This window comes from Micromys minutus, assembly GCF_963924665.1.
Source record: "Micromys minutus genome assembly, chromosome: 24".
NCBI lineage: Eukaryota > Metazoa > Chordata > Mammalia > Rodentia > Muridae > Micromys > Micromys minutus.
The window spans coordinates 46,626,810-46,768,454 of NC_137959.1; the positions used below are offsets into that span (position 1 = coordinate 46,626,810).

General features: G+C 48.3%; 5 protein-coding genes across 7 annotated transcripts; 2 read left to right on the plus strand and 3 right to left on the minus strand.

Moving 5' to 3' along the window:
• Window positions 1–5,358: 5,358 nt before the first annotated feature.
• Window positions 5,359–17,216, minus strand: FSAF1 (40S small subunit processome assembly factor 1). The gene is made up of 7 exons (XM_080936667.1): window positions 17,093–17,216; window positions 14,649–14,977; window positions 9,354–9,410; window positions 8,790–8,885; window positions 8,592–8,678; window positions 7,804–7,862; window positions 5,359–7,381 (listed from the first exon to the last, which is right to left on the minus strand). Exons 1-7 carry the CDS (start codon window positions 17,178–17,180, stop codon window positions 7,249–7,251), a joined length of 849 nt encoding a protein of 282 aa, XP_080792793.1. The 5' UTR covers window positions 17,181–17,216; the 3' UTR covers window positions 5,359–7,248.
• A 60-nt stretch (window positions 17,217–17,276) lies between these two features.
• GNPAT (glyceronephosphate O-acyltransferase) lies at window positions 17,277–41,641 on the plus strand. Of its 2 annotated transcripts, none has more exons than XM_080937478.1 (16): window positions 17,277–17,516; window positions 24,975–25,157; window positions 27,523–27,699; window positions 28,608–28,737; window positions 30,994–31,121; window positions 31,487–31,562; window positions 32,096–32,247; window positions 32,365–32,495; window positions 33,759–33,982; window positions 35,536–35,778; window positions 37,206–37,285; window positions 38,014–38,154; window positions 38,855–38,951; window positions 39,018–39,111; window positions 39,815–39,876; window positions 40,978–41,641. In XM_080937478.1, the coding sequence occupies exons 1-16, from the start codon at window positions 17,442–17,444 to the stop codon at window positions 41,019–41,021; spliced, it is 2,037 nt and encodes a 678-aa protein (XP_080793604.1). In that variant the 5' UTR covers window positions 17,277–17,441; the 3' UTR covers window positions 41,022–41,641. The 2 variants fall into 2 exon arrangements, with proteins under 2 accessions (XP_080793604.1, XP_080793605.1); XM_080937479.1 differs by lacking the exon at window positions 17,277–17,516 and adding an exon at window positions 21,616–21,749.
• Window positions 41,642–45,929: 4,288 nt separating this feature from the next.
• EXOC8 (exocyst complex component 8) lies at window positions 45,930–50,210 on the minus strand. Its single transcript, XM_080936923.1, has one exon. It carries the CDS (start codon window positions 50,095–50,097, stop codon window positions 47,947–47,949), a length of 2,151 nt encoding a protein of 716 aa, XP_080793049.1. The 5' UTR covers window positions 50,098–50,210; the 3' UTR covers window positions 45,930–47,946.
• A 183-nt stretch (window positions 50,211–50,393) lies between these two features.
• SPRTN (SprT-like N-terminal domain) lies at window positions 50,394–58,278 on the plus strand. Its single transcript, XM_080937303.1, has 5 exons — window positions 50,394–50,855; window positions 51,478–51,577; window positions 52,667–52,795; window positions 53,986–54,277; window positions 54,988–58,278. The coding sequence occupies exons 1-5, from the start codon at window positions 50,632–50,634 to the stop codon at window positions 55,761–55,763; spliced, it is 1,521 nt and encodes a 506-aa protein (XP_080793429.1). The 5' UTR covers window positions 50,394–50,631; the 3' UTR covers window positions 55,764–58,278.
• Window positions 58,279–60,945: 2,667 nt separating this feature from the next.
• Window positions 60,946–98,257, minus strand: EGLN1 (egl-9 family hypoxia inducible factor 1). 2 transcript variants are annotated; one of them, XR_013975531.1, is made up of 6 exons: window positions 97,150–98,257; window positions 67,877–67,996; window positions 66,301–66,437; window positions 64,140–64,207; window positions 61,862–63,101; window positions 60,946–61,690 (listed from the first exon to the last, which is right to left on the minus strand). XR_013975531.1 is itself a non-coding variant. In XM_080937466.1 (5 exons), the coding sequence occupies exons 1-5, from the start codon at window positions 97,969–97,971 to the stop codon at window positions 63,046–63,048; spliced, it is 1,203 nt and encodes a 400-aa protein (XP_080793592.1). In that variant the 5' UTR covers window positions 97,972–98,257; the 3' UTR covers window positions 60,946–63,045. The 2 variants fall into 2 exon arrangements, 1 of the variants encoding a protein (XP_080793592.1); XM_080937466.1 differs by having other exon boundaries at window positions 60,946–63,101.
• Between the last annotated feature and the right edge of the window lie 43,388 nt (window positions 98,258–141,645).

Genomic DNA, 141,645 nt, shown 5'->3' on the forward strand with positions numbered 1-141,645 from the left:
ATTACATTTTATTCATCCAGTTCTTAGTTATGAACGGAAACACTGGAATCCAAGACAGTGACACATCTTTGCACAGTGGTGGCTTTCTCTAGATCCTGCTTCCACAAAACCCGATGGACATATATCTGCACTGCCTTCCTGGGCTGAGCCTTGATCACAGAAGCAGCAGAGCCCCGGAAGACCTTGCACCGCAGTAAGCCTCATGGCTTCGCCCAGTGTCCTCTTTGAAGCACCATGAACTCACGAAGAGGCCGTGGTGGTGTCAGGATGTGACTGTTGAGACCCCAGAGAAAGGCTGAAACTAGATGGCCACACCCTACAACTTCTCGCTCCACACGAGCCAGGGTTCCCTGGGACGCAGGGAGTCTTCCTTCTTCCGAGGAGCTCTGCCCTTGTGGGGAGAGCTCCACACAGTCATCCTGCCTTCAGACCCTGTGTGCTCACTTCCTGTCTCCTGCGGTCTCCAGCTCTGCCTCCCTTGAAAAGAATTCGTCTCATCAGGCATTTCATTTCGCACAGAGAAACGACTTGCCTGTCAGCTGGGCTATTTTTATCCAACGGACCTGCGCTCCGACCCCAACTGCTTCCTCTCCACCTCTGTGCTCAGGCCCTACCCTGGTTCCTCAGTACCCACTGCTGGGCTGCACAGACCCGTCAGTCAGTCCTACCTCACAATTCTTCCTCACGGCCCTTGTTTCCTCAAATACTCCAGGTCACCAGGAGCCGTTGGGCCTCCACACTGGGCCCCGGGGCCATCTTTGCTGCACAGGCTTAGCCTTGGCTTCTCTGGACTCTCCCTGCTAAGTGGTCTCTGACTCACGACTCCATCCCAGCCCTCAGGGCAGCCACAGGACCCCAGCCACTGTACCCTCAGTTGCTCAGCACCTTCTGCTCTCTTTCCTACAGCTTTGGCCACAGCCACAGCTCTGAAAGGGAGAGACAGGTACTTTGAAGGGAAGACCAGGGGGAGCCCAGGAAGCCACGTGTGAGCCTTGGTTGTAGTGGTGGTGGTCCAGGCGTTGGCCGTCTGGTGGGAGAAAGAATGGGGTAGAAAGGCTGGTCACAGGAGTCCCTTACAGTCTCAAAGCTTGGGCCAATCACCTGCTTGGGGATCAGGAATCACTTGAGCAGATCGGTACCTGTGGATAGCTTTGGGGAGATAAGAAAGTGGCCATAATCCCAGGTGACTTTTTTTTTTTTGGTGCTGGAGAACCCAATCCATGGCCTTGGCCCTCACATGCCAGGAAAGTGCTCTGCCACTGAGCCCCGGCTCTTCAGGAGGCCACTTTTCTCAGCCTCCTCCTCCTTTCCTTTTTCTCTTGTTTTCTTTGAGACCTGGTCTCACACTGTAGCCCAGGCTGGCCTGGAATTTACTATACAATTCAGGCTAGCCTTGAACTCACAGCAATCCTCCTGCCTCAGCCTCCTGAGTACTGGGATTACAGAGGTGAGCACCACCAACTCAGGTGACCTCTTTAAGGAGGGTCCCTAGAGTTGAGCAAGCAAAGACAGCTAGCTCCCTGTCCCCAACAGTAGTAGAAGTGGGCGGGGCTAGCTGTCTCTCTTTGCTCACCAGAGCCCAGAAGCAATATGCTGGTGCCAGGGACAGCCCCGGCAGCCCTGCACAGCCACCTCTCCCCTGCCTTCTGCACAGGGTGCCTTCCAGGGACAATAATGTGTGGAGGAGAGCAGGGTGGAGTGGTGCCTCACGCTTGGGTTTTGAGGCAATCGGAAAAGTGGCAAAGCCCTGTAATTCCGAGGGGGAGAGGGATTATGGGGTTCTGTCACACGGAGTCCTTAGCAGCTGGCACTTAGGTGCCCTGCTGTATAGAAACGATTTCAGTGTAAGGCTTTCCTTGGTGAGTCACTGAGAAGGACCTCGGGGTAAGTCTGTCAAATGTCTTCGAGAAAGAAATTCAGCTCTGGAGCCGATTCCCGGGGTGGGTCCGTGAATGCCAATCCCTTTTGAATGAATGTCCTTGACAAGTACCCACTGGCACCCACCCTACACACAACAGCTCTTCCTTCAGCACAGGACAGCAGCACCCACAAAGAGGCTTTTCCTCCTCTGTCCTGTCTGGGAACACAGCCCCAGTTTTAGAAGGCAGGTGCCAACCTTGGCAGTCTCACACGGTATGCGGTCCAGGCTGTACCTTCAGATCTTCACATGCTCCGTGGTTCCAAGGAGTACTCAGCTGCCCTGTAGCCCAAAGGAGTCCAGAGCCAGGAAGCAGTATGCTGATAGCAGTGTGGGCCCCAAAACATGGGCAAGCTCTGTGAGAGATGGGGGGAGGGGTGCCCACTTTACTGAGCTCTTTCTCTTGTTAAAGGTGCCCTAACCACTCTCAGGACCCAAGGGCAGTGACTGTGAGCGTGTGCCTTCCCCAGGGCAGCATGTCCTCCATTCTGTGAGGGAAAGGCTGAGTGGAGACTCAGCACAGGTGGTCCGGGTTTGCCTTTCACGAGGCGGTTACCAGTCCTTATGGCCTGCTGTGGAGAAGGAGGTGGAGGAAATCATTTGGAGATCTCAAGGAAGAACAGCACAGGACCCAGGGCTTTGTTTCTCTCCTGATTTGGGGTGGGGCCTGAGTACTGGAGAGCATTAAGCACCCCAAATTCCCAAAGACATCCAGATGCCCCCTTGGGGCTGACCTGGATCTGGGTCATGCTGATTCCTTGGATATTGACATTCATAGTGCTGATGGGCATGTCACCCACCCTGTGACACATAGGTCTGTCTCAAAGCCATTAGCATATGTCAACCCAACCTAAGAATTCTTCACAGGTCTTCAGTGAGAAGCAAAGGGCTCACATTTCTGCCAATCCCACCCCCATTCTTGCAAAGGAAAACTTCCCCTTTTTGGCCACAGTTTACTGACAGGAACAGGAACATCTTAATGGATTTGGGACCCTCAAGGGGTTAAAGAATTCTTATATATATTGTTAAAAGACTTTCAAAGTCCACACTAGTCCTGGGAACCCTGGTAGCCCAGGAAAAGCAGGTTGTCACTGACAGTCTGACAGCTGAGGGAAAGAGGCCTGAGGCACAGCCAGACAGCAGACGCAGGGCATGCCTCACTATACCCCTAAGCTAGCTTTGGTGTTGGCTCATGGCACGGATGGGATGAATCTCCCAACTGTTCCATGCCTCAGTATCCCTGCCTGCTACAGGACTGGATCTAATCTGAGTGATTGTGTGTCCTCTACCCACGGTATCTTCACCCAAGCTTCCCGTGACCAGGGCGGTATTTTTCACATTGCTGCCTGGTGTTTGACACAGTTCCCGTGACCACAGCAAGCACATTCCATTAGTGGAGAGCCTGGCTTAGTGTAGTGTTCCAGGGCCTTGAATGGGCCAAAGCTGTCAGCAGCCACCTCCTGAGCGCATGTGCTGTGCCCTAAGCCAAGAACATATACTAGCCAGCCTTTGCCTCCTGCTCCTTCCGTTCTGATCTCTAGGAATCCCCTCACCCCCAGGCATTTGACTTTTGTTTTTCCAACAGTGGGGATGGCTTTGGAAGTCACCTGAGAGTGTTATGACATACAGCTGAACTAGGGCCTCGAGGGGATAGCTGGTCACAAGTCCACAATTTTAGATGACTGACTGCTGCCTGGATTTCCGAGCATAAGCTAAGAAGGGTGGGAACCTGAATTTTTCCAAGAACAGGGCCTTACTCAGTGAGAGGAGCTGGGATCTGGCTCTAGGTGAAATGTTTCCCCCTAGAGTCCAGTTGCCGACTCAGCTCAGGGAAAGGGCCCAGAGGTGGGCTACAGGGGGCCCGGGCACCGCTGGGCACAGCTGTAAGCAAAGCCTACACCGGCCGAGCTAGCTGCCGGAGCTACTTGAGTGGCCTGTGGTGGCCTTTCCAACCCCAAGCCCCAGGAGACTGGACTTCCTAAGCACCCCACTTTCTCAGCACCAGTGGAGTGGGGTGTAGACACAACAGAAAACATGAATGCATGACATAGAATCGCTGCCTTTGCACTGCACGGCGCACTGAGCATGAACGGTGTTTGTATGTTGGCAGAGGAACTTAACAGAAACAGAAAGCTGTGTACCGTTGTTTGGCCCGACTCCCCGCCTTTCCTTGCCTTCTCCCCCCACTCTCCCTGATTCTGTCCCCAGTGGTTGGTATTTGGTGGCAGCTCTTGGTCCTGTGGATGTTTATGTCTCACTGAAAACACGGAGGGGTGGGCAGTGGTAAGGAAAGTAATTTTTTTCTAATTTTTGTATAGCTATTCACTAGCGTTTGTATTTTTTGAATTGCAAACACCGTTTTCTGGTTCTTGGGGGTTGGTTGAACTTCCTGTATTACTTCTTGGAAAACTTGAGTTTTATCACATTCTTAAACAGATTTGAAATAAATTCTTTTGACACTGCCAACAACTGAAAGACAGGTGTGTTCTGTGGTCACTGGTGAGGGGCCACTTCAGTTCCACAGACTGGCCCTGGATGACTACTGGTCAACTCCTAACTCTCAGGAAAGATGTGGTTTCAAATTACAAAGCACTATTTTCCACAGTGAAATTATAGTTTCACTTAAAAATGTTTATGCTTGTGTTGCATGCACACACGAGTGCAAACATGCCTGTGCATATATATGGAGATTGTAAATCACCTCAAGTATCCTTTTGATGCTGTCTTCTTTTTTTGAGACGGGTTCTTTAAAAATTTTTTTTTTCCTAAGACAGGGTTTCTCTGAGTAGCCTTGGCTGTCCCAGAACTTGATCTGTAGACCTGGTTGGCCTTGAGCTCACAGAGATCTGCCTGCAGTGAGGCTGGATGGGAGCAACCCCAGGACTCTGTCTCCACACTGCTAGAAACCTCAGTGCACTGTTCTCCACGTAGGCTCCAAGGTTCACACTAAGGCCCTCATGCTTACACGGCAAGATCTAACCGAGCCAGCTCTAATCAGCGACTCATTTTTGCAAAAGGCAAGGAGACTGGGGATATGTAAGAGTCCAGGATAGGGTTAAGCCAAGTGCAGCATGGCCCAGAGCATCACATTTGCCTGAAATGTGCCATATTTTTAATATTTGGAGACAAGGATTTCACTGTGTAGTCTTTGATGGTCTGGAATCTACTATGTACACTAGACTGGCTTTGAACTCATGGAGATGTATCTGTTTGCCATGGCCGCCTGAGTGCTGGGATTAAAGGCCTGTACCACCTTTAAGTAGCTCTCTCCAATTGTTCCCAAGACTAGTGAATGGGGCTCGGTTGGTGGGGTTTTGAGGGAGGCAAGCTCTCAAGGGAGGGAAGGCTGAAGTTTATTTCCTAGGAGTGATCTTGGAAGGAAGCAGGACCCAACAAGGGAGGTACTAAGACCCAATAAAAAGCTGAGCATAGTGGCCATTCCTGTAATTCTACCACACCGGAGGTGAGGAAGAGGTTCATTGTGAGCTTGAGGCCAGCCTGAGCTGTGCAGTGAAATCCAGGCCACCTTCAGCTAGAGTGAGAAACTCGGTCTCAAAGGCACAGCAAAGAGTCCGCTCCTTTCTCGTCCACTGCTAGCTCTCTGAAGGCTGCTGGTCCTTGTGCTTCCTTCCTGCTCGGCAAGGTCTGGGCAGTCCGGCTTTGTCCTGGCTCCACGTTATCCCAGCTGCCTGCTGACATGTTGGTGTCTAGTCCTCATGTTCGCCATTCATCGCACAGCATGAATCCTGAGTGTGCGGCACACACTAATACCCGAGAGTCTGTGAAGACCAGGCCAGAGTTGCTGCCCCCACGAAACCAACTCAGGCATGACCCTGTCTCCCTTAGGATGGCTTTCCCATGGAGCGGTGGTTCTCGCCCTTCCTAAAGCTGTGACCCTTTAACTCGGTTCATGTTGTGACCACCCCTCCCCCCAACCAAAAATTTATTTTACAACTGTAATTTTTCCATTGCTATGAACTGTACTGTAAACATCCGATAAGCACCGCCCACGGCGGAGAACCACTGCTGTAGTTAATTTTGCTGAAGGAGACCTTGTCAGTATCTTCATCCAGAGCACTGACTTAAGCGTGACGCTCTGTACTCAGAACACAGAGCTGTTTGTGGATCATCTGTCCTCTGAAATGCTTCTACAATACTTAGTGGCCGTATACTGAGCTTAAAGCATTTACACAGTGGACTTCTCTGCCTTTCCTAAGGGCTGAGCATAGTTACACAATTCATTAAAAAGCAGAAGCTAAAGCTAGTTATTTACACTGGGACGCTGTTCCCAGGATGGCTCATAGTGGCAGTACTCCTGTCCCCAGACCCTCCTTGAGAAAATGGTGTCAGTGGCCTTCATCGCTGGCTCCTCTCGTGCCCTGAGACTTCTTTCCCCAGCGTTGTCCTGTTAAGATTTTCTAGGTTGGGCTGCTGAGTGGGGAGAGCGGGTAGAGGTGCTTGCTGCCAAGCCCGACAGCCAAATTCAACCCCGGGACCAACATGCTGGAAGGACCAGACTCCGTGACTCCACACAACACTTACTTATTTACAAATAAATAAGCTTAAAAAATCATTATTTAAACTACCCAACAAATGGATTCCATCTCGTGAGCTGTTCCGGCAGTGCGTTCGGAGCATCTGACGTCTGGGCAGCCGGCCACAGCCTCAAGGTTTTCAGACCTGTGTTGCACTGCTTTGCTGGACAAGGAACTCCTAGGGTGGGACATTTCAGAATTGTTCCTGTCACTGGAGATTTTCCTTTAATGACTCTGTCTCTATGGAGATGCTGACATCTAGGCAGGGGTAACATCACTGTAAAAGGGCCTTGTGAGGTTACAGCTCCAAGTGTGGGGAACCAGTCAGAACAACCTGCCTGTGTGTTACTTAGCAGCCAGTCACTCACACTACACAGGGGCATTTTTGAAAATTCTTACAATGTGGATTTACACACGTGGCAGGCTGACAACAGAACCACTTTTCTACAGAACCAAGTGCACTTTGTGTCTTCATGAGTCCAAAAGACCCTTCAGTGCCAACCCTAGACACTTAGACAGTCAGTTTATGAAAAAGTGGAATGTGACCAGTGTGCCGACGCCAGCAACCTGCAATAGGAGGGGAGCCAGGGCACAGTTCAGCACTCAGCAGGGTCGCTCGCTGCCTGCTGTATGCGCAGGTGTGGGTATGCATGAGGGAGGGGAGCCTAGGTCCTCAGCAAGGTCACTGACTGCCCACAGACTCACTGCTCAAGTGAGAAAGACTCACGGAACAAGGAAGCAGCTACAGGGTTAGTGGGTCCTGTGCCCACGCTGTCTCTGGAGCTGACAGGGACTTCATTTCAATACCCTGGAAGAATTGATTTTCTTGATGTCAGTGGGGCTTAAAATCAATGTCCCATTTCTGAATTTTCCAACTTGTCCAACCCGTCCATTTGACAAAATGCTTGGAGCCGACTTCTTGGATCTCCTGCATTAGAAGTGAGAGAAGATGCCAGGCAGTTAGAGCAAGAAGCAGGACCTCAGCCTGTAGCTTCCTCCCCAGTGCAGGCCCTGCCATAGACACACGGGCCTCTTGCTTCAGGAAGGTGTGGAACACTACCTCCAGGGTGATCCTTCCTTTCCTCTCCGTTCCTGACAGATGTCACTCACTGAAATGACCCGGCTCACCCCCAGTGTTGTTCTCTAAGCTCCTCTGCAGCCTCTTACAGGACTCGCTAGCACCCGTCGGCAATGTTTTCACAGTTGGAGCTTCCCTCACTGCCCCTTGGGGGACAAGGCTTCCTTGGGGTGACCACACCCGTTGGGCTGAGGGCTGGGGTACTGCATACACTCAAGACACCAAGCACAAGGTGTGGCCAGTGACAACCCAGTAACTGTACCACTACTCACCTGTCCTCCTGACTTCTCCCTTTCCTCTTCTTTCTCTTGAAAATGTCTGTCTCCTGGGCCTACATTACAATTTAAGATAATATGTCAGTACTGGATAATGAATATTCAAAAACAGAGCAATGGGCTTGTGACAAAAAGCCATATTAATGCTATTTATTTAAAACAAGTTCAAGTTGGTATATTAAACATAAACCAGGGGCTGGAGATATGGCTTACCAGTTAAGAACTGGCTGCTCTTCTAGAGGTCCTGAGTTCAATAACCAGCACCCACACTGTGGCTCACAACCATCTGTAACTATATTCCCAGGGGTTCTGATGCCCTCTTCTGTCCTACAGGCTTATGTGTAAACACAGCACCCATATACATAAATACATAAATAAATCTAAAAGAAAATAAACCATCAACTACAAAGTCTCACCCCGAGCCCTGTGACAAGGTCTGGTGGCACATACGTGTGACTCTACTCAGAAGGCAGAGGCACGAGACTGACAATTCTAAGCCAGCCTGGGCTACACAGTGAGACCCTTACAGAAAAACCCAAGGATTTGTTGTAGCTCTCCTCACTGCCATGGCCCTGGAGGACAGGCCTTCCGTGGGGCAACCACAGCTTGGCACCGACAGACACTGTATGCCAGTGACCCCCTGCCTCAAGGCCAGTTTTGCCTTATCCATGAGCAGGCCAGATGCCTCAGCTGGCCTGATGAAGCTTGGCTGAGATAATGGCGGTGGAGAGGGCACCTATGGGGCAGTGCCGGCAGGCGGCCTGAGGCTGCCAGGCCACACCTACCATTCTCTTTGCTTCTTCCACTGCGGTCTTTTTTTCTTTGATTTGCTTCTGCAAAACCTTGTAATTCACATAAGTATTTTTGGGAGGCTAAGAGGAAGGAACAAAGACACCATCAGTTCCTATTCTTCAATAATAAGAGCAGTCCCAGGGCCCCTGGCTGTCCCTTCCCCCAGGCCTGGACATAGCAGCAGCCCTCACCTTAGCCCCCAGCATGATAGCCCGCTCCCGTTCCAGGACTCTTTCTTTTCCTTTGCCATAGCCTGTGATCCCAAAGCGGTGCACTTCCAGACGAGCCTGTGGACGAACAACAGTCAGACCCAGGGTGTCAACCACTCCCCCACAGCCTCTCAGCCACGGCACCACAGAGCTGCTATGGCTGAGGAAACAGCACCCAGCTCTTGAACTGCTGCTCTCACTGCTGAAGCAATGAACTGTCTCTGCACAAACTGTGCCAGTGCTGGGATTCAGGCAGCACTCTCAACCCTGACTGGATGCTGCCCACAGCAGGTCAGACAACTGTTTCCGGAAGAGGTGGTGAGCAGTACCCACTCTCAGTGGCTGGCTCCTCCCGCCCTCTCCCCAGGCGTCATCACTGCTGCTGCGCTGCACTGGGAAGTGAGAAGCAGTCGTCCCTGAGCACTGCAGGCCAGTGTTGCCATGTGCTCCGCCTGGAGACAACTCTGCACAGCCCAGTGCTTTAGAAAGCTGTCAGTTCATGTCAAACTCTAAGGAGAAGAACTAAAAGCTACTTCAAATGCTTACCTTTTCCAGGTTAAATTCCTGAATACCCACATCTTTTTCAAGAACCTTTGTTATATTCTGCAAAGAAAACAAATTCATATTAGAAGCTACCAATTACGCAGATACAGTAGCACACACCTGTACTCCCAGAGAAAAGAGGCGGGGAAATGGCTACTCCTTTGAGGCCAGTTCGGGTTACACCATGAAACCTTGTCTCAAACAACCCAACACCTATATGTATGTATAAAAAACAAACAGAAAATGACCAGTGCTGATGAGGATGCTGAGAAACTGAAACCCTTACACCCCAGGCACAGATGCTAAAGGAACAGCCACAATGGGCAAAGCGTGTCAGCTGAGCTGTTCCATCCGCCAGGGGCACACCAACGTTCATAGCAGCTGCCTTCACAACGGCTACAACGGCAACCCGACAGATGAACAGGTTAAAATGTGGTTTATACTCAGCTTGTAAGGGGGCCCTGGGTCGGGGTGTAGCTCAGTGGCAGTGCTAACCTCATAAACGTGAGGTTAGCATTAAATAAAGTAATAACACACAATAAAAAAAGAGCAGAACATGACATACACCATGTCAAGAAGAACAGAGGGCACTGTGGAGCAGACCAGTCTCAAGAGGGCAAGTAGTGGCCCCATTCCGCAAGGGGAGTTGGCATTTAAGGGAGAAGGCAGAAGACTCTTCAGATGCTGGAGTCCTAGTTTTGTTAAAGACAAAGACAGTTACCACCCAATCCCAGGTCTGCCACAGCAGCAAGAGAGCTGTAAACCCCATGTTCCTGCTTTCTTCTCCATACGGGAGCCGAGCTCCTGGCTCAGAGAGCCTGCCTGTGGCCTGCTGACTTGCCCCAGATCATTTTCTTCTGTGTGGCTTGGACTAAAAAAGACAGAATTGCCAGCTGTAACTGCATATCCTCAATCCCAGCACTCGGGAGGTAGAAGCAGGAGGATCTCTGGGAGTTCAAGACTAGTTGGTCTACATAATGAGTTCCAAGACAGTCAGAGGCACATAGTGAGACCCTGCCTTGGAAACAAAACAACCCCCCTGTCCCCAAGAGGGAAAAAAGGGTCAGTGGCGTAATGAGCCGAATCAGTGTTGGTAAAGGCTCTCAGTGTTGCCCTCTGACCTCCGCACACCTCCATGTGGAACCCACTACCACCTGGACAAATAAGTAACATGCAGTGACCCAGGACCACTTGCTCACTTTGGCTGTGCAGTGGACAGTGCACAGTGCACCACCGGACGACTTCCTAAACCTGACCCCGAGGGAGCTCAGAATGAAGAAGGTGCGCAGGATAAGTACTGTCAGGAATTTTTGCCAATGGCCTGGGGAGGTGTCTTCAGGTCTGGTGATGACTCTGACTCCTCCCACTGGTCTTAACAAAGGCCAAAGAACCCACATAACCTATATTCTACCTCACAAGCAGCAACTAAGTACATAGCCTGGAAGCCAGAAAGCCTGGGTCAGAACCTGACCTTGCTGCTTACTTCAGATCCACAGCCCTTTGTCCGAATGCCAAGGTCAGGTTGTACCCACAGTGCTGCATGCTGAGAAACACAGGTCCCATCAGCACATACCTCCCTGACAGCGGGAGCACATGCAGAGGGACATGCCTGTGTGTGCAAGGTCTCTGTCCCAGGCCTTTGTCCCCACCCCAACATCAGAGAAATAAACCGCAATCTGTAATTCGTGGCAAATGGGGAAATAAATGATTGCTGAGAAACCCGATGAGGTTTGTCTGCCACATAAATGTGCATCAATCTTAAAAGCCAAACCCTGTAAAGTTGTGCTGACAAGTGCTGAGTACTGAGTGGAACATGTGCAGGAAACACACTGAACTGCAGACCAGCAATACACCCCGCGGGCACCCGGCTCGGGAGGGTCAGAGGGATTCAGTGAGGTAAGAGGGGTCTGTGGATGGGAACAAGCATGGGCATGCGGGGAGCAGTGTCAACAGCAGGGGCAGCTTCTGGAGCAGAGCCTAGGACAATGCTCTTCCATCTTTCATCTATGTAGCCCAAGATGTCCTTGAACTCAGAGATCCAGGTGAAGGCACAAACAACCATGCCCTGTTTTGGTCCTTTCCATCTAGGTCATTAAGGGGCCTCTGATTCCTAGGGTAGTGACAGTGGAAACCAAGCAGCTTGAGAGGGGCATGGGGACAACCTCACTGACTGTCCTAGGTACCATGTGCCACCTGAACAGACACACTCCCTGCTTAAGAGCCCAGGAATGTCCTCCTCTCAGGAAGCTGCAGTCCCATTAAAGGACAGGCTCTTTCACTTGTTCCTTAAGCTCCAGGCCAGGTCTCCCCATTTCAAACCCCGAATGCTGAGCGGAACTCCTCACTCACTTCAGTGGTTATAGTTCATTTGCCAGCATCCTGAAAACATGAGTCAGACCAACTCCTGCCTGGTCTTTGCTCCTTTGTGGGTTCTACTTTTTCCCACCCTCAATACCTCAGTCCTACCCTCTAGCTCATCTAAGAGATAGGAGAGGAAGAAGGATAAAGGAGGGAGGGAAGGAGGGTAGTGAGAGGGGGAACTGGAACACTCTGAATCTAATTTATTTCCCAACTGTTCCTCCCAATTTCCAGCCCAGCCCCTTCAAACATTTCTCCCAACGGTTCCTCCCTCTGTTCCCCAACAGTCTGCCTAAACAGTCCCTTCTCCCAGTTTTCCCAATACTATAACAACCGTTGTAGCCTATCTGCTCAGCTCAGCCTCTCCTGGCTCATCTGTCTTCTAACAATCTTCTGCACCAACTGCCTTCTCCTCTCACTTGGCTAACACAATCCCTTTTCGAAACCTCAACTTTTTTTCCTATCCTACTGCCAGAAATCCAAGAGGCAACCAACACTTTAGGTCACAGGGTCAAGCAGTTCTAAGAGCTAAGAATTCTTAAAGGGCCAGTTGGCTAGCAACCTGGGATCCTTTAAAAGTCCAGGCACAGCAGATAAACCCACTACATTCCCCCATTTGCTGTGGCTTCTAAGTCTGCAGTGAGGCTGCCCTGGGAGTCCCGTAGCCCTTTGCTTGGCATCCCCCAGTTCCAGGCTGCAATGCTGACACTCCATAGCCTTTACATGTGTGTCTGTTTCTCCAGTGTCCACCTCCTGAATCTTTCACCACACACACACACACACACACACACACACACACACACACACACAGAGTCTTTAAAGGACAGAGACCATTTGAACAAGCGAAAACTATAGTCAAGTTTAACAAGTTCAAAACGCAGAGGTTCCTGAGATAATCCAAGTAGAAGGAAAATACAAAGGGGTCAGAGTGGCATTCTGTTACTGACGGATGGGGAAACCCAGACTCTCACAATGCTAGCTCTTTCCCCCATTCTACTAATAGACAAACTTTCCACTCTAGGAAGAGAGGCCGTAGTGAGCATAGAAGATGGTGGGGCCTGAGAGACTTGAGGCAGTAAGTAAGAGTGTGGAGACAGATCCTGTTAGTTTTGAAACCTGTTTAACACCGAGAATAATGTTTTTGTACTTTCCCAAACCAGGCACACTATAAAAAAACAAATCCTTGTGGGCTCCTAAAGTAAGAGGAGATGGCCAAGGGCCATTCTTTAATCCAGCTATGACTGGTCCCAGTGCTAGTATCTGAAGCATGAGTAGGAAGCTGACGTAGATCCCTAAAGTGAGAACAGGTGTGACTGCAGCCTGGCATCTGAATGAGCCAAAGAAGAGTGTGAGCAAGCCAGATATGAAATGCTTGGGCTGAACCATCAATGGGTTCGTCTGTGACAGTGCTGTTTAAAACAGTACCAATGTGGCAAATGAGGGCATAAACACTCATTCATACATCCCTGAAGGACAATGCTGACCTGTAGCCATCAAAAAGACAATGGTCATGCCCTTGTCTCAGAAACCTGCTTATGAAACCTTATCTGCAGAAAGGATCTTAGAGAGCAGTTAAGGTTCTCTGCAGATGAGGAACATCCTGGATATAGGGGAAACCCTAAAACCAATGATAGGTGGATACCCTGAGAGACAGGCACAGGTTCAGACCCACAGGATTAGTAAGCGTGAAGGCAAGGCAGAGACTGCACTTATACTGCCATCAGCCAGGGGTGCAGAGCCTCCCTGGCCAGAGGGAGGAAAGCTTCTCTAGTCTTGGAGGGAACTGGGCGCTGATATACTTGGTTTTGAAGGGAACCCAGCCCTGCCTGCCGTACTTGGCTAGGGACTTCTGGCCTCTACAACTGCAAAACTGGCATTATTTTTGTTTGTTTGTTTGTTTGTTTTTTTAAAGATTTATTTATTAGCTATAAGTCCACTGCAGTTGTCTTCAGACACCAGAAAAGGGCATCAGGTCCCATTACAGATGGTTGTGAGCCACCATGTGCTTGCTGGGAATGGAACTCAGGACCTCTGGAAGAGCAATCAGTGCTCTTAACCATTAATCCATTCTTTTTGATAAAAGCTTTTGGGGCATGAGGAAGGCTAAAGAATGGATTTTAGCAATGAATTTTTAAAAGAATCATTAGTATATTCCTGTTGCAAGGAAATGAGGGGCAGAAGACCACTTGTGGGAGTAACCACCCCACCTTAACAAACTGAGTCTGTGGTAAGAGTTACAAGTTATCTGAAGGAGAGTGCTGCATGGGAAAACAGAATCACTTTCCAACCAGACTGTGAGTTCACAGAGCCAGGGCTGGTCCTAGAACAGCTGTAACAATGCTATGTTCTAAAATAGCTGCTGGCCCACAGCAGGAGTGGCGGGAGAACGGATTTTCTTCTGAGCTCAGCACCGACAACCAAAGGCTTATTAGGTAGAAAGGTAGCTAAGCAGGTCTGGTTTTATCAAAGCCTGAAACCTCCTTTTGGGGAGATCAGGGTCTTACTATGCAGACCAGGCTGGCTCTGAATTCACAGAGACCTGCCTGCTCTGTCTCCTCTTGAGGGCTGGGATCAGAAGTGTAATCATATGCCTGGCAAGTCCTAAAACTCTTAAGACAGCCTTGGCTCCTTGATTTGCAGATGGCTACCTCCCAAGTACTGAGCCATCAATATTTGGCTGACGATAGTGTTTCTGTATACCCAAGGCCTCAAGGCACTAATGTCATAAATTTACCTACGGAGCACACACACTAATGAGATTTATACTTTCCTCAGAGAAATCGAGTTTGGCAACTTAAGTCAGCTGGCCCACCTGGTAGGTTAGGACCAGATGCTGAGTCCTGAGCATCATTTACCAGATGGTAGCCCTGGGGCCCCAGGTACAGTGTAAGGTCAGCACAGCACTCTTACCACACAGGCATAAGCCAGCTGATCCCTTACCTTTGCTGGCTCATCTTCATCTGACTTTGGTTTTCTTTTTTTACTTTTGCTCTGAAACTCTACCACTTCCACTAGCTTGCTGTTGTTCTCTCGGGGAGAGAGGGAGACCGCAGCAGCCGCACGGACTTCTGACGGGGCAGCGGGAGCAGACTGCAGCTCTTCTCTGAGCTCCTTGAAGAAGCTGGAAGCACTCTTCCTCTGGCCTCGAACAGGAGATGCAGGCAGGGGAAGCGGCTCTGCTGCTGCCACATCTGCTGTCGTCTCCGAGCTTCTCTTCTTTTCTCTCTTCTTTCTGACCCTTCTCTGTTCTGTTTGACCTTCTGTCTCTCCTGTTTGTTTCAACATAAAAACGTTTTAATTATTTTAGTTTCAGTTAACACCACTTTGCAGGTGGCCCACACAAGCACCCATGTTTTTTTAGAAAATAACATCCATTCATTTATTAACTATATACGAGCACACTGCAGCTGTCTTCAGACACACCTGAAGAGGGCATCAGATCCCATTACAGATGGTTGTGAGCCACCATGTGGTTGCTGGGATTTGAACTCAGGACCTCTGGAAGAGCAGTTTGTGCTCTGAACCACTGAGCCATCTCTTCAGCCCGGCATCCACTCTTATACACAAAGAAAGCAAAGTGCTTGGGGCCAGGTCTCATGACTTCAGTTTGATCCCCAGGACCCACATGATAAAGGAGAGAACACACTCCTGTGTTTTCTCATTGCACATGGTGGAAGTGACACACACCCACACCATAAAAATAATGTAACTTGAAAAAACAGTTTTTAGAAACCAAGATCCTTTCCTTCCTAGACAGCCGTGTACATCTCCGACCTTTCGTAAGATAATCCCTCTAGTCCTCACACTCGCTCCACACTCCGGGCCACCAATGCCACAATTCCCAGTGACTGGCAAGTTCCATTATTCTTTGTACTAAAGGCATCTGCCTCAATGCCAGCATTTCTTCTTACTACACTGTAGGGTTAAAGGCACTTGTCCCGGTTCTTCCTGTTTTCTTCCCATTTTAAATTTAAAGGGAGTCCAGCTAAACTGCTTTAATTTGAATACCTTTCTACTAAATTTCTCATCTTCATTTTGTTTCTTCTGCTCAGACTATTAGGATTCTTCCAAACTCTACCCCACAGTTACCTGGCACTATACCTGCCTCACCCAACCTGCTCTTAGCCCTTTGCCCCTCCTCTCCCCACCCCTTCTCCCTCTCTCTCCACATGCTCATGGCCGGCCTCTACTGTTCTCTCTTCTCTCTGTCCTACTACCCTCTTAACTCCCCTCCCCATGCCCTGAATATACTCAGGGAGAAGGGATGCCCAGCTTGGGCCTGCCAGAAGCACCCCCTTCTCCCATACCTCACCACACCTCCACAAAACATACCTCCACTCTCCACTCTCTTTTTCCTAACACAGACTCTCAACAGTGACCTGACCTTACCTGAAATTTGAACCAGAATCCTAAGCCTCATTACTGACCTACAGTAAGGGCACAATAGCTTTCTTTTTCATAAATATTATTCATTTAATGTATATGAGTACACTGTAGCTGTCTTCAGACACACCTAAAGAGGGCATCAGATCTCATTACAGATCACTGTGAGCCACCATGTGGTTGCTGGGAATTGAACTCAGGACCTCTGGAAGCTGCCGCAGTCAGTGCTCTTAACCACTGAGCCATCTCTCCAGGTCAGAAGAGCTTTCTAAACACTGTGCACTCAATAAAAATGTGCTGTGGCCAATTCAACTCTGCCAGTACGGATATAAAAATGAGTAGGTAGAGCCCGGGTGATTGGAGCAACTATTGTAATGAATTCCCATATGTGGGTATAAACTGGATCTAAAATTTTAAAAATTAGTTTTAAAACTTGTAAAAGTCGGAGGCCAACTGTTGTGAAAACCAAAAACGGACAAGTAAACACGGCGCAGAATGTGACATCAGGCTCTAGACCTTGTGATTCGGCTCTTAAGGAGAACCTTTAAGAAGGTTATATATATGTAAGGTTTGCTCTAACAGTTAATGAGGGAAAGACACGAAAATCATGTACACAGAACGTTGTAAGCTTTTTTTTTTTTCTTTAATCATAAGTGGGCTTGGAATTTTGAGTAGCCGCTCCAAAATAAATACAAGACAGCGTTTGCTACGCGTCTGGTTCTAAAAGTCGGGCAAACTGTGTGAGTTCTTTGGCGTGCCAGTGCCTGTCCTTTTGCGAGTGGCCTGCCTTTAGAAACCAGCTCTGATTTTTTTTTTTTTTTTCCTGTACAGTGAGGAGAGCGAAAGGTCGGCCGAAAAGTGGGTGAAAAGGTCTCGGAGAGGAAGGCGCCGCAGGCTAGAGGCGGCCCGCAAGGTTCCAGGAAATCACGTATCCCGCGGTCCCGCCGCTTCGGGATGCGTCTCGCTGCCTTTGGGCGCCTCCTCTCAGGAGCTACGCTCACCCAGGTCGTAGAGGGTCCGCAGCACGGCGTCCAGAAGCGCCTCAGAACCAGGAGACTCAGCGAAGTCCGATTCCCGATCCGCCGCCATGGGAACTTACACGGACCTCGGGAGCCCGTACACAGCTCGCTACTTCCGCTTCCGGCGCGGTTTCCGCGCGTGCGTCTCGAGCCCTGCCCGGCCTCGGGCCTGGTTAACATGGCGGTGCCCGGGGTCCCGCGCGGAGGCTGTACGGAGTGCCACTGCCCTGGGCGGATGGGAGCCGCCCCGTTCGAAAGAACCGCCCCCAGCGGCTGCACTACAGCTGCGTAGCAGACTAGTCCAGGCCCCGCCCGGGACGGCAGCCGCGCCATGGACGTTCCTAGCTCCTCCAGCTCCCGATTCTCGGTCGGCTCTGCCAGCCCTAGCAGTGTGCTCCTCTATGCGGTAGGCGCCTGGGGAACCAAGGCCCAGGGCAACGTCGCGGGAAGGACAGTTCCCCCGAGCTGTGTCCCTAGCCCACGATCGCTGTATCAGAGAGCGGGTCCTGATCCACGTTTGAACAGGGTTTGGGTACTTGGCTTGGTATCCACGGCAACCATGTGTCTGCGCCGCGGGTAACGTGCTTTTACAAGTTTGTATCGATGGTGGTTCCTCTGTCCCTTCTCCCCATCAGGCCGGGAGCCCCTGCATACTACATGAGGGGAGCATTGGAGGCTCCCGAGTCCACCGAGGGTGTGTCGGCAGAGTTCTGCCCGTTGAGTAACCTTAGTCCTGACCCAGCCCGAGAAGACTTTTTTGGCTCTCCACCTCCCGCCTCCCCTCCTCAAGTATTCCTGTGAGAAAAATATTCGGCTACAATATGCGCGTAGAGTTTTTTTTTTTTTTTTTTTTTTTTTTTTTTTTTTTAACACTCCTAATTGAGGAAGACTTGGGACCTCAGAAAATTACTGTCTTCTCTTTGTTACAAGTTTCTGGATAGGATCCCCATTGCCACTGGATTCACTCTAACTTAACTTCTACACACACCCCACCCCCCTCCTTCCTCTTCTGGCTTTAACTTGTGGTTTGCCTGGTTTGGTTTCCAACAGTGTTGGTCACTTACAATATTCATGAGCAATTATCAAGGTGGAAACTTTGTGTCCTTTCACTCCGTGGGATTGCACAATTCTGGTGTGTGTGTGTGTGTGTGTGTGTGTGTGAGAGAGAGAGAGAGAGAGAGAGAGAGAGAGAGAATTTGCTCATTTTTATTTTATGTGTATGAGTGCTACCTGCACGTATATACCCATGTGCACCACGTGGTGTCTGGTGCATCAGAGGTCAGCTCTAGACATTAAGTTACAAATTATGAGCTCCATGTGGGTTCTGGGAAAGAAATGACTCTTAGCCCTTGTGCCATCTCTCCATCTTCAGGGGGTTACTATTGCTATTATTTTTTAAATCTTAATTTAGTTTTGAAACAAGATCTTGGTTTGTACTCTGACTTGGCACTAGCTGTGAAGCCCCGGGCTTTCTGGATCTTGCAGTCCTCATGCCCTTCACCTCCAGAGAGCCAGGATTACTGTCTACACCACTGCTCTTGACCAAAAATGCCTTTCAGAGGATATTTCCATGCTGTGTCACTTAATACCATTTTCTGACTTGAGTCCAGTGTAGCGTTAGCTTGTGTAGAATGGTAAAAGAGTAAAAACCACACTAGAGTAAAGCAAACAACCCCTAAGAGAGTATGTCCTTGAGATTGGAACAACATTATTTGGAATGTGGGCAAACTTCTTAAGTTTCTTAAGAAATTTAGATTTATGATTGATATGAACAGCAGCCTTAAAGCCTGTGGCTGGAACCTCTCTTATTGACTTTACCACACAGTTTTCACCATCTTTTCAGTTTGTGATTGTAAAGCAGGCACATTGGGAAAGAAGATCGTTATAATAGTTCTAACTTAAGAAGCTTCTTGGCCTTTACATGGGTTTGTGTGTTGGGAATTTTTCTTGTATTTGTTAATAAAAGGAGTTGGCCGTTTGGTTTTTTTTTTTTTTAATGATGAGATTCTTGTCAGCTTTCTGTATGAATAAGTAACATGAACATTTCCACTTTTGAGGCTGGTTGAAGCCTTATTATTTTTTTTTCTTCTTTTTCTGAGACAGAGTTTACTTTGTGTAGCTTGAGGGTGTCTGGAACTTGCTTTGTAGACCAGTTTGGCTTCAGACTCTGCTAAACTATCCTCCTGCTTCTGACTGCTGGAATTAAAGGTGTGTACCACCACGTGATGGTACACTCCTGGCTCAGTAGCCCATAAAGTGATTGGTACTGGCTAATGTTTGTGACTGCACAGCTGGTGACCATGGTACACTTCTTCAGGCTGCCTAACTTCCTCCACTACACTATTAATTGTGCAGTGTTTTCTGTCTAATCTGTAGTTCTTTAATGATATTAAGATATTGCTAGTGATACAAACTTGAGGAGTGCCTGCAGTCTCCCAGCTTTTAGTCTCAGTTCCAAAGACTGCCTTTCTGCTAAGCGCACAGGAAATAGTAAATGTCAACACACAGTCTAATCAAGTGGGGTAAACAAGGCAGTGATTAAAGCATGTACTAAATGTTGTTGGTGTCAAGGGAAGAGACATCTGGTTGGTTTGGGCACCAGAGAAGGCACCTAAAAGATGACACCAAATCTGAGTTTATGGGAGGTGAGGACTGCTGAAGTGTTATGTAAAACATCACTGCCTTGTGTGTGGAGAAACTGGTGAGAGAATGATGAAGACGTGGGACAAAATTAAGAACATAAGCCAAAAGTGTTGTCTAAAAGAATATCATACTAATTGTGGAGGCTCATGCCAGTAGGATTTGCTGAAGGAGGCAGAGGCAGGAGGATCACAAGTTTGAGGCCAGCCTGGGCTACACAGTTTTGGGCTGGAGAGATGGTTCAGCAGTTAAGAGCATTGACTGCTCTTTCAGAGGTCCTGAGTTCATTTCCCAGCAACCACATGGTAGCTCACAACCATCTGTAATGGGATCTGATGCTCTCTTCTGGTGTGTCTGAAGGCAGCTACAGTGTGCTCACATACATAAAATAGTCTTAAAATAATTTCACATATCATGGGTATTCATGGCTTTTATAGAGGACTAAATCTTCTCTGTGTTTATGCTCTAGAAAGTCCCAAGAAAACTTCTGGCTTCTGGCATGGCTGTCTGCATTAGTGAGTGCTTTCACTCTAAAGAAACTTGGGATGGGGAAGATGTGATCCAGAGACACGGAGATCGTTAGGACAAACGGCCAGTGCACAGAGTCTGGGAAGCACAAAACATGATGGTTTTATGCAATACTTAGGGCTGAAGATCCTTGGCACTGAGAACCAGTTGAATCTAGGACCCAAGGAAAGTGGCGGCAGTCTGGAGTAAGCGGTTGGGCTCCTGTGGTTTGGCAACTGGGCAGATGCTGATCTCTCAATGATAGGAAATGCGGGGGAGGAGCAGGTCTAGTTAGGTAGAGAAATAGTTTCGGTCTGGGATGTAAGATTGTCAGCTGTAGATTATCACTATCTGGACCAGCTATATCCTAAATGTTTGGGAGGCATCCAAGTAGAGTTAGGAATGTGGTACCCAAGCAAAAGAGGAGGGTGTGACTGAGAATGTGAATTTGGCAAGTCATTCAGCAGGTAGGATGCATCTCAAGCTAGCTAGAAGTACACTCTTCCAAAGGGACTGTGTATGTGTGCACATTCGTCCATATCTGTGCCCCAAGTGCACAGTCGAGATCCTTGGTTGCTTGTTAAGAGTCCAGTGAACGGTCCAGGCACTTGTATATCCCCTCTTGGACTGACCTGGCCTGGCAAGGGCTCCTGCTGTCTTACTGTTTAGTCTTGCTTTCTGCATTTCACTACCATGACTTTATATCTCACAGGAAGGAAGTGTGCTTGCTGTCTCTTCAAAATGTTCGTGGTCCCCTCTGTGTAGCAGAACTTTGCATTGTGACTCTTTTTAGTATCAACGACCCAACACAAACACTGCCTGAGTCACTCAGTATAAAGTGCTTCCTCATTAACAGCCTACTTTATCTCCTCAAGCTGATTCTGTGGTGGGTCACAACAGTCACTGTACTGGCTGGCCAGGGCTGATTGTTAAAGATTCATGGCATTTTTATGCCTATTGGTAAGACAGCCATTAATGTGAACCAAAGTTTAAGTCACTTGAAGTTATACTTAGATACATTTTCTACAAAATAAATATAAATAAGTATTACCAAGACCATTTCCTAAGTATTACTGAACACCGCTGTTATCTCTGTTCTAGAGGTTGTCCTCTTAGGGGAAGCTACACTCTTGTATCATCTGGTGCTGCTGTACATCTTGGCCAGTGCTGGTGAGGTGTGAGCTGGCCTTGAGTACATTTGTCACAGACTCCTGGAGCCTGGGCTCCACTGGAGGTCACTGACCAGCACACTGCCTGCCAGTGGAGTCACTCCACCTGGTCTTGTCTGTCTTTGCTGAAGGGCATGTTTCTCTCCATGCAGTGTCCGCTTGCCCTGTGATTGCTGTATTCCCAGCCTATAGCAAGGGGTCTGGTGCACAGAGAGTAAGCAGTGGAGAGGGAGGCACTGGGAGGGCCCAGGGGACAAGCCGAGGTGGGGAGCACGCTTCAGCCCAGCCTTCCTACTGGATTCTCATTTGCACCGTGTTCTTGGGTAAGCAGCCATTCAGATGTGTTTGCTTGCTGGAAGTAAGTAGGGCTCCTGCTTGCTGTAGCATGCTGACTTGAGTGCACACGAGTTGTGCACTTGACATTAGAGAGTAGGGAACAAGGGGCTGCGACAGAAGGGTGGAGAGTTGTTAGACCTACTTGTCAAGCTCGCCATCATCCATTCTCTGCTGGTCCTCTGCATTGGGTTCATAGTTGTCCTGGATCCCATTCTCAGTGAGTTTCAACTCCTAAGGGTATGAGTGGGAAGTTTCTAAGATCTCACTTGCCCTCACATTATGTAATGGTAGTTTCTTGAGTCCCAAGTTTGAGCTGTTACTTTATTAAAGAGAACTGTAAAGTTTAAGAAGGCTTTCTTTTTAGTCTTACAAGCAAAAGCATGTGTTATGTTAGGATGGCTGCATTTAACAACAAAGCCAGATGCTAATGTGCTAATGATATGTCTGCCTTTGGGATAAACGTCACCATGCATAGATATGCAAGTACAGTGTGTGAGCACATAAGTAGATGTGAATAGCAGGCAGAGAGGTCCTGTGCGGGTGTGAGTGAGTCTGTGGGGAGTTGCAGAATTCTCAGGAATGATGCTGAAGTGGGTACAGAAGGGCAGCAGGGACAGATGCCTACATGTCAGAAGGGTACCAGCATGGCTTCCTGTGGCAGCACAGTACAGTGAGTTTACTTACCAAGAGTAAACAGTGAGTGGGCTGTGTCTTCCACAGACAGAGGCCAGACATAGCAGGTCTTCCCTGACTCTGAAAATGACCTTGGCCTTATTCTAAGTAGGTGGAACTTATTCAAGTATTTTAAAAAGCAAAGAGTATTCGTGGTCAAGAGCACTGACTGCTCTTTCAAGAGGTCCTGAGTTCAACTCCCAGCAACCACATAGTGACTCACAACCATCTGTAATGGGATCTGAAGCCCTCTTCTGTTGTGTCTGAAGACAGTGACAGTGTACCCATATATATGAAATAAATAATTTTTTTTTTGAGCAAAGAGTAACCTGTGTCTTGAGAAGTATGTGATGGCGGGCAGGAGGATGGACTAGGGTACCATGTAGGCAAGGAACATTTGTGATTATGAGTGCAGGCTCTTGGGCCTCACTGAGAGTGAGACCTGTGGATGCTGAGCAGAACCCCACAGTCTCAAAGGCCTCAGTAAGGTGTTTGGGAGAGATGATGCCCAAGGTGTTGGTGAGCTGAAGGTTAATAGTTGGTTTCAGGAGGATAGTCAGGTTGTAGAACCAAGCCAAACAGTGGGCAGGCTTTGGAGAAGTATGGTGGGAAAAGAGCCAGCAGTAGATTTGGAAGCAGGTGACTGTTCTCAGCTATGGTGTGGCAAAGGGAGTGACCCAGAAGAAGAGCTTTTGTCTGGTCTGCATGCTGAAGCCCAGGTCTCACCTGTAGCACCACCAAACCAACCAAACAAAAGAAACCAAACAGCAACAAAATCTAGTGGAATATGTGAGTGTGCCCAACAATTGTGGATGGCCAAGAGATGAAGGCTGGAGGAGGTGAGCTAGTGAGGAAGATAGTTTGTGTAGTTTTGTATGGGAAACCCCCAGTTTAAAAGTCACTGAATTGGAGGAAGGAGGTAGACGTTTTATTGCTGTTGATGAGAGAGCACTGAATTCAATACCAAAGTCAGGAAAATTCAGAACCATGGGAGGAAGGGAAAGAACAGATGCTGGCCCTGCCAAAGCAGAACACTGAACCCTGTGTGGCCGTCTTTAGGAACAGGTGTGGGGTCCGGCCTGAGCATGCCACAGTACGATAGGTAACACGAGAGCAGGGGACAGCAAAAATGATGGACGTGCACATGACAGAAACCAGGTGGGCGGGTTCTGTGTGTCTGGTGGAGGCAGGTCTGTGCTTAGGAACAAGCTTTCCTTAGAGCAGTCTCCACATTAAGAGATTATACATAAATTTAGGGTTTTTTGTTTTGTTTGGGGGGGGTTGTACTTTGCCTGCATTTTCTGAATTTTTAAGTGAAACCAAGTCACTTTGGTAATTTAGAACAAAAATGAAGATGTTATGAAACATGTTGATTATGTAACAACTAAGCTGTTTTAAAGTAGCATTTACTATAAAGGATACAGACAAAGAAGAAAGGTAAATTATACATGACATGACCCATGTTCTGAATAAGACATTTCTACAGCTGTCAGAAAAAAGAAACAATACTTTCAGGCTGTAGTGCTGTGAGTATTTCATGCTGACATGACGCAATAAACATGCATGGCAACCAGTGTAGAAGCCACAGGTCCCACCAAGCTATGTGTGCTGTTTGGGAGCTGAGGGGCCGCTGGTGGGCAGGTGGCCCTGCGTCTTGGCATCCCTGTGGATGGAAGATGGTGGCTCAGTTTGTAGTGGAGCTTGTTCTTAGGCATGCCAAGCTCAAAGAATGGACCGGGCATTTAGCCCGGCAGGGCTCACTGGAGTCATCGCCACCACTGTTGATTGCTTGGTCAGAAAAGCATTGTTGTGAGACCCTGTACTCTGACTGCAGAGCAAGGGTTTGCTGGACAGCAACAAGCTGGGCCCACAAATGCTGAGTGGAGGGGGGGGTGGAGTAGACTCCTTGTTTTATTTTGTTTTGAGACAGTCTTGTGTAGGCTGGGCTGGCCTTGAACCATGAACATTTTTACCCACAAATGATGGGCAAGGACTAGATGGGCTTGTGTCAACACACCCAACTTAGTTTGGGGTTTTTAATATGTGTTTTGTTTTTTAACACTAAATAGAAGCAGCAGCATGAGTGTAGGTGTGGCCCTGAGTTTACAACGATAGCGATCAGAAACGTGCTGGTCAGAAGGTCATAAGCTCAGTGGTGCGGGGCTTGTAAAGCATGTGGAAGGCTCAGGTGCAGTACCTGCTCCAACAACACAAGACCTGTTCACCATTCCTGGTAGTGGAAACCTATGATCCCAGCAGTTGGGAGGTATGAAGTGGAGATGAAGAGCAGGAGTTCAAGGTTTTCTTTTGGTACATAGAGAGTTCGAGGCCAGGCAGGGCTACATAATGCTCTGTCTAATAATAACAAGTAATAGTAATTGAGTACCCATTATAGATGGTGGTTGCTCTGACTTTCCTTTGTCTGAGTCTAGTATTAGAACTTGTAGTTGTTGCTCAGATGTCATGTTGGGACAGAGGAAAGCCTTAGTAATTCTTCCTTTCCACCTGGCACCTTACTTTCCTTCATTCCTTCTTTACAGAAAGACCTCAAAAAGTGGGATGAATTTGAAGATCTGTTGGAGGAGAGGAGGCATGTCAGTGACTTCAAATTTGCGATGAAGTGCTACACACCACCCTTGTACAGGGGAGTCACTCCGTGCAAGCCGAGTGACATCAAGTCCATTGTTCTCAATTCTGAGGAGATTAACTACGTCATTAAGCAGGTAAGAACTGTGTTTGTTCTTCAGGCGCAGTCAGCCCCTCCGCTGCTTCCCTGACTCTATTCTGTCATCAAGCGTATGATTAGGTTTAGCTACATGGCACTCAGATGTGTGCTATCATTTTCTTAAGACACTGGAAGGCCAGCTGAGAAGTAGCATGGCAGCAAATGTGTGGTATATTATGAAACAGAGCTTGTACTGAAGAGCCCATAACTTGAGGGTACCAGTTAGTTATGAGCAAAGCTAATTTGGTGTAGGGAGTAGAGAGGGTTTTGGTTTTAGCCCTATCTGACAAAGATCTAGGTTTTCCTAGTAAAGGGGGTAAAGAGAGTTTTAGCCAAACAGATCACGTCAGACCTCCACATGAAAGCTTTATGAGAAGCTCTTAGGAATCCTGTGCCTATGTCTCCCTGTGTCAGTTGCGGTCAAGTGTTGGCTGTGGGATCCTGTTTCAGTAGCTTTTCAAGAAGACCATACCTTGGGAGCCACAGCTTGTTTTCAGAAGAGGAGGTCAGAGAGAAGGTTCATGTAGAACCTGCATAGGTTCAGTCTGACCAGCACAGAGGACAGAAACTGTGGTAAAATTCAGGGAGTTCCTGGGTGAGTGGGGCTCAGTGGGGGCTGGGAAGCCAGATGAAGGGACTGGGTTTTGTCTACAGTGCCATGCCCTCTGATGCTCACATGGAAAGTGCGTGTAGATGGGGTGCAGAATGTGGACCTTGACCCATGCCCTTAATCCCTGTGCAGCTCAGCCATCAACACCATGGAGATGCTCTTGGTTCTCTGTGGCTAAGCTGTTTCCTGAGTGAAGACAAGTGTCACCCTTCAGACTCAGGAGCAGTGCCAGAGCACCCAAGGCTCCCCCCACCCCCGGAAAGTTAACTCCAGTTTGGCATGGCTGTGTTGGGGTGGGTGGGTTCTGAGAGACACATCATCATGTGGAGGCTCCATGGCATCTTTATGTGAGATTGGGAACCAGAGTGCACCACGGGCCATGGCTGGGCTAGGCGGTCTGCACATATGGTGGGGCTATTGCTTCTTGATTAAGGCGAACAAAATGTAAGATTAATATGAGTGAGAAAGACATTGATTCTGTCTGTCCCAGAGAGGGTTCCTAGGAAAGCAGCCTTGTTTTGCTGTGCTTCCAATGAAATTCAGGGTTCTGTACATGGTAGGCAGATGCCTTACAACTGAGCTATGTCTCTAGCCTCATGAATATGATTTTACAGTGATGATTTCTTCCGTGCATGACAAGAGGCTGTAGAGTCTCATGGAGCTCAGACTGGTTTCTAGTTCTCTTGTTCCCACGCCTCAGTGCTGAGATTACAGGTTTGCACCCTCAGCCAGACTTAGAGTAACCTCTTACATGTAAGAAGGTGTGTTCTTGAATAATACACAGTACTCACACATGCCATAGTGTGGTTGTTTATCATTAGGAAGCATTGCATGCTGGGATAATTACTGGGTTCTGTCCTTATAGGCTGGTGATCCTGTGGGTTGCCGCACACTTGAGTCAAGTGTCCATGACAACTAGGATGGCATTGGGTGATGGGAAGTTTTCAACTATGTTGTCATAGTGTAGAATCGCTCTTACCAATCAATGTGGTTAGTCATTGACAAAAGCACTACTCAGTCTGTGACTCCTGGCTTCTATTATCTGCTATAGACTAAGTCCCACAAGTCACAAGTCAGTCGTTTTGGAGCTCAGGTTGGCCTCAAGGTCCGGGTTCTTCAGGTGTTGGGATTTGAATGACTATGTCAGTTGGTTGGCTTTTTTTTTTTTTTTTTTTTTTGCTTGAACTTTTGTCTCCCCTTAGGTGACTTGGATTAATGTGGTTCTTTGTTTGCTGGGTCACTGTTTGAGATAAGCTCTGAGGAAATGAAGGAGTGCATGGAGAGGTGGTGCTCACCAGTCCTCCTTTCCTTCCTGGAGTGGGTTTAGGGCAGATAAGGAGCAGATGAGGGAATCAGCAATACCTCTCTTTGTGTGCAGGCTCATGCGTGTACATGCGTGCGTGTGTATCCATGCCAGAGGTCAACCTTGGTTGCCATTTCTCAAGAGCCATGTGGATTCATTTTGAATTTCTAGCCTTTAAACCTTCTTAAATTGAATTGTCCCTATGTCCTGGTAGTCAAGTCAGTGGGCTGGGGTGGGAGGACAGTGAATTCAGGGTCAGCCTGTGTACCATAGGAGACCTTTGCCTAACAAAGGAAAGAAAGTGCCATGTCAGGTTTTGTCACAAAGAGCACGTGTGCCGCCTTGGACTTCCATCAGAGGTCAGTTTGGACTCAGTCACAGTGGTCTGAGTAAAAGAAAGAGCTCCTGATTCTGTGTTTCAGAACTCACTCCGCTCTGCCTTCCTTTCAGCTTTCCAGGGAGTCCCTGATGGGTGTTGATGTCCTCCGAGAGGAAGCCAGTGTGATCCTGGAGGAAATGAGTCACAAGCTACGTATAGGAGCCATTAGGTTCTTTGCCTTTGTTCTGAGCAAAATTTTTAAACAGATCTTCTCAAAGGTGTGTGTGAATGAAGAAGGCATCCAGAAGGTGAGGATTGTTGGTGCTGACACTCTTGGCTTATCCTGTGCCATAATCCGTTCTAGGATGTCTCATTTGGACTGAATGGTGAGGGTGGGCAGTCGGGCACCCAGTATGCACCTAGGGGACATGTTGTCTCTGGCTTGTCCTTCTTAATGTCAGATCTACAGACTTCCAGCTTAGTCAAGTAAGATTTACAGACCACTTAGTGTCACATGTTCACAGGTTATAAAGTAATAGAAGGATTTTTCTCTGGGCTCGTGCAGATTCCTAGCCAACATTTCCATCCACCATCTCCTATGCTGGTGTCATTTTTCCTGTAAACATATTCTGCTAGGATTTGGTGATCAAGGTCGTTAACTTGGGTGTGACACAAATGACAGACCTTGATGCCAGCTCTTCACTTGCCCCAGCTGTGTCCTATGCGCTGCTTCTCCACATGCCTTTCTCTCTTTCTCTCTTTCACTTTTTATCTAGAGACAGGGTCTCTAGCCCAGACTGGCCTTAAACCCACCCATGTAACCAAGGAGAACCTTATTTCTGACCCTCCTGCCTTCATCTCCCAAAAGTCCCAAATGCTGAACTGGCAAGCTCTCAGGTGTGAGCTCCCTCAGGCTCTCAGGTGTGAACTCCCTCAGGCTCTCAGGTGTGAACTCCCTCAGGCTCTCAGGTGTGAGCTCCCTCAGGCTCTCAGGTGTGAGCTCCCTCAGGCTCTCAGGTGTGAACTCCCTCAGGCTCTCAGGTGTGAGCTCCCTCAGGCTCTCAGGTGTGAGCTCCCTCAGGCTCTCAGGTGTGAGCTCCCTCAGGCTCTCAGGTGTGAGCTTCCATGTTCAGCTGTGATTTGTTTTCTGATTTAAGCTGTGATTTTAGTGACACGATAACTGAAATTCTTGAAAATCTGACATTTTTTTTTAAAGCTACAACGCGTGGTCCAGGAACACCCGGTGATCCTGCTGCCCAGCCACCGGAGCTACATTGACTTCCTCATGCTGTCTTTTGTCCTCTACAACTATGATCTGCCTGTGCCAGTGATCGCAGCAGGAATGGGTGCGTGCTGTCTTTGTCCGGGCTTCTACCTGTGCAGACCTCCGCTCGCAGCAGTAATGATAAGCACTAGAGAGCTGCAGCTGCCCTGGGACCCTGTGTGCCATGGTGCGGTCCAGTTTGGACCCTGTGCTGTGCAGTGACTGACCAGTTCCTCCTAGCATGATGGCCTCAGTGTTGCCTCTGTGTCTGGGTTCCCTTCCTTTTAAAGCTGAGTGATAGTCTATTGTATGGATACCCCACATTAATTTCTCCTTACCTTCCTGTCTCTGAACACTTTGCCTGCTTCTGTCACTGGTTGTTTCAGGTGACACTGCTGCTGTGATGAACCGACAACAGCTTAGGAAGAAAGGGCTCAGGTCACTCAAAGCTCCAGACAGTTCACGGTCACAGTCAGTGAGGGCGAGGCCTGGAGCAGGAGCTGATGCAGGAGCCAGCCCAGGGATGGCACCACCCACAATGTGTTGGGCCCTCCCACATCTATTATTAATCAAGAAAATGGCCTCCAGACTTGCCCACAGGCAGTCTGATGGAGGTGTTTTCTCAATTCAAGTAACTTCTCCCAGAGAAGACTTGTGTGAAGATGAGAGAAAACCTCTGGACAGTACATGCGCCTGGCCCTCAGCAAGCACAGCACGGGAACTTGAGCTGTACTTGTTTGAGGCCCATCGTACTGGTGTGTTGTAGAGTGCACAGGAGTGGGATTTCCCTACGTTCCTACCAGTGTGTGCAGTGCACAGATCTCTGTCTCTTCAGGAGTAACCACGTGCTTCCAGTGGCCCTGAGTCCCCGACTGTGTGCTTCCTGCAGTCACTGGGTGTTTGGTTTGAACAACATTACTATTTGGTTGTTTGACTTTTAGAAGGGATTTGTATGGCCCTGGCTGGCCTTGAGTTTCTCAGCTCTAGTGATCCTACTGCCTCAGCTCTCCAGGTGCTGGGTTACTGTCCCTGTGGCCTTGTGTCTTTGTGGGTCTGTATCCCATCTTTTGGGTTGTTCACCTTTTTGCCATTGAGCTATGGGAGTCCTCCATGTCCTGAACACTTGCTTACAGATAGGATTGGCCAGTTCATCTTCCCACCGGTCACTCTGCCATTCTGTTAACTGTGCCCCTTGATACACAGGACTTGTAGTTTCTGCGGAGTCCAGACAGTCTGTTTGTTTCCGAGGTATTTACTGTCAGAACCAAGTCATTACTAAATCCAGTGTCGTGAAGTTTTTCTCTGATACTTACCTGAGAGTTATGAATTGAGGGCTTCCACTTGGTTCTTTGAGCCACACAGTTGGCTTTTGTGCTATAGCATTCATGTGTCATGTCGCCTTGACACTGGTTGTAGACTGTGCAAGCATTGTCTCTCCAAAGTGCTGCTTTGTAAGTGCATGTGTGTGCTTTTGTAGAATTCTGCAGTCAGGGTTGCACTGGTTCCCTCTCAAGGTCTCCAGGGTGGTATGGATTTCAGTATTAATAAAAGTAGTGAATCGGTAAGATAGCCACAGGGAAGTGAGAAACACTAGAGAATGAATGCTGTTTAAAACTGCAGGGAGGGAGAGCCTTGCCCTTTCTTCTTTTCTTTTTTAGACCTGCTTTATTTAATTCATTTCATTAAAAGTAGGTTTATATTTTTACTTGGTGGTGGGGCGGTGCGAGCAGGTTGTCACTAATCTCTAGGTTAGGAATGCCACGTGCCCGTATCAGAGCACGGCTGAAGATTGTCACATTGCCCTGCCATTGCCTCTGCCCTGGTCGCTTGAAAATACCATGAAGCCAAGAGAGGCCTCTGGCCAGTCTCACAAAATTCCATTAGATGTCTTCTGTTTTAATGCTTGTTTTTGTGTGTATGTCTTATATACATATATGCACATGTGTAAGGGTGTTACATGTGCGTGTATGTGCACCTTTGTGTGAGCGTTGGGGGGGGGGCAGAAGTTGACACTGAGTGCCTTTTTCTGTTGATCAATACCTTATTTCTAGAGACAAGGTCTCACTGAACCTGGAGCTCGTTGGTTTGGTTAGACTGGCTGGCAAGTCAGCTCCAGGAGTCCTGTGCTACTGCCTCTCCACTCAGCACTGCAGCACAGCCGTGTGCTGCCTCCATGTCACATGGGTCCTGTGTAGCAGACACTCACTCTGAGCATCTTCCCAAACCTTTTCTGCTCCTTTCTTTTCAGGGGTTGATCTCAGCAGTGTAAGGATTGCTGGCACAGGACACATTCATGCTTAGGTCTTTGTTCCCATGCTGCCCTTCCCTTGTGTTTTAGACTTCTTGGGAATGAAGGTGATCAGTGAGCTGCTCAGGATGTCTGGGGCCTTCTTCATGCGTCGCACTTTTGGAGGAAATAAACTCTACTGGGCTGTGTTCTCTGAGTATGTGAAGACCATGCTACGGGTAAATTCGGGATTCCAGGAACCTGGAGCTGCGTGGCACACCTCTAGCTGCCTTTTCCCTCAAGGAGCTCACCAACTCCCTGTGGTCCCTCATCTGTGTCCTTTTCTAAGTCTGCTGTGAGCAGTGTTTGTTCAAGGGGTGGGGGGCACTTGAGATTAGGAATTAGAAGCCATATTTGAGGCTGGGGATGTGGCTTACTGATAGAGTGCATGCCTAGTATACGGGAGGTCCTGGGCGTGTCTACCCCAACACACACACACACACACACACACACACCAGGGGGCAGGTGGAGGAAACAAAAGGGGACTGTATTATTTTGAAAGTAGACAATGGGTTTTGTGTATTTGTTGTATTTTCTTTTAAAGAGTGGTTATGCTCCTGTTGAATTTTTCCTTGAAGGGACAAGGAGTCGAGCTGCCAAGACCTTGACTCCTAAACTTGGTAGGTCTCTTAATGCACTAGACGTGTAAGAAACATGAGCTGCGGTTGGAATCTTCAAGTATATACATACACGGTTTGATTCGCTTCTGACTTAGAAGCTCAGGCTGGCTTGGAACTCACTGTATAGCTTCAGCTGACCTCAGACTTGCTGTTACTCTCCTGCCTCAGCTTCCTGAGTGCTGAGAAGATAAGTGTGAGCTCTCATGGCCAGTGTGTGTTAGTTTGGGGTGAGTTAGTAAGAGGCAGCAGCTCTGGTGTGGGTGTGGAAGGCTGGCTGTACAGCTGCTGCTGCCTTGACTCTCACACTGGGCCACTGTCCTCTCACTGGGGCCAGAACAGACTGACTGATGGGAAGTGCCAGAGATTGTGTTATTGGCCGACAATGGGAGATGTGTGACACAGACTTAGGATTCACTTCTCAGCACTGGGGGTGGAGGCTGTGGATGCAGAGAAGGAAGAGGGAGGCTGGTGTATGATTTATGACTGTGTCACCTTCGGTATATATGGTAAAACATTTCTCCCTGTGTTTACAGGTCTCCTGAATATTGTGATGGAACCATTTTTCAAAAGAGAAGTTTTTGATACCTACTTAGTCCCAATTAGCATCAGTTATGATAAAATATTGGAAGAAAGTCTTTATGCTTACGAGCTCCTAGGAATTCCTAAACCAAAGGAATCCACCACTGTACGTAAGGATAGCCAAATTTTATTTTCTTTGAGTGTAGAGCATACCCTGGCTTACATATCCACTACTAATTTATACATTTACTTTTGTTTTCTTTCTATCTTATGATGCCACCAGGGATTGTTGAAAGCTAGACGGATTCTCTCTGAGAACTTCGGAAGTGTCCATGTGTACTTTGGAGACCCTGTGTCACTGCGCTCCCTAGCTGCAGGGCGGCTCAGTCGGAACACGTATAACTTGGTGCCAAGGTGCAAAGCCTGTGTTTTAATACCTGACACAGATGAGAAGTAAAATCCACGAGTGTGAATCTAGACTCTTGAGGTGATGGCCTCTGAGACCAAATCTTGGCTTGCCTGAGCTCTCCCACCAAATGCCAGGGCAGCCCTGGCTTTCATGTTCATCAGCAGGAAGCTTCAGTTAAAGAGCCTCATGGTTGAAGCCAGCATGGTAGGGCATATCTGTAATCCCAGCCCTTGGGATTCTATTAGAGGCAGTAGGAGCAGGAATTCAAGGCTATCCTCAGCTACATAGCAAGTTTGAGATCAGCCTGGTTTACATCTGACCCTGTCTCAAAATAATAAGCAAACGCAAAGGATTCTCTGCCCACCCCCAAAGTGCTCTCCCTAAAACAGAGATAAACTGTGTGTTTCAGCATCCTCCTCGGTTGCCAGCTTAGCAGCACCCTGGTTTACAAGCACACACAGGGATGGTGGACGTTGCTTATGAGCAGGCCAGCTCGTGTGTCCAGGGCAGTGCTTCAAGAGAGGAGCACAGAGTAGCAGCGCTCAGGATAGTACCCTGTTCTCTGACATGGGTTCAGGGCACAAATGAGCACTTTAGTTTCCTTTTAGCTGGATTAGGTGATTGATGTTTTATGTCTGTGGGTGCATGCATGCAGGTTGCCAGGCTTGGCAGAAAGCCCATTTTCCTACTGAGCCAGCCGACCAGCCCAGGCATTTGTGTTTTCTTAACGTAGAGGAGTCTTTCAGGGGGAGAAAGGCAGACACCGTACTGTCTGCCAGCCAGCCCTCAAGTGGTACTGGAGCTGTTGCGCCTCCCTGGCAGTGAGGCACCTGGCAGGTAGCCTCACTTGTCACTCCAGAAGCCACAGAGCCCAGGGCTATTTCCATGACTATTTGTGGAGCCCCTACTCCAGATGAGCGTGGGTTCCTTCTTGGAGTTCTGAAGCATAGGAGGCAGCAACATGGCTTTTTCAGTACAGACCGTGTCCGAGCACCTGTGCTTTACCAGTGATACGTTCTCCTTATAAAGCAGGATGAGGGGCTCTGCCTGCCTCTTTCCCTCTGTTACCTAGAACCAGGAATAAATGTTTTACCTCAATTAACTGCATATTCTGGGGACATGAGCAGGTCCCACTGTGAAGCTAGGGAATGCTGCCTGCCAGCATGTGCTCTGAGTGGATTTGGTGGCAGAACCGTGACAGGTCTTCTATTGGTCCTCTCCCACCCAGTGGGTGGAGAGACTAACCTGCTCTGTGCCCCTTCTTTCAGATGCATCCCTCAGAAGCAGCCTGAGGATGTGCAAGCCTTTGTCACTGAAGTTGCCTATAAGATACAGCTTCTGCAGATTGAAAACCTGGCTCTGAGCCCATGGCTCCTGGTGGCTGCTATTCTACTTCAAAACCAGCCGTCCATGGACTTTGATGCCTTGGTGGAGAAGACTGTGTGGCTGAAGGGCTTAACCCAAGTGTTTGGAGGGTTTCTGCGCTGGCCTGGTACGTATGTGGGGTGCACATGGTGCCTAGAGTAGTCTTCTCATTTCCCAGTTTGGGAATGTTCTTAGAGGCGAGACACCCATGGAGGCTTGAACAAAGTAGAGATGGCACATGTGCACCTGCAGAATGTGGACCTCAGTGAGGGGACTACCTGAGAGTATACCTGGACTGCGGTGTCATTGCCTTGGCAGCTACAAACCAGAGAATAACATGAACCTTCCCTCCACACTCACATGAGCCTATGGAGGCCAGTGGTTGATAACAGAGTTTTTTGCTTTTGCTTTATATTTTGAGGCAGAGTTCTTGCCTCCTGCCTCCACTCTGAATATAGAGCTTGCCAGTCTGGCTGCACTGACTAGCCAGCAAGCCCGGGAGATTTTTCTTCCTCCCGCCTCCTCTGTGATCACAGCTGGGTTACAGGTGTGTTACAGGTGTGTGCCACTTCTGCAAATGCAGGTTCTGCTTGACTGACTAAAGCCATCTTCATAGCTGCAAATTTTACTCTTTTGAGGCTGTGTTTTACTCTGGGCTGGCCTAGAACTCACTGTATAGCCCAGGCTCATCCCAAACTTGGAACAGTCATCCTGTGTCAGGATTACAGACATGAGTTGCTATATCCAGCAAGCGTACCATTTGCTGCAGCGTAGTTACTTTTAAACTTGTTGTTGGTGGCGGGAGGTGTTGAGGCCAGAGCACAACTGTGTAGTCCGCTCTCTCCTGTCACCTTTTGTGCATTCCAGGGATTAGACTCAGCTTTAACAAGCTTACATGACGAGAGCCTCTGCCCACTGAATCATCTCACCAGCCCCAGGATTGTTTCTGTTTTGGTATTTTTCATACAGGAAATCGAACCTAAGGCCTTGTGTGTGCTCTGTACCCTGAGCTCCATCCTGAGCGTCTTTAAGTCTTGCACTCACGTGTGCATGGTGCCTTCCTGATCTCAGTACTCAGGAAGTAGAAGCAGATCAAGAGTTAAGGCCAGCCAAGGCTGCATGAGATCTTGTGGAGTTTTTTGTTTGTCTTTTGTTTTTGGTTTTGTTTTTTTAGAGAAAAGCTGTGTGGTGGTAGTGTGTGCTTTTAATCACAGCACTTGGGGCAGGCTGACCTCTGAGTTTCAGAGAAACCTTGTCTTAAAACACCAAAAAGAATGAGGAGGAGGAGGATGAGAAAGAAGGGGGTGGGGGGAGAAGGGAGGAGCAGGAGGAAGTAAAAGAAAAAGGAGAAAAAGATGAAGCACAAGAAGAAGCTGCTGCTGCCATGAGAGAAACTGGTGTTTTTAATCCCAGCATTCCAGAAGACAGGGGCGAGCGTATCTCTGAGTTGCAGCCAGCCTGATCTGCATAGCAAGTTCCAGGATAGACAACGCTACATGAAGAGACCGTGTCTCAGAAAAGGGGTGGGTGTGGGGGAACGAAGAGGAACAGCTTAGTGAACACTTCTCTGAGAGTCAGGGAGAGGGTTCAGTGGCTAAAGGTGTGTTGTGTGTCACACAAGTAGGTTCTGGGGTATGTGGCTGCCTTCTTGTTGAGTTTACTCTGCTGCTCTCTCTGTAGATAACAAACTTCCTAAGGAAGTGGTCCAGTCCAGCATCCTCCTGCATTCTAACCTGGCCAGCCTTGTCAAAGACCAGGTGGTTCTGAAGGTGGACTCTGGAAGCTCACAAATGGTCCACGGGCTGGTGCCCCAACACATTGCCCTCCTCATGTGCTCGGCCTACAGGAACCAGCTGCTCAACATTTTTGCTCGTCCTTCCTTAGTAGCTGTGGCTTTGCACATGACACCTGGGCTCAAGAAAGGTAACTTTCAGGAGTGCGGCCATCAGTGTCAAAGAGGCTTGGCCCTCTAGTCCCCAAAAGGAGTAGTGAGGTCGTCTGTTCTCTACAAAAGGAGGCTGCCTTGTGCACTTAGGTCTAGAGTTGGAAGGTATAGTAGCACGTGGCTTAGTCCCATTTATTCAGGAATTTGAGGCAGTAGGAGCTTCAAGGAGTTTAGGGCCAGCTTGGGGTATGCAGCAGACTACAGTTTCAAAACAACAAAAGAGATGCTCGGTGGTTAAGAGTGTGTCTGCTCTTCCAGAGGAGCTGAGTTAGGTTCCCAGCACCAGTGTTAGGAAGCCTACAATTCTAGCTCCAGGGGCTCCTGCACACATGGGCATACACACACATATACATTGAATAAAATGAAAACAAGTCTTTAAGAAAAAATGAAACTTGGGAACTGGAAAGACCTGGTGATTGCCTTCTCTGTACTGCGCTTTTGAGTTAGGGAAACAGCTTCATGGGAAATGGTTGCCAGGCAAGTGTGACTAACTGAGTTGAGATTTACCTAACTGGTAAAAAGCTAGGTGTTCTGGTATGCATATGAAAACCTAGCATTCCTGCACAGTAGGAAGCAGAGACAGAAGATGTGCCCCTAGATGTGTGCACCAGCTACCCTTGAGTGTGCGGCTTAGCAGCAGTCAAGAGAGTCTCTGCCTCCACTAATGTGCAAATCGACTAACTTCTGGCAACTGCCCTCTGATTTCCCATACGCATGTTTATGGCACGCATGCTGCCTCATTCAACCATTCAGCCATATGCACAACAATCTAACGTTAGGGAGCCATGTAATTACTAAAGAGGTTAGCATTAGGAATAGCATTGCCAGGCCCTGGTACAATGATGTTTCTGCTGTGACAGCCCCTTACTTAGCAGAGGCTGATGGGACACCAGCACTATCGCTGTATAGGGCACAGTGGCATCAGATCACAGCTGAAATGAGTTATGCATCTCACCCAGGTCTGCCTGAGCATTATGGGGTCACACCTAGAGGATCTTGGGTTGGTCTCAAGGCACACTTTGGCTTTTTCTTTCTCTTTCTTCGGGTCCTGGTGACTAATCCAGTTTTCACATATTTTGGGCACGTGCCTTGCTGGTTCTGGTTTCTCAGAGGGACTTCAGACAGTGAGTGCTGAGTCACCATGAAGAAATGGGAGACTGGAAAATGGGGGAGCTGGGAGGTGAGCTCCCTTCCTGCTCTGCTCAGAAGGAAGCCCTTCTAAGGATGGTTGCATCAGGCTCATTCAGGACTGAGGGGTTTGAGGCCCTTTTAAACTCTGTTGGACTGTAGTCTGTCCTTCAGATAAACTTCACGGATTCAGACTTCCTTTGTTACATTTGCACACACTTGAAGGGCTGAAAGATCAAAAGCCGTGGCTTAATGTTGTGGAATGGCTTCTTTCTAGAGGATGTCTTCAGTTGTTTTTCCTTCCTCCGCAACGTGTTTTCAGATGAGTTCATCTTCCTTCCAGGAAACACACTCAGGGTAAGTTCTGACAGCCAGAGCAGCCTTGCCACATGTGTGTTTCAGAGGTGACAGATGAGGGTCCCTGGCATGTGTCAGGTCTCTGGTCATTTTTTTTTCATTGGGCTTTCAGTTTATCAGACACCAGTTTGGTTCTTGGTCAGGTTTCATCAGTGACTTAGAGATCCTTTTGGGAGAGGAGGGTTGTTTTCTGAGCCTTCAGTGCAGCCTGCCATGCTGTGAGTGGACTCTGTGCCCATAAAACTTTGGAAGTCAGCATAGCCTTCCCTGGTGGGCTGTGTCGGCGTGGGTGGTGGTCCTGCCTGGCAGTGGGACAGCTATGGTCAGGCTCCCACAGCTGCTCTGTGGGTTTGCTGGTATGGGCAGAGGCACACAGACCTATAGAAGGTACTATAGTTTCTGTGTATTTTCCTGTGCTCTGCGAGAATTTGGGTAGGGGATGTGAGGGTGGGCAGTGTTTGAGTTTAAGTTCACTTGTGGTTATTTCTGGACTTGCTATTAAATTTAAGGAAGTGTGCAATGCAAATGAACATTTTGAGGTGTCTGTCTGTCTGTCTGAACATCCCGGGCCACAGTTGCATAAACCGTGTGTATGTGTTTGAGCTGTGGCACCGACGTGTTGGAACAAATGCTCCCAGCTTCAGTGCAGGGTCAGGTGGCTCTGGGGGCTGCGGGCTGAGTGATGCTGAGGTGCACCGACAGCGTGTATGTGTGGCCTCCCCTTCCAGGACTTTGAGGAAGGCTGCTACTTGCTGTGTAAAACTGAGGCTATACAGATGAGTGGGAAGGACATCATCCTCGCAGAAAAGGGGAGTACTGTGTTACAGTTCCTCACAGGACTCTTTAAGCCCTTTGTGGAGTCATACCAGGTACGACCCTCTTCCTGAAATGACTGTGGTGTGAAGGGTGAGCACACTGCAGATGAACAGTGGGCCCAGATGGAGAAGCTCCATGTCTGCTCATGGACAACCGTGTTCTTTATATGGCTGCTATGGATACATGTGGTCACTAAGTGAGCGCAAGATGTGATGATCCCGCGCTCCATTAGTGTTCCGGAGCACAGGAGCAGGGTCCTGCTCAGACAGCCCAGGAGAGGACGCAGCAGGGGAGAAGAACTTTGAGAGGCAAATGGCAGGCTGTGCAGGCATTCAGATGAGAGGAGTCTGTGCCTCTCAGCTCTTTGCTCATACACTGGCGTTGACGGTGGTGCCGTCGTCATGGAGACATGGATGGGCACTTGATGAACTAGGAATCAGCCAGGGCTTGAGGACCTGCATTCTTTGATTAAAAAAAAAAAAGACAGAAGGTCGTCTGTCCCCCGGCTGAATGTATACTAAACACATAGAACCGAAGCATTTGTCTCACTGTCTGCTCTGATGTGACGTCAAACTGTTCACATATGTCATTGCAAACTTCCTTTTCTGATTGTAAATGCTGCTAGAAGCCAAAGAGATCTGTTATTTGAGCAGACCATGGCGGGCGTTTGTCTGTGAGGAGGGTGATGTGGTCACCATGCTCTTTTGCCTCCCCCTTTACCTCCATGTTCCTCATTCTCCCTCTTGAAATCAGATACTTTCCAAATGTCTCTTGCACGAAGAGGATTACTTCAGTGAGAAAGAATACTTGGTGGCAGCCAGGACGTTCACCCGCCAGCTTCTGGATCAAGGTCGGTCGCACCTCCATGGGCGGCGGGTCTCCTCTGTAGAGCCTCCACTAACCTCCTCCTTTACAGATGCCTCTCGGTGTTATGATGTGCTGTCTTCTGATCTGCAGAAAAATGCCTTGGCAGCTTTTGTGAGGCTCGGGGTGGTAGAAAAGAAGAAGATGTAAGTACTGGACACTAGTGGGTGCAGGAGGAGGAGTGCAGCACTGGGCTTCCCTTCCCAAAGTCAACGAGTACTCTTGCCTGGGTTTGGCTTGGCCTCGCACTGAAGTTCATAGACTAATTACAGAAGAGTATGGGGTAATGTGGGTGGGTGTGCACTGTGCAGAGAAGACAGACAGATTCTCCTAAGTGAAGGAGAGTCCTAGGGATAAAGCTGAAGCCAAACTCTCACAATTGTATCTCGTGTGGTGGCGGCACTGTCTGTATGCATGTGTAGAGCAGTGGTATCAGCCTTCGTAACACTGTGATCCAGTTTCTCATATTGCGGTGACCCCCAACCATAAAGTCTTTTGTTTTTGCTACTTCCTAACTATAGTTTTGGTAGTGTTATGAGATATCTGATATGTAACCCCTCTTAGGGTTGTTTGACTCCTAACGAGGTCGACATACACAGGTCGACAACCACTGGCCTAGAGTCTCCTGAGTGAACAAGCATTTTGAAGTCAAACTCTCATAGTTGTGTATCATCTACATTCAAAATAGGAGCAAGTCCCCTTCCAGCTCCCTTCGCTCCAAGGCATGGCTGTGCCTGGGCAGTGGAGCCGAGCTCCATTACACGGGCCTTTAATAGCTAGCCCTGGGACATTGTGGGGAGAAGCTGTCTGCCACAGTTTACACAGTAACACAGCCTTTCTTCTCTTTAGAGATAGTAAGTATGTGTATTATGTGAACCGGTCTGCCACAAGCAAATTAGGAGAAATACTCGGTAAGTGTGCTTGGACTGACAGACCCGCCCCTGAACCCCCTGTTGTGTAGGCAGCACAGTGTCTTAGCAGCAGGAACAGCTGAGGATTCTAATGTAAATAAGCCAGCAAGGGCCAGAATTTCTGTGAGGAAATGCCAGTTAGAGTACTTGCAAGATGAGCAGGAGGACTGCCCTGAGTTCAAGGCCAGCTTTGGGCCAGATAATGAGTACCAGGCCTGCTAGCAGGTCCTGTCTTAAAAAGTGAGACAAATGAGGCAGAGGAGGGGGAGAAACCAAAAGCATGTGGATGTGAGAGAGAAATGGTGAAGGAGAGACTTAAGAAGGGTAGGGCTGGGCAAGAGGAGGAAATGCATCAAAGAGTGTCAAGCAAGAAGGCACAGCAGACAGTGGGTGTCCTGAACCCACATGCAGTCCTGTGCTTAGCCGGGGTCTGCTCTGGCTCTGAGCTTTTTTTGTTGTTATTTGGTTTTTTGTTTTGTTTTGTTTTGTTTTTTTATAAAAGATTTTCTGTATGGGTATTTTTGCCTACATGTTAATTTACACACACTACTGTGTGCAGTGTCCACTGGAGCCAGCAGAGAGCACTGGACCCCTAGATGGAGAGCTGTCATGTGGCCTCTGCGAGTGCAGCGGGTGTTCTGGACCACTGCCCTATCTCTCCAGCACCCTTCTTCACAGATATCCACCTGTCTCTGCCCTGTTCCCTCCTCCTAGTGCTGTCACATCTGGCCTTGTTTTCATTTTCTGAGACAAGATCTTTCCGTGCACTCGCCACACTTGCTCTGTGGCCCTGGGGGTGGGGGTGGGGTTTTAAACTCACAGCCCTCTTGTCTCAGTCACACCCAGCTGTGGTGACATTTACTTTCTCTGGGTGAGAACTTGTGGATTCTTAATCAGAATGTCCTAGTACATGATGGAGCTAAGAGCTCTGGATGATGTAAGCTGAGAAAGAGGGGCATCTAGAAGAGGCTGCCACTGGCTTTGTCCAGGCTAATAGAGCTCAGGGGAGCCAGCTAAGTGATCACTGGGTGGACCACAGCCTGCTACAGAGCTAAGGCAATGCTAAGACCACCATTATCTCATGAGCTGTCTCTGTCTTAGGATGTAAGAAGCCTATAGGAAAACCAGCCACTGCAAAACTATAATAATCATGGAGCAGTTGTAGAGAATGCAGTTCCATAGTGACAGTCACAAAGGACTTACTCTGTCACAAATGGGCACTGAGAGGAAGATGTGACATCTGTCTCCATGCGACCTGTGAGCCGTGCTTCTGCCAGGAGGAGGAGAGCATGGAGTGTCAGTGTGACCTTCCCACCGTGGTTGCTGTCGGCCGGCATTCCTGTCACTGCGTGTTGTCAAATAAAGCAGTCTTGAAAACATTCTGGACAGCAGAACTCAGGCCCCTCCCTGTTCACTGCCACCCACTTTTCCACACCTACTCCACTCAGGCCAACCTACGAGGTCCAGCACAGCAGCAGCACTGCAGGAAGACAGTGAGGCAGGAGCACTGCTGAGGCCTGACCACAGCCTGGAGTTGGGAGCGGGAGCATGGCAAGAGCGCAGTTCTCTGCTGAGCTCCAAGGGCCCAGTCAAACACTGGTGCACTAGGAACGCTGTGTGGTGGGTATGTGCAGAACCAAGGAGGTTCAAGTCTACATTCGCACAAATCTCTAGGGCATTTTGTTTTGGATAAGCAGACCTTCCAAAATCTAAAAAGCAGTCCAGCTCACTGTTCTTTGTCAGTGTTTTCAATAAACTGTTCTTACTAAACAAACAAAAGCTTTACATCTGACACACTTCCATCATAACCACTGTGGATAAGGGACTCAACCTATATCTTTTTAGTTTAATTACAGTACCTCAGTCAGGTACAGATTTGACATAAGTGTGTAATAAATTATCTAGTTTACTTTAAACTTCACACCCAATGGTCTTAGTAACAAATTGAACTAAGCAGAGTGAACGCAACAAAGAGATGCCTACGTGATGTGCGTGAGTGTACTTGGAGGGAAGAGAAGTCACTCAGTGACTTGTGACCCCAGCATCAGTGGACCTAAGTCATGGGATGGGACTGGGTGATAGAGAGAAGGACTCTGGGTATGTGGAGAGAATTGTGTCAGATAGGTTCTTGGGGTCACCGGAGAAAAAGCCATAAATGCATGGCCCTGATACAGCCTATTATTTCATGTGCTGTGAAAACTGAAGGCTAGATGAAGGTGCTTTCACATAGACTCACCTTGGGTTTAAATGGGCATGGAGTCCATGTGCAAGGAAAGTGGACAGGCACTCATCCTTTCTGATCTTTTTAGTACATCCTGTATTCCCAACATAAGTGCAAATTTAGGGGCTCTAAGAAAACCCCAAGATGATCACTAATTTCATTCTGAGGGGCTCACCCTCATCAGTATATGAATCTAGGGTGCAGTTCTGTCATGGGGACAGGCATTTGAGTCTAAGAACCATACAAAGTCACTGAAACACCCTGTGTGGCTCTGTCTCCAAATTCCCCAGATCATGCACGCATCTATTCCCAGGGCCTAGAGCAGTCACTGCACTGGCCCACAAGTGACAGACAGGCCCTCTGACAGCATCTGCTGCTTTGGGAAGCTAGAGGGGTTCCTGCCTGTTGAAATCAGCAGTGCCACTGAACAGTGATCCGGGCTGTGGACTGGGGTGGGCAGGCGTCAGCTCTGTCAGCTGCACTCACCTGCCACATGTCAACACACCCATGCTGCTGGCGGAGCTAAGCTGTCACCAGACAGGTGCTGGCCTTGAACTCACCAGGTAGCCCAGGATGAATGAGCCTCGGATCCTCCTGCCTCTGCCTCAGTGCTGAAATTACAGGCGTACATTATCATGCAGTGTTTATAGTGTTAGGGATTGGACTCAGGGCTTCTAAGCCTGTCCCCAGCTTTAAAAACTGTTATTAAAAGTGTATATAAACCTGGAGCACTTACTGCTCTTCCACTGGACCTGAGTTCATATCCTGCCACCTATGTTGGGTGGCCCAGACACCTGCTACTCCAGCTCCAGGGCTCTAACACCCTCTTTTCACCACCAAGACACACACGCTCACAGGATTGAGTGAATAAGCCTGGAGTGGTAACACTTTCTCTGCACGTGAGGCAACAGCAACAGGATCCTTGAGTTCAAGACCAACCTGATCTATATAGACTTCCAATCCTGTTCTAGACTACACAGGCTCTATCTAAAAAGAAAAAGTTAATGGTTGTTTTAAATCTTACTACACAATAAGTCTGCATTTATCACAAAATGATTAGGAGGACTAATGGAAATAGAAATTTACCTGTATTGTTGGGGAGACCACACAGCTTTCCTGGTGGTCAAGTTTGATAGTATTTATCTAAATAAGAAAGGATAGTTTGCTCTCTAGGATTTGGTCCATGTCACAGCAAATGCACCAAGAAGGAAGGCATCATGGGTAAGTACAGAACCCACTCTGGAATCAGCCAGCACGCCAAGTTACAAGGCTGAGCAGAAGAGGCGGACCGTGGACATCTGACATCATTGTCCCTGCATCAGCAGTGGCAGGAGGGACCTGGACCCATAAGGCCATTTCTTCTGCCACAGTCAAATCTGCTGCTAGAGACTGAAGGAACTGAAAGGCCAGGAGAAGCTCCACCATTGGAGACATCTGCAGCTTACCGTAGATAGGTTAATGTACATAACAACAAAAGGGACAGTTTGGCACAGCAGTACCTAGACATGAGTTATATACATGGTATTCCAAGAAATAAGATAAACAAGGAAATGCACACACATCTATCCATACCTATAACTTTTACTGGAAGTTGGTCCCCCCCCCCCCCCCGAGATTTATTAGCTATAAGTCCACTGCAGTTGTCTTCAGACACCAGAAGAGGGCATCAGATCCCATTACAGATGGTTGTGAGCCACCATGTGCTTGCTGGGAATTGAACTCAGGACCTCTGGAAGAGCAGTCAGTGCTCTTAACCACTGAGCCATCTCTTCAGCCTTTCCTGGAAATTTTTAAAGTTTTAAATTTTTCCATGATACATGTCCATGTGTGCACTGCCCCAGGCCAGAAGCAGGTGTCATTTGCTGAAGGTGGACTAATGATCTTGAACCCATCTGAGCAGCAAGTTCCTTAAGCACTTGCTACCTCTTTCTGGTATCCTTATCTTCCTCCTTTGCTTTTTTGTTCTTTGGTGACAGTCTCTATGTAGTACTAGTTGTCCTGGAATTCATTATGTTGACAAAGCTAGCCTCAAACTCAGATCTGCCTGCCTCCTCCTCCCAAGTGCTGGGGATTGAATGGTGTACCCAGAGGCCTGGCTCTTTTTTTCATGGGGGGGGGGGGGTCTCACTAGGTAACCCTGGCTACCCAGAGATCCCCTTGCTTCTGCCTCTTGAATCCTGGAATTAAAAATGTCTGTCATCACACCCAGCTGGGAATACTTCATTAGTATTGACATATGTAAAAAGCATTCACAGCTTCCAGAAAGTGAAAGTCAACTATAAAGACTGCTCCATCTCAGGAAAACCCCAGGGAACTACAAGTACAGAAAAGATGTTTTGAAACATTTGAGTGAATGAAGCAAGAAAGGAATTGTGTAAGTTCTGGAGGAGGATGCACACAAGGCTTGTCAGGGTCCCCTGGCAGACTGCTGCTGCTCTCCCATGCTCCCTTCCGAGCTTGGCAGTTCCCGTATGCAGGTGTCCTGGACACAGACTCTTCTCACATTTGCCCATAGATCATGCCTCCCGTTCTTTTCACATCACTATCTGCCAGTAGTTCTAAGAAATTGCCACATTTGAAAGTATACTGTGGGTGTTTCTGCTGTACTTAGCTGTTTTTGTTAACTTTGTCCTATTTTTAAACATAATGACAGGCAACTTGAAGCTCAGCATTTGATCTTTAACTGTACAGTGGCTTCTTTTCTACCCACTGGTGTGATGACGCTTGCCTCAAGTCAGTGATCTACGGGTAGCATAAAACTTGGCTTTTAAAATCTCACCTTGTACATTTGAAATTTCCCACTCAAGGATATCCTAAAAATCTGGTGTTTTCTGGGGCCTAGATTGTGGCTTCAAGTACTTGTAAGGCCCTGGGTTTCATCCCCAGTATCCTCAAAACTTCATTTCTTTACACTTTTGACACTATGGAAAATACTTAAAATTATCTTATAGGTCTCTGTCCTTCCCACATAAATAGAAGAAAGAACTTAAGAATGGTAAATAGAAATAATTGGAGAAGCCAGGTGGTGGAGGCTCCTGCTCTATAATCCCAGTGTTCCGGAGGCAGAGACAGCTGGAGCTCTGAGTTTAAGGCCATCCTGGACTACAGAGAGAGTTCCAGGAGAGCCAAGGCTCCACAGAGAAACCCTGCCTTGGGGGGAAAAAAGGGATAAAAACAATAGAAGCTTTTAATTGGAGGCAGACAGATCTCTAAGTCCAATGCCAGCCTGATCTACATCAAGAATTCTAGGCTAGGCAGGACCAAAATGAGACCCTGTCTCAAAATAAGTAATAATCATAAAATGCAAACCTATCCAGTGTGAGAATGCTGTAAAGGTTTAGGTTGTTCCTCACAGTAAATGATCTTCTGCAGCAAGCCCCAGCTTCTGCAATAGCAGGTGCAAGACAGTTGTGCTGGGAATCATGGCAGTATCTGGAGCAAAACTGACTGAGCACTTAAGTGACAGGAGGCTCCCATCAGAGGCTGAACTGTCTAATGGAAATTAACCCAGTCTGTGATCCCTGGTCTATGCAGTTTGCTTTAAAGCAAGTAAAAGGTGATGATGTTGAAGCAGCATGCCAGCACGCATGAACGACCACTGCTGGACAATCCTTCAGGCTTTAGACTGGAAACATGAGTCAGAGGAGGACAGTGAATACTAAGTATCTGGTACCCAAAGAGGATCCAGTCCATTTCCTGCCCACATTTCCCAGACTGCATTCCCTCAGCTACACAGAGGAACACATTAGCTCATTCTTAGCAGAATAAAATTCTCTACTTCCATTTCCATAAAGATACAGCCATTTATTACATGGGAAACACGTTAGCATTCTTACAGCTCTGCACCAGAAGAGTTCTCCACACAGCAGGTTTCATATATTAAACTCCAAGTGGCACCAAATAATCATCACAACCACACAATTCTATGAAATTCAAGTTTCCAGTGATCTTAAGAGAAATTAGTATATTTGTTTGACTGGGACATCCAGTTATGGTCATTTGGAAAATTCTAAATAAGCAAGGCATAGTGGAACACAACTTTAACCCAAGCACTTGGGAAGCAGAGGCAGGAGGATCTCTGTGAGTTCAAGGCCAGCTTGGTCTTCATAGAGAGACCCTGTCATTTAAAACAACAAACCCTAACATGGAAAAAGTGAAAATCTGTAATGATAATCTCACTGATCTTTCTATGTATGGAGAGCTTTAAAAAAGGGAGAGAGGAAAGAAAATGTTGGAGTTAATTAAGCCAAAGAGTTTTAGCAACCCTGAATCACTACAGAAGCCATTTGGGGTTTTACATAATTTTATGGCTTGCTACTACCTTTTTTATTCAGACAAGAAATAGCCTTTAAAACCAAAGGACATAAAAACATGACATCATGGACAAAACCTAAAGCTCGAGCTGTGGAAAAATGGGTCTCAGCAGACACGTTAACAGAACCTGAAGATAACCAGCAGAACTCAGCTTAGACAGTTTAGGGGTTCCCACCCTTTACCAAACAACCTGAAGTAAGTATTACAATCTGGAATTCTCTTAAAAGTTATTCTTAAGGCAAGGTCTCTCTACAGAGCCCCTAGCTGTCCTGGAATTCACTTTGTTGATCAGGCTGGCCTTGAACTCAGAAATCCACCTGCCCCAACCTCAGTACTCTGATTAAAAGTGTGCACCAGCATGCCAGGCTCTTCCTTTTTAAAATGCAGCACAGCATTTGAGGAGTCACAGCAGGTCCCTTCCCTGTGCTTGAGGTGTGTCCTCTCCTCTCAGTTACTAAGTTACAGGACCTATCAGGTGCTGCAGTGGATAGGGTGCTTGCCTAGCATGCGCAGAGTCAGGGTTCATTCTCTAATGCACCACAATTGGCACTGTGGCACATACCTGTAATCCCAGCCCTTGGGAAGTGGTCAGGAGGATTAGAAATTCAAGGTCATCCTTGGCTACAAAGCCAGCTCAAAACCAGTCTGGGCTGAAACCTACCTCAAGAAAACCAAAAACAAATCTCTGGCATTCTTAAGGCGTGACATTGCATTCTTTTTTTAACTCCTAATCTACAGACACCCAGAACTCTCAGTAATAACCCAAATAGGGAGTTCTGTATTTGCCAGAAGTCTCAGTGACTCCAAACCCAGGTGTCTGCAGGGCCTGGAGTCACCCACCTACTGCAAGGATCCTTGGTGTGGCTTTTCAGCAAGACTCACTTCCTGAACATAGCTAAATGTGTTGCAGCAGCAAATCCATTCAGCTCTGGAATATGTGAAAAATTCAATGTAGTCCTTGTGATGCCCCCCCCCCCAAAGGTGCATCTAATTAGCCTGCAAAGTTTTACAAAGGCTTGATTCCACACACTACAAACACTGAAGAATCTGGGGCCCACTTATTCAAATTTATCCCAAGCCAATTTTCCCACCTCATTTCCTTCCAAGTTGTTTCAGGAGTACGGGGCACAGGTGCACTACACAGCACTGACCATTAAGAAGCCATACTGTTGAACTGGGATGCTTCACAATATACTTAAACCCTGTGGACTTACATATTTTTCTAGGCAGCACAGACGTGCAATGTTCCTGGATGGGCGACGTTGAAAAGCGTTTCAGGTTAAAGAGTAATGCTCCTGTGTGACCATACACACCTTAAAGAGTTTAGAAAAAAGCATGGTATGTGCTCTAATAATCCCAATACTGGGGGCAGGGGTGAGTGGCACTTAGCACATTACCTTTCTTCTTTTGACTGAATTTTTAAGAGGGCACTTTTATATGCTGTTTGTGTCTCTGAGGAATGTGCTGACATTGTATAATGTAAACACACACACACACACACACACACACACACACACACACGGCACACCAGAGCCTCAGACCACAGAAGTGGTGCTCTCAGGATTCACCCGCCGGAGTCTGGATGCATTCCGCAGGTCCTGTAGCTGCTTGGCAGGCTTCCCCACACCTTCCTCAAACCTCCTCTCCACCACTGGGAGGACAGTTTCATAAAGAAAGGATGCATTCTGCCTGATGAAGGCCTTTTTCTCTGGGTCCTGCTCACATCGCAGGCTGTAGTCCACGTGCTGCACTGCAACCAGTATGATTTCTACCAGACTCTCCAGGAGCACCATGTGTAGCTCTGGGAAGTATAGTTTCAATGCCTCCTCCAGGAAGCCCATGGTCTGCTTGGTGAAGGCGACCACTGTGTAGCTCAGGTTCACCCAGCAGTCATCTCCCGTATACTGCTCAAAGTTACTCACCCCGCAACTTCTCATCTCCTCCTTGAGCTTGCCCAGGGCCTCGGGAGTCATGAGGTTCATCCGACGCCACATTTCCTCCGAGTTTCGGTGCTTGGTGGCTTCAATGATAATCTCCTTGTAACTGTGCAAGGCCCCCTGGATGTCCTTCACCAGGAGGGCGTGGATGATGAAGGTGAGGTCCAGCCCAATCTCTCCCAGCTGCTGGCAGTGCTCCTTGGCCACCTTCACACACTCAGCAGCAGTGGATAGGCTCTCCTTGCTGTCAAAAACCTGCTTGCTGAAAGCATCCACGAACATGCCCATTGCAGACCTTGCCCAGACCACAAAGGCAGAGTAGCAGCCACTGTCCGTGCCTGCAAAGTCTGTCTCGAACTCCCTCGCCGTCTCTAGGAGGCTGGTGAAGAAGACGTGGCACAGCTTGTGAATGTAGAGCAGAGTGGCACCCTCAATTCGGAGCTGGCGGATGGCAGTGTGCACCGCCGCTGCCCTGTTCCTCAGAAACAGCTCGCAAGCCTTTGTGCACTGGCCCAGCCGGATCAGCTGGGACACAGCCCTTCGAGTAGCCTTAGGGCCACCCCTCAGAGAGCGATCCGGGGAGAGCTCAAACACAAGCACCTCTGTGAGCTGTCGCACTCGTTCATCCACTTTGGCCCTCAGCTCTTTCACAGGAGGTGGGCTGGGCTTATCTTCCAGGTAGTGATTTAATTTGTCCAGCAAGTCCACAGCACCCTCAAAGTCCCTCTGTGCAATACAAACATCCAGGTCTTCGGGCAACTCCTGAATCCACTCCATGGAAAGGTCAACCTTTTCCTCCTCCGCCTCGGGGGTGGCCAGTTCTTCATCATCCTCATCCTCAAATGGGTTGCTGCCCTTGGAAGTGACTGGTGGTGGCGCACGCAGGGCTGCTGCCTCCTCCTGCTCCCGCCTCCTCTTGTCGCTGAGCGCCCTCTTGGTTTCCTCCAGCACTTCCAGCCACTCCCGTTTAATCTTGGCATTTTCCGCCTGAAAGATTCGGCTCTCCGGGAACATGAGCAGCTTGAACATGTCTTTCATAGGTGGATTGTCTTTGACGTTGACCACCGCCAGGCGGTCCAGCGGGTAGAGTGCGTTGTAGCGGTACATGCCTCGCCGTTGTGGCAGCCAGGTGGCCACCAGCAGACAGTCGTTCATCAGGAAGCCGTGCACGCGCTGCAGCTGGGCCATGTGGTCCGCCTCGTATTCCACCAGGTCCCCGTTGTACACCAGGTACTGACCTGGCGTCTCCAGCAGGTCCCTGCAGCCTTCCACCTTCTCCAGCAGCGTAGTGAGAGTTCGCTGTTTGCCTTCCTCGCCCGTCCCGGGACCCTCGCGAGGGACGCCCACTGACCCCGGCAGGAAGCCCGCCTGGGCCGCCCCGCGCTCCCGCGGCCCCGCGCCCGCCGCGTCCTCACCCGCGGAGGCGCCCGCGGCGGCGGCGGGCAGCAGCGCCAGCGGGATGCTCTCCAGACTGCTCTTCTGCTCCGTCAGCAGGTGGCTCAGCTGGTACATCTCGCTCTCCAAGTAGGAGATCTCGCGCGCCGTCTCGATGAACTGCCGGTAGTTCTGGTAGACGTTGCGCTTCAGGTTCTGCGCCGTCTCCTCCGCCAGCGCCTGCACCCGCTGTCGGTGCTCCTGTAGGTCGCGGTCGCCGTCCGACTGCTGCGACAGTTGCTTCACGTACAGCCGCGCCTCGAAGCTCCCCGACTCCAGCTGCCTCCGCAGGCGGCTCGCCCCGCTGTCCGACATGGCTGCCACCCGCCCTGCTCCCGCGGCCCGTTGTGGCTGTCACTCGCCGCCTCCGGCCCCACCCGAGCCCGGTGGAGAAGGCGGCGGAGGAAGCGGGGCGGAAGCAACACCCAAACGCCTGCGCCGGGGTCGAGGGCTGCATTGCGCCTGTGCCAGAGTCGAGACTCTCACACTGCGCCTGCGCCCGAGGTGGAGTGCGGACGACGCGCTTGCGCGAAAACGGCAGCGACTCAAGGCGCGTGCGCGAACGAGCCAGTACGGAAGTCAGAGGAGGGTCGAGCACGGACCAGACTTGACGTGAGGCGTTGGACTTTAGCAGTAGTCTAGAGACAACTGGCTTCCTGAAGCCGTCCCTAGCCCGAGCCCAGCGTTCCTAAGCCTGTGCCCGCGGGGCAGAGCCGAGCCACCTTCGGTTAGGCGTTCGAGGCGAACCCGCGCGCCCTCCCTGACAGCCGGGCCGGGAGGTCTCGCGAGACCCGTGCGCCGCACGAGCCCGACCGGCGTCTTGGGAGCGACTGAGGTGGGAGTAGCGGGATGGACGAGGATCTTGTGGTCGCGCTGCGGCTGCAGGAGGAGTGGGACTTGCAGGTGGCGCGGCGCGCGGCGGCAGCGCGGGAGCCCGTGTCGTTGGTGGACGCGTCCTGGGAGCTGGTGGACCCCACCCCGGACCTGCAGGCGCTCTTCCTGCAGTTTAACGATCGCTTCTTCTGGGGTCAGCTGGAGGCCGTGGAGGTGAAGTGGAGTGTGCGCATGACACTGTGAGTGCGCCCACGAACGGCTCGGAACGTAGAGAAGGGGGAAGCCGCTGAGTTGTCGTTGGTGTCCCCGCCTCGCGGTTCACGGAGAGGTCACCGGAAGACGTGCCTACACCCCAGGCCCAACGGCCCTCAGAGACGTGCCAGCAGGATCCCTTATCTACCCATTGAGTTTGAGAAATCCTAGTCTAGATAGTAATCTGCCCTGCACACATACCGTTGTATCTTAGCCTGAGATAAAGCAGGCTAAGATGTAGTGTACTTCTAACCTCACACCAGCCCTGTGACCCTTTTGGGAGAAGTGCCCGTGCAGAGCAGAGAGGCAACAGTGAGTGAGGGTGAGCAAGTGTTAACTCTGCAGCCAAGTGTCCCACTCAGGAAAGCCATCCTCCATCAGGCACTTTTTCCTATGAACTGCCCAGAACTGGTAAGGAATCGCTTTCTTTTTTGAGACAGAACCTCACTATGTATCTGTGGCTGTCCTGGAATTCCCTCTAGACCAGGCTGGCTTGGAACTTGGAGATCCTCCAGTATCTGCTTCCCACGAGTTGGGATTAAAGGGTTTGGTTTTCTGTCTCCTTTGTGTATTTGGTGAACCTAATCCATTGTTGTGACTGTTTTCCAGGTGTGCTGGGATCTGCACCTATGAAGGGAGAGGAGGCATGTGCTCCATCCGTCTCAGTGAACCCCTGTTAAAACTGAGACCAAGAAAGGACCTTGTAGAGGTATTCTTTGCATAAGCCTAGTAGTTCTCAACTCATTGACTTCTTTTTATTTACTTATTTTTTTAAAGGTGGGCTCTTGATACTAGCCCACACTGTCTTCAACCACAAGATCCTCTTGCTTCCACCATTTCTATCCAGGATATTTTGTTGATTTTGAGAGACTGAGTCTCTGTTCCTTAGGATGGCCATGGTCTTAATGCTTCTCTTGCCTCAGCCTCCCCAGTGACCTGCATTCAAGTACCCAGCTATTTTGGGGTGGGGGTTGATGGTGAGGGAGGCAGAGCCTGATGTGGCCAAGCTGATCTCAAACTCCTGAGCCTTCTGCCTCCACCTTGAGTCTGGGATCACATGTAGGCATCATGCCCAGTGACCATTCACACCTGGGCTGCTTGCTCTTTGGTATTGGCATTTCCATGTTGGCATCTAGAGTCTGTGTAGTAGGGTTTTGAATCTATCAGGATTTTGAAATTTCTGTGTTGTGGGATTCACCAACCTTTTGGGTTTGGGTTGGTAGTTAAATGGGTCTTTTACTTTTATTATTATTATTTATTTCGTGTATATGAGTACACTATTGCTGTCTTCAGACACACCAGAAGAGGGCATCAGATCCCATTACAGATGGTTGTGAGCCACCATGTGCTTGCTGGGATTTGAACTCAGGACCTCTGGAAGAGCAGTCAGTGCTCTTAACCACTGAGCCATCTTTCCAGCCCTAAATGGGTTTTCTTGAGCAATGTTAATTCCATGAAGAGGATTGTTTACTGGGTTCTGCAGAGCTTGGACTATTATATGTAAAGGTTTGTACTTGGGTCTGCAGAAGGCTAAGACTACAGGTTAAGAAAGAGAATTCTTGACTATTTCTATGTTATGTTTTATTTTACTTGTATTTTATGCTCATTGTAACTAGTAAGATTTCAATGCATATTATCAAACCTTTAAAAAAAATCAAGTACTGACAAAAATATACTTATATAGTTTTATGCAAAATGCTTTTAAAAGAGTAATGGAATGGTTAAAAAAAAAAGAAAGAGAATTCATTTTATCTTCAGACTTGCCCAAGAAAATTAATATGCTGGTTTTCTGTTTCAGACTCTTTTGCATGAAATGATACATGCCTACTTATTTGTCACTAATAATGATAAAGATCGGGAAGGACACGGCCCAGAGTTCTGTAAACATATGCATCGAATCAACCAACTAACAGGAGCCAACATAACGGTATACTGAGCCACACAGGTTTGGGGATCAGGCAGGACCAGGGTCTTGCTGTGTAGACCAGTCTTGCCTCAAATTCACAATTCTAAGTCGGCCTCCTAAATGGTGGGATTATGGATATGCACCGCCAAGCCCATAGAGGCTGGTAAAGTAAACTAGATAAAAACAGATTTTCAGCCTTGAACAAGAGCCCTACTGTCTGGGCTCTAGGGGTGGGGTGGCTAGGGAGCCTGTAGGCCTCTTCATTAAGGCTTCCAGCAACTGCAGGTCAGCACTGCAGGCATGCATTATACTTTCTGGACCTTCAGGAGTAACTCCAGCTCATTCTAAATCCACATCTGTGACAGTCCCTCATCGTCCCAACAGAAACAATGTTGGAGGAGATTGGGCTAAGGTGTGCTGTCCCTACACTAGGGTCATGCTTGAATCACTGAACTCTCTGAAAGTATCAGTTGCTATGCAGTGATGTGATAGCAGTGCCTGCTTTTGAGATCTTGACAGGAAGGATGTGCAGTGTCTTAGCGCCCTGAGCACTAATTAAATGTTAACTGGGGTTTTGTGTGCTTCCTTAGGAAGGATCTGCCTTTTTTTATCATTTCTAGGAACTCAAGGAAATGTGTGTGCTTTCTAACATTTCCCTTTTTGTTTAGTTTTATTTTCTATGGGCCTTGATGCTTTGCTTGCATGTGTGTCTATGAAACGGTGTCAGATCCCCTGGGACTGGAGTTACAGATGGTTGTGAGCTGCATTTGTGGTTGCTGGCAATCAAACCCAGGGTCCTCTGGAAGAGTACCCAGAGCTCTTAACTGCTGAGCCATCTCTCCAGCCCCATGGTCTCAGGTCTTTCTCCCTGTTGGCAGCTTATTAAGGTGCTGTGGTAGACCTCTTCAGATCTAGCTTTTAATGATGTTGTTCACTCTGCAACATTTGCCTTCATGGAGGTATTTTCTGGCTGTGGTTTTTTTCCCACCAAGATCTTTTGTTTCATATGCTAATATCTTTACACTGTAGGAAGTTTTAGATGACCCGATGTTTCCCATTATAGTGAACTTTTGAAAAGAAACTAAATATAGTAGCTGTTCCCAAATAGAACTTTTTAGAAATGTCTGAGAAATGTAGTATCTCAAAAGAAACAAGGAGACTCCTTGGATAAAAAGTAGTTAGGTCACCTGACTTGTCTGTCCTCTGTGCAGGTACACCACTCTTTCCATGATGAGGTGGCTGAGTACCGCCGGCACTGGTGGCGCTGCAATGGGCCCTGCCAAAACAGGCGGCCCTACTATGGCTATGTGAAGCGCGCTACCAACAGGGCGCCCTCTGCTCACGACTACTGGTGGGCTGACCACCAGAGAACTTGTGGAGGCACCTACATAAAAATCAAGGAGCCAGACAACTATGCAAAGAAAGGCAAAGGAAAGACAAAAGCAGGCAAGCAGCCAGCATCCGCAGTGGAGAATAAAAGTACCTCTCCATCCCATCTCCCAGGTGTGTGAGCCTGGCCAGTGTGCCAGCAAACTGTGGGGAAGGTTAGTGCAGGGGCTACTCCACTATAGGTATTTTCAGGTGTAAGGAACCACACAACATCCACAAAGCAATGGTAGCCAAGTGTGCTTCACTCTGTGTGGAAGGGAGGGAAGGTGAAGAGGTCTCCATTGGCAGTATCTAGGGAGAGTCCAGAGTCCTGACCACCCAGGCCACTAGGCTGGTGCCCTCTGCTAAAGTGGCTTGTGGAGTGTGGCCATCATTGTGTCAGCCTCAAGATCTTCTGAAGAGGCAGCAGTTACTTAAGTTAATGCTTCCCCTTGCAAGGTTGTCAGTTTGTGTCAGCCTTGGGAGCCAAACCGCAGTTCCCAATGTGAAATGCAGTGCGGAGACGGCAGGGACCGGAGAATTGGTTGGTGCAGAAGGACATCATCAGTAGGAAGCTGGTGAGGTGGGGGCAGATGAAAGGAATCAGTACTTTTCTGGGAACCTTCCCTGCTAAGTGTTAGATTCTTTAATCTATGGTTTCTTCCATCCTTCATGTTCTTTCTGTACAGGGCTCTGACTATTGAAGGCTGTTGCCTTGTCTTGTCAGTAGGTGACTACTGCCCCGGTCTCAGAACAAAACAATCCTTCATTTTCCATAGCCACTATTTGCTCAGTGTCTGTCTGTGTGGCAGTGTGTTAAGGAAGTCTTGTCTGTCTCCTTGTAGACAAGCTGTGCAGAGGGGAGGCCCAGCCGCTCATCCCGTTCAGTGGAAAAGGATATGTTCTTGGAGACACGAGCACTTGCCCTTCAGCTGGGAAGCTGAACACCTCACACATGGCTAATGAAGCCAAAGGTCTCTCAAGTCAAGACCATTCAGCAAGTGGCCTGAGGCTCAGTTCCGGTGTTGAAGTGAAATGTGAACAGAATGGTCTCCCAAATAAGATGCCTCATCTTGTCGCCCCTCTTCCCACTGCTAATCACCAAAGTGTCCTGAGCAGCTACTTCCCCAGAGTCTCTGTTGCCAACCAAAAGGCTTTCAGAAATGTGAATGGATCCCCAGTAAAGACTGGGACCACTAGGGATGGCACGAAGCATTCTGCCTCAGCAGGCTCTCAGAGAAAGATTCCTCCTTCCAGTGCAACCCTGAGAAATGTCTCCAAAGTCACGGCACCAGCATCAGCGACTGTGACATCTGCAGCTGGGATATCTGAAACCATATCCCAAGAGGAGAGTGTGTCTGAAGACCAATTCCTGAACAAGCGACCCAGGTTGGAGGACGCGACTGCTTTGAATAATATCAAAGAGCAAACCCAGAGTGGTGGTGGTCTTCAGAACAGTTCACAGCCCACAGCCACCAGCACACCTCGGAGCTCAGGCAGTCAACGACGGCTAGTCCACTGTCCAGTGTGTCAGGGTGTAGTGTTGGAGTCGCAGATTAATGAGCACTTGGACCGCTGCCTGGAAGGCAACAAAACCAACCTCCGACCACGAAGAGTGTGAGGTGGGGTGGGTCCCACACTGCCTGTTGGCTCATGGTAGTGTCACCCAGCAGGTGAAGGACCTGTGGGTTATAGTCTGGCTTACTGCACCGGCACGGTGTCATGTTTTACATACATACAGTGAGCAATTGTAAAGTCTGCGTCTCCATCCAGAAGTGTCCCTGGATGTAATCCCAGATGCTTAGGAAGATGAGGCAGGAGCATCACTCCAGCCCACGACCCTGGGTAATGTAGAGAGCCTCTGTCTCAGGAGCTTACATGTCAGTACTGTGTTCACCCATGCCTTACCAGGAAATGGGCTCTGTTTGTCCTGTATTGTGTGGCTTTATGTACTTCTAGGTTTTTTTTTTTTTTTTTTTTTTTTTTTGTTTCTTTGGTTCTGTTTTGTTCATGAAGATTTTCGGGTACTTATTATCTTTATTTATATGTTCTCAAGATAGTCTTATCAGGAGTCCCACAGCGAATGCCTTTAATGTTACTGTTCCCTATGCTGATGTTAATCTTCTTGAGGTCTGACGCTTTGTTCAGATAGTGAAATAGTAGTTGTCCTAAAAGTACTCAGTTTGTTTTAAATCCTAACAGCAGGTGTGCTTTCTATATTTTAAAAGATTTTACTTCTACATAAAGGTGGTAGCAAGTTTTAAAGACTTTCTATATTTTTAGTAATTTATATTTTAAATATAATATGTATATTTATATAATCTGTCCTACTTTTACTAAAAAGTGGCGGCAGCTTTTAAAGACTCATATTTAAAGAATTTTTCAAGCTCATGACAACTCCTGTTTAAAATCCCAGGACTGGGAGGCTGAGGCAGGGAAATGGCTGTGGGTTTGAAGCTGGAGCTTAGCCTGGGCTTAAGTGCCAATGTGGGCTATAGTGAGACCATGTCTCAAAAAAAGTTTGTTTTTTCTTGTTTTCTTTTTCTTTCTTTGTTCCATCTTTACTTACCAAGCAGTGGTTGCGGAATTGAGAGTAGAGTGAATACGAATGTGCAGTACAGTTGTGGAACGTTAGAACGATTATTTGATGGGGACTTGAGTGAATGGTTTAAAGTTGGTGCTAAAAAAAGCTGCCCAATTCCCTGGAGAGCAGAAAGTGCCTGGGCAGCACTGAACTACGCCGAAGTGAGAGCAGAGGATCACAAACAAGATCTGAGCCCTGGAAGGTTGTGACTTTCCACGTTCGGGCAAGGGACACAGACATCTATTTAGTTTGTTTTGTCTCATGTCTGTCCCTCCACCTTGCTGACTTTGCTACAAGGTGCACAAATCTTGTGAGTGTCGGGGTGAACCTGGCTTGTCTGGTGTTCCCATGTATAACTTCCTCCATTACCTCCCCCCAGGGAGCCTGGGGGTGTCCTGTAGTCGTCCTTCACAGAGCCTACCTTCTCGATCCCCAAAGGTTGTTAACAGAGAGTGCGAAGGTGGCGTCTTTGTTACTGTGGAGGCTTATCTTCCTCTGGTGAATATAAAAAGAGCTAGAAGTCTCCTCACTCCAGTGTCACTGAACCATTGGAAGTGTCCCTGTCAGGAGTGGGACTGTCACAGGTGTCTGTGGTCAGCTGTATCCGACTGAGCTCTTCCCTCCCAGCAGTGTGCCATTGTCGGTTCTCAGCATTCCTGACAGGATGTTAACCTGTCAGACTGAATACCAAGTTTTGATGTATCTTAAAGCGTGAAGTTAAATAGTATTTGTTTATAGGTAAATAGCCATTGAAGTTTTTTGTTCAGATATATGCCATATTTTCACCAATTTAACAGGTTACAGACAATTAAATATTTTTGTGCCAAACTGCATATAGTTCTAGGGCTATGAAGTAAATTAGGTGGTAAGTTGTTCATGCTTTTCAGGAGCTACATCCTCAGTGAGGGAAACATGCAGATTAATATTAGTGCCTTATGATGGTGCTGGGTCAGGGTTTCACTTTGGCACTGTTTTTAGTGAGTTGAGTTAGCTTGTTAAGGAAGGGTAAGGGCCTCAGGCAGAGAGAGAATTGGGCACATCCCATGGAAACACAAGATATTGAGCTGGATGGAATGTGATTGACGGCAGGAAGGTGGGAGGGTGTAGACAGGCCTAGCCAGGCTGAGGGCAGGACTGCACCTGCTGTGTGATAAACACCTATGCAGCCACCAGAGAGCAAGCTGGGTATGCAAAGTGTCCAGGTGTGGTGGCAACACCAGCTTCTGAGCACGGTGAGAACGCTGGAGAGTGGGATGGGATGCGCCCGAGAGCCGTTCTCCTTTGTCATTTTATCAGTGAAGTGTGGACTTAGTTTGTGTTCTCCCTTTGGAAGCAAATTTCTGACCTCACAGTAGAGCTAAAGTTGGTTCAGCTCCACACTGTAGGGCCAAAGCCGAAGGTCCTGTTTCTATAGAATTTGTGCTTACATCCCAGGTCCACACTGGCTAAAAGCAATGTGAGAGACCTTTAGCTTTGGCCAACTGAGCAGACACCTTGACTGGGACTTCTGAGGTAAATGGGAAAACACTAAAACCTCATTCTGTCTTGTTCAAAGCTCTAAAATTGTAGTTTTCTCAAAGCTTTACAGATTTTAAAAATAAACAATGTTTTGATGTAAAGTCATCTATGTGTCTTTCTGGCTTGATTTTTGTGGTGCTGAGGATGGACTCTGGCTCCTTATACAGTTCACAAATTCACATTTGTATGCCTACAGATACATGCAAACATAAGGCCAAGAATGTAATCTCAGCGCTCAGGAGCAGGTTAAGTGCTCTGCCACTAAACTACATGCCTAGACCTTAAAATTACAAAGTGGGCTGCCGACCGCTGTGGTGTTTGGTAGAGCTGAGGGCCTTTCCTCCCCGTACCTTGATATGGAATATTAGACTACACTTACTTTAGCACACAGACTAGAGGAGATGGCTGAGGTCAAGGGGAAGTAAGCTGGGAAGCTGTCTGTCTACAGGTATACATACACACTCCTGTGTGATGCACTCTAGAGTAGACACCAGAGGCTCCCAATGTCCTCAATAAAGATTTAAGATAGGTTTCTGTTGTACTGTATTAAAATAACTTGTGAATAGTTCCAGACCACCAAGAATGTGACCCTGTCTCGAAGACTAACTCATTGTATGCTTACATATCTGTACAAACATAAGGCCAAGAACAGAATCCCAGTACTCGGTGAGGCAAGACTACACTGGTTGGCCCAGAGTGAGTACCTGTCTCCAAAAAGTCACAACTCTTTCTTTATAAAGTAACCTGGGCGCACAGTGGCTTAGTTGAGTGTTTCCATAGCTGCCCAATGGGACCAGAACTAGAAGATGGAGGGTGGTTTCTCCACACACTGGAGAAGCCATATCACTACGGCTTGGATACAACAACGTAAGAGTGGAGCACAGATGTGTGTTTCCTAACTTGTGTCCTAACCCTTCAGGGCAAGTTAATCCTAAGGGCTACATCTCCACTTCCCTGTCGTTACTTCCCTGCCTTCTATCCTTCCTTGGGCATCTGTATCTGGTAGCTTTTTTCAAATAGTTTCTAAGGGTTGGGAACCTGCTCCTGCCACATGGTTAGGCAGAGGACACTTGCAGGACTGTTCTCTCCTAGCACATGGGTTCAGAGTTGGCAGTAAGTGCCTCATCTGTCATCTCAGTGGCCCTTGGTGTTTGACTTTAACTTGATAACTCTTCAGTCTTACTCTGTTCCCACCTACCTCCCTTTCCTGTTTGCTCATTTAGTTCTGAGATTGGGCTACCCCATGCTAATCCAGCTGCCTTGAACTCCCAGGTTGGGCTTGAACCCTCCTTGTAGCTCTAAGCACAGGCATGTGCCACAGTGTGAGACATGGATCTTTAAAAGTGCTACGTTTTATCCAAGAAATGCTTGTTTGAGTGCATTTAGATTTTCTCATACTGTACAGTGAGGACCAACTCTCAAGTTTCCTTTTTTCCCTTTGGAAAGGCTTGATTTTCCTTGCCTTGAAAACGCAGTGGGGCCTCTAGTTGATTGGGCCCCTCTAGTACTGGCCTTCATATGTGAAGTTCTTTCCCAGAAAACATCCAGGATTAAACTCATGTGCTGCCCTGTCCACACTGCAACAGGAAAGATCCAAAGAGATCAGAGAACGCCACCAGGGCAGAGAAGCTAAGACAAGGGAGCTGTGAGATTATAGAGCCTAGGGATGAGGACATTCTAGAGTTTCTAACAGACTCTGCAGCATAAAGAACCAGTGCTGGGACTTCCCAAGAGCCACGCCAGCACTATACCTCACAATCGAAGGCAATGTTTTCCAGTGTGGGTCCCTGCTTGGGGTAGAGTTGCCAGCCTCGAGAACATCTATTCCCCTCACAACTTGGGCACTCGAGTGGTAAAGGCGGAGTTGGGGGTGGGGGACAGGAAAACCAACACTGAGTAGATAGGTCCAAGTAGGCAGAAAGGGCCACCAGCCCAGGCAGGCTCAGGTGTCTAGCCACAAGATCCAGGAGGAAGTCAAGACACTCGGAAGATTAAAAACAAAGTATTAGGGTACCACAGAGGCTGATCAAGACTGCTGTCTGAGCCCAGCCTGGGCAAAAGCAAGACCTGTCCCAGAACTACACGAAGGACTCAGAAGGTTGCACCCAAACTGAAGAGCGTTAATTGTTTTATTACATCGCACACTTAGACTCACCCTCTGACCCACTCCACTCCTTTCAGTGCCGATTCCCAAATGCCCTGAGAAGATACAACGAGTACCACGCTCAGATGCTTGCTTGGGCTTTTGGAGATAGGGTCTTACCAGCCTCACAGAAATCTTCCTGCCTCAGCCTCTCAAGTGACAGGATTAAAGGCGTGTGTCACCACACCCACCACACTAGATTCTTAGAGCTGCAGTACGTCCTATTACTCTGCCCAAAGAAGTCTCTGTGCCTTTGTACATGACCACAAATCAAATGGTCATGTGTGCAGAGCTGCATACCCAGAGCCCTGCAGGTCTGTACCGAGCGTTCTCCTTCAGCAGCACAGTCAGTGGCTATGGGGTTTAAAGCTTACCGAGAAAGAAGGAACTCAGTGCTGAGACCGCAGGCGCCTGGAGCATCTATGGGCTGCAAGCTCTCGTTGACAGACGGGAGCTGCAGCATGCTGTGGACTAGACCCGAAATGGATGGCAGTAAGTAATTGGCCAATGGGCTCTTGAGGAAAACTCATGGTAATGGGCTGGAAAACAGACGACATCTGGAGGTGACAACAGTTACTTTTTTTTTTTTCAAGAATGTTTATACATCTTTTTAATTAGATTAGCTTTACAAGCAACATGAGAGGCTTTCGTAGGAAACACCACCTCCACACCACACGAGTTTCTATGCGAATCCTGAAGTGCCCTGCCTGTTGTGGATAAAGGGCTATTCCACAACTGGTTAATGTGTTGAACAGAAACAGTACCATGAAGCTCTCTCTTTAACCAGGATTAACACATACAGGCCACAAACGGTTTTAAATAGAATCCTGCTTGGTGGCACTAACATGAAATTGAGTTTAAGTGGCATTATAAGGGGTAACTATCCTGATTTCTTGTTGTTTTTCACAGTGACCTCCAGGAAAGTACAGACTTTCCAAAAGATATATAATTTAAATTGTCTGGCAACACACCCTACCCCATTCCCTGCAGCAGAACCTAGGGCCTGGTACATCAGTAAAGGTCTGAGACATAAAGGACTACAGGGTCTCCAGAATGTAAAAGGCTGTTGCTCCGGTCAATGAGACCTTCTGCCACCAATGCCAGACAGTCCCTCCTAACTCTGAACCACGGCGCTTCAGAGCCGGGTGGCAAAACCTTGAGCTGCCCAGCAGAGGCACTTGCTGGAGAGGTGTGGTCAGCAGATATGGGTCAGAAATGGACTTCCTGCCGTGAGCGCCTCGTGCAAGCACAGTGCTGAGGAAGCCCCCGTCCACACACAGCTTCACTTGGCTTTCTTCATGTTCTACATGAACAATAGTAATCTCTTAGTAAGAATTACTGAGCTTTCCATAGAACAGGTTTCTAACTGGATACAAACTACACAAGTGCTAAGACGGGTGTGAGGGAAATACACAGAAATAGTTCTGTAGACACACATTTTGGCAAAGGTCAAGGTCGAAGACAGAACACCTACCGGGACAGGAGTTACACCCACAATCTGTGCAAACTCTGGCTTTCTAAGGGGACTGTAGAGGTAACAGGAGTCTGGCAGCTTTGTGTGGCTGTCCCTCCGTCCCCTAAAAAGAGAAAAACCCAAAACAAAGAGTGTGCTTTTACACATCTTTTGATTTCTGAGCTAGCACACGGTTTTCCTTACTGGTGATAAAAATGGCTCATGGCTGTCCAAGGAGCCGATGTCCATGATCGAGGATACAACCACACATCCATGTGCCTGGGGCCACCAGGTGCCCTGCCTCACAAACACGGCCCTGACCTGGAAGGGTCTGGAAGCACAGTCAAACTAAGGAGAAGCCACAGGGAAACCTGTGGCAGTGGGACACGGCAGGCTAGACCTGACACAGAAGAAAGAAAGCCCTTTGTCTTGGGGACCCGAGGCTGAGCTCAAGTTTTTAGTGCCAGTCACTTAGCTTTAAAAACTTAACCGAAGACACAGACCCTTTGCCTGTGGCTTGTTTCCTCCTGTAAGGATGAGTTAGTGAGGTGCCAATGGTGACCATCTACTGGTAGGTCGAAGGGCAAGAGCAGCGACCTTTACGAGTCCGAGTCACTGAGAGACAGGCCAAGGGAAACCTTGTGCACTTGGGCTGGGACTCAGCACCCTTCCTTCTCTCAGGCAGAAAGGAATCATCACTCACTGGCGACAACCATCGTAGGAGGCCTTTAGGGCAAAATTTAATAGCATGAAGAGGTTTACAAAAATAGATTGATGTTATTTTGAGAATAATACTGTAAATTTTTTTCTTAATTCAGTTTTGATAAATTGTACCTAATACAAAAATTTCCCGAATTCAAACTTGATATAAAAGAAGAGATGAAATGAACTCAGTTAGATGACAGGTCTGGCAAAATAGAAGACTGAAGAAAATCCTATAAAGGGCCCTTGTTTCATGTCCAGATGGAAAAGCTACTCTCCTCCGACAGCGTCTCCTCTTCGGTCAGCAGCCAAGAGCAGTCACAGGTCTGGAGCTGACCCTACAGTACAGTCCCTGCAGATGGAGCCCTCTGTTGGATGACACCTGGTGAAGTCACCTGGCTCCCAGCTGGTGTCTCTGTTCATCCTGTCCACGTGTCCACGAGTCCACAGAAGGCAACTGAGAGGCTGTGGGTGACTTGGGTAATGCTGGACCCAAGGCCCTGCTAGACATCTTTGCTGACTGAATTGGGCTTGAGTTCAACCCTCACTCCTTTCTCACCTGCAAGAAAAAGAGGCATTCACTCATGAAGCACCCGAGCTTCTGAGACTGCACCCCACTTATGAAGCTAGAGCTTGTTACTGCACCCCAAACACCAGAAGCAACGTGTCATTTCTCCAGCACCCCATCAGGTCCATCCCACCAACTGTTCCCACTGCTACTGTGACAAGCCACTGCTCTGCACAGATCTTAGAGGTCAAGCAGAGACATCTCACCAGAAACAATGCCACCTTTAATTTAAAGCCACCTGACTAGAGTACTGGAGAGCCACTGAAACTACATAAACCATAGATCAAAAAAAACAAAACAAAACAAAAAAACAAACACAAAGTGCACAAACATCCCCCCACCCCACCCCCCTTTTTAACATTCTTACAAAAGGCTAAGTTGAGTCCGGATCCTTAGAATTCAGTGAGTGTGTCCTGTGACTACTGAATATACTTCAGCTCCCAGGACACACAGGTGTGCAAGTCTGTGACCTACACACACAGCTGGCACCTGGGAATCTGCACACCTGTCTGCTGAGCTGGTTCCCCTCTTCTGTATACAGCCTTTCTTTTCTTTTTAAAGATTTAAAACTTTACTTATATGTATGAGTGCTCGATTTGCATGTATGCCTGCATCAGATCCCATTACAGATGGTTGTGAGCCACCCTGTGGTTGCTGAGAATTGAACTCAGGACCTCTGGAAGAGCAGTCAGTGATCTTAACCACTGAGCCATCTCTCCAGGCTGCCACACATTCTTTAGAAGGAATGTTATGAAAGGAAGAGATGCATTTATCTGAAAGACAAGGGGAGGGGACCAGGGAACCTGAAGAGCGCCAAGGAGCTTCAGGCTCAGGGGCCATCACAGAAAAGCAAGCAGTTTGTGCTTGAGTTAACTAAGCTTCAGACAATTTCAGCAGGTAAGAAGGAAGACTAATTAGAGAAATCCTGTTTAAAATGGGGAATTAGGGAGTCTGGCAGAAACATTCCTGGACTGTGGCCTTTGGAAGACACCATCCCCGAAGGCTCCAGCCACACCCAGCTGTGTTTACCTGTTAGATATTTTACTTTAGCTCTTGCTCGCTCATCTGCATCAAAATACCAAACAGTTATTGCGTACCTAGAAGGAAATGTAAGACATGGTCAGAATGGTCCCTGGAAAGAAAGTACTCTTGTAATGCGCAAAGCAGCCTAAGACCGGGATGTGTTAACAGGCAAGTGTGCTCTGTCCATCCTGTGGATTAGCTGCAGCATCCAAGGGAGGTCACAGCCTGTCTCCATGCCCATCCAACCTGCATGGTAAAGGAAAAGGCAAGTGCCCAGAAAGGAGGGACAGTGACTGGGACAAAGAAACCTAGGCCAGTAGTCCTACGTCTTTGACTCTGAGTCACCGAGGAAGAGTTAAGAAACACAAACTTCTAGGATTCCTTCCCCAAAAGTCACTGTGTTCTGACGCTGGGATTGACTGAACCTTTGCCTGAAAGACCTCATCTAACTGAACTACCTTATCCCAGGAATAAATGTGGTGTGACCGGTCTGTTCAGAGCTAAAAGCAGGGGACTTCGTGGCACAACAGAAGCTTGTCCCATCTGACTTCAGAGCTAATAGCACTCCAAGGCTGGCATCCGCTGTAAACAGTGGAGCACAGGAACAAACGCTGTGGCTATGAACATGTGCCTCAGGCCACTGGTCCCTCAGGAGAGCCATCATTAGGTAAGAATCTGCGTATCCAGGCCAAAGTTCATGGGAAAAGCAACAGTCCAAATAATCAGCTACGCAATCACATCACCTTGCTTGAAGAAAGATTGAAATACAGGGCAGACCTGTGGCAGGCACCATGTGTCTTTCCACTAGCCAGCAGCTGACTCGCCCTGCCCAGGCTGCACCCTGCTCCCACCATGGTTTCTTTCAGGAAACAGGAATATAAAGGTAGTTTTGAACAGCTCTTGCCTGTGTCCCAGGATGTCAGTTAACTGCCAATCAGAAATCTGATATCTGATCAGTGCCTCCCAGAACCGGGTCCTCACAAGAAAACTGCTACTTTCCCCAGACTTTGATAGCCTTGCTCTCTGCCTGGGCTATACAGACCCACCTGGCCTCTGCTCTCAGGCCCAGTGCACCTCTCCTGACTACACCTGTGGCCTCACTGTGTGTGCCGTGCCTGGTTCCCAGGTTTCCTGTCAGGGTACCTGTGACTTCAGGCTCTGCCAGGCAACTGCCACCCACATGTGAATCAGCACAGGACAGAAGCAGGAAGAGGGTGGATACCAGGCAGGTTCTGAGGCCTCATCTATGGCCACCAACCTTGGCCACTACACTCAACACTGGTAAGGCTCAATCTAGACAGCTCCTGACTGCTTCTAAGCCAGAGGAAGCAGGAGACTTTCCTGACTTTCCCTGATGAAAGCAGGCACACTCCATGCAAGTGTGTGCTTCACCCCTGTGCTTTCAGAGTCCTTCTAAATTAACTTCATTAACTTATGCGACATGGAAAAAATCATCATCAACAACAACAACAACAAAAACCACATTCACGAGAACGTACGAATTAACATGATCAGTTTAGAATCTAAACCTTAAAGTCTGAGGAAAGAGACATGAGGAGAAACCAGGTGGATTGCTTTGTGTTTTATTCCACTTTGTGAGAGAGGTCCCACTGTGTTGCTATGCCCCTGGCCTGGAGTTTAACAGGTACACTAGGCTGACCTTGAATTGGCAGCAGTTCTTGTGCTGGGATGGCAGACATGCACCACACACAACAGCAGATGTGGAGGGTGATTACAGCCTGTCTTCCCAGCATGCACTACACACAGCCACTTCCCCGTCTGTCTCGATTCCTTTTAAATAGTTTTGAAAAGTTTCCCTTTTCCTTTGGTAGTTTTATAAGCGCTCCAAAAACACTCACGTAATCCCTGAGTGAACAGTGTTAGCAGGTGCGCCACGCCATGGATGGCGTGGGGTGGGGGAGGGGAAGCAGCAGAGTAGGGGATTAGGATCCAGTCCTATTCAACCGTAGGCAAAGGGCAGCTATGAGCAGACTGGCACTCTCAGGAGCATGTGTGAAGACTCATGATCATTCAGATTAAGACCATTACACCAGAGGGAGGGCCTGAACAGCAGGAGGGTGGGTGCTCCACAGAAACTTTGGGCTCACCCTCCGGCTTACCCTGCCCTGTCATGCTGTCAACCGAGTTCCCGTGAGCGGAACACTACCTTGTGGCATATGCTGGCTGTACTTCGTGAGGGTTACGCCGGTCAGACCAGAAAAACAGCAGTCTATCAAATTTGGGTTCAATGTCAGCAAACTGGGCTTTGCCTTCTGGAAAAATTCGAAGAATACCTCCACTTACCTGGGAAAAGAGCAGAGTATGTCAGTATGAGCCACCAAGAGCGGTGCCAGGTTAAACTGCAGTGGGCAGCGTTAAGTAGCCCAAATGCTTAGCTGGATTATCTGTAAATACAGTTATGTTAACTAGCAAGGTGTGATGGTGAGCTAAGACTCACGTACAGGACGGATGCATGGGAAAATTCCTTTTACGTATCTATAAAAGCACTTGCCACAGACAAATATACACAATTTCCAACCCCATTTGCAATGTTTGAAAAGCAGTGAGTATTTCTAGCCATGCTGAGGATGGCATGGAGCAATCTTTGCCGAGTGGCTTAACCTCGGTGGTCTCTATCTTTTAACCTACATTTATGGAGGTGCGGAAGCTGGGGGAGAATTTTGGGAGTTGGTGGGTCCCACAGATCAAACTTAGATCCTCAGGCTTGGTGTCACTTACACTAGCCTGCAGAGTCATCCCCCATCTGAACCCATGCAACCTGGGTCTAAATTCTAATCATAGCTGCTAACAGTTCAACTCCACCCATACAGCTCATCTACCTCGACCGGCGCTGACCAGCGCTCTCTGTGGGCACAGGGTACTCATCACAGACAGTATATCAAGTCCACTGAAAATCACAGGGACCCTAAATGAGGAGTGGGGGGCATGTATACAAACCTGGTCCTTGTGTTTTAGACCATGAGGAAAATACTAGACTAAAATCACCAATCTGGAGATATTTAGTTACTTGGCTTTTGAGACAAGATCTCAAATAACCCAGGCTGGCCTCGGATTTCCCATGTAGCCAAGGATAGCCTTAACCTCTGACCTTCCCAAATGCCGAGGTCAAAGATGTGCACCAGCAAGCCCAACAAACTAATGCTCCTGAGCAGGTGGACTCAAGTTTAAGGGCTCTTGAGTGCCGTGCCCTGAGACTGACGTAGAACTCAAGAGTTAGCCAGTGGACTCTGGTCTCGTCCCCTTGTAATGTCAGCCAGAGGGAATATGGCTGGCTTCTTGGCTTCTGTGTGCCACTGCATCCCAAGGCGCCTTGTCAGATGACAAACACATCCTCTTTCTCCTCGCCCTGCTGCTTAAGGAGAACTGGCCGGCTGATACTCCTCCTCTTACACTAGGAACCTGCCCTGAACCCTGAACAGGGTGGCCTTGAACTCCTGAATCTCCTGCTTCTACATTCCAGGTATGGGGATTCCTGGTGTGTTTCACCAGGCCCACTTACACCACCGCACCCCCCACAGGCACATATTGCACAAGGCATGCCACTATGTGCTCATACATTAGTGTGGTTTCCAAAAAGATCCACTCTGAGTATCAAGACTGAAGTGGACTTGAGAGAGAACTATAGACAGCCACGAGGGAAAACACTTGAAGAGAGGCCATCACCACTGAACTCAGCTGCGTGCTTTGGCGTCCCAGTCTTTATTTAGATAATATATACATACCTTGGCGTCCCAGTCTTTATTTAGATAATATATACATGTCACACATCTTCCGTCTCCGTTCGGGTTATCCACGTGACGAACATAGCCTGTTCCATTGCCTGGGTAACAAGCAACCATGGCCTGTAACAAGATAACAGCCCGATGGTGAGCATGGGGGACATAGCTTTTAAAACAGAACTCTGAGTCACACCCAAGTGTGACTGTAGAAAGACCCCGTCCTGTGGGAAGAAAAGTAAGACCATCCTATGCTGTTATAAAGAACACAGCTTAGGTCAGTGAGCAACCCCAGGTGAGCAGGCCCTAACTCAGCGGCAGCTTTGCAGCAGCGGAATGAGCCAACATTAGAGGGGGGAGGGTCTGATCGGTGGAGATCCTGAGTTGTCACAAGCTGATGGCCCTTGCTTTAAATAACAGAAGTCAGGAGGGTTTCTGGGCGTCACTGTCCTGACTGTCTCACACTCTGGAACCTAAGATGGGTGGCTTCTTTTTTGTTTTGTTTTGTTTTTTTTTCCAGCGCTGAGGACCAAACCCAGGGCCTTGCGCTTGCAAGTGTTCTACCACTGAGCTAAATCCCCAATCCCTTTCTTTCTTCTTCTTCTTTTTTAAGATTTACTTATTTATTTTATGTGAGTACACTGTAGCTGTCTTCAGACACACCAGAAGAGGGCATCAGATCCCATTACAGATGGTTGTGAGCTACCATGTGGTTGCTGGAAATTGAACTCAGGACTTCTGGAAGAGCAGTCAGTGCTTTTAACTGCTGAGCCATCTCTCCAGCCCCAGAAGAGTGGCTTCTGACCTGATTGGAGTTGTCTTCTGAGCTAGCCTTGGAACCAAACCCAAGGAATTAACTACCTGGTGCTGCTCCACTCTGAAGGGCACTGGTTGAATAAGATGGCCAACTCCAAACATCCTCCAATGCCGTGCCAACAAAGAAAAGAAACTCAGACTTGCTGGAGACTAAGCCCTAGACAGAGATCCAACAGAAACTCTGCGGTGAGGAGGAAAAGGGTGTTGTCGGTCTCGGCTCCCCCTACTCCTGCGCTCTCGTGGAGGGATGGAAGGAAGCCACCAGACAGACATCAACTAAGTCCTCTACCGAGAGACTTAGCTCTGTGACAAATGCTAGCTTCTTTCTCCTCAGTATCTTCTTTTGTCAAGCCTTCAAAGGCACAAATGTGCAACCTTGAAGTGTGTATCACTTGGGTACCATTTTTTGACTGAAATTCACGCCACTGTCAGAAAAGAGGCGAGCAGCAATCCACCATCTCAAAAGTGAAAAAGTCCCCAAAAGGAACGTAGTGAGCAGGCCTGTAAGTGTGGTGTGACTTGTATCAATCACTGTCGGAGTGACAGTGGCTCAGATCTGGGGGTGGGGGGTGAGACTCTTACCCACTGGTAAGAGAGAGCTTGTTGGGATAACGCCCCAGGAATGGTACCTAGTGTTTTCAAAAGTTCTCTACCATGAGATTTAGATATTTGACAAAGGCTAATTTTTAAAAATTCAGTCACTGGCCAGTAGTTCATCTCTAAGGGAGTGGGAAACATTTTGAGCCTGAACCCTGAAACATCACCGCCACCTCCCTCTGGTCCCCAGCACATAAAGGACTGTGTGTGAACATTCCCTTACACCTCCATTTTCCTGACTCAGGATGGACTTCACAAACCTGTGTTTTACTGTTAAGTGTTTGGAGACAACAAAATGCCAGGGGGGAGGGGCTCTCTCGCCAGCTGCCAAAGATGCACAGTGCAGCAGCCGGGACCACGGTCAGAGTGCCAACCCAACCGCAAGGTCCTGCCACCTGCGGTTAACTGAGAAAGTCATAGTGAATCAAAGACTGCAGTGAGGAATGACACAAAGCCTCAACTGTCTCCCACTGTGATCTCAGGTGGATCTGAGTTCAAGGTCTACCGAGAAATCCTGTGACCTGGGGCAGGAGGGAAGGCTAGCCAATGAAGCTCAGCTGTGCCTGGGCGTCACACCATCACACAGGAGGACAGCAGCCTGGGACACTGTCAGAGCAAGAGGATCCCAAAAAGCCAGGACGAGACTCAGGAAACACAGGACTGTGGATGCTATTCTGAACATCAAGGAAAGCCAGGTGTGTGGCGCACATCTGTAATTCCAGCATGCAGGAGGCTGAGGCAGGGGGATCAGATAATTGCAGGCCAGCCTAGGTTAGACAGGCACTACCTCAAACAAAACAGAAACAAGGGCCAGAGTTGACAGGAGCTGACAGTGAGCACACCTCACCATACTATCCACCCTCACACAACGGCCAACTGCAGAGACATCAGCACCTGGCAGGTGCGTCTAACACACCAGGTGCGTCTAACACACCAGGTGCGGGCCCTTATCTCTTCTCATCTTCATCCACCTGTCAAGGGAGCCAAGGCCAGAGAGGCTAGTGTCCTCCGAGACTCAGGCGGGTGGACGCGGAGAATCTGGCCCCTGAAGCTAGGCTGGAGTGCAGCACTGGAGGTCAAACTGGCCAGTGCGGTCTCTAAGGGAGAGAGGAGAGTCGTCCAAGGCAGGGCCTCTCTGTCCTCTCAAGCTGGCTAAGGATGCAAAGGGGGGGGGGGTCGCACAGGGGACAGAGAGTGGACAAGACAACATGAAGCTTTAAACCAAGTCTCAATTTCATTTCAATGAAGTAAGTCCATTTAATTATACTAATTAGCTTCCCAGTCCCTGAGAACGGAGGCGCATCGCCACAGGCCCTCGGTCAGCCTGCCCTCAGCCACCTCGCCTGTGCCAGCTCCAGGACAGGCAGCAGGCCACGGCCACAAATGGAAAGCTACAGAGTCCTAAACCTGGCAGAAAAAAGCGAGAAGAGCAAGCAGTGTGAATCCCGAGATTCCAGCGGTGTCCCGTCCCTGACCTAACACTGCAGACGGCAACTCTGGATGTTTCTATTCCCCAGGAGGAAAACACCAGGAGGAGAGCTACAGAACTGTACCTTTCCTCTTTCCCTAGGAAAACACACAAGATGGAGGGCCTTCTCACAAGGGAAACACTATAAAGTTGTTTCTTCTCACCCAGAGGCTACAAGGAAGAGGCTGTCCGGCTGTCACAAGAGCCCAATGTGTGTTCACTTCAGGCCCTGGACGGCTTCAGTACAAACTAACACTTCTTTGCCCACTCCCACCCCCTTATTTCGGGAGTAAATTATTTGGAAAACAAGATTGTTTGATGCTAAGAAAACTAAAACCCAACAGGCTGTGAAATTATTCTCACTGTGAATGAGAGGAAAAGGTCAGCAGCTGACCGTTCGCCCCGTCCAAGCGCCTGTCTCAAGCACATGGCAGATCTACTCAAGAGAAGCGGAGGCTGTTACTCCCCCAGGTCAAGAACACCCCCATCTGGTCCTCACAGCCAAACCCGCGGCTGTGCTGCCTTGCTTGTGAGTGAACTTCTTTTGCTCTTTATGAAATAGTGTCCCTGTGTGGCCCACCTGAGTGCTGGGGTTCGAGGTACGAACTGCCATGTACCTGGCCACATACAAACATACGTGCACACACTGGAGCACATACTGACTAGGTCTCCAGACTAGTTTCACCCGTATGCTGTGGTGTCCTTTGGCACTAACTGCTCCATATTTCTAAGAATGTTCAAGTACACGCTGCGAGTGACTGCACACAGCCTCAGCTGCGGGGAGGAGTAAATCACACTTCCTACGGCCCCACCTCACCGGTGACTCAGCACACAGCCTTCCCTGTCTCCTGGCTCCTCATTCCCACTACCTCCAAAGCAATGCTCTGGGGCCCGGGTCCTTTTTCCTCAGAGACACTGTGGTTTGGGGCCACGCTTTTCTGTTAGCCCAAGTTTAATCTTCATAGCCTAGAGACCGTTAAGACCAAGAGCCCCCTCTACCTTGGTCACTTCATGTGCTGCTAATCGGCATCACAGCTGGATATCCAGATGTGTGTCAGCATAGGAAATTCATTCTAGTTCTTTAGGGTGACAGAAGGAGTGTGGTAAGAATTGGGGGCCCAAGCTGTAAGGACGAGAATGACTAATGACAAATTAACAACAGAGGATGAACCAACCACACGGTCTAGAGAACCTGAAAAGCTGTTCATTCGTGTGGCTACTAGAGAGTGAAATATAATCTGCACAAATTAAACCCAAGCTTTCTTCTTTACAGCGCCCACACCCAGGGTTGTCTGCCTGGAGGAAGCGAGCGTGTCCTATATCGTACACTTCCCTCAGTAAGTCACACCAGTAGAGGAACTCACCAATGTAACTTTCCTACCAATCCTCCTGCCTCAGCCTTTATTGTGCTGGGATTAGATGTATTAAGTCACTTCACATGCCTTAGATTCTGCTTTGAAAATGGCAAAACAAAAACACCTTTTACTCCCAGCACTTGGGAGGCAGATGGTTCTCTAATAAGGCCAGCCTGGTCTACAGTGTGAGTTCCAGGACAGTCAAGGCTACACTGAGAAAACCTGCCTCAAACAACAACAAACAAAAAACCCAAAGGTAACAGACAACAATCAGGATTTATCAGGATTCGAGTTTGCAGCTGTCCTCCCGTGAGGCCTTTGCAGAGTTCTTCGTTTCATCCTAGGGCTGGAGAGGGAACTGCTCTCATTTTGAAATGTCAGCTGTCAAAGGGGGCGGGGCAGTCCGGCAGAGTAAGCGCCTCTTTGAGTTTTCTTTGCTCTTGACACAGGGTTCTTAGTTACCACGGAGTTGTCTCAAAGTCACTGGTTAGCCAAAGGCGACTGGAATGCCTGCTCCTCCTGCCTGCATCTCCCGGTGGCTGAGGTTGTGACCATGCATCGCCATGGTTTCCTGTGATGCCGGGGACTGAACTCAGAGATCCCTGAATCCTTGGCAAACGCTCCATCAACTACATCCTCAGCTCCACCCTTCAAACAGCAAAAATGAAAGCTAGCAAGCAAGAGCTAGGCCTTTGGCCAGCCACTGGCTTCAACTAAGCGACAGGAAGTAGTGATGGCTGTCCAGACTCAACTGTGTGGAGGCCAGGCCTGACAGCTGCATCCCGGCCGTTTCTGGGAGCACACACTGGACCACTCTGGGAGGATGCTGATAAAGTGGCATTGAGTATCTAAGGCATAAAGGAATCAGAAAGGAGGGCCGAGATGGGTTGCTCAGTGGTTAGAGCACTTGTCACTATTGCAGAGGACCTGGGTTCAGTTCTCTACACCCACACGGCAGCTCACAGCCATCCTTAAATCCCGTTCCGGGGGACCTAACACCCTCTCTGGTCTCCTTGGACACTGCACATATGTGGTGCATGGACATACATTCAGGCAAAACATTCATATGCATAAAATAAAAATGAAAGGTTAAAGAGTTTTTGAAGTGGAGAGGGACGTGCATGGTACAGAACATCGGGGAAGGGCAGGGAAGAGTTGATAACTGTGCTCTCTGGCCCCAAGAGCAGCTCAGACAGACCACAGGACCACTGTTAAGTGTGTACAATTAAAGCGTGTGTGCCTTCCAGAAGGGAGTGTGAAAGACAATTGGGAAGAGAGGGTCTGCCAGAGTCTGCACCTGAGCAATGTCTGCGCCACTCCTCACTGGCTGGGTCATTTTGGATCAGTTATTTGCCCCTCTGTACCTAACTGCCCCTGCCTGTTAAGCGCAAACAGCCCGCCAAGCTAACAGACCAGCGCATCTCCTGTGTCAGTCACTGCCTGGTGCAAGGACAACGGGAGCAGCAGCTGCACCTGACAGCTACGGGGAGAGTGGGCATGGGAACCAGGTAGGCATCCGTCTTCACTGCAGCCTCTAAGGGGTCCAGCTAGGACCAGGCCCGTCCAGCCCTCACAGTGACTGGCTGAGCACACGCCTGGCATAATAGAAACACTTCTTTCTCTAGCTGAGCACCACTGCCGTGCAGGAGGAGGGTACAGTGTGGCAGAGGCAGGATGCTCGGTGTCTGCTCCGTCTGCCCCACGTGGAGGGCCCTGGACCCGCCTGACCAGCCTGGCTGCACCCAGCTTTGGCACAGCCCAGCACGGCCCGGTGTGTTATCGCTTTCTTTTGAGAATACTCAATTCTAACAACAGGACAGCTCAGAAAAGCTCGTTCTGATAAGAAAATTCCTGAAATAGAACTGAGCTTTTTTTTTTTTTAATTCAAAAGTATTATGGAAACCCTGGGTATGGTTTTGCAATTATTATCACAAAAGTGAAACAAAATCATAGACATTTCACAGTCCCTAGAGATAAACTAAAAATGAAACAATCCAACTAGAATTCCACAGACCCAAAGACTGTCAGAAATAAAGACTTGCAAGGCTGTTTATAAAGTTAAAGGCTGTTTATGGGGTTAAAACATAAAGCAGAAACATTTTAAAAGCTGGGTATGGCAACTTAACATGCCGATAAATATGGCACTCAGAAGTCCCAGGCTAGCCTGGGCTATATAACAGTAAGTTCCAGGTCAGCCTGGGCTACAGAGTGAAACCTTGTCTCAAAAATCCAGAATATTATTTAAGCTACCTTCCATTATGAATTAAAGTACTAGGAAGATGTGTTGGAACAGTGGCTCTCGGCCTCCCTGATGCTGCGACCCTGTAATACAGTGGCTCACTCTGTGGTGAGCAAGCATAAAATTCCAATCATAACACTGCTTCATTGCTATTTCATGACTAATTTTGCTACCGCCATGAATCACGGTGAATAAGTGATAGTCGGGGTATCTGACAGGGGACCCCACAGGGGTCACAACACACAGGCTAAAAACCACTGGGCTGGAGAGTTGGCTTGGTGCCAGGAGTTAAGAGCTGCTATTCCAGAGAATTCAGGTTATATTCCCATCAGCCACGTGGTTTGTAACCATATGTAACTGCAGTCTAGGGGATGTGAAGCCCCTCTTTGGGCCCCCATGGGTACCAGTGCACAAACATACAAGCAGGTAAAGCATTCAGCCATGCATGGCAGCACACACCTTCAATCTCAGCCCCTGGGATGGGAGGCAGAGGCAAGCAAATCTCTGTGAGTTCAAGGACGGCCTGGTCAACAGTGTTCTAGCACAGACGGATACACACAGACATCTTGTCTCAATAAATAAATTAAAAAACAAAAGCAAAAACAATTTTCATATACATAAACAAAAATTTAAAAGATAGAACACTGGCCTATTCTTACTTCCCTGGCTGCCAACCTTATGCTTCCTGTACTGTGATAGGCCAATGCCACCTACGGTCATGGTAGTAGAGAGGGAAGCTGGTCAGGCCCGGGCAAACCTCAGCTCCACATTGCACTATGCTCGGAACCAACAGCACACACAACCAAGAACCTCTCCCCATCAGCATCTGCCTGTGACTTCTTCAGTGTGGGTCTCACTGCCACCACATCTCAGTCCCTGCAGGGTCCAGGTCCTGCCGCCTGTAGACAGCAGGGAACACTGCCTAGCACCTACCCACTGTGGTGAGCCTCAGTGACTGGGGGATTCCTGACCCCAGTCCTCAGAGCTCCATTTGGGTAAAATTCTCTCTCCCTGTCTTCAGGACAGCATACTGCCCTCGTTTGTCCAGACACATATGCTGGAGGCTCATCAAGTGGTCCTCAATCTGTGGGTCATGACATTGGGGGTCAACCAACCCTCTGAAAGGGGTTGCCTAAGACCATCAGAAAACACAGATATTTGCATTATGATTCCTAACAGTAGCGAAATTACAGAATCACTGGGTAAGAGGCGCTCAGAGCTGAAGACTGTAAGAGCCTCAGGCATGCCCTGAGATTTTAACTTTTAAAACTTTAATTTGTTGGGGCTGGAGAGATGGCTCAGCAATTAAGAGCACTGGCTGCTCTTCCAGATTCCCAGCGCCTGCGGTTCAAAACCAGCTGGATCCAGTGCCTTCTGGTATGCATACATGCAGACAAAAGCTACATACATAAAATACATACCTAAACAGATCTTTTAAAAGTTCAATTTGTTATTACGTGTGTATGTATGTGTGTCACTGTGTGCCAGTACAGGTCAGAGGGCAAGTCTGTGGAGTGTTTGGATTGAACACAGGTCACCGGGCTTACACGGCAAGCACTGTCACATGCTGAGCCATCTTGCTGACTTCAGACTGGGGATTTCTGCCAAGGTCATTGGAAGAGACATGTTTGCCTCTTTACATAGCTGCCATAGCCTTAAGACCATTGAGGCTACCCTGATGTCACAGAACAGAACCAGAGAGGCCAAGTTCTTGGTTGCTCAAACCCCATTGCTAGCTAGAGCCAGGTTATTGGTCAACTTCCTTCAGGATTGCAGAAGCCTGTTTGAAAGCCCTGGCCTCCTCCATTAAAGAACACCTCACACCCTGGTCTCAGTCAGCACCCAGGAACAGGTGACTCAGAACAGAGCTGCCCAGCTTAAAGGACCTGGCTCTTGTTCCTAATCCTGGTTCTGCCAATTAGCAGCTACGTGACTGTGGGCATTCGTGAGGCATTTCCTCATCTGTAACCTGACTTGACATGGCCCCAGAGGCAGCCCGGAGGATGTGCCAACGTGCGCCGGCTGCTCAGCCTCTGCCTGACCGCGGCACATGGAGGAGCGGTTGCCGTACTGCCTATCCCTAGCAATTCTCAAGCCTCCGAAGTGCCAAATCCTCACTTCCGGTGGTGTCAAGGCCGAAACCAGGAACAGACTGTGTTCCAAGTTCAAATCCAGCATCTCCCAATCCCCTCCCAGGCCTCCTCCTAGGTTATCCCCATTCCCTCCCAGAAAGTACTGGCCATGTGGCCAGACTTCTTCCCTTGACACTAGAACCCTGGAAAACCTGACAACCCCAACATCTGGTGAGTGCTGCACCCTAGTAGGAAAGATCCCTCCTTCACGTGGATGGAAACCAGGCACCATCTGCCCTCACCCACAGGTGCAGCTTCAGGGGAACCCCATCCTTACCCCTCCCTGTATCTCACCTCCTGGTGCTTCCCTTTCTCTCCACACCTGTGACAGACATGTTAGCTGGCCCTTCCTCATCCTCACCCAGCAAGCAAATGCTTTTAGGAAGGACCTACCTTTGCAACAACTGCCCCCAGGCTGCTTGGCAGCAGCAGGGGTTACGGAGTGCTCGCATGGGCACACCTCAGCGTGCTTGACCCTGGCCCTTCGGACCTTCTTGACCACTCTGGGTTCCTCAGAACGGTCAGCCCACAGCAGAGTGACACATGGCCATAAAGTTATTCTTTCCACAGAAGGCTGTGCCTCCCCCAGGGCTGCGAAGATTTTAGCTGCAGGCACATCACCCGAGAGCCTTGTTTGACAGGACTGTGGCCTGTGGTTTTGTATTTCCTCCATTAAAGCCTGGCAGCTGAGGTGTGAGCCCTGGTATGAGGGCGGCACTGAGAGGCAGTCCCCCCCCCCACCGCCATGACCTTCTTTATGTGACCTTCAGTAACTGCCTCTCCATCAGTGACTTCCTTCCTGCTGAATATACAACAGGCATTCTCTATTTTAAAATAAATCTCGTACTGTCCTTCCAGCCACAAGCTCTGCAGGTCTACACGGGCTCCGCCGGCAGGCTGCTGTGAGGGCCAGCCCATCCTATCATCCCCAAACTCACTTGGCTAAAATCTAGAACGCCCAGGCCAAAGTAAACAGCCAGCATTGATCTTCTCTAGTAAGTGCTGAATGAGTCTTAAGCTTTAACAGCATATGCCTATTGGGTGCTTCAAACCTTGGCATCGGACTAGACACTGGCAGCCTGGCTTTCTGTCCCACGTGGACCTTTGGGCCATTCTTGCTATGCATCTGCATAAGCCATGAAAACCCAGCTTCACAAAGACATGGCATGACCCAGAGGTTTGTGGCCACCTGCCCAACATAATGATGGTGTCTGCTTGGAATGCAAACATACCCACATTTGCCTAGGAGTCTGCCAGAGCTCAGGGTGTCTGGGTGCAGTGTTTAGGAAACAGTGGGTTGAAGGAATCCCAAGCCTGAGCACATGCACGCCTAGGAGGCTGCTGGAAGTGCACATGTCCAAAGATGGCTGTAGGAGGCTCGGTGTAGCGGGGAACACAGAGAGGAAGCAGGACCAGCGACCCCAAATGAGTCAGGACTGAGGTACTGTGACTGGGAGGAGTCCTCTCTCTCCACCACGAGCTACAACACAGAACACAGACAGCAGGTTCTGCTATGATGAGGAAACCTAAGAGGCCTGTAAGGTATTCACTATGTTCAATGGTAGCTTGGCTCTGTCCTGGTGGAGCAGGAAGGGAAGGACTAGACAAGTGGAATCGGGAACCAACAGTGAGCTGAGTGGAGGTGGCGCAGGCTTTAAGCCCAGCACTTGGGAGGCAGAGGCAGGTGGGTCCCTGAGTTCAAGGCTAGCCTGCTGAACAGACCGAGTTCCAGGACAGCCAGGGCTGCACAGAGAAACCCTGTTTTGAAAACAAAAGAACCAATGGGGGTGGGGGCTGGGGATGAGGCTCGGTGGCAGGGCTCCTGGAAACTGATGCAGGGTCCTGGGTTCAATACCTGCCACTGGATGAGGAAAAGAAAGGTCAGTGGACCTGAAGATGGCCAGAAGAGACATCATACGCTGGTTCAAACCGAACTCTGCCTGCTGCTGCTGGCTTGCTGTGTGGCGCTGGCCCTAGACTCCCATTTGATTGGTGGGTTCCTACTTTTCTTGTTGCTGTAACATAATGCCTGAGAAAACCAACTTAAATAAGGAAAGGCTTGTTTTAGCTTGCAGCTTGAATGTACAGTACAGGGACCGAGGCAGCTGGTCATACTATGTCCACAGTGAGGAGGCAGAGGGATGGCTGCTGGTACTTAGCTCACTTTCTCCTTTATAGTCTCAGTCCAAGACCCCAGCCCATGGGCTGGTGCCACCCACACCCGGGATTCATCTTCCTGCCTCAACTAACCCAAACTAGAAATTCCCTCGTGGACATGTCCAGAGGTGGGTCCATTAGGTGATTCTAGAGCCAGTCAAGTTAATAATCAATGCTAATGATCACTGCTGGCTAGTGAGCCGACTGTATCTTGTGTCACAATTACCCAGAAGCCATCAGGTGTCAGACCCTGTCATCTCTGATCTCCTTCATAATCTTACAATAAAAGAAACCTCTCAGACTGGAAACTGGATCTGGAGCAAGTCCAGGTTAGAGAGCAAATGAGGGCGTTATCTAGAGCTCAGACCCAAGTCCTTCCTAAGGAATCCCAGGTCTTCTGGTTCTTCTATAGCTGACTTATTCTATCTTTGACAAGACATTTGTTTATTCCATGTGTTTGGGTGTTTTGCCTGCATGCCTGACTGTGTGCCTGGTACCTGTGGAGGCAGGAGGGCACCAGACCCCCTGGAACTAGAGTTAGGGCAGTTGTGAGCCACCAAGTGGATGCTGGGACTCTAGCCTGGGTCCTCAGAAAGCGCAGCCAGTGCTCTTGAGCCCTGAGCCATCTCTCCAGCCACCCGTCTTCTGGATGCATGACCACATGATACACAAGACAGCAACGCTGGTGTTGCACCACTGTGTCCTCGGAACGGCTGAGGAGAGGGGGGGGTCAGAGAAAGCCAAGGCTGTTCCAAATCCTGTGAACAAACAGGAGAGAAGGCAGAGGGGAAGGAAGGTAGCGTGCTTTCCACATCTACTCTGCTGATGATCAAAACATGGGAATGATCACAGCATTAGTGAGAAACCGAGGCAGGTGCACTGGCATCGTGCAATGAACCATCAGCAGGACGTGGCTCTGAATCCCAGCCGCCTGGTGTCACGTTCTACACTGTCAGGCTCCTGAATGACCTTCCTCCAGGGTCAAGAGCTGCTGAGGGGCTGAGGAGGGTCAGGACCGGGGAAGGCAGCCCAGTCTAACAGCACTTGAAGGCTCGCATCAGGAAGTTAAGGAACAGAGTAAATAAAGGCAGACGGTTTTCATACTGCAGACACCCTGGGGAAAGCCAAAGTATTAAAATGGGGTCAGTGTGGTGAAGAACGTGGTGCTGGTGGTTTGTGGGATTAAAAAGTCTTTCTTCTTTGTGAACTTACTGGTTAGGAGAGGTGTTGCGGTACTGAGCATTCTGGGTGCCCGAGGCAGAAACCAAACACCACAGACTCCATTCGGCTGAGCACATGATAATCCCCAGGGGTTTTGTTTTAATTTACTGAGAGAGAGCAGGATGGAGGGGAGAGAGGTGGAGAGATAAGTGAGCAGGTGTGTGTGGGTGAAGAACACCTTTCAGGGGTTGGTTCTCCTTCCACCTCACGTGAGTCCGGGAGATGAAATTCAGGTCAGGCTTGAGTGACAAGCAGGTTTACCTGAGGCCTCTGCCGTCTCAGACCCAAGTGAAGCATCAGGAGGCTGTTTGCCTCAGCCCTGGACTCACTGGAGAGGTCTCGACATTCATGGCCTCAGAAGCTGTTACCACTCTGCCTGTGTGGCCCACACTACCTGACGCAGCCCGTGACAGAGGGAGTGATCTATTCAAACAAACACATCCACTCACGGATGAACTCCTTCAGGTTTTCCTTGAGAATGTGCCCGTCTCTGCTCAAATAACATTTCAGTGGGTGCTTGCTAAAAATGATTTCAGGAAGGGGCTGGGGAGTCGGCTCAGTTGGTAAAGGGCTCACTGCACAAGGATAAACGCTGGATCTGATTTTGGCTCCCCAGCACTGAAGAGGCAGAGACAGGTGGAACCCTGAAGTCTACTGACTAGCTACTCCAGCAGAATCAGCAACCTCCAAGCCAATAAGATACCCCTTCTCAGGAAGTGATGGGGGTGACGAGGACACCTGACACTGAGCCCAGAGGTCCACATGCATGGGCATGCAAGCATGCACATGTGCTGAACTACCCTGACAGCAATAGATCTCAGCAGGGCCCTGGCATCTTAGCCTCGCGATGAGTACCACACTGCTCTAACAAGGACGAAGCTTCCTTTTACCGAGATGTTATCCCTCTACCTCAGCTTATCTACTTGCAGACAGCAGATGCTTGGGCTGCCTTCTGTTTGGGGCAATGGTGAATAAAACACCCATGGCCATGTGGGCTATGGTGAAAAAAAAAACATACCCATGGTCTCAGGGGCAGGTTCTCGCTTTTCTTCATAGCCGCTCACCAATGGAACTCCCAAGTCACATCATCGGTTTATGTTGAACTCTCTGAGACACAGCCAGGCTGTTTTTCTAAAGTGCTGGCACCATTTTGCATTCTGCTAAGCGATGAACACATGGTGACAACCTACTACAGGGTCAGTAGCTCCACGTTCCAGTTAAGCGGAGCCCTCATCCTGGTGTGTCTTACCTTCATTTGTGCTAGCCTCTCACTGTGGTTCCTGTTTTCCTAACAATCAGTCGGATGAGAGGCAGGACTTTATGAAGCCCAACATGGCACCAAATTCCTGGTCCTCCTGCCTCCAGCTCCAGTGTGTCAGAATTTCAGGTGTGTAACAATATTCCTGGTGCTAGGGATTGAACCTCCGTTTCATTCACCCCGAGCAAGTACACAGCTGACCAAGCCACATCCCCTGCCCTCGGAGGATCTTCTAACACCCTCGGCCATGGCTGCTTATCCCCTTCTGTGAAACAGCTTCTCAAATCTCTTTGTTGGATTGCTTCTCTGACATCTTTTGTTTGTTTTATTGTCTATTTAAGGTGTCTGTGTGCACTTGAGTGAAGTTGCCTAGTGAGGCCAGAAGAGGGCATTAGATCCCACATCTGAACTTTCCATGGGAGACCACTTACCCATCAACCATCTCCCCAAAACATTTATCTAACTTCTCAGATGTAAGAAATTTTATGCAAATCTCAATGCAAATATCTCACGTTTTGTAAATATTTTCGTCCTAATCTGTCTTTCCGTGTTCTTAATGACCTCTTCTTAATTCTGCTATTTTACACGTGTGATAGTTTGCTTCATGTACATATGTGCATCTGCTGAGGGGGTCGGAAGAGGTCATCAGATCACCTGAGTCACAGTATTAGGCCACTATGCAGGTGCTGGGAAGCAAACTCAGGTACTCTAAAAGAGCAGCGAGAGTTCTCAACCACTTGTTGGTGAAGGGCCATCTCTTCTACCCCCTACCAGGCTGGTATCCTTTTTAAAATATGCATTTCTATTATTTAGAGTGGTTTGGGTGCACTGGTGCCGTGATGTGTGTGAAGTCAGAGACAGTTCTCAGGCGACACTGCTTTCCTGTCTCCTTGTGGGATCCAAAGATTGGCTGCCAGGTCTGTGCAAGTCTACCATTCCACTGACGCTTTTCCCAACCCCGAAAGCCACCAGCTCCCTCAATGGTATCCTTTGGGAAGCAAAAATATTTTAATATTGACAAAGTCTAATTTTTTAATTTTTTTTTCTATAGTTCATCTTTGTGTGTGAGGGAGAGCTTGTGTTCTAAGATACCTTTATCTCAAGTTCACAAAGATTTGCTCCCACGCTTCTTCTTGTACCACGGGTTTGAGGTTCGCTTGAGGTGTGTGATCCATTCTGAGGAAATGCTGGTGTGTATAGTGTCGAGGACTATTAGTCCACGTAGATGGCTCTCTAGAACTGTCTACCAGAATGAAACATAACAAAAACTATGCTGTGCTGAACTGTTTGCTTCTTTAATTTAAAAAGAAGAGAGTGGGCTGGAGAGGTGACTCGGTGTTCTTGCAGAGGAGCTGAGTTCAGTTCCCAGCACCTAAACAGTAACTCACAACTGCTTCTAACTCCAATCCCGTGGACCCAGTGGCCCAGCCTGACCTGAGGGCACCAGGCACACACATGTGAGCAAAACACTAGACATAAATAAAGTTTTTTTTTTTAAATAGAAAAAAAATTCAACTGAGCCAAGCTGGCTCTGTTATGCCAGCACTTTGGAGACTGAGGCAGGAGGATTGCTGCAAGTCTGGGGTCATCCTGGGCTACATGTAAGTTCGAGGCCTGCCTGAGATTTCATCTGGACAGACACACACACACACACACACACACACACACACACACCAATTGATCCTGTAAGTATGTATCAGTACCATCAATGCAGACATTTGACTCTTGGTTACTTAAGAGTCCCTAGAACTGCCAAGATCTATTCCTGGCACTCTGCTTGGCTTCGATCCTCTATGTTTCCTGAGACTCAAGTCACATCTGGGGACACGGTGCTCACCAGCCACCTGCCCACTGTTCATTCCTTTCCCTTTTTGTTTCCTGCAGTTCACAGCTTAGTGGCATATTTATGGTAATAGTAAACCTTACAAAGTCACAAAAGCAGCAACCTTACTCTGTGATATTCGAGATTTCTACAGCTGAAATCCATACTTACTTGTAATATCCAAATTCTAAAGAAGCACAGCTCCAAAAACAAAAGACAAAGGCCACACTAAGTTAGTATTATATATATATATATGTATATATATATATATATAATAGTACATATATACACATATATAGGCATATGTATATATCATATATTTCTACAACTCCCCTCTCTCTCTCCCTCCCTCTATCTATCTATCTATCTATCTATCTATCTATCTATCTATCTATATATATATATCTGTGCACACTTGGCCTAAAGAGCTGTTTTGTAAACAGATAACACAGCTTTACCCACTGTCAACAAAAGCTGTTTTTAAAATACATAAGCAGAGTAGGCTGCACCTGACAGGTCTGCCATTTCCACCATGGACACCAAGCCAGCACAGTGGCTCACACACAAAGGACAAAGTAGGAGACTCATCACAAATTCAAGGGCAGCCTGAGCTATACAGTTAGTTCCATACCAGCCTAAACTACAAAAGATTGTTATCTCCTGTACAACAAACAAGCAAACACACTCAAGCCCAACGGGGGGCTGGAGAGAGATGGGTCACCAGTTAAGGGTGATTACTGTTCCTGCAGAGGACCTGATTCAGGTTTCCATGTTAGGCAGTTCACAGCCACTTATAACTCTGTCTCTAGGGGATCTGACCTCTGGACACCAGCATTCATGTGCACACACATGCACATGGTTTAAAAGAAAACCAAACCAAACTTGGACCCACATAAAATGTCTTTTTTAAAAAAAGATTTATTTATTTAGTTTATGTTTATGAGTACACTGTAGCTGTCTTCAGATACACCAAATCTCATTACAGATGGTTGTGAGCCACCACGTGGTTGCTGGGAATTGAACTCAGGACCTCTGGAAGAGCACTCAGTGCTCCTAACTGCTGAGCCATCCCTCCAGCCCAAGAAATGTCCTAAGTCAAAAGTAACACAGGTGTCTCAAAATGCATTTGTTTTTACTACGAGAGTGCAATTACTATGTGAATTCAACTTGAGAACATCTAGTCAGTCTACAAGACAATAAGCCAATAGTAGGTGTGACTGAGGCTGAAGAAGTCACACTCGGGGAGTGGTACATGGCAAAGGTACCCCAAGTACCAGCCACTATTTTATGATTTGGTTTCCAAAGCTTCCTCAGACTGGGTGTGACCCTGGGATTGGTCCTCAGCAAGGAATAAAAAACCAAAGTTGGAGTGTACACAGCTTAGAATAAATCTCAGGGGCTGAGATCCCTCATGGTTAAGAGCACTTGCTGAGTTCCATTCCTTGCACCCACATGGAGTTCACAGTGTCTGTAACTCAAGCTCCTGGAGCTCTGACAGCCTCTTCTGGACTTCAAGGGCACTAAGCATGTACATGGTCCAGAACATACATGCAGGCAAACATTCATAAAATAAAAACAATCAGGATGAGCTCTGACCCTCACCTCCACTGTAGCTTATCTTGTATGGGTGAGTAGCTTTCAACATTAACGTCTACCATATTCAGTTCTGAATGCAGACCTAGTAAACTCACCATTACAACAGAACATATATTGCCACCTGACTTCAAGCTGTGAAGGGGGGTCCGGGATCCAGTGTTCTCTGCCAGGGTCACTTGGCACCCATAATGTAACAGGCTATGTGAATGAGGACACAATGCCCTTTAACCAGGGGTCAGCTTCCCCCTCACCAGGCCATGGGCCAACTGCCCAAGTAACAACGGATGGGCTTAGTTAAAAATAAAGCTTTATGTTCTAGTAAAAGCCAACCAAGAATTCCGACTCTAAGCTCAGGAAATAGTTAGTTAGGTGCCTGCCACGCAGGCATGTGTTCAAGCCCCAACACCCACATAAAAAGGCAGGGGAGGTTGAAACAGGTGGATTCTTGGGCTCACTGGCCAGCCTTACAAGCAGGATTGGCAAGATCACATCCCAGTGGGATGCCCTGTCTAAAAAACAGTGTGGATAGAAAGAGCTGGTTACAAACCTGACCTGCAGGGCCTCTTGCCCATTGCAGGCTTCAGTAAGCAATCACCCTCCCTTTCCCAGACAATAAGATGAAAAAACATCTGCAGGACTGAACAATTTCTACACTGTGTAACACTCAAACATGGTCCCTGGAAACCAGATCAGAGAACAAAATGGTTCCTACACGTTTTAAAGACCTTTTCCACCAAAACTTCCCAGGGATGCTTCGGAGTTAACAATCACAGGAACTGCCTCTAACATATGCAGCACACAGTGATGTGAGGCCCAGCTCTGTTCAGTCAGTAAAGATATCTTAACTCAGGCACACTGTGAAAACTACTAAGGCTTTTTCTTCTTTAAAAACTCAGATGAATTGTCCTGCAATGCCCATTACATGTAGGATAAAACCCAAAAGTAAAACATATTTGCATGTGTGCCATGGAAGGAGAAAAGAAAAGAGGCAGAAAGAGAAAGATTAAATTACCATCCAGTATGTATATATTCCAAATGCCCTGGGCAGACACCTCAAGTCTTAGCTTCCACAGTGACATACACAGATGGTTTGTTTCTGTGAGGAGACTACAAAGCCAACAACTTCTGAAGCCTACACACATGCCTATCTGAGCCTCCTAATTCACACGCCCGTCCTTGTAGAAGACCCGAAACATAAATTCTGACAACACCAGGAGAAGACAGTCAATAAGGACGGGTGGGCATGTCTGTAATACCAGGTACTCGGAAGCTTGGATCTTTGGGGGCGCCCTTATAACAGGAACCTAAAATACATTTTAAAATTATTATTATTTTTACATTTCTCTGACTCTGTGTGATGTTGACCCATACTCGATGACATGCATGTGGAGGTCAGAAGACAACCTATCCTTCACCAAGTGGGTCCTGAAGATCAAATGTAGGTCCTAGGCTTGGTGGCAAGAGCCTTGACCTACTGATAGCAAATCAAAATAAGGCAGACGCGGCGTTGTCAGAATTACAACATAAAAGAGAAGCTGAGATTGTGGAAGCAGGGCTCAGAGAAACCTAAGACTTGTCAACATGGCCTAGAGCAAGCACTAGAACTAAAGGTTCAGGATTTCACAGGTCAGAATAAGCAACAGAAAGAGGAGAATCAAGATGGAGCCTAGGGAGAAAGATGGTTCAGATCGAGGTGAACTAGATCGACTTTATCTTGTCTAGATGGGCGGTTTATATCTTTATTAATTGGCAGTGAATTTATTGTTTGGATGGATTGTGGGTTGAGAATTTAACATATAAATCTAATTGCTAAATTACATGTTTCTGGAACTTTGATTTTACCAGTGCAGAGTGAGAGTACATGGGCCACGCAACAAGATATGTGTGCCAGGCGTGGTAACTACCCTCTAGGGGACCTCATGGAGAGGGCAGCTAAAAGACAGCCAGCCAGGAGAGAGCGGCTTTCGATCCCGTGTCAAGAGTAGCAGCCTGGTCCGCACGTGCCACATGGCCCTGGTGGTGCCGGCACTAGCTCGGGATAAAAGGTTACCCCTTTTTCATTTTTACCGCCACACATCTTTACTTAAGATGGTTTATGCCGGGTATAACCACGCACCCCTGCAATGCCAGCACTCCAGAGGCTGAGACACAAAGACGGACTGAGCTCAAGGCTACTGCGAGCTACAAGTGAGACCCTGTCCTGGGACCACTGTTGCTGTTACAGAAATGACTTGCTCTATGGACACTTCCTTACCAACTCAGTGCTCGGAGAATGAACGCAGGTTCGTGATCAAAATTGAGCACAATTAAGGTGGAACTTTTAAGACATATTATCTACTGTTTATTTAGTGGTTCTGTGTGCGCCTTGTCCCACAATACCACAAGAGCATGGCAGATCCTCTGAACTGGAGTAATAGACTTGTGGGTGCTGGGAACTGAACCCCGGTCCTCTGCAAGAGGCAACAGTGCCCTTCAACGCAGAGGTGTTAATTATCTGATTGGCTGATAAAGATGACAAATAGCCAATCACTGGGCAAAAATGAGGAGGTGGGCTTTCCGGGCAAGGCAGGAAGAGGAGGGGAGGAAGAGGAGTTAGAGCAGGACAGAGGGTGAGTTGTTGGAAGGAAGATGGAGCAGAGGCGTGGCCTGGAGACACTGCAAGTAGCAGGGATCTCACAGCTGGGGAAGGGGCAGATCTGCCCAATGTAGGCACGAAGTCTATAAATCTGTAACTAGGTTGCGTTTCTCTTGCACGGACATATTGGGGTTGGAGATTTAAGGCAACACTGAAGCATCTCCTCAGCCTTAATAGGCGAAATGTTCCAGGGTAAAATGTTTATCAAAGTCAAAATGAAGTAAATGCCCGGTTGGGTTCCTGCCATGCACAGCTCCGACCGCTGCTCGGCTGCTCGTGAAGTCAAACACTGGAATCCAGAACAGGTGCTCAGAACCAGGCTTTCTAACCCTAAGAGAGATGGCCATGCCTGGGTGAGGCCACGCCCTCTTGTTAAAAACCCTTTCATGGAAGGATGGTAGATCTCCCCCAGCCCCCTTCCCCCCACAATGCTCCCCCCACCTGGCTGGGGTTGCACCAGTTGTGAGTTGCACAAGGTGGATGCTGTGCTGAGAATCCACTGCAGGTCCTCGGAACACCCGCCCCCGGTTCCGTTAAATAAACTCTTCAGCCTGCCTTTACCGTGTCTGAGACTGGCTGTGACAATTTTAAGTTCATATCAACATCACAGCGATGCCACAGGTTGAAGTTATCTCTGACAGTGTGCCCTCTTCTTGGGGGTAACCTTGTGACCTATGTCTGAGGTCACTTTCAACATCACGCCTTAAGAGCTATGAGCCTTGGGGACACAGGCACACAGGCCACCTCTGCAGGGGGCAGGCTCTCAGAGCCCGGCCTGACTCCTATCATAGGAACTGGCACAGGCCTCCGCTTCACCTTCAAAGCAGACCTTTCTCCCAGTACTTGGAGTTAAAAATAGTTTAAGACCAGGCTGGCCTGGGCTATTTTTATCTGGAAAATTAGGGGTCAGGAACAACATAGCACGCAGAGAGGGGAACTGGCCACAATAGGAAAGAACACCCGCAGACTTGGGGATGAGAAAGGCTCCTGGAGATTAAGACACAAGTTTGGGCAGATGGTAAAGGAAGGTGCAGCCTAGGTCAGAGGATGGTCAAGGTCAAGTCACTGGGTGCTAGCATGTGCCTAACAGAGAAAGCACAGGCTTGGGGAGCTCCACACAGCAATCACAGTTTGTTTTGTGCTTATAGACTTGTGAGGCCTCTTATAGCCCAGGCTAGCCCTAAACTCCTTATGCAGCTGAGGATGACCTTGAACTGCTGACCCTTCTGTCTCCATCACCCAAGTGCTAGGATCATAGGTGTGTACCACCATTGTAGACTTGGAGTGAGTGTGTGTGTGTCCGTGTGGAGTATGCGTATGACTGAATCTGCACACGCAAAGGCCAGAGGAAGGCGTCAGAAACTGTGCTGCCATCACCCCGTATCTCACTGCCTTGAAATGGGGTATCTCAATGAACCAGGGGCTAGGCTGGCAGCCAGGGTTACAGGCCTGTGTGGCCTCACAGCTTTGAAACATGCATGTTGGGGACTCAGACCCCTCACCTCTGTGCTCTCACCTGCTGAACCATCTCCTCAGCTTGTTTTGGTTTGGCTTTCTTGGTTTAGTTCTATTTGTTTTCTTTCAGAAAGATCAGTGGAGATCTGACTTAGTTTGAGGTGGGAGGAACCACACTTGTGTGAGGGAGACTTAGTCCAGACATTAAAGGACATGAAACGTCTCAATGGCTGGCACAGGATCAGGATGGAGGCCCATCAGAGACTTGACCACTGGAGTGCTGGGGACTGAGACATGGAGAAGGCTCAGTTTTCACAACTCGGTAAGCAGTTCAGAGAATCAAACCACATCCTTGTGAGTCCAATCTAACCCAGTCACACCTGCCCCAGGACAGCCGTGAGTGCAGCCCAACATGATGGGAGGCCATGCTCCGACAGGGGTGCACCGCCCTGTGTAGTTCTCAGACGGGAACTCCATTGTTTCTGGATAGCAAGGTTGGATGTATGCACAAATGTGCCTGGGGCTTTTAAGTAAGGTCTGTAAGTGTTAGCAACTACCTTCCGTTTCGTGTACTCGTTTGTGGCAGAGTGCATGTGTACATTTTGTAATCACATATATAGCACACGTGTGTATGCACAGGTCTGAGGCGGATATTAAGAGTCTTCCCCTTGGACTCTTCCCCACCACCTTGGGTCATCCCTCAGTCAAGCCCAAAGCTTCTCAGTGTCAGGTCAACTTATGATACGTTGTATACAGCCAAGAAATCATAAAACAAAACAAAACAAAACAAAAAAAACAAAAAAACCGGGCACAGATATATGAGGAGCTGGATAGAAAATGATGAAAATCTCAACCAGGGTGGCCAGGTAGAAATCTCAGACCTAATGCTCACACTCAGGAGTCTGAGAAACAAGCAGCTGGAAACATTCATTTGATAAGACAAGGTGCTAGGACAAGGCTTCCCACTGTGAGGGGTGTGGCACTGGGGATAGGAGCTGTCAAGGCCACAGCAGGACACCACCTCCACCATGCACCACCATGCTCTTGGCAAGAGCTGGGGAAGCCACAGAGGGAAGGGACAAGGAGGCCACAGAAAGTACGTGGCAGGGAGTGAAACCGCTCTTTTCAAAAGGGACAGAAGACTAGAAAGAAGCGCTAAAGGAAAGGGAGTTCTCTGAAATCCTCCAGGGTAGAGAGGAAACTGGGTTTGAACAGGAGAAGTAGCCCAGGAATGAAGTAGCCCAGGTTTGCCCTGAACTCACTACAAGGCTGAGGATGGCTTTCAACTCCTGATCCTCCTGCCTCCTCTTCCCCCAAGTGCAGGGATTACTGACATGCTGCTACCTCAGTTTACGAAAGAATGGACTAGGACCTTTTGGCACCTGCCAGGCAAGTACTCTCAAGTGAGTCACAACTCAGACTGGGAGATATTTTCTAAATACATGAAACCTGTAACACTGACAGAGGAGAGGGTGACACATGCTTCTGAAACTCCATGATTTTTCCAAAATGACAGCTTCTTTGGAAAGCTTTCCTAGCCTATGCATGACCAGGATTCAGCTTCTGAGCCCCGCCCCTTCCCCCAAACAGCAATCCACGCAACCCAGCTCAGAGCCTTCCCTCCAACAGCTGGGCTCAAGAGGACAGGCTTGTGCTGACCCGGCACCTGGGAGCACACAAGACAGATACATGACATAGTATATGTAGGTAGCTACCACAGAAACAGGTCACACACAGAATCCAGTTTAAACCTGTTCCTCCATCTACCCTGACTCCTGCCCTTCCCTACCAGCCCTCACTTCTAACACTCAATACAAACCACGCCAAGTTATCAAGTCTTTCAAAACTGAGGTGGGCTGTGTCTCATCCCTGTCCAGTCAGGTGCTAGAGTGGGAGACTAATCTAGGAGTCTGTAGAGCCTCCCAGATGAAGTATGGCTGATGCAGGTGTGTGTGAAGAAGCCTGGTGCTGGCACTCCACTGTCCTGGTCACACGAAGTACAGGCACACTGCTGTAGTATCCTTAATGTACCCAGCAGGAAGGTAACGCTTCCCCAGGAACAATAACAGTGGTGCACACCTGTAACCCCCAGGAACAATAACAGTGGTGCACACCTGTAACCCCTAGCACTCCAACGGCTGAGGCAGGAGATCTACTATTGCTTAAGGCCCTCTCTCTAAACAGAAAGAAACAACGAAGACAGGGATGAAGTGCAGACCATGAATCATCATGGGCACACGCTTAAGGATAAGCTATCATTAACTGGTGCAGCGTAAATCAATTATAACAGGGTGCAGGGGAGGGGATACCCCCATGATTAGCTAGAAAGACGGGGGCCTTAGGCCCTTGGAAGCTTCTCTGTGGCTTTTTGACTTGCCCTCTTTTGCAGCCAGTAACTAAGCCCTGCCTGGCAACAGCAGAACCTGCCAGAAGCAGGGTGGGGGACAAGTGTAGGTTCTTCTGCAGGTACAGCATACAGCACGAAGACCCTGGCCCAGGACATCCCCCAGACCTCAACAAGACGGCCTCCATATTAGAGGAGCCACCCTGACCTTAACACCCAACACACAGGCTCCAACACCTACCACAGCTGGAGCAAGGAGGTTCTCTCCGAATGTATTACCCTTGCATTTTGGCTTCCGTGGTCCCACTTCTTGCTAACTGATGTGTGTCAACCAGGAAATGTTTTCTGTGCTGTAAGACAAAGAGCTGTAAGGTTCAGGGCTGTGTGACTTGGGAAAATTCCTCAGGCAGCTGCTGCCTGGCAACAAAGGCTTCCCTTTCGGCTTTAGGGTGTCCGTGTGGTGGGACTAAGAGCAAGGTGGTGCATGCCTATAACCCGGCACACTGGAGGTGGAAGGAGGAGGGTCAGAGGTTCAAAACCAGCTTGGGCTGCTTAGCAAGTCTGAGGCCTGTCTTGGCTACATGAAATCCCGTCTCAGTGCTAAGAGCTCTCGGACATTCACAAGAAGTTCAGTCCCCTACACCAGAAAAGACTATGTTAGAGTGAATGGTGAGAAATTAAATAAAAGAACCAAGCTGATAACATCAACCCAAAGATGCCAGAAAGCACAGGCTTCAAAACCAATGATGCCCTGGTCTTACCAAGGAGCAAGAACCGGAGACCCTGCTTCAGGTGACACAGCTCCGACAGCAACAGGACAGACACCGTGGAAAAGAACGCCAAGCTAAGGTGTCAGAATGGTCAAAGCATTTGCAAGGAGCAACGTAAAGTGTGTCACATATGACCAGTTCCTCCGGAAACAGCAAAAAGTGAGGAGGGGTACATCCACTTCCGCTGGCTGTCACTAGCAGCTCCAAGGTCCTTTCTTGAAAGTCACTTAGCCTTCTCCAGAATTTATTTTCTGTTTGAAAGGAAAAAATAAAAGTGTGTGCCTGTGTGTGTGTATGTATTCACACCTGTGCATGCTCATGTACAATGTGCATGTGGATATGTATGCATATTTGCATGTGTGTGTGTGTGTGTCTGCATGTGTGTGTGTGTCTGCGTGTGTGTGTGTGTGTGTGTGTGTGTGTGTGTGTGTGTTCGAGTGCCAGCGCACCAGATTGTGGTGATTAAGTCAAAACCCACCTAAGCCTTTTCTGTCCAGCTCACAAGAGATAGAAAGACAGGAAAAACAGTGATCTCTGGAAGAAAGGATCGTGGCTAGATCTCTAAATTTAAGCCTAGCCTGGTCTACAAGCAAGTCCCAAGTCAGCTGGGGCTCCACAGTGAGACTCTCCCTCAAACTAAGAAAAGAAGGAATCATAAAATTGATCACTTTTTTAAAACATGGGGAGAGTAATACTTAGTAATAGTGCGACCTATTGCTTTCCAGTCAAAGCGCATTGCTTGTGTGCAGGCCACACAGACTCCCCACAGCAAGCAAAGGGACAGACAGACAAGACAGTACTGTGAATACCAACGGAGGCTCAAAGACAGAGCCACTGATGACCGGCTCAGCATCCAGCCCAGATCCCACAGGGACTCTCCTGTTTAGAATGCCCTTCCTCCCTCCTCAGATTCCCTGAAGGTGTTTTTGTGAGGCAGGGTCTCACTATATGGTGCTAACTGGCCTGGAACTCCGAACTCCCTATATAGACCAGGCTGGCCTCAAACTCACAGAGATCCACCTGCCACTGCCTCCTAAGTGCTGGGTTTAAAGCTGTGAACCATCATCCCCATGGTAACCTCTCAACTTCTTTACGGACCATCTTCTACTCAGCTGGTAGGGATCAGCCAGGCCCCAAACCTTTCGGCCTTTCTGCACACAGGACTACTGACTTTACTCTTTCCTGATGCAGCTGCTCTTATTACCATGGCCAAAGTGCTGGGATGGGGGCTGTCAATCTGCAGGTTCCGTCAACCTGTGGATTGCGACCTCTTTGGCGGTTGCACATCTGGTATGATTCATAACAGTAGATTAGTTATGGAGCAGCCACGAAATGAGCTGGAGGTCACCACGACATGAGGGGCCGTATGAAAGGGTCTCGGCATCGGGAATCCCTGGAGGAATAAGAGGAGGGCAGAAGCAGAGGGGAAGGAAGCCCTGTCCAGTTCTGCTCTTTGCAGGATGGCAAAGATTTACCTCTGCTCCGGTCTGGAGGCTTTTCTCTGGACCCAAGGCCAGCACAGTCTGAGATGCGTCTGCCTCTCCGTACAGGGCTTTGTCACCTAAGAGGATTGCCACCTCTCTCTGTGGCAGCTGCAGTAAAGCAGCAGGATTGTCCTCATCCTGTTCTCGGCTCTAAAAGCCTTCCAGAGCTGTCTAATTAACCGCAGCACAGAAAACTCCGAGTGCTTCCTGCTCTCATCCTATTCCCGCCCGACCCCAACGTGCTTCGAAGTCCTGGGGGTGCTCCCAGGCAGGTGCTCCCCAACATCTCTCCTTTACATACATTCTTAAATAAACATATGAGATTTTGAGTTAAGTTTTAAAAGCATTACACATGTAATTTACTGGTTTGTTTTGGGTTTTTTGGACACAGGTATCTCTGTACAACCCAGTCTAGCCTCAAACACTATTCTCCTGCCTCAGCCTCCTGTATTGTTTTGTTTTTTGACTTTGCAGGGCCTTAAGTGACACACCTGGCACTGCAGTAATCTCAATGACAAACATCTTGCAGCAGACACACAGTGCCCAAGCCCCTGGGGTCCTGTTCCGCTGAACTCCAGCCACAGAGCCTGTGACTTCTGGTAATGCTCAGACGAGACGACATTGCTATGCACAAGGGAAGACCGTGGCTCCCTGCTGCTGACTGGGCCTTCCTGATGGAAGGATGTGAGAAAGGCTAAGAGGTCAAAGGGCAGTTTAAGGGTAAGAAAAGGGTGAGGATCCCAGAGAGGGTGAAGAGTGGAGATGGGTTACATCAGCGGCAGTAATCACGTTTCTGGTTTTCTTCTGTATTACTTCATCTTCCTTCCGGGGTTCCTCTTTTTAAGAGTGAGGGCAAGCAGTGGCAGACGCTGGGGGAGGGCAACCTGGAAGGTCCTCCTGTATGTGTAGCTGATGTGAGCTTGGCTGGAAGATCTGACTTACATCCTAGTATCTGGGGGTTGAAGCAATGGCTCAGTGGTTAAGAGCACTCAGTGGCTGCTCTTCTAGAGGACTTGGGTCAGTCCCCAGCACCAACACAGTGGCTAAGGATGATCTGTAATTCCAGTCCCGAGGGATTCACGCCCTCTTCTGGCCTACATTGGGCACTGTACATGTGTGGGGCACAGATGCAGGGATGAAACACTTGTGCACTTATTTTTTTTCTAATAATAAAAAGTACTCCTGGCATCTTACAGGACATGCAGTGAGAGAATCGTTCCTCTCAATGTCTTCTAACTGAGGCGGGGACCATGCAGGGACAACCCCACTACTCCAATAGCCGAAGTGAGAAACACACACTGGCAGGACCAAAGACAAGACATGACGCTCTCAAAGGCAGCCAAACATAACAGCGTTGTTCGGATTAACCCCTTAGAGATAGACCTAAAAGAGTGGGGCTAGTCACTAAACACACAGCACTTTTAAGTATATAAAGTGAGCATCGTATAGTTAAAAAAGCTCACACAGCCAGAGAGCCAGACATACCCCCTCAACATCAACAGAGATGCCTATCCAAACAGAGAGCCACGCCCCCTTCCCCCCAGCACTTAGGAGGCAGAGGCAGGGCTGTGAATTCTAAGGCTAGCCTGGTCTACCTAGTGAGTTCCAGGATACCCAGGACATAGTAAGACCCTGTCTCAAAACAAAACAAAAAAATCCCCTAGAAATGTAGGCAAACAGAGGCTTCAAGTCTGGCTTGAATCTGACCCAGGTACCTAAATGGTGGGCTGTGGCCTAGTATGACCCATCCCGCACTCCAAGTGTAAATCAGGGAAGTCACTCATTGTCCAACAGCGAGATCACAACAACACTGGCTGTACTGAACACAGTCTGCAGCCTGATGCAGCCTGCTTACTCAAGATTTGGGAGGTGTGTGTAACTGGTGTCTAAGTGCCCAAAAGCAATATCTTTTTTCTCTTTAATAAGTAATTACACTACATGTTCAAACATGATTACCTAATTTTTTTTAAAGTCAAAAAGTTCAATGAGGGGCTGGTGTGGTGACTCAGGAGGTAAAGGTACTTGTTCCAAGTCTGATGGCTTAAGTTCCATCCCCAGGACCCCCTCGATAGGAGCATCAATTCCAGAAAGCTGTCCTCTGACCTCTGCACAGACACGTGTGGACGGACTTGAATGTACACAAACACACACTCATATACCAAATAAGTAATAAATGTAATTTTTAAGACATGAGGGTCAATGAAAGAAAGTCCTTCAGATTGCCTCCACAGACCCTGAATGAATGAAAATGTGAGCTCAAATGTGGCGCTAGGCTGGCTGGTCCCCTAGACAGCAAGAGACTTAAATCAGGACTGCTCCTCCAGCTACCTCAACCTCTGAGGAAAGAGGATGTCTGTTCCCCAACAGCTGTCCCAGGAGACCCCCTGCCCTCAGAGCCAGGCTAGCTGTAGCCTCTTCCCTAAGAACAGGAGGAAGGTGAGAAGCCTGCACTACCTCAGGAAAGTATATCCATCAAGGCTGAGGGAAACCACTCTCCTTGCGCCACAGCCCACACAAAGATGTCCCCCAATAGTAGCTCCATCTCGGGGTGAATGGTGACATCCAGATGTCAGCCAGGACAGCCTTTCTTCTTACATGAAATGGAAACCGCATAGAAAGCCCAGACTGGGGTCCAATGGGACTTCCCCACCCCCCTCGGCTTTACTGTACTTCTGGAGACAGCATCTCATGAAGACCAAGCTGCCCTCCAACAGGAGACGTAGCAGAACAAGACCTTAAACTTCCCATCGTCCTCCGGAGAAATGGGGCTGCAGAAGTTCACAAGTGGTTTACATGCCCCTGGGGATCAAACTCGGGTTTCTCTCCATGATGGGCACCCACACTGTCACCCGTGCTACAGATCTACCATGAAGCTTAATTTTAAGCAACTTTTTCTTGAGGTCACTTGATATTAGGACAGGTGCCCCATTCAGTACTGAGTTTGCAGTGCATTAGGCTTCTCATTCCACTCGGATTTTTCCCTCCTAAACACGCTCAGTCCGACAGTCTCATATGGCTGCCCACAGAGTTTAAAACCCACACAGCCAACAATTACTGGGAAGAGCTTGTGTGTACAAACTCGTGTGTCAGGGTTTTCCAAAAGCTCCCAAAACTCGGGCTAACTGCAGAAGGAGGGTGGATCAGAGTGCCCTGGAAGGCCGAATACAAAGAACAAATTCAGATCTGGGAAGGAAAGTGGAGAGCCAATGTCTGCCACAGGAGGGAGGGAGCCACAGACTGGAAGGAACCGCCACAGTAAGAGAACGAAGAAAAAAAAATCCCACCAAACCTAAGGTTAAAAGGTGCAATGCACTCCGACCTCCAATTCCGTGTCAGTTTTGTTTTAAAAATAAATAAATAATGAATAAACCAGGAAACCACAGAAGCAGCTCTTTTTCAACAGGAGAATCACATTAACAAAGCGGATAGAGGAAACCTGTGCTCTGAGAGTAACCTACCTACTATGAGTCCTGGGAACGGAAACACCTCTTTCCCGGTTTGGTAGTGGGTTTCAAAACAGTAGGGACAGCCAGCAAGATAAAGCTACAAGGGGGAGGGGAGCAGGCCGCCAAGCTTTTCCTGAATACAGGGAGTCTTCCGACCACAGGCTTTTAAATGGACCTTTTCTGGGGGCAGCTGACAGAGTCCCAGCTAAACACAGTGTCTGGCTCTCAATCAGAGCCGGGTGCGCGCTGAAAACCGCGGGGCTTTTAACTAGCTTAAGCACACAGACAAGATGCATCACCCAGACCCGCTGTACCTGGCACCCCAACGCCCCCCACGAGTGACCAGGGCTCCGGCAGGCTCTGCACTATGGCTAAGAGTACTACAGGGACAAAAGGAGCCACGCTGAAGCAGAGCGCCGGCCTCGGGGGGCGGGGGTGGTGGTCCTCACAGACCCTCCTTCGGGCGCGAGCCCCAGCCACTTACTTTCGTCCGGCCGTTTATCCTGTAGTTGCCCAGCTTCCCGCTGCAGTGGCGGATCAGGTCGTCCATGCTGCTCATGAGCAGGCCGATGGTCTCGCAGCCGGGCTCTTTGCCCTCGATCCAGGTGATCTGGTCCCCCCGGATGTCCTTGGAAGAGTCACTCTTCTGGCTGACCAGCTGCCCGTCCGTGAACTTGCCGGTGTCGTGCAGGGCGCGCACCTCGTCGCCGATCTGCTGCCCGGTCTCCCTGCCCAGGAAGTCGTCCACCACGCAGATGCCGTGCTTGTTCATGCACGGCACGATGTACTCCAGAGCCAGCTTCAGCGCGGGCAGCGGCTTGGTCTGCCCGTTGGGCCGCAGCCCTCCGCCGGGACTCAGCGCCTCTCCGGGGCCGCCGCCCGCTGGGCACAGGCTGGCGCGTTCGGGGCCCGGAGACTTGCTAGGAGGAGGATCTTCGGAGCTGGACTCTGACAGGCCGGGGCCGCTCCCGGCCTGTACCGCGTCCTCCGGGCCCGGTACGCGCGAGGCCGCCGCGCTGTCCCCTCGCCGGGCCGCCCCGCCGGCGCGCGCGGCTCCCGGGGCCCCACCGGGCGGGGGCGCGACACGGGGCTGCGCCGGCGCGGGCTGCGCTCGGGGGGCCTCGCCGCCCTGGCACACCAGCTTGTGCTTCTTCCAGTCCTGCCGCTGGTGCTCCTTGCAGCAGTAGAAGGAGCTGCGGCAGCGGCCACAGCGCAGCAGGTTCTCCATCTTCCCGCACAGCTCGCAGTACTGCCGGTCGCGCTCGCTGGCGCTCAGCACGCCGGGCCCGCCGCTGTCACTGGCCATGGCCGCGGCAGGGCGGGCCGCGGGCCGGGAGCGGGGCGGCGGCGGGGCCGTCGGGGCGCCCGCCCGGGGCCGCCGCCCGCTGCGGGAGGCCGCGCGCGCCCTGGCCTCGCCTGCCTCGCCCGGGGCCGCCTAGCGCCGCATCGCGCCGGAGAGAGCGCGGCCTGCGCGGCGCCCTGTCCGGGCGGGCCCAACCGGCTGCGTCGGGGCGGGCGGGCAGGGCGCGGGCCTGCGGGCGCCACTCGCTCCGCGCGCGCTGCACGTACACCACGGCCCCGGCGACCCGGCGCGCGGGCGGAGAGGGCGGGGGCCGCGCGCACGCGGCGGGCCGGGCCTAGCAGGCGGGCGCGCCGCTTCCTCCGCCCTCCCCTCCTCGCGGCTCCGCCCGGGGCGCGCGTCGCGGGCCTGCACGCGCGCGCGCGCGCGGCTCCACCTGCCCGGCCGGGGGCTGCCTTGGCCACCTCGGTCTCGCGGAGAAGGAAACGGAAGCTCAGACGGCCGCTGGGCCGCTCGGAGCTCCCGGACGGCTGCCGCGCGCTCCCGGGCTGCTGCTCCCGGGAGGCCGCGGAGGGCACAACAAAGGCCCCCCGGGCAGCTTGCTCGGAGACTGGCTCTTGCAGTCACCGGCCCGGTTCTGGCTTTGCTTTGTTTGTTTTTGCTTTTCTGCGTTCCTTAAACTCTGAGCTTTCTCCCGGTTCCGGTTCGAGACCTCCTGGGTTAAGTAAGGTAATCAGGGCTCGGTTCCAGATCCGCATTCAGGCCTGAAGCTCTCCAGAGCGTAGTCCGTGAACGACTCTGCACGCGGAGTTAAAATCTCGCAGTCGAATCTGCAGAATTGCGAGGATTATTACGGGCTTTCTTTGTTGTCTTGAGACGCAGCCCGGTAGTCCTCGGACGTAGACTCTCCTACCTCTTCTGCCAAAATGGTAAGGTGATTAGCATTCGCCCTCTTTGCCAGCTCTGTTACCTTCATTTTGTTTGTTTTTCAGTGTTGGGAATTGAGATGAGCAAAATAGTTGGTGGGGTGTTTTTTTTGTTTGTTTGTTTGTTTGTTTGTTTTTAATGAAACCTTAAAACCTCACGGAGCCTGGCACGGCAGGCTTTAATGCTGACACTCAGAGGCAAGAAGATTATTGTGAGATGGGGCCAGCCTGGACTACAAAGTAAGTTCTAGGACAGAGAGAGACCCTTTCTCAACACACATACACAGATTGGCAAACCAGAGACTTTCGTTTTCACCTGTGATTTGTAGTAAGAGTCACGAGTGGGGCTGGCGCAGGGAAATGGTAACTATAATTGGAGGTGCAGAGGGGGAAGCAAGAGCTGTATAAGTTCAGGACTAACCTGCTCTACCCGGTGGGTTCTGGGGCAGCCAGGGCTGCAGAGATCGATAGGGTCACTGCCTTCACAACACAACCAAAAAAGAAGGACCTCCCCAAGCACAAACATTGTCATAATGTACACGGTGCCATATACTTGAGTGTAGCCATTGGAACAAACAGCCTGCAGTTTAAAATGGCTGTTTGGGGGCTGGGGTCCTAACTTTGATGCCTAAAAACCTCCTCCCACCAAAAGTAAGTAGACACAAGTAGAATGAAATAGTTCCTGGGCCTCTTTGCTGGAGTAGGTACACTTTAAAAAAAAAAAAAAACTTCATAAGAGTAGAAACTGTTCTTAACAGGAAGCAACAAACGGTATTTGTTATAATTCTTCTATATTTTCTTACTTGTACGTATTAAAATTGCCTCCATAGTCCAAGGACTTTCCTTTTTTATTACAGTTTATTTGTTTAGGCTGTATGTATACATAAGTGGGCATGTGTACTCCACAGCATGTCTGGAGGTCAGAGGGCAACTTTCTGGAGTAAGCTCTGCCCTTCGATCACATGGGCTGCTAGGCGCAGGCTCAAGGTGTCAGTCAACAGGTACCTTTCTCTCTCTGCTAAGCTGCTGGTCCCAACCGTTTCTAAGATTCATTTATTCTTTTATATTCTGAGTACACTGTAGCTGTCTTCAGACACACCAGAAGAGGCATCAGATCCCATTACAGATGGTTGTGGGATCCCATGTGGTTGCTGGGAATCAAACTCAGGACCTCTGGAAGAGCAATCAGTGCTCTTAACCACTGATCCATCTCTCCAGCCCCTACATTTTTTTTTAAGTTGAATTCTACTTAAAGATACGAGGCTTAAGGTTTTAGTTAACAGAATCAGTCATGGTTTACATACAGTCCCACACTTAGGAAGCTGAAACAGTTCCGAGTTTCAAGTTCCCAGGCCAGCTTATCTCAAAAGACAAATAATCCAGAAACTTCTGTTAACTTTTCTTGTTGCAATTAAGCATAGAGAATCATAAACATACAGTTAGTAGAAAGTCAGATATAGGAGGCAGAAAAGATGGGTCAGTAGTTAAGAGCACTGGTTATTCCAGAGGAACTGTGGCAGCTCACAACAGAAACTCCATTTCCAGGGCATCTGACATTTTCACACCAATGCACATAAAATAAAATACAATATATATACATATATATTATACATATATATACATACACACACACATATAGTCAAATACAAAATGCCCCTTTCAAGTGTTTCCGAAAGTTCACAACTGTGGCTACTGTAGGTTGATAATTTAGGCAGGAATTCTCATTGCAGGAAGTCTGGGTAAGCAAGCCACGGGCTAAGTTGCTTGGATAAGTGTCTGGCTGCCGTCACCATGGTAGCTGTCAACGTGAAACTGTCTTAATGGTCAAGCTAGGAAGCAGTAAGTGGTAGCGGGTCCACTGAACAGAAGGGGAGAGGAGTGCCGTGGAGTGCCTGCCGCAGCCCAGCCAGGAGTAGCATGGTGGGAACAGAGAAGAATCAAAGGAAGTGCCACCATCTCGGCTCCTCAGAACAACCTGGCCCACGTCTGACCAGCTACCTGAGTGGCCATCCTTTGTTCTTGGTGGGAGCTTCAAGGGGCAGTGATGCCGTTGTGACTTGTTCCTGTCAGCTAATGGAGGACCGAGGCAGGAGGGGAAGTTGAACTCTTGCTTACAGAGTGTGCCTAGGCTACCGAGCAGGTTCTGGGTCAGCCTAGACAAGTATGTGAGGCCCAGGGTCTCAAAAGTAATGGAGTAAAAACATTAGCAATGCAGAGTCATGACAGATAAGGTATGGTGTGCAAGGTCTCCTTGTAGCCCAGGCTAGCCTCATTCAGGAAGCTCCTGCCCCACTCTGAATTCCTCAGCCTCCCACCTACACACTCTCACGCACGGAAATGACTAGGCTCTTCAGGAAGCCCATGAAGAAAAAGTACTTTTGTCTGGAGGTTTTTTGTTTTGTTTGTTCTATGAGACAGCTTTCTTTTGTGTAGCCCTGGCTGTCCTGGAACTCACTCTAGACCAGGCTGGCCTTGAACTCATAAGACCCGCCTTCCCACAGGAATCAATTGCTGCTACAACCTGGCTGAGTTCGGTTTCTTTTTCTTTTCCTTTAATTTTTTTTTTATTTTATGTACGTTGGTGACTTGACTACATGTATGTCTCTGTGTGAGGGTGTCAGATCCTCTGGAACAAGAGTTACAGACAGCTGTGAGCTGCTCTGTGGGTGCCGGGAATTGAACCCAGGACCTCTGGAACAACATCCAGGGCTCTTTACCATTGACCCATCTCTCCAGCCCCCAGTTCAGTATCCTAAATCCTTAAAACCATTAAACATTCCTGGCATGGTGTCTTTCCTACTCAAGGAGCAGAATGCTCATTTGTGACTGAGGACCTCTGGCTTTTCACTGTGACCATTTTGTTTGAATATGATGCCGACGAGGGCCAATATAGCAGAGGCATTTCACCAAGATAAACAGGAAGACGGCCTCTGAGTTCTGGGGAACGGGCTGGAAATCAGCCATTTTCTAACTCTGGTTTTGGGACACACACATGGGTGTGGCTGGAAGCAGCACCTGCGGTCCACGAAAGGGGATGTGCCAGGTACACGCGGAGCTTCCTTCCTGCAAGCCTGTCTGCAGCGAAAATAAATTGTTCCGTGAGACTTTGTGTCCAGGAAAGTGTGCCAGGGACCAAACCTTAATAGTTTTGGGTTTTAAAGTTGCCAAGAAATAATAATTAAAAAAATTACACTCATTGTTCATTAAACTTTTTCTTTAAGAAAACTTCTCCCAGGTGTGTTGGTGCACACCTTTAATCCCGGCACTGGAGGCAGAAGTAGGGAGATCATTGTGAGTTTGAGGCCAGCCTGGTCTACATGGTGAGTTCCAGGACAGCCATGGCTATGTAGAAAGATGTGTGTGTGTGTGTGTGTGTGTGTGTGTGTGTGTGTGTGTGTGTGTGTGTGTGTGTTGTGGAAGTTTTTTTTTCTCTTGTTCCATGACATGAGTTCCAAGTATCCAACTCATGTTTTCAGGCTTGGTGGTGTCTTTGAGATAACGCTATAGAACCCAGGCTGGCCTTAGATTTCCTATATACTCAAAATTGACCTTAAATTTCTTATCCTCGGGCTGGAGAGATGCTCAGTGGTTAGAGCACTGACTGCACTTCTAGAGGTCGTGAGTTCAAATCCCAGCAACCACATGGTGGTTCACAACCATCTGTAATGGGATCCGATGCCTTCTTCTGCTGTGTCTGAAGACAGCTACACTGTACTCATATATAATGGATAAATAAATCTTTAAAAATTTTTCTTATCCTGCCTCTACCTCCTAAGTGGTAGGTTATTAGTGTGGAACACCATGCCTGTGGTATTCCGAAATGAGGCTAGAACTCAGGGCTTTAAACAAGCTAGATGAGCTCAGCTGGCTGAGGTATGTTCTAAGCCCCATGATATTCACTGATATTACTGCGTAGCCTAGGTTAGCCTCCACGTTTGCAGTGGTGCACCTTCCTGGACCTCCAGGGTGCTAGGATGACAGGGTGTACCTCCTCACCCCAAAGAGGCAATGTGAACAGTGGGAAAAGCTGATAACTTTGCTGCTCATGAATCCTCATGGAAAGAATGCCTAACTGACCTTCAGGATTCCTCAAAATACTGGGGTTACTGGAGGCTGAAACAGGTGGCAGGGTGTCTTGAGGGCAGCCACAGATTGGCTTGCAGGAGAAGTGTGATTACTATTTCCCTCCTGGGCTGGAGAGATGGCTCATCAGTTAAGAGCACTGACTGCTCTTCCAGAGGTCCTGAGTTCAATTCCCAGCAGTCACATGGTGGCTCATAACCATCTGTAATGTGATTTTGGTGCCCTCTTCTGGTATCTGAATACAGCTGCAATGTACTTATATATAATAAATAAATAAATCTTTAAAAAAAAAAAAGATTTCCCTTCTAGTTAATCATGGACCCTTTATTAAGGCATCTAGGCACTCCGCAAAACTTTTCAGTGCTGGCTTCTGTAGCCCTGAAACATTTGTCTCCACGGAACAGTCTCAATTTGTGAGTCACAGTCCTTTTCCACAGTCACAGACCAGACAGCTTGCATATCAGCTCTTGATTTGTAACAGTAGCAAAATTACACGTATAAAGTATCAAGAAAAATAGTTTTGTTTTGGGGGGTCACCACACCACGAACTGTCTTAAAGGGTCACAGCGTTAGGAAGGTGGACAGCGACTGCTACGGAGTCTGTCACACCACCGAGTGTGTAAACACCTTTTATGTATTGGTTATATGTAATGTACATTTGTTAAATTGAAAATAGACCTTTTTTCAAATATATTTTTAAGACTTTATATATGTGCGTACACTATCACTGTCTTCAGACACACCAGAAGACACACACATCAGATCCCATTACAGATGGTTGTGAGCCACCATGCAGTTGCTGGGAACTGAACTCAGGACCTCTGGAAGAGCAGTCAGTGCTCTTAACCACTGAGCCATCTCTCCAGCCCTAATGTACATTTTAAAGGCTGGTTCTGTGTTGCTCTTTTGAGACAGGTTCTCACTGTGTAGCTATAGCTGTCCTGGAACTTGCTATACAAAACAACCTGGTGTGGAACTTACAGAGATGCACTTGCCTCTCTGCCCCTAGGGCTAGTTACGGGCGACTACACCCAGCTTTTCCTGTTGTTTGGGGTTGATTTGTGTGCATGTGTAGCATCTGAGGACAGCTACCTGGTTCCCTCCTACCATCGGATTCCCTGGGATGGAATTCCAGTCCGCAGGCTTGGCAGGAAATGCTGTTACCCGCTGGGGCATCTACTGGTCTCCTTATTTTGTTTTGTTAAGTTTTTGAAACAGGGACTCGAGTAAACTGACCAGAATGAAATTCACTAGGTAGCTAAAGGTAGCCTTGAACTCCTGATCTTCCTGCCTTTGCCCCAGTACTTCCTCCCCCAACCCCAGCACTAAGATTAGAAACATACACTTGATCTATAAGCATAACTTCATCTATAAAACAACTTCCAGGCCAGCCAAGTCTACATAATGAGATTCTTTTCTCAAAATAATAACAAATAAATTAAATAAATAAAAAAATTAAATGTTTAAAAAGCACCCAGCTTTAAAATGTGGGGAAGAGTAGAAAATGGTATCAGAAGCCCACGATTCCAACTCGTGAGACGCGGAGGCAGGAATGTGAGTTAGTTCCGTGTTGTCCTTTGCTGCGGGCCAGCCTGGGCTACAAGAGAGCCTGTCTCAAAGCAGCCGAGAAGATAAAGGTGGGGAGCTTAGTGAGCATATCGTGAGTGCAAGGACTCAAGTTCAAACCACACACCCACGTAAAAGTGAGCGCAACAGCACCCGCCTTACAGCTCTGGAGCTCCTGCAGCCACAGTGGAGCCTGGGAGCTCTCAGGCCCAGCCAGTCCAGCTCGGACAGTGAAAGACTCAGTCTCAAAAAAACGTGGCGTGCACTTGAAGACATAGTGCCACAGATGTGTATAGGCTCTGCTCCCCAGAACAGGCTGGACAAGGGTGATGCAGCTTTTCTCAGCGCCACTCAACCACATCCTGTTCTTTGCTTTCTACCAAGCTCTTCAAGGGATTGATGTTCTCCTTGACACCCACCCCCTGTTGTCACAGTCTGGATTGTTAATTCGTGGTACAAGTAAATAAAAGGTGTAGGGGCCACTTCATTGCTGCACCTTTGCTCACCAGCCTATATATGCTGAAAACATTGTTACTGAAGACAAACCAGAAAATTCCCCAGCAATTCATATCAGAAAGCACAGGGAGACCGGCAAGATGGCTCCTCATGAAAGGACACTTGTAACCAAGCCTGATGACCTCATTTTGATCCCCAGGATCCACATTGTACAGTGGAGAACCAAGTCGTTCTTGCATCTCCTTATGTGCTGTGCCATGAACCCATACACGATAGATAAATGTAGAATATATTATTTAAAAGTTGGTGGGGGGTGGGGATATAGCTGAGAAGACAGTGCTTGCCTGGTGTGCTTGAAGCCCTAGGACCATCCAGCACCTGAGACCAGCTGTAGCAGCCTTCAGGAGGTGGGGTGTCATTTTAATTTTTTTAAATCAATTTTTAATGATGTTTCTTAGATGTTTTAACCTCCCTTTTAGCTCACCACCCATCAAAAGCAATAGGAAAAAAAAAAGACATGGGGGAAATGGACCTGTTTAGAAATAATCTGTGTTGTCTAAAAGTTGCCAGTTCAGAGACTGGAGAGATGGTTCAGCAGTTAAGAACACTTACTGCTCTTCCAGAGGCCCTGAGTTCAATTCCCAGCAACCACATGGTGGCTCACAACCATCTGTAATGGGATCTGATGCCCTCTTTTAGCATCAATGTGTACATGCAGACAGGGCATTCACATACATAAAATAAACCTTTTTTTAAAAAAAGTCAATAGTTCAGTTTGTGGGTTAACAACAGCTTGATTCACTGGCAAACACCACAGGGTCACAGCAGCATCTAGTTCGATAGGATAAAGACAACAAACACAAACCAGCAGCGGAGGCAACCCTAGCAGAGACAGCCAGTCAGCCTTGGCTCAAGTCGTGAGGCCCGCCAGCTTTGCACAGCTATCTCTACCAGCAAATGAGCCAAACTCCTCTCACGGGCCAATTGAGCCCCATTTATACCCACCAGAAATCGAGTGGCCTCCACAGTCCTGCCTCGGCCAGAGTCTGCCCCAGCTGACACTACTCTGCCTGTCAGCCTGAGTCCACGGAAGCAACAGGAAACTACAACACCAAAGTTTTTCTGCTGCGTTTCTCTCTGTAGAGTCCCGACAAATACAGCTCAACTACACAATATAAGGCAGACGTGGGTGTCACTGGCAGAGTCCTTTATCAAGTGTCCTTTCACGTGCTTGCTTTAGCAGAACATCTCCTGTGTCTGCTTCGGTAAAATGTTTCTCCACGAGTCTGCCTTAGTCTTCCAGCCTTTCACCTGTGTCCACATCTCAACAAGACATTCCTTCACATTTTTGCCCCAGCAAAACACCATCTGACTGACTCCAAAAAGCCCTTAAGTTTCCACCTCAGTTGAGACAGAAGAATCGGACTGAGTTATTCTCAACTACACAGAGTTCAAGGCCAGTCTGGGATACTTGAGGTCCTCGCCCCAAACCAAGAATGAATGAGTTATGTCTTGGGACACACAGTTCCTTGTCAGCAGTGTAGATACAGTTGGATGATCAGTTTTACAGGTAGCCCCTAAGTGAGAAAAGAGGGTGTCGGCCATCTGTGAGGATGGGGGTGCTTCATCATTGTGGCAAGGGCTATGGGGTGACCTGCAAGGGCTCATTGTTTCCTGGACACCACTCCACCAAGCATCCAGGGCCATCTTTAGAGAGCTGGGAACTTCCCACCCATATTTCACCTACAGTCTGATGACGTTGGCGCCGACTCCAGTTCCAGATAAAGAGGCCTTGCCACTGCCTGTGGCTCACTGCCACCTTGGTGTCTTACAGGGACACCCTCAAAGTCCTAGCAGCTCATTCCCCTCGCTGTCTTCCCAGTTGTCTGCTGATGGCCCCACCCCAGTCAGCCTCAGCTTCTGGTTTACTCCGTTGTTACCCTACAGCAGCCCTACCTGGCAATGTCTCCGAGGTTGAGTCCTATAGCCTGAGCCACACAGTCAGTTCCAGTTGATTCATTAAGAACCATGAGTGTCACTAGGGTTCAAGAGTGGTGGCCATGGGCTGGTGACTAGACTAAAGTGGTGTCATTGATGAGGCCATCAAAAAGGCCTCACTTGATCGGATAGCCTTCTCCTGTCTCTGTCTTAAAACTGTTAGCTGGGTGGTGGTGGTGCATACCTTTAACCCCAGCACTCCCATAAAGAGGCAGGTGACTATCTGTGAGTTCTGGAACAGCCTGATCCAACAGCGAGTTCCAGGGTGACATGGAGAAACCCTGTCTCAAAAAACCCAAATAAATAAATAGATGAGCAGATATCAAAATAAGGAGTTTTGCTCTGACATTCTCCCACACGGGAATAATACATTTTGCTCACACCCCTCCCAATCCTCTCACTGCCCCGCCCCCCCCCCTTGATGGTTTCCCTTCCTCTCCACAATGGTTTCCACCCTGCATGAGCGTCTGTGTATAGATTCCGCATGAGAAAGCACATGCTTTTCCAGCCTTTATTACCTTCCCTTGCCCCCACTCCCATGGTGGCTTCTTTCTTTTTATTTTCTGCATGTTGCACAGACAAGGGATCTAGGTTCTGTATATGAGGAGGAAAATGCAACCTTTCCCATCCTGAATCTGGCCCATTTAACCTAGGGATCTCCAGTGCCACCCAGCTCAATGCAGAGGACATGTCATGCTTCCTTCTGGCTGAGTAAAACGTGCTTTGTTGCATAAGTTCTGTGACACATGCACACCCACAGCCCACGTCTTCTGTCATGTTTGTTGCTGGGCGTCTAGGCTGCTTCTGTGCCTTGGCTGTTGGATGGGGCCATAATAACCTGGGTGTGCAGGTGTCCATGGGATGCCTACTTGGCCTTTGGTGAGGATCCAGCTGTGATCGAACTGAGCCTGCCCAGTTTGCTTCCTTAGCTCCCTCTCTCTCACCGCCCTCTAAGAAACACTGCTGTGTAGGTAGGTGTCTGAGCTGCTGTGGTGGTAGCCTCCCTTCTCCTACCCCACCTCCACTGCCTGCCCAGCCCTTAGTCAGAATGAACTTTGTCAGCTTGGAACTCACACTCCTCCCCTGCACAGTAATCATAACAAACCTTGGAAAGCAGTGGCCCAGCCGCATACAGGAGAAGATGGAGCTTTTAGTGCCTGGCTGCCTCCTCCAATCTCTGGCTTTGGACTCCTCTCCCAGTGCCCTCCCCATCCCCCCTCCACGCACACGCCACACACCACACATGCCACACACATGCACACACACAATGGCCTTTACACTGGTTTGAGCATCCCTTTCATACCTGTTGGGGTTGCACCACATTCTTTGAATTCCTCTTTCTCCCACTGAAGAAATGGAGGGGGGTGGAGGGGGGAGAAGATAGAAACGGAGAAACAGACTCAGTGACAGAAAGAGAGAGGAAAACGGGTCAGTTGAGTCTCAAAAGAATTTGAAAACTTTCATTGAAAACAACCCTGTGCCTTCCCGAGGAGTCCAGGACGATCTCTAAGAGAGGCGAGAAAACTGAAAGGGCTCCAGCCAGAGGCCAGCAAAAGCAAAGGAATTTAAATACAGCCTTACTGTTATCCCTTTAAGGATTCCAAAAAGATTTTTTTTAAGTTTGTTTTTTTTTTTTTTTGTAATCCAGTGAAGCCCTGATAATGGAGCCCTCTTGTGATGAATGGGCCACAGGGCTGCACAAAGTATGTGGGCCTCACATTCCTAGAGGTTAAAGTCCTGCTGCTGTCAGAGTCAAAGACAGATCTTCAGGACACAGCCAACGCCTGCCCTGGGGGTGGGGCCCGGATGAGAATTCCATCCTCAGACGCATACATCTTGGAAAGAGTGGGGGAAATTTTACATTCCAGAATATTTGAATGTCAAAGTTTGGAAGCTTAGACATTCTAGAGAACAAATAAACTGGTAAAAAGAAATAGGGGTTGAGGTCTGGCTCCGTGGGAGACTGTTTGCCTAGCATGCATGTGGCCTTGGTCGCTCAGCACGTCAAAAAAAGAGAGAGAGTTGATTTCGAAGCCAGCCCTACCTAGAGTAAGTTCCAGGACAGCCAGGGGTACATAGAGAGACCCTGTCTCAAAACAGCAGGGATGGTGGCGCATGCCAGCAATCTCAGGACTTGAAATGCTGAGTTTGTTGGATTATCTTAAAGTACCATATAGCAAGACCTTGACTCAAAACTATTGACCAGGTGTGGTGGCCTATGCCTTTAATCCCAGTACTTAGAAGCAGAGGCAGGAGGATATATGTATAGATATAGATATATAGATGATGGTGAAGAATGAGCAAAACATAAACCAGACTGGAGAGGAGCTTGCAGAAGGAAGCAGCCTCTTTCTTGGAGTTGGAAGTTTACAGAGAGAACAAACTCATTAACAAATCTCACAAGAGCCCCCTTTCTATGAAGTAAGTGAGGCTGACTAAACTTTTTATTACTGCTTTGTTTTGCTTGCAAACGCCCTCCCCACCCCAGGGAGAGTTCTCTGTGCAGCCCTGACTATCTTGGAACTTGCTCCGTAGACCAGGCTGCCTCGGACTCAGAGGTCCACCTGCTTTTGCTTCCTGAGTGCTGGGATTAGAGGCAGAGGCTGACCTCTGTAACCGGCACAGTGGCACCTGGAATTGTTCGCTCTGAGTCTGGCAGCAAATGATATAAAGAAGAAAGCAGCAAGTTTCTGGCTGGCGGACAGGGCAAAGAAATGAGTCGAATATGCAGGAGCCTCGTGTGCCGGGTGTGTAAAACTATCAACGTTACTTGGAAATATTGGAGGCCATCTTTGAACCAAAGGATGCAGTGTGAGCTTGGCATGAGCCAGGAAGAAAATGGAAGGGGGAGGAGGGGAACCTGACATGGACTTAAGCAAGTACGTGCCAAGTCTGTGAGCTGAAATCAGAAGCTCTGAGAGTCCCTAAGCAGAACAGCTTCCTTCAAAAGAAGTAGACCCACGGAGAACGTTGAAGATGGAACAGGGATATTCACACAGAGAGTAGAGAAATTTACAGCAGATAATTCCATAGTGAAGGCTAGGTTTCAGAACAGTTTCTGTGAATAACCACCTGTCCTCTGACAGTCTGTGCCAGTGGTGGACTGCATACCTGTAGCCCCACTGTGTACAAAGTGGGAACAGGATCAGCATCAAGGAGCCTGGGCTACGTGAGAGTGTCCAAAGGGAAACAAAGCTTTGTTTTGGAGTCAGTGACACAGCCTTTTCACCAAGGAGTCTTCTGGGATGGTTCAAGATTTGGGCTTGGGCAAGGTTGCTGGGGATTGAACCAGGAAAGTTTTGTTGTTTGTTTTGTTGGTGGTGGGTTTTGTTGTTTGTTTGTTTTTCGGCCACATGGTCATGGAGCCTACCCTGCCAACTAGAGACAATTTATCGACTTGTTCTATTATTACTATTACTTTTTAAACTTTAATTTATCTTTTGAGATTGGGTCTCACATAGCCCAGGCTGGACTTGAACTTGTGATCTGTCTCTTCCTCCCAACTGCTAGAATTACAGGCAAGTATCATCCTACCAGGGTCCTTCAAGATGGGATTTCTGTGTGACTCTGGACCTCTGTAGACCAGGCAGGCCTGAAACTCAGAAATCTGCCTGTTTCCTGGTGTGCTGGTGGTGTATATGACCACCAACAGGCTGCTTACCCTACTCTTAAATGCCTCCTAAGAAGACCAGAGGGTCTGGTGAGATGGCTCCACCGCCAAGCCTGACGGCACAACCCTCAGGGTTGAAGGGCAGAACCAGCTCCAGCCAGTCTTCCTCTGACCTCCACACATGCATATCCACAGGGACACAAAATTAACAAATGTAAAAGAGAAACACGGTTAAGATGGGTAGTAACTGTTGTTGCTGTTGGTAGAGGGCTGGAAGGGTGGTACTGCTGTCAGGGATGTGTGCTGCTCCTACAAAGGACCAGGGCTTAGTTCCTGACACCCACATTGGGCATCTCACATTTGCTTATATCTACTGCTCCAGAAGATCTAACACCCTCTTCTGGTCCCTGAGGCCCCCCACTACACACACACACACACACACACACACACACACACACACACACACATACACAATTAGACTAAAAAACATTTTAAGGAGGAGAAATCTGGAGACTGTGGGCAGGACTCCAGAAAATAACTATCTGGCCTGTTGCGTAATCAGTGGGATCAGCAGACAAAGCTGCTGCTTTCTACCTAAGAAGCAGGGGACTCCACCAGCCCTCCCTCCCTGACACTGCTGAGGAAGGGGACACAGGCATTCCTGTGTCAAACATGGACAGGCTACATTCAGGAGTCAGGCTCTTTCTCATATAAGACATTTATTTTATTTATATGAGTACACTGTAGCTGTCTTCAGACACGCCAGAAGAGGGCATCTGATCCCATTACAGATGGTTGTGAGCCACCATGTGGTTGCTGGAATTTGAACTCAGGACCTCTGGAAGAGCAGTCAGTGCTCTAACCACTGAGCCATCTCTCCAGCCCCAGGCTCTTTCTCTAGCTGGCCTAGTAATAGGGAAACGTACTACAGGCTGGAAGTCGGCTCAGCAGCTAGGAGTGCTGGTTGCTCTTACACATGACCTGAATTTGGATTCCAACAGCCACACCAGGCAGCTCACAAGCCTTCAACTGTAGCACAAGGGATCAACTCCCTCTTCTAATCGCCAAGGTTACGTACATGTGCTTCCGTGCACATACCTACATAGATACACACAGACTCACATGATTTAAAAAATATTAAAGCAGGCACAGAAACACTGTAGCGTTGGGTGTGTGTTCGTTTGTTTTGTTTTGAATGTTTTACGAGTTGGAATCTAACATAACCTGGGCTGGCCTCAGACTTCCCGACCCTCCTACCTCTACTTACTAAATACTACAAAGGCAGGCATGAGTGTTCTGTAGGTCTCTGCGGTCCTTACAGTGTCACAGCCTCACAGCTCTGCCATTGTGTGTTGACAGCAGCCAAACACTGGGTAACTTAATGTTATGTCTATATTCCATCAAAACTTTATTTACATATGGAGGGCTAGCTCCGGCTCTCCAGCAGTAGCTGACCAAACCCTGATCTTGATCAGGGTATTGGTGCTATTCCATGCGAGGTAGGATGAAAACCTCCCATTTGGCCACCCCGTGAATGCTAGAGAGTCCCCACTGTGTGTCACAGGGGTGATGGTGACACTGGAGAGGAGAATCTGGCAATGCGCTTGACCTTAAAAACTGACCAGGCCAGTGCCTTACCAGATGCTGACAGGCGATCCACTCTTCCAGAATCACACCCTTTCTCACTCAGGAGAGGCTCTTGCTCCAAATGCCAAGGTTCTTTGTGATGACCTCAGAAATAATCCTTTTAATAAGAGGGAGAGAAGCCCATGAAGTTCCTCCCAGCTTTTGTGCTTGGCCTTGAGTAACAGGAAGCTCCAGGTGGGGGTCCAAGAGACCGCAGTTTTTAGAGCAGGTCCGAGGGGAGAGAGCTTCACGAGACCTGGGAGTTCATTCAGGACTTAGCCATAAGAAATGGAGCTGCTCCAAGGCATCCAGATGATGCTAACAACGTGGCAGACAAGCAGAACAGAGCAGCCATGGTCTGGGTGACTGCAGAGGATGCTGCTGTAACTGAACCGTGTGGGGGTGGGGTGGGGGGAAATCAGCAAGGTTGTGACCTGAACCAGTAGGGCTGACCGTTGAGTCTAATGAACCGATGCTCCAACTAAGGGGATTTCCAGCTGTCCTACATGTTACCTAGTTTCTTTAAGCTTCTTATCATTGGTATGGGCGAACATAAACAAAAGACTCTCCACACAGGAAGTGTTAGCACAGTTAAAATTAGAACCCTCACTTATGGAAGTATATACCAAACCAAAAAAAAAAAAAAAAAAAAAAAAAGTGGAAAGCAGGATGGTAAAAGAAGGAAAGGAAAAAAATCTGTGTGCCTGGGCTCACCACTGCAGCCACGAGGTGGGGGCAACTAGTGTTCCGTGAAGACAACGGGTGTCAAACTGCAGCTTCTGGTGCTTTGCTTGTGAAACGTCCCTACGGGCTCACGAGTTGAACACCGAGCAGGGCTGTTGGTCCTTGGCTGGTGGCGGTCTTCTAAGACATTGTGGAATCTCTAGGACATGGAGTCTGGCTGCAGAGGCAGGACCACAAGGATGGACTTGGACCGTTATAGTTGGCTCCAGTTTGAACCCTTTCAAACTTTCTTTCTCAGTCTACCGGGCAGGACGTAAGCAAGCAGCCTCACACCCTCACTGATACTGAGCCCCACCTCACATAGACCGCACCCTCTCAGCTGTGAGCCACAATAAATTCTCTTTCTTCTTTGTCAAGTGTGCAGTCACTGCAGAGAAAAAAATAAATGGATACAAGAATATATATGCACACAACGGAATATCATTCAACCTTTGAGACAGGTGTGGTGGTAGACGCCTTTAATCAGAGACAGGCAGATCTGAGTTCAAAAGCCAGGGACTGTTACACAGAGAACCCGTTCTCTGTTACCCTGTCTCCACAAACAAATACAAAAATCAGAGCAAAAGTTTTATTCAGCCTTTAAAAGGAAGAAAATTCTGACATTACAAAGTAAACAAACCTTGAAAACATTACAAATTGAAATCAGCCCCTCCCCTTCCATGATTCCTCCCTGCAAGAGAATCAAAAGTAGTAAAAAACAAACAAAACCAAAGCAAAAACAATACAAAAACCACAAAAACCCTAGAAACCAAGAGAAGAATGTGATTGCTAGGCTTGGGGGCTGGTGGGCAGCTACTGATTGCAGGGTGTAGAATGTTAGTCCTGATGGACAGGGAGGCACTGGGGGTCTGTTGTACCCCAAGATGCATTTAGGGAACAATACAATTTTGCAGCTTGGGAGAGGGAGGATTCTATGCTCTGTGGGGTTTACTACAATAAGCAAAAGCATCCAGGCATCCTAGATTCCAACACAACAATTTAATTTCCAGAGTCTCCAAGAGGGGATAAAAGTGTTATGAAGTGAGGTCACTCTTGTTTGTAACCCCCAGCTACTGAGAAGCCTGAGGCAGGGGGATTGTGAGTTTGAGGCCAGCTTGGACTAGAGTGAGTACCTGGAGAGGGAGGAGAACAGAGTGGAATAAAATTAAGAGGTAGCAACTGTGACCCATCCAGAGGTGAAGCTGTAACTGACTCCACGCCCCTATCAGGATCAAAGAGGTTTAAGGAACAGTTGATAGACTTTTCAGACACATGCAGGGGAATCGCAAGGTGAGAACACTCCAAGCTTGGACCCAAAGGCTCAGAGACAGCAAAAGAAAGAAGCCTTTGACATCCTACACTACAACATAGTAAACAAGCAAGAAAAACAAACACACAAACATACAAAAGAAAACCGGAATTCTACTATGTTTGTGATATTTTTTTCTGACTCCTTTCTTTCTTTACTATAAGAACTGAATGGTGTTTGAGGCTAAGGAGCTTCCCCCCTCTTCTCTGTCTCATTCCTTCCTTCTGTCCATCTCCCTTCCCTTCCTTCCTCCCTCCTTCCATCCCTTCCCCCATTTCATTCCCTGCCCACCTCTTTCTTTCCACACTGTCTTAGACTTACCTTAGAGATGCAGCTCCTCAGGAACTCATTTTTACCCAGTCTGGGTTCTAACTTGCAGTCCTCCTGCCTCAGTCCTGAGTGCTGGGACTACAGGGATGAGTTCACACTCTGTGCTTGCCCTGATTGTTGGAAAGATGCTTTTACTGGACACAGAGTTCTAAAGTTCTCTCTTAATACTTTATCTTTTATCTTCCTATTTTCTCTGACATTTCTGGGAAAAGCTAGCCACTGTTTGCAGCATTCAGCATATACAGTTATATGAAGTTTTACTATATGAATTAATTGTTTTTTTTTTTCAAGACAGGATTTCTTGTAGACCAGTTTTGCCTTGAGTGTGCAGAGATGCTCCTGCCTGAGGTGACAGGGTAAGTCACCAAATACAGCCCAAGTAGCACCCCTTTCAGTAGGGCTAGTAGTTTACTTTGGGTCACCTCAGAGTGTTTGTAAAGTTGGGCTGCTGATTTAAATACTGTGGTCACTTGCTCTAGAAACTTGAAGTGTTTATCAGAAAGTTTAATGCATACCAAACACCAAGGCATTGTTAAACAAAATGGCAAATTCCTGGGCCCTGTGACCCATGATGGTGTGTGGTTGAAGTTGCTTCCCACACTTCCATTCAGGGGCATTCCCACAGTGAGAGAGATTGTGAAGCAGTCTAGCAGATACAAATATGCCTGAGCAAGCCACAGATACAGATGCCTGAAACTTACAAACCTTGTTAGGTCTGTTAAAACTGTTTAAGAACAGGTTTTTTTTTAAGGTTTGAAACGGGGTTTCTCTATGTAGCCCTAGCTGTCCTGGAATTCACCTGTTAGACCAGGCTGTCCTGGAACTCAGAGATCCGCCTGCCTCTGCCTCCCGGGGGCTGGGATAAAAAGTGTTTGATACCAACCCCACCCTGAGCACAAATAAACTTCTTGTAGATGGCCATTGTGTGCCTACCAGAAAACATTGGTTCATAAACCTAAAAAGAGCTGAGACATCTTGACATTTCCTTCCCACCAGGTCTTAGAGACAACATCTTTTTTTTTTTTTTTTTTTTTTTTTTTTAAGGATTTATTTATTTTATGTAAGTACATTGTCGCTGTCTTCAGACACACCAGAAGAACGTATCAGATCCCATTACAGCTGGTTGGGAGCCACCATGTGGTTGCTGGGATTTGAGCTCATGACCTTTGGTAGAGCAGTCAGTGCTCTTAACCTCTGAGCCATCTCTCCAGCCCCAAGCCAACATCTTCTAACTGTGAAACATTTGCTTATGATACCAGTTGGCTCATGAAGATGGAATAGCGGCGGGTTGAGTTAGTTAGGTAATGGCTTGAAGAAATCTTTTATTTTAGCATTAAAGTGGGACATCTACCCCTGGTGAGTAGACAGATGGGGAAGAGGCTATGGCTAGGTAATAAAGGAGGAGAATTTTCCAAGATGGCCGCCTTCTTCATCAACTTCCTGACTTGAGACAAAGCTTGACAGCTCTTGTCTTTCACCAACAGGTCCCCACGCTGGACTGGCTCAGTTAGAGGCTGCATCAGGACACGCACTAATCAGCTATCTTATCTGTCTTCAGACTGAACAACCTAGGAAAAGAAAACCCTTCAGAGGTTTTTAATCCCCCAGGCCTCAGGCAAGGAGAGATTGTTTCTTCCCTGTGCTGATTTGAATATGTTTGGCCTAGGGAGTGGCTTGATTAGGTGGTGTGGCCTTGTTGGGCTAGGTGTGTCTCTGTGGGCATGGCTTTAAGACCCTTATCCTAGCTGCCTGGAAGCTAGTCTTCTGTTTGTCTTCAGAACAAGATGCAAACTCTCAACTCCTCCTGCACCAGGCCTACCAGAATGCTGCCATGCTCCTGCCTTGATGATACTGGACTGAATCTCTGAACCTGTAAGCCAGCCTCAATTAAATGTTATCCTTATAAGAGTTGCCCTGGTCATGGTGTCTGTTCACAGCAGTAAAACCCTAACTAAGACATTCTCTCTGAGTGTCTGCTGTATGTGTTTCCTCGGAGCCAATATGCCGCCCTCCCTTTCATGGCTGATAGTTGATAGGTGCTTGAAATTTGTGCTTCAGCTTTTCCCTGCCTTCTCTTTAACTGGCAAAGAAAGAAAACCCATTCCAAGACCCCTAGACTGCACCAATAGTCCTAGAAAAGATTCCTTGAACACACTGTACAGTCGGAGCAGATTTTCGGTTCCTGGAGAGAAAACGTCCAGCTTGTAGTCGTGTCCTGCCAGCCTGCCGAAGCTCCTCCCGTTGACTCTGGGGCTCTACCAGCATCTCCTCCTCTCCCTGTCCTGCCAGTGGCAGCACTGGCCCTCAGCTCCGCTCACTTGCCTGCCCGTGATTCACCTGTCGTTTTGCCTTGGTCTCTGTACAGCTTCTTGGATTCAGGGGTTGACGTCACCTGTCAGGGTTTAGACTGAGGAAAAAAATCAGATTCTTCTCCATTCTTTCTCTTTCTGGAACTTTATCTACATAGGGGACCAGTGTGTCATGCTCCTGGGCAAGCATCTCCCCATTAAGTCAGGCTTGTGATCCAGCATCTCCCCATTAAGTCAGGCATGTGATCCAGCATCTCCCCATTAAGTCAGGCTTGTGAACAAGCATCTCCCCATTAAGTCAGGCTTGTGATCCAGCATCTCCCATTAAGTCAGGCTTGTGAGCAAGCATCTCCCCATTAAGTCTATGTCACTGTTTCCTGTTTTATTTCTATTAGCCACGCCCCCAAGCCTTTCTATTTTCTTTTTAACATTTATAGTTTTATTGTTATGGATATTTTTTTCTTGAATGGATATATTCTATTCGCTTGAATGTGTCTATATACTGAAGCCCACAGAAGCCAGAGATCCCCTGAGACTGGAGGGACAACCCGTTGTGAGCCACCACATGGGTGCTGGGAATTGAACACTGGCCCACTGGTCCTCTGGAAGTGCAGTCTGTCCTGTTAACCTCTGACCGCCTCTCCAGCTGCACTATTTTTTATGCCAGTTACCCCCTCCTTCTTCACCATTTGCTATGCCTGCTTGTGGTTGGATTATCCAGCAGGGTCTTCATGACTGTTGCCACTGGTCTTTTTCATAGTGTTTGGCTTTTAAGGCGGAGTCTCCTAGTCTGGCCTAAAACTTGGTATGTAGCCACAAATGGTGCTGAACTCTGGGTCTTCCTGGCTCCACCTCACAAATGCTAGGGTTACAGGCACGTGCCACCAAACTGCAATTTCTGTGCCAGCTATGGGGCCACACATCTGCCATCCCAGCTCTGGGGAGGCTGAGGCAGGAAAGTAGTGAGTTTGAGGTTGGCCTGGGTAACATGGGAGAGAACTTGTCTCAAAACAAAGCCCCAAACAAAACACATGAAGCCCAAACTTCTGGGAGCCGTGAGAATGCCCAGTTCCCCTAAGTTCATGCAGGCGCACACTCCTGTTTGTGGGAACATTTCATGACTAGGGACTAGAACACAAAAATCCAGATTTGGGTTGTCACACAGCCCAGGTTTAGAATTCTCTGGTAAATTAATAAATGTATTTATTAAATGTTTGTGCATGTGGTGGAAGGTGGGGGGGGCAGTGGGCTCCAGGGTGTCGATCAGAAGACAGCTTGTGAAAACTGGCTCTGGACTTCTCCCAAGTGGGTCCTGGGGAATCGAACTGAGGTCACCCGGGACTTTATCTACTCAGTCCTTCCCGATCCTCAGGATTTTTTTTTTTGTTACTTCACTCACAGTGAATGCCGACCTCATGATTTGCAGGGTGTTCGAACATCTGCATAGCTGTTAACAGGGTTAGTGGTGGCCAGCTGGAGATGTTTTCCTTACTTGTCTGTCTCTCTGACGGAAATCTGCAGAAGCCCCGGGACTCCTGGAGGAATGCAAAGGGGAAACAAAGGGTTAAAGTTCACCCTCTGACTTTTGAGAGGAGGTTTCACACAGGCTACCTTGAGAAACACAGGCATGGGTCAGACCAAGGACTTCAGAGTCCTCCAGCTTCTGTTCACTCTGCGGACCTGATACGGCAATTTAGAGGCACATTAGAGTTTAGTGCAGGGGAAACAGGACTTGCAGAAAGTCTGCTTTTATGGTTTCAGAATTGAGGGGAAATTGTTTTGATAATTCTTGTACCCAGACTCACCAGGTTTGTTTGTTTGTTTGTTTTTTTAAATGATTTATTTCATGTATATGAGTACACTTCTTCAGGCACACCAGAAGAGGGCATCAGATCCCATTATAGATAGTTGTGAGCCACTATGTGATCCTGGGAATTGAACTCAGGACCTTTGGAATAGCAGTCAGTGTTCTTAACTGCTGAGTCATCTCTCCAGTCCCCAGCCATACCAGGTTTAAACTAAAGAGAATCTACAGGCCAGCTAGAGCGGGGCCAGTGAGGACTGGCCTCAATCACAGAAAAGTTACAGCATTATTTATGAACTGCAGTGTCATGAAATGCAAACGCTGTGCATGTGGGAGAACACTTCTAAGTCTCACTGAGTGAGGGCGGGTTTGGTGGTACAAGCCTGTGGTCCCAGCACTAGGGAGGCCCTGGGCTGAGGGATTCTTGTGAATCTGAGGCCAGCCTGGGCTAACACTGTGAGGAAGGCCTCGGAGACTGTGCTACAAAACAAAACCTCAAAGGATATTTGTCTTCTAAACAATTCAGTAAATGCTGAAAACATGTGATTCACACTCATTTTTAATGTGACTCAGTATGCAGGGCACACAAAGGACTGGGTGTCATGGTCATAATGGCGTGACCCGCCCTTTAAGGACCTTGAGTTGGCTCCCACAACAATGAAGACAGGCCCCATCCCCCAAACCCAGTTGTTCTGAGAAAAGAGCAGAAGGCTGCCTTTCTACAGATGTTACAAATGTTTCTCCCAGAACTGTCTGACTTGAAACATTCGTGGGTGAGGACTTCATGGGCTTGTAGATATTCATTGGCTAGGACAGGAATTAAATAAGAACAGCTTTTCTCTTTCATCTCCAGTTAAAACAAGTTACAAATTTACTGGGCTGGGATATAACTCAGTGGTAGAACATCTGACGAATGTATAACATCCTGGGATGGACCTCTATCACCATAAAAACAAAACAAAAATGTTTGGTTTTGGACTCTGGGTCACGAGATGGAGGTGCATATTTTACATACCAAAGTAGACCTGGCCTTCAGGTTCTCCCAGCATCCCTCAGTCCCTACCTCGCACAAACTGGCCCAATCTTGAACTCTCCAGCCTAGAGTCTGGGCTGCTCTTCCCCCAGATGCTCTTCTCTGTATAATCCAGACATTTTGGTCTTCCCCTTTCTCTCCTTCTCTCCTCTCTCTGTGCCTTCACCCTTTTTCCCTTTCTTCCCCAACCTTCATGGTAACTCCCCTGGTCTTGTTACTTAGAGCCAGTGAGCCTACTTGAGAGCAGCTTCCCAATAAACCTTCATTTAATATAATCTAATCTGGCCTGAACTGGCTCGTTTCACCAGCAGAGAAATGTAGCAGTAAATATTCGAAAAGCGAGAGCTGTTCCATGCACCAGGCCACACTACACCCTGCTACTCTCTGTCTCAAGTGGCAGCGCCCTACTGTGACTCTCTGCTGCGAATTCTGCTCACATTCCCTGCATCCATCCCCCACGGTTATTGTCAGAATCAAAACTCTAGAAGCTTGTAATTTATTTACCAATCAAATTTATATCAGTAAGTTCTCACGCCCACAAAATGTCCACACAATAAACTCAGAGCCAATTGATAATGATACAAACTGCCCACCTAGATAAGACAAATTATCCTATAATAATCCATCCCTTATAAGATATTCATAGCTACCTGTGGCTAATTATAGCCACATGGGGGTGGGTCATCCTCTTCCTCCTCCATCTTCTCTTCTTCCTTCCCTCTCCTATCTCTCCAGCCTCTCAAAACAGTGTCTCCTGTTCTTTCAGAAGGCAGAGTTCAGTTCTCAGCACCCACGGCCAGCTGTTCACAACTGTCTCAGACTCCGGTTCTAAGGGTTCTGACTCCCCATTCTGGTCACAGCATGGCAGGCCTGTGCACACACACACACATATATATAAATCTTTAAAAATATTAAATTGTTGCCACAGTATGGACTGAAATGTAAGGAGCTGAGTGTGCAGCCTTTGCTACAGACAATCATTTATTTCATTGGCTTTAAAGGGTGCAAAGAGAGCCTGTCTCTGCCTTTCTAACTTCCACCAGGACTAGAAAGGTCCACTTGCTCTTCTTCACAGCGCTGTGGGCATGAAAGGGATTGAGCCAGCTCCTTCTAAAGCAGCTTAGAAGTGTGAGCAGCCGCGTTCATGGTGCTGTGAGACACATCACAAAAGGATTAAGGTCTTGCACACAAGGACGTCAGACATGGAATGTCCAGTGAAGGGATTGCCGCTTTGTCACTAAATACCTTTCCCAGTCACCTAATCCTTGGCTTCCTCAGGCATACATGACATAGGCATGTGTCTCATCCTGGAGGCACACACAACATAGATGAAAGTGTCATTACTCATGAGGAAGGTGCGTGCTCCAGCTTCCATACCTGTCCACATCACTGGGCAGCCACCCTGCTAGCCGACATCTTCTGGTCTGAATTGGTCGGAGAACTTGCAAACCCTGATGGTTCCTTTGAGTTTTCTTGGCATTGGCCTACAAAGTCCCAGGCAGTCCCTGTCTCTTGTGCCACAGAGTCTGACCTAACTCTGCCCATTCTTTGACCTTGAGCGTCCTCTGACCTGATGGTTGAAAAGGCTGGGTTCTGGAATCTCCCTGTAATTTCTCAGGGACTATGTGGAAAGGTGAGGCTCACCTTCATAATCCTTCACTAATCTACCAGTGTCTCAGGTCTTTATGAAGACTTCTTCCTGGGATGGCCCGGTAAGAAGGGTTTCCCTCTACTGTGGTTCCTCTGTCAGCACGTGGTGTTTTGTAGATTCCGTTCCCCTACATTGGATGTAGAGTCTGGAGGGTGCGTCCCCCAGGTCAGCCATGACCTTCAGCTAATCATTCCTAGTACAGATGGTCAAAGCCAAAAGCAAACAACGCAGCTCCTTGCTTTCCTTCCCTCTGTTCTTCAATCACTAACACAGGTCATCACCCCTATCACCATAAAATATGTGGGGACACCCCATTTCAGCAAGCTAGCTGAGCCAAGTCAGCACTGACACTGTTAACACACACACACACACACACACACACACACACTTCGTGTTTTAAGTTTAAATTACTTAACAAGTCCTTAAAACAAAATGCCTCTAACCTCTAAGCCCCACTTGCCCAAGGCCAGATAACTTCCTCAAAAGCTGGGGGTTATTGTTCATATAAGAAAACAAGCCATGAGTTACTGCTTCTGTAAACAAGCTTGCTTGCCCTAACAGCACAGGATGTATTTGATCACATGTAGGTAGGAGGTATGTCAGGCAGGAAGTGTGTCAGGATGTATGCTTGCCCCTGATTGGACAAAGGTGGGAACTTGGTAGGCATGTGGGTTTTGCCTTTATAAACCTCTGACAAGTGTACTTTGATATCATTCTCTGGAAATCTTGGGTATGAACCTGGTCAGGGCCATCATCCTGGCTAGTGTTTAATAAAACTTGCTTCGAGTTTGGCTCAAAAATTGTGATAGCGTGGTCTTACTCTCACCCAGTGGGATTAACACCTGTCCCAAGCTCCCTCCCTTGCTGAGGATACTCTGGATATAAATTGGGGTCTCACAGACTCCAGTGTATTTCAGTTTGTTAGCTTGAGCCCATGCTGGTAATTTCAGCGCTCAGCTAGAGATATCAAGACAAAAGTAGAAAAAGCAGAAAGGATTGAATGATTTGCTCACAGAACTAATGGAGGAAACATGTTTGTCTACCAAGAAAAGCTTTAGGATAGACACAGAGGGAGAGGTACCCTAAAGGAGATGCCAGGAGTTTCCCTGCCCTCTCAGAGCGCCACCCTCCAGGAACGGCCACATGACCAGCTAGCTGTCCTAGAGTTCTCTGAACCCTGACCTCTGCGGTTTCTGTGGAAACATGAGGACATATGTCCAGAAGATAGGCTGGGTGGGGAGCCAAGCATTCCCCACTCCAGCAGTGAGCCGGGCTCTCAGAATGCCGGTCTGATGACCTGCCACTGGAAAAGGGAGGCCAGAGGATCTGTTTGTGGCCCCAACACCCGAAGCCAGGGGCAGATTATGGTTCATAGGCCCTCCCTGAAAAAGAGGAATTCTAGTTTCTGTGGTCTGTCTTGGAGACACAGGATGCTACGTTGCCGAAGAAAGAGATAAAATACTTTGTCTCATATAAACTGTGCTGGTTAGGTTTTGCCAATTTAACACAAACTAGAGCCACCCGGTAAGAAGGACACTCAGCTGAAGAGTTAATTGCCTCCATCAGATTGGCCTGTAGGTCATTTTCTTGATCACTGACTGATGGAGGAAGGCATAGCTCACTGTGGGTGGTGCCAGTCCTGGGCAGGTGTTTCTGGGCTCTGTTTGAAGGAAAGCTGAGAAAGCCTGGGGAAGCAAGCCAGTGAGCAGTGGACAGGCCGCTGCAGTTTCTGACTTGTGTGGTTAAATGTTTTCAGTGAAGCTTATTTCAAGCTAAGGCTAGCACCTCGTTATAGTTGGAGAGGGAAAGGCTGTGCAGTTACATCTCCAGAGTCCCTGTGAACAGGCCCTGCACACCTTTGCCTACAGTAATTAGAGAGTCCAGAGCTTGATGCTAAAGTCAGTCAATTATCAAGTGTTCACGTGGGGAGCGCATTGCTAGCTGGTTCTCTGCAGAGATGAAGGGTGTGAGTTTTTGCATTTCTAGTTTACTAGAGTATATTAAAAAGCAGGTCCAGGGGGAGGGGGGATGGGAGAAAGGCAGGGTAAAGGGATAAGGTCTCAAATGTAAATACAGAGTATTTAATAGAAAGAAAGAAAGAAAGAAAGAAAGAAAGAAAGAAAGAAAGAAAGAAAGAAAGATGTCCTACCGCCAGGTCTTAAGAACTAAATCCAACATTTGTAATACACCCACAAACTTCTGGGCTCCTCCCAAGGGTTTCTGTGAATTCTCTGGCTCTGTGCTCTGCATCCACACAGACTGTGTTCTGGGCTCTGACTGGATTCACTTCACTGCTGCTTCTAGTCTTCAGGGCTCATCCCCTTTTACTGGCAGCTCCAAAATGCTGGGTGTGCTGCTGTTCTCCTCAAGGACTCCAGCCCTGCCATGCCGTGCCGAGACTCAGTTGCTCTCCATGACCTCTTCACAACCTCAAATCCAGTGCCACTGGAATGACTCCTACTCTATAAAATCAGCTACCAGAAAGAGGTACAGCCTCAGCTGCCTTTTGTGTGCTGACACTTGTTTTCATAGAAAGGCATAATGGAAACCAGGCAATATTATATATTGTCCTGCAGCTGTTTGTGTTTGATGTTAATTCTTCCCAAGAAGAGCTGCCTAGTCATATACTCAGGCAACTTCATCAGAACCGTCTAGTTTTAATTAGTAAAATAAAGGTGAGAGTCTGTGATTGGGCAGGGAAGAGAAGGTGGAGAGAGGGTCAGGAGAGAGAGAGAGAGAGAGAGAGAGAGAGAGAGAGAGAGAGAGAGAGAGAGAGAGAGAGAGAGAGAAGGGAACAGAGGAGGATAAAGATGGAGCTCGGGAAGGATGAACAGGATCCAGGTGGACTTAATTGGTGTTAGGTAGCTATGAACATTTTAAGGATTTTATAGGTCTTTTATCTTGTACGGAAGGACAGTTTGTATCTTTGTCAATTGGAGTCAATTGGATGTAATCGTATTGTATAGAGGGTTTGTAGATTGAGAATTGAATATATAAACCTGTGTGAAAATCCACTGGGCTTTAGAGTCATGTTTGTGCCGGGCAGAGGGGTAATTCCACCAGAGGTGGGGCAGAAGCACCAGGGTGGGCAAAGTGAACTGCAAGGGAAGGAGCTGTATGGAGAATACGGCTTGTGGACCGTGTGACAGAGTCTGTGCGTGTGGCTTCATACTAAAAGTGGTGCCTGCGGAGTGAGGAAAAAAAAACGGTCCAAAGATGCGGCAAAGTCAGAGGTCCTGCTGGGCCATTTTACAGATGCTGAGGTGCAGCCACCTGACCCTGCTCAGAGCTCCCGGGCTCCTGAGAGCAGAGCATCTGCACCCAGGCAGCCTAGCTCCTGAGTGGAAGGAAACACAGTGCAAGAGCTCTTTTCACATAAATTATGTCCTTTGGGTTAGCACAGAGCGTCACGGCATTACAGCCCTTTCACAAACAGGTTGTTCTTGGAGATTCTCCCTGACAACGCTCTCTGCACTTGCCGGACTCTGACTGCTGTCCTGCCCACACAGCGCTGCTCACTTGCTGTTCTCTGCTTTATCACATGTATTACAGCACACACAGGCACACACACAGGCACACGCACACACATATGCACACAAACACACACTCACACTCACTCATACACACACAGGCAAATACATACACGAACACATTCACATACACACAAACACACACAGACACACACACTCACACATACACACACAGGCAAATACATACACACACTCACATACACACAAACACAGACACACACATATGCACACAGACACACACTCATACACATATGCACATACAAACACAGGCACAAACACACAAACATACACACACATACAGAAACAAACACACACACATAAACATATACAGACACACACACTAACACATATGCACATACAAACACAGGTGCACACACATATGTGCACATACAAACACACACAAAACACACACACATATACACACCACCCATTCCTCTTGCCTGGATCCTCTTTCTAGTTTTCACCCCTCCTCTGGGTATTCTGGGGTATGGGGACTGGGAAACACCCCAGGAAAGCAATGGATATATACGGTTGACCCTATGCACCTGCAGATTCAGCACACAGATGGAAAACAGTTGAGGGGAAAAAACAATAAAATTAAAACCACCAGAGTGAAAGTGATAGTTTTGGAGGGTTTGTTTTGTTTTTCTTTCTTTCTTTCTTTCTTTCTTTCTTTCTTTCTTTCTTTCTTTCTTTCTTTCTTTCTGTCTGTCTGTCTGTCTGTCTGTCTGTCTTTCTTTCTTTCTTTCTTTCTTTCTTTCTTTCTTTCTTTCTTTCTTTCTTTTCAGACAGGATCTCACTGTGTGGTCCTGGACAGCCTGGAGCTCACTATGAAAACCAAGTTAGCCTCAGGCTCACAGAGATGCATTTTTGTTTGCCTTCCTAGTTCTGCATCTAAAGGCACGTGCCATTGTGCCCGGCCTATTAAAAGTGACACATTAAAGGATTTTATTTTGTTCTTCACTAGATGTGTGCTTTTGTGTCTCGTGTGGGTATGTGCGAGTTAGCACAGGGTTCCCTCGGAGGCCATGAAGGGCATCAGAACCTCTGGATCTGTCACAGATGGTTGTGAGCCACCAGGTACGGATGCTGGAGACCAAACTCTGGTCCTTTGCAAGAAAAGTTAGTGTTAACGATAAGCTGTCTCCTCGGCCCCTAAACAACACATTAAAAATATGCATTTGTTTTTATTTATGAGTATGAGCATCTTGCCTGAGTGTGTGCCTGTGCACACATGTGTGTCTTGTGCCTGTGGAGGTCCGATGAGGATCCTGGAGCTCCCCAGAACTGCAGTTATAGATGGCCGTGAGCAGCACACGGGTGTGGGGAAGAAAGCCTTGGTCTTCTGCAAGGGCAGCCGGCCACTCTGAACTCTTGATCTATCTCTACAGTTATAGTCCCCACAATGACACATTTTTAAACAATAGTATAGCAGGCATTCATACAGCAGGTGCCTTGTACTGGGTTTAATTGGTAGCTAGAGGTTCTTTACAGCCCACTGGACAAAGCTGGGTGACACAGACCTGTAATCTCAGGGCTCAGGAGGTTGAAGCTGGAATTGAAGATAAGCCTCAGCTATGACTGGAGTACTGGACCAGCCTTGGCTACATAAAATCCTACCTCATAAATAAACTAACTAATTAACTAACTAAGGCTTAGGGGATGTGACGTACAACTGCCCCCTTTGTTTAGGATGGAGTTTCCTGAGATGTGGGTGACATCTTGAACCTTCTGTCCTTTACCTGTTGTGGGGACTGACATTCGTCTGAGACTCTTCCTCTAGCTTTCTTGGCTGTGCATTCAGAAATTGGAATGGTTGGATCTCCTTTTAAGTTTTTCAGAAATTCTGCAGTGTTCCCCACAGCATTTGTACCATTTTACGTCCCCACTGACATTATATCAGAGTTAAAAAGTTTCTATTTCGTGCTGGTCTTTAAAACAGGGTCTTAATAGGCTAGTTGGCCTAGAGTTCACTGTGTAGACCAGGCTGGTTTCAAACTCACAGATGCACCCACCTCTGCTCTGGGCTTGATACAGCTGTTGCACACAAACTCACAGCAGCTGAGGTTACCTTCACAAGACCCAAACAAGACCAAGCTAGTTAGAGGTCCAGCATGAAGTTGGGAGGAGTCTCTGAGGTCTCATTGCCCAGTGAGAAACTGAGCTGTTGGGGAAGGGAGAGTCTTTGTTGCCTGTGCTCCAGTGGATGAGAGAATACCCATTCGATATGGGCAGAGCTAATGTGATCCAGTGAGTTAAATGATGAGAAGACATGAAAATAGAGGGAGGTGTGATTGTGCTGGGAATTGAACCTGTGACCTTTGGAAGAGCAGCCAATGTTCTTAACCGCTGAGCCATCTCCCCAGCTCCGTGAATGAAACTTTCAAAGAATGAATTAAAATCTTTCTTAAAAGAAAACCGTCACTGTGAGGATGACTTATATCCTGCCACATGGTCTCCAGAACTGTGACCTGACTCCGCAGGTGGCTGATAAACGGTGGTGGTTAAATGTTTGTGTTAAACAATCTGATGGGATTGCTCCAGTAACTGAGGTCTCCAAACAAAAGCAAGAAATACAGAGAGGCTTTTAGGATTGCGTCATGTTCCAAAATGAGTATCTAAGCCCCATGGTCACAGTAAGATGGCACTAAGCCCGCTCAAGAGAAAAGAGGCTACCACTGGACCTAGCTGCATGCTCTGAATTATGTTGTCGCTGCAGTGCAAAAAGAATTCTACTTGTCAGGGCTGGACAGATGGCTCAGCGGTCATGACTTCCTCCTCCCCCCAGTTATATGTGCCTATGGTAAAGTTTTATTTATAAGGGAAGAGATTAATGGCAGCTAAAATGAAATTAGCGTTAAGGCCTGGTGTGGTAGTGCATGCCTGTAATTCAGCATTTCAGAGCTGGAAGCAGGAGGATCATGAGTTCAAAAGCAGCCTGGACTACTTTGGGAGACTTTGGGGGGGCAGTTCTTTGTTTCTAATTCTGGATCCTCTAGGTGAGAGCAAGCAGCAGCCATCAGATTGGACAGGAACTGGTCTCAGGATGGGTTGCATCCCCTGAACTGTGAGCCAAGATAAACCTTCTTTGCTTTAAGAAAATATTTAAGAAGCAGAACGTGCTATGAGCCCACCACGATGACACTGATGTGTTTTCTGCACTAGGTTCCTTCTGTCCGTCACTGTGATACAACGCTCAGGTGGACAGTAACTTAGGGAGGGGAAGAGTTGACTTGGCTCACACCTGCAAGTCCCAGTCCTTCCCTGAGGGGACTCCGGGAAGGGCCTCAATAAGAAGCTTGAAGCAGACCCCACAAAGGGGCCTGCTGCTTGCTGGCTCACCCACAAGGCCCAGCTTGTCTGCCTAGAGATGGTACTTCCCAGCCTCAGTAGGCTGAGTCTTCCAAGATCAGTTAACAGTCAAAATAACCATGCAGACTCGGTCTCTCTCTCTCTCTCTCTCTCTCTCTCTCTCTCTCTCTCTCTCTCTCTCTCTCTCTCTCTCTCTCTCTCTCTCTCTCCCATCCTGCCCTCTCCACTCATTATGGGGCTGGAGTGATGGCTCAGCAGTTAAGAGCACTAGCTGCTCTTCCACAGGACTTGGGTTGGATTCCTAGTGCCTACATGGCAACCGACAACCTTCTGTGACTTTAGTGTTAGAGAGTCTGGCGCCCTCTCCTGGCCCTCAGGGGAAGTGTGTGTACGTGACGCACAAGACATACAAGAGAGCAAATGCTCCTACAGATAAAGTAAAAACATAGGGAGAAAATGTAAAAGTCATTATACTTGGATGTTTCCTTTATAGGAAGCATGTCACAACTTCCTGCTGGGTGGCCTGCCTCAGTTGCCAAAATCACCACTCCTGTGCTTTGAGATTAAATGTTAATAAAGTAAGGGTCACTTGGACATGAGCACTGTCAGTTTGACAACTAGAGTGTTTACTCATGGGCAGGCAGGGTATACAGTATGGATTCACGGGGTACAGATGACTCTTGGCTGGGAATAAGGGGAAGGAGAAAAATCAGGAAATTCAATCATATTTTGCAGGAGATATGAAAGTTAAAATTTGCCAGTTTATTTCTTGAATTTTCCACTTAGATAATAGAAGCCTTAGAGAACAAAACTTTAGGCGGGGCTGAGGGGTGGCTGCAAAAAGACCAAGGCACAAGTTTGTGTGTGAGATCAGGCAACACAGTGAGCAGGACAACACCGTTCTGTTCTCTAAGGAACATGTGTGCACACCACAAGAAAGGTGGGCCAGTGAGTGTCACCCCATGCCGGTCCTGAGCATGAACCCTCCCTCCTTTTGAGGTGTTCATTCTGTGAGAGAACAGTATTCAGCCTGAGAATAATGAAGCGCTTTGAAGAAAATCACATCGCCCAGGTGTGAGAGCTGGGATTCTATTTATTACTTTGTATGTGTACCATGAGCAAGCAGTGCTCAAAGAGGCCAGAAGAGGGCGCTGGATCTCCCAGAACTGAAGTTACACCGTTGTTTAGCTGCCAGGTGGGTCCTGGGAACTGACCTCTGGTCTTCAAAAGCAACGAGTGCTGAGCCATATCCGGGCTGGAGCTGGGAACTGAACCAATGTGATCCAGCCCCAGGTTTATTCCCTAAGCTGAGAGGGGTAAGTGGGCTGGGTGGCTTTGTAGGGCTTTGTGCACACCTTAGAACTTTCCTGTTGCTGTCTTAAGGTATGTAGTGGGTTTTACATATGGGGCCCTGTGTTTTGATTAGACACTGGTCTCCACAGGTTGCATAGCTGCCCAACTGAGACAAGAAAGGAAAAGCCATTGCTAGAGATGGACCCAGAGCTTTGTGCATGTCAGTCAAGTGCTTCATCACTGAGCCACATACCCAGCAAGAACCAATCTCTCTCTTTTTTAAACGATTTATTTATTACATATAAGTGCACTGTCGCTGTCCTCAGACACACCAGAAGAGGACATCATGTCCCATTACAGATGATTGTGAGCCACCATGTGGTTGCTGGGAATTGAACTCAGGACCTCTGGAAGAGCGGTCAGTGCTCTTAACCACTGAGCCATCTCTCCAGGCCCAGCCTCTTTCTTTTTAAACCAAGATATTAAGACAACTATTTTACCTAAAGTAATTAACCCACACTATGTTTTGTTAAGGTAGGATTTTTTTTAAAGTGCTGCAATCAACAACTATGAAAGGAATGATACCATTTTGCATGTTTTCAGTTCTTTTTTTCTTAATATTTGACTTAATGGAGACATCTCTGTTCTTTTGTATCATGTAGTCTGTTGTGAAAATCTGGCTTCATAATGTATATTGGCAAAGAAAGTGATATTTCAATATTCTATTTGATGATATGAATATTTTCATCTGGTATTAAACTGGACAATTTTAAATACTTATTATTTTGAAGATTTATTGTTTGATTGAGACAGCCTGTGGTCCTTAACTCCCATGTAGATGAGGTTGATCTCAAACCTCAAACTCAGAGGTCTGCTTACCATGGTCTGCCAAGTGCTGAGATTAAAGGCATGTGCCCCATGCCAAACAGACCATCAGATCCCCAGGAGAGATGGAGTTACAGATGCTGTGAGCAACTGACCAGGGATACTGGTAACCCAGCTCAGGTGCTGGAAAAGAGTACTCTTCACAACTGAGCCATCTCTCTAGCCCCCAAAGTAGACTTAAAAACCGAACCAAACAAACAAGCCATAGACGACAGAAAACAACCCTCAAACAGCTAAAAACTGAATTATTTAATCAAATATTTCCTACTCTGTAATTTTTCCCTGAACAAGAGAAAGGGCAAAACAACAGAAGATGCTCGTCTCTGGGCCAGCCCCAGGCCGAAGGCAATGCTCTCTGTCTGTTGCTTTCTGTCTGTCCGCAACACCCGCTCCTCCCCCACAGTTCACCTCAGAGCCGGGTATAGCCTCTCCTTGCAGAAGAGGAATTCCCAGTTCAAGGCCAGGCAGCTGCCTAAAGCAGAAGGAAGAGTGGATTGGTACTGAGTCTGAGTCCCCACCCTTCCCTGCAACCTCCACACTTCCAGTTGGGATGTTGCAGGAACAAGACTGACTTGCTAGAAGTAACATGGTACATTCATCTTCATCCTCAGGATGTTGTTTTTCTCTTAACTCAGTGACTGAGACAGTGTGAGACTGTGAAAGGTAGCTTAGTCCCCAGTTGAGCTAAGGCTAGAAGCCCTGTGACACTGGAGGGACACTGTTCCCTGGCACCAGACCCCTGTCACTAGCCACAGCTGCCCCATAGATTTGTGGCCATCAGTCACGTAAGGGCAATGCCCCAAGCCCCTCCACAGGTAGAGGACGTGACCAAGACAGGTTTCCATTTCCTGGAGGGCTTAGCTAATAAGCTTTCCTTCCCAGACACTCCTCCCTGCAAAAGGTATTTAACTCAGACCCATCCTGAGAAGTGGGGTACAGTTTTATGCATCCACTTTCCACCACGACAATAAACGCCCTCAAACCACGGACTGTCTCTTTTTATCGGGATCTGCTGTGGTGAGCCATAGAGGACCTCACCTACAGAGCTGCAGTCTAGTCTCCCACAGAAGGCCTCTCTGTGCGCCCAGCCACAGCTCAAGCAGATGACTCTGTCTGCACAGGACCAGCTGGGGCTCCCCCCTTAGTCCCCTGAAGCAGGGCCAGATCCAGCCCGCGGGCCCCAATCTGTTCTCAGCTCTTCCAAGGCTTCCAGCAGCACCTGGGTGTCCAAGAGCCTGAGAACCAGATGGCCCGGGCCGCAGGGACCCCTCCCCCCTTCGCATCTTCCCTCCCACCCCACGCCCCTGACAGCAGGCTCTCACGGTAGCGCCACACCCTTCCACACCTTAGCCCTACGTGTACAGTCACGAGGCCTTGGCCACACTTCAGCTCCTGTCCCCATCAACTGTGTCCACTTGGGGGCTGGGCTGCTTGTCTGCTACACACGCTTCTGAAAGGCGACAGCCACATGCAGTAGGTGGCCAGGGGTGCAGACAACCCAAGCTACAGATACATTTTCTTTCTGCCTGTTTCTGTCCAGCCCTTCGTGCAAGGTCAGCTTCAGTCCTGCCTTGGGGTCTGTCTTGAAACATTGTGTTCATCAGCAACGTCAAACCTTCCCTTCCACCCTTCACCCCAAGCTGTTTTCAAATCCCATAATTCCAGCCAGAATGAGGTTCTTGAACATAGTGCACAAAAGTCTCAAGTGTTCTCCACCCTGAGCCCCTGAACGCTAGTGTTCCTCTGTGGTCTCTGGGGCTCTCTACCCCCCTTTTTTTCTTTTAAGAACAGGGCTCTTTGTGTAGTTTCGGCTGTTCTGGAACTGGAAATAACTGTAGATCAGGCTGGCCTTGAACTTTACAGAGATCCTCCTGCCTCTGCCTCTGCTGGAATTAAAGGCTGAGCCACCTGGCTTCTCTCTGTTCTTAATATGGTTTTGTTTTTTCAGTTGTGTGAACAAGTCTTAATTATGTTTTTCATAAAAACAAGAACACTCTCTGATACTGCTGTAGCATAATGAGAAAACATATACTGAATAAAACGTTGCATCTTTTAAAATGTAATCTACAATCTTTATTCAAAATTAACAAGCTGGGCTGAAGAGATGGCTCAGAGGTTAAGAGCACTCTTAGACAGCTCTTCCAGAGGTCCTGAGTTCAAATCCCAGTAACCACATGGTGGCTCACAACCATCTGTAATGGGATCTTGGCCCTCATCTGGTTGTGTCTGAAGACAGCTATAGTGTACTCATATACATTAAATAAGTAGATCTTTTTAAAAATTAACAAGCTGTCCTGGCAAAGTCCTTGAGAGCAAAGGTCACAGTCTGTCTGTTAGAGCAGCTCCAGGTGTACAGGGAAGTTGTGTGTTAGCCCAGGCTAGGGTGTTAGCCCAGGCTATGATCTCAGCATCCAGGAGGAGGCGTGAGTATTGAGAGTTCAACTCAGGACCTCTGGAAGAGCAGTCAGTGCTCTTAACCACTGAGCCATCTCCTCAGCCCCTTGTTTGATGATTTGTAAGTAGGTGTAGATGTGTGTGTATTTGCATGTGTGGTCATGGGAGTACAGATGTTCTTGGGAGAGATGGATCACCAGTTAAGAACACTGACTGCTCTTCCAGAGGACCCATGTTCAATTCCCAGCACCCACATTTACAATCTACAGCAGCTCACAACTGTTTGTAACTTCATGGATCCAAAACCCTCACACAGACAGACATGCAGACAAAGCATACATGCACATAGCATTGACCAGGGCATTGGATCCCTGGAGCTTTATTTACAGATGGTCATGAGCCTCCCAACATGAGTGCTGGGAATTCAGGCCCTGCCCATCTGAAGTTCTGGAAGCCTTGAGCCATTTCTCTGGTTCTGTTGTGGAATTCTTGATGAACAAGTGTGATCCTCAGGAATGTGTAGATAGTATATCCCTTTAATGTATATAAAATTGTTAGTACATCATTCTGAGAATCTGAGACACCTTAAACCCTCAGAAGAAAACATGGAACACTCGGGCATTTACTCAGCTCCTACCTTTCAGAGTTATGTGGGCAGAGTGTAAAATGCCTGTCTCTGAAAGGAAAAGATGACGGGGCACCAATGTTGTGAAAAGTTGACATGCTGGGTTTCAGCACCAATGTTGGGAAGGATGAAGAGAGTGGGGGGGCATATGGCCCATGGAGGTGCGGCGAGGCCTGGGGGCAAGGGAGATGCCTCTGGGGGTCCCATGTTGGGAATCCCTCCCCCCCTGAGGGACCAGCCACACGACAGTATAATTTAGGTCATGGGGGAGTTAAGAGGGTGGTAGAGGCAGAGAGAGAGAGAGAGAGAGAGAGAGAGAGAGAGAGAGAGAGGAATAGAGGAGTAGAGGCCGGCCATGAGCATGTGGAGGGAGAGGGGGGAAGGGAAGGGGAAAAGGAGGGATAGAGGTGGGAGAGCAAGAGAGCTAGGAGGCAAGAGAGGACAAGAAAGAAAGAAGGGGCAAGGAGCCCCTTTTATAATGTCAGGTCACTGGGGTGGAGTATAGCTGGCTACTGCCAGGTAATTGAGGGGTGGAGTTTACAGAATCCCAACAGTCTCCACATTTATCCAGCGCACGCACGTAAATCTCCCCTGAGCAAACATGTCTTTGCTGCGTATGTACTTATTGAAATAGCTAACGTCTTATCCTTTCCTGGAACTCTGCAGAGAATACTAACTTAAGGGCTTGGTGACTGAGTAGTTCTGCTTCAGCAGGCCAAGGACCTTTCACTCCCGCAGCAATCTGTGTCACTTTCCAACCATCTTCCCATTAATCATCAGCATTATGTAAATGAGGGACGAGAAGCCCCGAGGGACGTAGCACACGCCCCAAAGCTTTACTTCCAGGTAGACCCAGGGCTCCAAATCGGGCTGCGTCCTCCTCGTACGCTGCACTCCACAGCTTCCCAAGAAAAGTCAATTCTGTGGCTACGTGCAGCAGACTTTGGCTGCCCGTCACACCCTTGGTCCTCAAAGATGCCATTACAATGTGACATAGGTTTGGAGATCTGAGGACAGAACCTGAGGCTTGCACGTGACTTGCTGGGAGCCACGTCCTCCCCTGCCAGGTAGGTACTTGTTGATCTGAGAGGAGGTCGCCTTAGCCTCGAAGCCACTTGAGACACTGCTCCCTGCTCAGACTTCCAAGGCTCATCTGGAGTTCAAGATTTCTGGTGAGATTAAAGGAACGCTTTTCAGTCAAGTCTCACACCCCAGATAAGGGAGGGGTTCTTCAAACTCTCAATAGTCTTGTTGAACTGGAGGCACTTGAGAGATTAAGATCAGATCTTCTCAGGGAGCTTTAATCTGGCTACTGCTGGGTGCTGAGTCAAAGCCACTGTAGGGAAGAGATTCCCAAGCCTCTGTCACTGGGAACGTGCAGGGAGGCAGGTAGGCAGCCTCTGCTGGGCGGGGCTGCTGGAGCCTTCCGCTGATAAAGAATCAGCTTTGTAGGAGAGTTGCCCCGGTAGTTTGTGCTTGGATTCTGTCATAACGCCGTCATTTCTTTTGCCCAAACAAGTTGCTTTATTTAGATATGAATTGACTAAGCTTGGGCCAAACACGCTGATCAAACCTAGTCTGGAGTCGGCCGAAGTGAGCCAGGAGTGGAGACCGAATATGAGATATGTCTGAAGTCAAGTAGCTTGATTAATCAAGGGTAGGGTAAGTCCTACGTCGTCTTCTCTGACTCTGGTCAATGCAAAACAGGACAACCATGGCAGGCTTGATCGGTTACTCTGAGGCTAACACACAGTGGTGTTGAATACAGATACAGGTAAGAGAGAATATAGTTACTTAACGGGCCCCAAGACCTTAGCACAACTGAGTCCATGAGAGAAGTACCATTTAGGCTGCAAAGCTCAGCACTTGGACAGTCCCACCTGCCAAAATGAAAACAAAGGCCTAATCCATCCAGGTCTATAGTTTTGGGGATGTCTCTAACTACTGACCCTGCTCTTTGGCTTCTGTAGTTCTGCTTCTGGCTAAATGCTCTTGCTAACTGAGGTATGTCAACTCAGGATATGATCTCGTGCCTAAAAGCTCACCCCAGAAAGGCCCAGTGCTACACTGGGATTGTGAACATCCAGTATAGTTGTCAAAAGACTAATAAAGTCTTTGTTGTCTTAAACCTATGTTCAAAGAATCTTCTCTAGTGGGCACCCCACAGCAGTTACCAAATTTTTATTTTGTGACCACCACCACCACCACCACAACGAAACCCGTATGGTTTGAAAATAGAGGAAGCCCAGGGCTATAAATCAGTGGTCGAGAGCTTGCCTAACATCCCGAGGGCTTGATACCTTAGATTAAAGATGGTGGAGAGGAGAAAGACCAGTGTGAACTTCTGGTAGCAACATCCCACGTCAGGAGGAAGAATAAAGCAAGTCGCTGCAGATCCATCAGGGAAATGCAGAGACACCCTGAAGGAAGGCATCACTTCCTCACATCAGTGAGAGGCAATGCACGGGAGCTCCAGCCCGGGAAGAGAATGACCGGGAACAGGCAAGCATGCGGGAAAGGAACATGGCCAACCTCTTCTCCCTCCTGCTGTAGGAAGATCACAAGCCATGCTACCAGGGCTGTGGGGCATCTCAGGATAACACCAGGGGATCCCAGAGTCCTGCTGGCAGAAAAGTACCTACGCTCACTCCCCAGTGATTTCTTCCCATACAGGGCCTTCTTCAAAGACAGTCATCAACTCTGTGATTTTAATATCACCAAGAGAAAGACTACATAGGTTGGGGCTTTGCCCCTTCCTTAGAGCACACAGTGAAGCCAATCGATCAAACAGGCTGCTTTGCATGTGCCACATGAATTCCAAAGGCAGGGTGTTAGAGATTTAGGTTACTCGGGTTGTGAGCATAAATAACACATCTGTCACAGAGGATATTAGTAAAACAAGGCAGGCACAGGAGGCTAAAAAAGCATCTGTAAGCTGGGCATGGTGGTGCAACTCCCATAAGCCCAGTACTTGAGAGGCAGACATAGGAGGCTCCCTGTAAATTGCTGGTCTACATAGTGCCAGGCCAGCCAAGGTTAAATAGCAAAATACTCTGTCTCTGAAAACAAACAAAAAAACCCAGTAGACCTACTGGGTAAAATAAAGATCACAGTTGCTGATGGCAGCTTATCATTTTCTAGGTATGTACCGGGCTTGTCTGTCCAGTGTAGCCCCAGTGTCTCAACATGCAGCCCAGGCTGGCCTAGAACTTGTGGCGACCCCTGACTTATGTGTTTCCTATTTGAAGGCACTTTGTCCCCACAGCACCCATGAAGAAATGTCCTTTCTGATATTCAGGAATGGAGGCACAAGAGCGCTTGAGTAAACTCCGGAGGCAGAGGTAGACTTTAAAAGCAGTAATTCTGTTTGGAATCAGTCCGAGCACGCATAGGTGAGGAAGAACGGAGGAGCCAAGGTCTGGATGAGAGTCCGTGACACAGAGAGAGGTAAACAGGATGAAATGTTTCAAGCCGATGGTGGTAACAATCTGACAAGTTAAGATGAGAGTTTCCAGGCTGACAGGGCTCAAAGCAGCCTAAAAGAGGACAGGGAGCAACCCAAATCTCCAGACACAGGCTACGGTTGGGGGATCTAGAAACGGAGTGTGTTTGCTTCTCTGGTTTTCTTGTCTTCTGAAAGAGCAGGAAGAAAGCTAAAAGGCTCAAAGGATGTAACCGTGATAAACAGCCCAGTTACTGACTGTCAAACTAAAAGCAACGAGAGCCAGAACCAGAAGACAACGGAGCCATTTCCTTTTAAAGCCGGTACCTGTTTGGAACCGCGCCTTTGCCTGCTGAGGAGGGGGCAGCGGGGAAGTGGGGAGCTCGCTTCGTGCAGATGGGCAGGCTGTGAGCGCCATCCTCAGCGCAGAGGAAGGAAATGCAAGTCAAGCAAAAAGAAAGTCAGTCAAATCAAATCACGTGGAGGTTTGTTCCCTGAACAGGGTTGTTTTCTCCTCATTCTTTCTCACCCTGGTTCCTGTGCAAATGATGATGGGACTTTAAAACACAGTTGCATGTGTTTATTTAGTGTGTGTGCGTGCATGTGCACGCCTTGGTGTATGTGGAGGTCAGAGGACAACATGCAGGTGTGGGCTCTCTCCTTTCCCGTGACAGGGGACCCCTGTATCTGCTGAGTTGTCCCACCAACTCCTAGTAAGGGCCTTTTGCTCTACTTTCCATACATCCGAGCCCAGGTGACATGTGTGGTTCAGCTCCCTCCAAATCCCTTCAGTCACCCTCTTGGAGCACCTTCCTGCCAGCTCCCTTGCTGCCTATTGCCACAAAGACATAGTGGAGTTGCTCTAACACCAACTGCCCTTTCTTCAAGCTTTCCCCCCAGAGAGCTAGCGTGCTTTCAAATGCTCCTGGTGTCGTTGGTGAGGTTTTTACTGCCACAGCTGATGGGACAGCCTGGTCTGGCCATCATGCATTGTTTTAAGTTTTGAACCCATTCCCATTTCCCCAGGTTCCCTCCCACACCCCGCCCCCACATGGCTTTAGCAGTCCCTGTCCTCTAGTTTCGGTGCAGTAGTCTTGATGGGCGTTGCCAGGCGTGGGCAGCAAGAAAATAGTCTGGTGGGAAGCCAGCTGTGGAAAGATTCTTTTTTTTTTTTTTAATAGCTTAAGATAACCTACCCTAGAATTCTATGCCCAGAGAAAATATCCTTGAACCAGATTGAAACCCAACAAAACATCACAGGAGAGCTGTGATATGAATAGACCTGCATGGAGGAAGAGAGTCAGCAGTGTGTCACTCAAGTAGGAGAAAATGAAGTTCCAGGTGGAAGACAGCAGCTGGCAGAAGAGATAAGCCCAGAGAGCATTGTGCTAAGTGAAATAAGCCAGGTGGAGAGAGATAAGTAATGTGTGTTCTCACTTGTCCTTGGGATTAAAAAATAATAATAATAAAACAAAAAACTAACCAACCAAACAAAAAACCCATTACATCCAAGGAGGGTGAACGAAATGGTAAGCAGTGTCAGGTGCTGGGTCTAGTCCTATGGCTTCGGTAAGACAGGAGAGGAAGGCTGACGAGACCTAGAATATGTGGTAACTGGGGCTGACTGCATCCCATACAGCCTAAGTTTGTGTGGTGGAGGATGTGTGGGAGTATCTTGCTTTTAATAAAAATGAAATGTAAACTACTGAAGAGTGGCTGTTTGAATAAGAATGGCCCCGTCCGCTCCTACATTTGAATACTTCTCAAGGAGTGGTGCTGTTTGAAAGGACTAGAGGGTGTGGTCTTGTTGGAGGCAGAGTGTCTTTGGGAGTGCACTTTGAGGTTTTTAAAGCCCATGCTGGGGGTTGTAGGCATAAAAGTTTTTTCTCAACCTACTTTAATAAACATTCAGCCTCCCCTCTAGCCCACCACCCACCAGAGGTAGTGGGAAAGAAAGTTATCAGGACACAGGGGAAGTGACATGTTTAGAAATAGTTCTTTGGGGGCAAGTCCACTCTTGGTTGTCAGAATATCAGCCGTTCAGTCCAGTAGCCAACACCCAATACAAATCAGAGGCTGTAGACCAGGCCTTTGGAAAGACACCACACACGAACCAGCAAGGGCAGCTCAATCCAGAAAAAAAAAAAAATTAGATTCTATAATTGGCTAAGGAAGCATTAGGAAGCTGGAGAAACCTCAGGAGAAGTTTTTTTTTTTGTGAGTCTTTCTCTATGAAATCACAAGAAAGCTCAACAACAAAATATAAGGCGAAGCAACACATGTGTGTCGCCAGCAAAGAATACAAAGAATATGGAGGCCGAGCAAACCAAACCGATGCTTGAGCTCCCACTGTCTGTGGGTCATATTTATATTCCTTTATCACACATCCCTTCACGTGCCTGCTATAGCAAAACATCCTTTCACATGTGTGCCCCATCAAAACACCATTTGACACAACTGACTTTCCAAAGGCACCATAAACCTCCACTTTGGGAGGGCCCAGAGTCTCTCCCTTCTGTCTGCAGATCAAGATAAAAAGAAATCCCTGCTGCTTCTCCAGCGTCATGTCTGCCTGCATTCCACCATACTGTCTGCCATTATGATAATGGACTGAATCTCTGAAACTCTAAATTAGCCATGACTAAATGCTTTTTTTTTTCTCCATAAAAGTTGCCATGGTCATAGTGTCTCTTCAGACCAATAGAACAATGACCAAGACAGATGTGGTTAACAGGGATTTGGGTGCTGCTGTGACAGGCCTGACATGCTGCTTATTGGCAGAATGTGGACTTTAGGACTTTGGATTAGGAAAGCAGTTGAAAACTTTAAACAGGCCTTATGGGCCATATGAGCAGGAGCATGGGAGACAGTGGTACTGAGAACAAATGTGGGTTGCGATGGCTTGGCTCAAGAAAACAAGATCTTTAGTAATTGAGATAGAGACTGTTCTTGTGATATCTTGCCAAAGAATATAATGTTTTCTGCCCTTGTCTTAAAAAAAAAAAATCTACCTGAGGCTAAATTGAAGAATTTTGGACTAATGGCATTGGCAGAGGAGATTTCAAGACAGCCTAATACAGACTCTGTCATGTGACTATTCATGGTCACTCTTATGTAGATCTACAATGAAAAGGTACAAAGAGAACAAGGAAAAATACAAAAATGTACTGTTTGAGAAGTGAGACACCAGGAAGTGTGAACTGGGAACCAAGGCTCGGGGCAGGTAAGGGATAAAGAAAGTCTGGTGCTAGGTAGAATAAAGGGAATGGTGGCTTTAGGGCAAGACCTTACCTAGCTAATCCTGCGACTTGTGAAAAGAAATTAACGAACATCTGAAGCAGTGAGGGAAATGGCTGACAATGCAAAGCAGGTGAAAGTGTAGTCAAACAAGGGACATGTTCCAACCATCAAATAGCAGAACTCAGCAGTGTTAGCTGCCTGGTTCTGGCTTTAGAGTCAAGGATACAAAGGAGATTGTGGAATTTCAACCCAGCATGAGTAAGGGAGGTCCCTGCATGGAGGCCCAGAGAGGCTGTTGTGTGAGGCTGTGAAGGTGAAGCCTGGATTGTCTTGGGGACACCGGGAAGTGGGATACCTGCCAAAGATATCTGAAGAGCGTTTTGACATCAGATGTGGAGATGCAGAGTTTGAAATTTGCCCTGCTGGGGTCTGGTCTTGCTTTGACCATTATTTCTTTGTTCTGTTCCCTTTTCTCCCCTTTGGGATGGTGATGTATACTCTCTGCCATTCTATGATGGAAGTATGTGATCTGGATTTTGATTTTGGTTTTACAGGGAGTTATAGTTAAAACTCTGCCATGAGTCTCAGAGGAGACTTTAAACTTTTAAACACTGTTAAAACTGTGAGACTATGGGTACTTTTGAAGTTGGATCGTAACCATTTTTGCATTATTATATGGCCAATGGGGGTCAGGAAGTAGATTATGGTGGTTTGAATAAGAGTGACCCTCATAGGTTCACAAATTTAATGCTTAATCATTAAGGAGTGTGGGAAGCCACCGAATTCGCCATTACAAGATGGAGCCCAGCCCAAAGGGAGGTTGGCCAGTTTTGAGATAACCTAAGTGCGCATGCACATATGCCTGTTTTGCTGACTAATGCTGACTCATTCTCTAGTCCTGAGTATGCTAATTAGGGCGCACAGAATGTACCAATCAGGTAGCGACACATTCCTCCTAAGCATATATAAGGAGGGTTGATTTCTGGGCTCTGGGTCTTTTGCAACTGCAATCAAACCCGAAATAAACGCCTGTAGAAGGATCCTGTTGTGGTGCACCTTCCTTGCTGGCGAGATAGGAATGGCACCGTATGAAAAGGGTCAGAAGGTGTGGCCTTGTTGACTTGTATCACTGGAGATGGATATTGAGGTTTCAAAAACCCAGGCTGGGCCCAGAGTTCCTCTCTTTGTTCTACCTACAGATCAGAATGTAGAATCCTCAGCTACTCCTAGAACTCTCAGCTACTCCTAGAACCCCCAGCTACTTCTAGATCCCTCAGCTACTCCTAGAACTCTCAGTTACTCCTAGAACCCTCAGCTACTCCTAGAACTCTCAGTTACTTCTAGAACCCTCAGCTACTCCTAGAACCCTCAGCTACTCCTAGAACTCTCAGTTACTTCTAGATCCCTCAGCTACTCCTAGAACCCCCAGCTACTTCTAGATCCCTCAGCTACTCCTAGAACCCTCAGCTACTCCTAGAACTCTTAGCTACTCCTAGAACCCTCATCTACTCTTAGAACCTTCAGCTACTCCTCCA

Bases quoted from the DNA above. Each gene is read 5' to 3' on its own strand.
- FSAF1 (XM_080936667.1), bottom strand. From the start codon at position 17,180: ATGGCGGCGGATCGGGAATCGGACTTCGCTGAGTCTCCTGGTTCTGAG. The intron at 7,863-8,591 runs GTAGGTGTGGCC...ATTGTAATGTAG, and splicing joins TGGAAGAAGCAAAGAGAATG to GCCCAGGAGACAGACATTTT. The intron at 7,382-7,803 runs GTGAGTAGTGGT...CTTCTAATGCAG, and splicing joins GGGAGAAGTCAGGAGGACAG to GAGATCCAAGAAGTCGGCTC.
- GNPAT (XM_080937478.1), top strand. From the start codon at position 17,442: ATGGACGTTCCTAGCTCCTCCAGCTCCCGATTCTCGGTCGGCTCTGCC. The intron at 31,563-32,095 runs GTAGGTCTCTTA...CTGTGTTTACAG, and splicing joins GACCTTGACTCCTAAACTTG to GTCTCCTGAATATTGTGATG. The intron at 32,496-33,758 runs GTGCAAAGCCTG...CCCTTCTTTCAG, and splicing joins ACGTATAACTTGGTGCCAAG to ATGCATCCCTCAGAAGCAGC.
- EXOC8 (XM_080936923.1), bottom strand. From the start codon at position 50,097: ATGTCGGACAGCGGGGCGAGCCGCCTGCGGAGGCAGCTGGAGTCGGGG.
- SPRTN (XM_080937303.1), top strand. From the start codon at position 50,632: ATGGACGAGGATCTTGTGGTCGCGCTGCGGCTGCAGGAGGAGTGGGAC. The intron at 52,796-53,985 runs GTATACTGAGCC...TCCTCTGTGCAG, and splicing joins TAACAGGAGCCAACATAACG to GTACACCACTCTTTCCATGA. The intron at 54,278-54,987 runs GTGTGTGAGCCT...GTCTCCTTGTAG, and splicing joins CTCTCCATCCCATCTCCCAG to ACAAGCTGTGCAGAGGGGAG.
- EGLN1 (XM_080937466.1), bottom strand. From the start codon at position 97,971: ATGGCCAGTGACAGCGGCGGGCCCGGCGTGCTGAGCGCCAGCGAGCGC. The intron at 64,208-66,300 runs GTAGTGTTCCGC...ATTTCCTTCTAG, and splicing joins CAGCCAGCATATGCCACAAG to GTACGCAATAACTGTTTGGT. The intron at 63,102-64,139 runs GTAAACACAGCT...TTTTTCTTGCAG, and splicing joins TAAAGTAAAATATCTAACAG to GTGAGAAAGGAGTGAGGGTT.